This window comes from Solea senegalensis, linkage group LG9 (assembly GCF_019176455.1).
Source record: "Solea senegalensis isolate Sse05_10M linkage group LG9, IFAPA_SoseM_1, whole genome shotgun sequence".
Taxonomy (NCBI): domain Eukaryota; kingdom Metazoa; phylum Chordata; class Actinopteri; order Pleuronectiformes; family Soleidae; genus Solea; species Solea senegalensis.
In genome coordinates this window covers 13,127,204-13,271,382 of record NC_058029.1, presented here as the reverse complement: position 1 = coordinate 13,271,382, position 144,179 = coordinate 13,127,204, and the positions used below count along the sequence as shown (strand labels likewise).

At 39.5% G+C, this 144,179-nt stretch overlaps 6 protein-coding genes across 7 annotated transcripts; 3 read left to right on the top strand and 3 right to left on the bottom strand.

Moving 5' to 3' along the window:
- Positions 1 to 5,782: 5,782 nt before the first annotated feature.
- Positions 5,783 to 9,252, bottom strand: LOC122774797 (protein LRATD2-like). The gene is made up of 2 exons (XM_044034317.1): positions 7,710 to 9,252; positions 5,783 to 7,452 (listed from the first exon to the last, which is right to left on the bottom strand). The coding sequence occupies exon 2, from the start codon at positions 7,270 to 7,272 to the stop codon at positions 6,451 to 6,453; it is 822 nt and encodes a 273-aa protein (XP_043890252.1). The 5' UTR covers positions 7,273 to 7,452; positions 7,710 to 9,252; the 3' UTR covers positions 5,783 to 6,450.
- Positions 9,253 to 9,323: 71 nt separating this feature from the next.
- Positions 9,324 to 14,458, bottom strand: nsmce2 (NSE2 (MMS21) homolog, SMC5-SMC6 complex SUMO ligase). The gene is made up of 6 exons (XM_044034318.1): positions 14,058 to 14,458; positions 13,296 to 13,408; positions 13,005 to 13,158; positions 11,456 to 11,547; positions 11,180 to 11,286; positions 9,324 to 10,120 (listed from the first exon to the last, which is right to left on the bottom strand). Exons 1-6 carry the CDS (start codon positions 14,170 to 14,172, stop codon positions 10,009 to 10,011), a joined length of 693 nt encoding a protein of 230 aa, XP_043890253.1. The 5' UTR covers positions 14,173 to 14,458; the 3' UTR covers positions 9,324 to 10,008.
- An 89-nt stretch (positions 14,459 to 14,547) lies between these two features.
- washc5 (WASH complex subunit 5) lies at positions 14,548 to 27,629 on the bottom strand. Of its 2 annotated transcripts, none has more exons than XM_044034314.1 (29): positions 27,611 to 27,629; positions 26,167 to 26,357; positions 25,731 to 25,876; positions 25,556 to 25,640; positions 25,304 to 25,404; positions 24,879 to 25,071; positions 24,641 to 24,793; positions 23,973 to 24,086; positions 23,328 to 23,499; positions 23,021 to 23,148; positions 22,631 to 22,760; positions 22,285 to 22,397; positions 21,763 to 21,929; positions 21,417 to 21,492; positions 21,183 to 21,293; positions 20,724 to 20,864; positions 20,129 to 20,209; positions 19,878 to 19,979; positions 19,501 to 19,680; positions 19,205 to 19,329; positions 18,931 to 19,093; positions 18,691 to 18,793; positions 18,529 to 18,608; positions 18,252 to 18,355; positions 17,745 to 17,874; positions 16,758 to 16,854; positions 15,872 to 16,025; positions 15,629 to 15,716; positions 14,548 to 15,448 (listed from the first exon to the last, which is right to left on the bottom strand). In XM_044034314.1, exons 2-29 carry the CDS (start codon positions 26,350 to 26,352, stop codon positions 15,392 to 15,394), a joined length of 3,480 nt encoding a protein of 1,159 aa, XP_043890249.1. In that variant the 5' UTR covers positions 26,353 to 26,357; positions 27,611 to 27,629; the 3' UTR covers positions 14,548 to 15,391. The 2 variants fall into 2 exon arrangements, with proteins under 2 accessions (XP_043890249.1, XP_043890248.1); XM_044034313.1 differs by lacking the exon at positions 27,611 to 27,629 and adding an exon at positions 26,501 to 26,538.
- A 7,649-nt stretch (positions 27,630 to 35,278) lies between these two features.
- On the top strand, positions 35,279 to 70,836 carry LOC122774807 (exostosin-1a-like). The gene is made up of 11 exons (XM_044034337.1): positions 35,279 to 37,230; positions 58,529 to 58,622; positions 60,901 to 61,008; positions 61,421 to 61,540; positions 63,277 to 63,409; positions 63,873 to 63,991; positions 64,497 to 64,592; positions 65,976 to 66,065; positions 66,769 to 66,929; positions 67,024 to 67,195; positions 68,044 to 70,836. Exons 1-11 carry the CDS (start codon positions 36,281 to 36,283, stop codon positions 68,227 to 68,229), a joined length of 2,229 nt encoding a protein of 742 aa, XP_043890272.1. The 5' UTR covers positions 35,279 to 36,280; the 3' UTR covers positions 68,230 to 70,836.
- A 4,423-nt stretch (positions 70,837 to 75,259) lies between these two features.
- On the top strand, positions 75,260 to 82,675 carry LOC122775017 (double-strand-break repair protein rad21 homolog A-like). Its single transcript, XM_044034688.1, has 14 exons — positions 75,260 to 75,399; positions 76,679 to 76,869; positions 77,068 to 77,197; positions 77,752 to 77,851; positions 77,978 to 78,084; positions 78,263 to 78,460; positions 78,587 to 78,712; positions 78,916 to 79,041; positions 79,813 to 80,036; positions 80,518 to 80,671; positions 80,786 to 80,931; positions 81,094 to 81,276; positions 81,415 to 81,498; positions 81,710 to 82,675. Exons 2-14 carry the CDS (start codon positions 76,726 to 76,728, stop codon positions 81,899 to 81,901), a joined length of 1,914 nt encoding a protein of 637 aa, XP_043890623.1. The 5' UTR covers positions 75,260 to 75,399; positions 76,679 to 76,725; the 3' UTR covers positions 81,902 to 82,675.
- Positions 82,676 to 85,701: 3,026 nt separating this feature from the next.
- LOC122774581 (eukaryotic translation initiation factor 3 subunit H) lies at positions 85,702 to 139,348 on the top strand. Its single transcript, XM_044033985.1, has 8 exons — positions 85,702 to 85,847; positions 93,772 to 93,928; positions 116,205 to 116,372; positions 121,126 to 121,225; positions 123,638 to 123,787; positions 129,630 to 129,750; positions 136,457 to 136,589; positions 136,983 to 139,348. The coding sequence occupies exons 1-8, from the start codon at positions 85,746 to 85,748 to the stop codon at positions 137,075 to 137,077; spliced, it is 1,026 nt and encodes a 341-aa protein (XP_043889920.1). The 5' UTR covers positions 85,702 to 85,745; the 3' UTR covers positions 137,078 to 139,348.
- The last annotated feature ends 4,831 nt before the right edge of the window (positions 139,349 to 144,179 follow it).

The window sequence follows — 144,179 nt, the reverse complement described above, 5'->3', positions numbered from 1 at the left end:
GCCCCTGAGCAAGGCACCCAATCTCCCATTGCTACCTGGGTGCAGATAAGTGCTATCCACTGCTCCTGCACCTGGTTTGTGTGTGTTAAAGGATGGGTTAAATACGGAGGTCAAATTCACTATCAGTCATTGCTGTGTGTACAGTCTACTAAACACACACACACTCAAATATTATAGTCCAACAAAGACCTCATCAACTAATAGCTCTGTCTACATAAACCGTAACTTCACAGTCAATGCGCAGGACATGACAGTGCATGGGACAGTCTTGTATAAAGTACTTTAAAGGCATACTTGAGTAAAAAGTACACGTATCTTACCAGAAAATGACCTTGGTAGAAGTCGAAGTCAATTTTTATTTGAAGTCATTTATTGTACTTAAGTATTAAAAGTAATTGTCTGATATAAAATGTACTTTAAAAAAGTGAGGCTTTAGGGTTGAGCCATGGTAGCTCAGTGGTAGGGTGAATTGTATTTCAACTGGAAGGTTGTGGGTTAAATTCCTGGCTCTGCTAGTCTATATGTGTCCTTGAGCAAGACACTAAACCACATGTTGAAGTGCGTGAATGGCAAAACTGTAGTGTAAAGCAGATCATCAAGACTAGAAAAACTCTAGATAAATACAGATTATTATTATTATTGTTATCTTCTGATTTTATTTAGGAGTAGTAATGAGTAACACAGATAGAGGAAATGTAGTGGAGTAAAAGTAAAAGCTTCTAGAAATATAAATAGCAAAGTAAAGTATATATACGTGACTAAGTATTTACTTTGTTACATTACAACACTGCAGTGGAATCACTCTTCATACCAACATGTGCATTTCTTTGAGGCCTTTGGTAGAATAAGAGAGTTAAAGCAGGGACATGCTGTTGACTTCATGATGGTAATGATTATGACTCTGTGTAATGTGGCTTCTATAAGCATCCCCCAGTCTTCTAAAATATGCAATTAACAAGGTCTAATAAGGCATAAGTATCATCAAAAGCTTATATGTGAGTCAACGTTGTGTGTTCAAAATGAGCAGGGAGAAAGCAAAAAAGAGAAATAACACAATTAAAGAAATAATAGAGTAAGACAGGATTCATTAAAAGACGTAAGGACACAGAGCTCTGTCCCTGACAATTACACTGACAAGCACAAGAGCACAAGAGCAGCAACATAGAATTACAATTAAAGAAGAGCACAAATGTTGATATGTGTTAATTTGAGTCACTGAGAACTGAGAGGAAGGTTGGGGCCAAACTCACATTAATTGTCAGAAAAGAGCCTCTCAGAGGAGACACACATTTACAACACTGTGTGGCTCCTTATTAGCAAATTTGACTGTCACTAACCTGATTATTTATTAACAGATTTTATATTATAAATGATTATGTATTGAGTTAAATAGCAGTTTTTCATTGAAACTCTGCGTTAAGTAGTTTAAGAAATAAGAAAGAAATAAAGAAAAAGTTCTGTGCTTGTGTAAGCATTTTCATTTAAAAAAAAAAAAACATGCATGCTAAATAAGATTATAATTTTGCTATTTCCATTGTGCAGTCAAGTCAGAAGCACTGTCACTGTCGACCAGTAAAAGTAGAAAAATAGGTCAGGAAAAGTTGCAATGACTCAGGACAAGATGAACTTTGATAGTAATCGAATCAGCGAACTGTAAATAACTGTGTGACAAACAATTTTCAGTCACATCTCACTTCAAGTATGTAAGATTTAGAACACTTTCTTTCTTTCTTTCTTTCTTTCTTTCTTTCTTTCTTTCCTGGGGCCCTTCCCTGTTGTCTGGCTCCTCTTATATAAACCAGACAGCCTCGGCTAAGCAGACATGACATCTCAAACAAGAATAGGGCCTGATTTCATTCTGAGACACTCTTCTTCTACTCCCGTCACCTTAGGCCTTTGTTCTCCACCTCAAGACATAGCGGTCAAATTGAGGATATTCTTACAGTGTCTAACAATGCCATCCTTTTACACATGATAATTCTTGCAATATAATGTGGCATTCTTGTTATTCCCTTTAAACCATCACATTTTCTTTGAACTGATCATTTGTGAGCACTACGGAAATTTCCCAGCTCTAACATTAAACAGTGTTTTCAACCTTCACGGCCTCGTACTCTCGTGCTCGACTCATGGAACCAACGTTTCTCAAAAAAAGTGAAAGAAACCACAAAGGGAGGAGAACACTGGTTGCCTGTCTGCATGTGCAGAAGCATGTCAACTGAATTCAAACTGTTGTGGTTGGAGAGCAGCAGCAGCAGCCGAAGCCCAAAGAAGAACAACCCCAGGCGTCCGTGTGAGCGGGAGGGAGCGAACTTTGCCATTGGGCAGCTGTAAAAACAAGCAATCATCCCACATTGCAACAAGAAAGAATCAGAGTGCAGCGCCAGTCTGGAAGAACAGTAAACAGTCCAGTTCAAGCTGAACTGGTGGGTGCCCCATATCAATTATTAACCCGATGCAAGGTAGGCTGTGGATGAAAAAAAACAAAAAACATTGCAGCACTGTGGATGGATCAATGACTTGTAATGAATGCAGAGTCATTCCTTTTAAAGTTACAAGTGCGTTTGGAGTTGCATTATAGTCTCTAATTCACAGGAAATTGAGCTGTCTCTCCAAACACAAACATAAATGCACTAACATGATTCAGGTGAGCAGGTTGTGGAAATGGCCTGACAAACAAAAACCTCTCAGCGCCTCTCAGCTCCTCGTCTCCCTGTCTGTGAAAAACAGATTTTAATTAGTGACGAAAATTAATTCATAATTTCACAGTGAACCAACGTGACCAGAAAGTGGCCTTGTTTTTCACTATTTACTGCAGATGATTGATTCAGGAGTGTCTGAAATAATACTGTTAATCAAGAAACCCTGGTAATCACTTTCACTATCTTATCTTCCACATGCCATTAAAATATCCAGCTCTTTACTGGTTTAAGAGAAAAGTAAACTGTTCAAGTGGCAGAAAAGTAGTTAATAATAACCCTGAGGTGACTTTCAAATTCTTAACATTCAATCACATAACCAAAAATTCTTCACATGAGCCGAATTACAACTACACACTGTTTGTCTCACATGGATAAAAATCTTAGAGTGGCTTGAGGCCATGTCTTAAATAAACTCCCTCTTCCTTTAGCCTCACTTAGATACGATCTCCTCATGGGCACAGCCTCTTCAGTTCATACGGACGTAAGTTCATGTGGGAAAACATTTTTTGGAGATAAAGACTCTTTTTAAACATAAGGTGGGTCTGATTTGAGTTCTGGCTTGTCCCCAACCTCTGTAGTCTTGCCAGTTTTAGCTGAAGGGTGTGGGCTTTCCTCCATTTCTCCAAAAAAAAAAGTAGCAATGAAAACGACAAACGACAGAATGACTGGCAAAAAGCCTGACATCCATCAGCCAACATGTCAAACCAAAAGCTTCCTCTTCACACTTTTGCAGATTCAGTTTAAGAGACTTTGAAACACATCACTCACCAGTCACACCTCGGTTTTTTTCAGTGGCAGATCTCACTGTGACCTTTTTGTGAAATGGTTGTTGTTATTATTATTAATAGCTAAGTCTTGATGGATGATACAGGTTTGAATATGAGGCAGATGTAACATACAGTGTGTGACGATATTCCAAATTAAAGGCATCCTGTAAATATTCTATAAATGGGTCTCTGTTTTGGCAACCATCAGCCGTTAGTAGCAGCAAGTTGACATGATTGTACATTATTCAGGGTTTTTTTTTAATAGTTTTTTACATCTTGTCACTAGACCTCAAGAATCCACTCTGCATGTTGGTGTTTTTGTGTAAAACATGAAATATAAACACAAGAAAACTTCAAATTTCCAAATGTTGCTCACTGCCTTTTCTAAATTGAAAGTTGGATGCATTTTTTATTTTTACGCAGAGAGCACAGAAGACACCAATTACCATACCGAGGCAGGTCATGTTCGATTTTTCAAGTTTATTTTTCGGGGCTGTGTGGCCACAAAATCTGATTGCCAATTCTGAATTTTAAATCAGATTTGTGTCATTTTAGTATGTCGTCCTTGATCAGATATATATCCAATATGTGACCCTGCAACATGAATGACAATGGTCATATCAGAATTCATGCAGCTTTTTGCCTGTGCACATGCACTGTGTGTGGATCACCGATGACACTTGATTGTTTAATTAAATTGTTTACAATTAAAATGGGTGTTGTTGTGAAGTTCACTACTGCCCCTACAAAGGGAGTCCTTAAAGGAAATGATATGATGCTGTGCTGTAAAGGACGTCCCTGTATACCAGTGAAGAAATGTGATGTTCAGTAAGTGTCCTTAAAGGAATACTTCACTGATTTGCATTTAGCTTTGTATTACTAGAATAGGGGTAGTATTTAAAAAAAAAAAAGTGCTTCCCAACCTCAGAATGAATATCTTCATTGGGTTTTTTGTTACGTGCCCACCAGTGACACTTGGTCTGAGGCTTAAAACTGCAATGCTAATTCTGCACTTTTTAGACCCACTCGTAGGGGGACCGGACCTCATTCCTAGAATGTAAACAGCGTCCATCATCTTTGCTAACAGTTACGCAAGTATTCCTTTAGGGAATAAACCCATGGTTCTGTAGAGGTGTCTTTTTTTTTCTTTAAAACTCATTCAGTGCACTGCTAATTTGGTCCCCTGCCCTTCCAAAAGTGTGTGCACGCCACTGCTGATCTGCAATGCGTCAGATTTGTACATTGTCACTGGTAATCGAACATAACCTTAATATCATTTTAAGTTTGGGCACACACAATGAAAAATGATTCTATTCACAGTTACACAACTCTACCGGCAGCTGCTTCAACACTGAACGTTTCACCCCGTGCTGCTCAGTTTCTGTTGCTACAAAAAAATAAAAAAAAGAATGATTATCATAAATATGCAAACCCCACACACACACACATGGGCACAATTCATATTTCATCACGGTGGTATAGACCACAGAGGATTGAAGAAATGCTAATGTTTCCAACAGTGTTCCTATTTGGTAGCAGTGCTGATGATGATGATCCTGCTTTGGGCCCAGTGGGACATTACCTGCAGCAAAATGACTACAACATCATCTCCATGCAAATATTACCAAAGGAAGAAGGAAGACAAACAGGAAAAGTAACTCAGTGATTGTGTGAGAGCCATTAGCTCTTCTGAAACAAAAAGAAAAAGTTCAAACAGTTCAAAACAACCCCCAGAGCTTGCTGTAACTTCCTTTGCTGCCTCTGTGTGTGAACACACTTGTACAAGTTTCCCATGTATTTACTAGGTGACATTATTAAGATTAAGAACCACAGAACTGTGGTTGAGAACGTCTGTGGTTCTACACACACACACCACATTCTTACATTGTTCCCTGCCGTTTAATTAACAACATTTTTATCCTGCAGTCAGCCAGCAGAGGTGTAAACAGCCGAAATTTCCAGTAAGGTTGTCACACAACTTAACATAAGATTTAACAAAGATGACTGCTCTGCTCTGGCAGCCATTAGCAGCTGCAGGGGCAGCCAGCACTCTTCATCTCTCACCAGGAAATCAGAGGTCTCTCTCTAGTTGAGCAGACTGAGCCGTGGCTCCTGAAGGGTAAAAACTGGGATTGTGATGGTTGAGTTATAGCTGGTGTCACATCCTGTGTTGCAGGGCAAACCAGTGCTATATTAAGGACACGGGGTGCAGACAAAATAGAATAACCACGGATACCTAATCCCCCCCCGAAATTCGTGTTGCACAAATATTTTCAAACTCGCAATTCACAATTCTTCAATGAAAATAAAAACTTTACTGTTCAAATATAGATTTATTTCAATATTCCTTCATACAAACATCTTTTTTTCTCCAAAAAAATAAATTGTTGAAAGGGTGTGAATCAGAAAAAGTGCACTATTTACTATGTTCACAAAATAGTCAAGAGTGGGTAAAGCTGTGTGATGCTCAGATACAAAGCATAAGAAGGGAATCATCAAAGCTGACACAGTAAGAAAAAGCTATAGTTTAGTTTCTTCTGCTTTGTATTGGTCTCCAACACCTGAGTTGTACAGGAGCAGGGTTTTCAGCACTGTGGTCAGGTAAAAGTACATTGGAGGTGGTTTCGCTCCTCTGTGCAAAGGCTCATTAGATTAGAAACAGTTGTGGACACTCAGTCTTCAAAGTCACGTGGTCTTTAGGTGGAGGGTGTTTAAAATCACACTTATTTGAAGAGGAACTAACCTAGGATGTGGTGCATGAACATTTCTCACGTTTTGAAATACAAATATGTTTGTGAAAAGTATGTTTTGACACTGGTAATTTGCTTCACAAATGTACCCCCCCAGTAAAGATGCTTCTTACAGTGTGGTGTATGCGCACACAGGCTCAGGTCAAAAGTCTTAAGTTGGCAAAATGGAGGCATTATCTTTCAGCTCCATTTGTCAGAGTGAAACTGTGGATTTTCCCACCAGTTGACTCATCAGTTGACAAAGTGCTCCTCTTTAATGTCATGTGTTGCATTCAGGTGATTGGCCAGCTCTTGCGTCACAGCATCTTTGCCAATCTGATCGTTCCTCCTCTTTTCCATGATCACGTCCTCCAGGCTCTGAAACTCTAGCACGTGGTTCTGCTTCTCCGAAAAGCGTAATTTCAACCTGTAAGGCTGTTTTCCAATCCTAATCTCACCTCCGATTTTGAACTCTCTTTTGCCAAAACGGCACCAGGCGGCAAAGCACTCAGAGTTTCTCCAGTAAAGCTCTTGGTCTCTCGATCCCACATAGTCCCGAGCGTTGCGCACGACCACGTCGAGTGGGAGCGCACGGTACCTGTAGAGGCCGTTCACTATCCTGCCCTGTTTTCCCTGGCTCACATCAGTGAGGAATGTGATCTTTATCTCACCTCGGTGTAGATGGATCACCTGGAACTCGCCGACGTAAACAGCCCAATGTGGATAATGTCCGGTGGCCAGAAACTCCAGCAGGTCTCCAGGTCGACACTTGTTCAGGAGACTTTCCGCGGAGTGCGTCGCGGCTCCGCTGCTCCTCTCATAGACGCACTCGTCTCGGTAGAAAATCGCGCACTCCAGCTCGTCCTGTGGGTCGAATAGCTTGTCCTCATGGTTCACAGTGTGACTGTCTGATGAGTAGTTGTCCAAATTCTCGTCCTGGTCGTCGTCATCGTTGGAGAAAATATAAGAGACGCCAATGCGCGGTCCGTCGCCGTCCGAGTCGAGCCCATTTGGGTCCGACGTTGGCACCTCTGCGTAATTTAAATGCGTCAGCTTCTCCACCTGGTTCCCCATAAAGGTTACAGGTGGATGTAAGAGCTGAGCAAAGAAACAGGATCCACCTGTTCTTGACGGGGAGGATACAGAAAGAAGCGCAGGACTGTGGAGTGTCTTCACTAAATCCAAAGCGGCCAAGACGCATGCCAATAATCCATGTCCAGCTGCAGATGTATTGTGTTCCAGATTAACGTCCACCTGTAGAAAAACACAAGATAGAAGCTGAAACGGCGACTTCGGAGCTCTTCACTGCAGCCTGTTCTCAAAGTCAAACTAGTTTACATTCCCAACAGGTGCTACCTGACACACCTGTTGGCTCGGTTTCCTCGAAACTCGCCACGTAGTGTGTACTTTTAGGTTTGTCTTCCTCAAGCATAAACAGTGATATTATTCCTATTGACGTGATGAAGGTGAATCCACGATGAAGTCAGTCAGTCAGTGGGGTTTGGACTCACCTGCAGCTCAGCTCGTCCCTGCAGTTTCTGTCACATCGGTGCAAAACAGTGGCAGATGTCAGTGTCTGTGAGTGTGAGCAGCTTCACTCCTCCTCCTCCTTCCTGTGTGGTTTTCTCCGCTCTGCTCTGCTGAACTGAGTGTCTGTAGTATAAACCATAGTCAGTGAACGGACGCTGCAGAGAAACTCAACCAGGATTCAGTAACTGCTGCTGGGAGGTGCTGCCATTTAAAGCGACAGTGCGCCTTTCTGCCCTATTTACATATTCACTCTCCAATTAAGCTTAAAGGCGCTATATGTAAGAAATATATTATATTAAGACTAACAATACAAAATAAATCAAATCTATCTATTTATCTATCTATGTCTGCACTGGAGCATTAAAACATAGGTGTATACTTTTCTTCTGGACAAGGAGTCAAAACAGAAAAGTTCAGCCATGCTTAGTTAACTCTTTCTCCCTCTCTTGTATAATATGTAATTTAGAGTTTGAATATCCCTGCACTATAATTCTGTCTTTCAGTTTTCTTAATACAATATAATCCTTATTGAGACTTATTGAGGTGCTGTGCAATATCGTAATGCTGGACCATATATTTTTGAACCTCTTTATTAGAATAACAATGTTTTCATTCAACAAACTTTTTTATTGTGACCTCCATTTACACTTAATGCCAAACATGTTGTATGTAAGTTTATCTTACTGAAGCTTGCTAATATACAAGACCCAACTTTCTATCACACCATTCTATTCAAAATGCTAAAGATCACAGTATTGAACAGACATATAATTCTGCATCAGCAAGACCAACACCAGAGCTAGTTTTAGCACATTTCTGTAAAACTTATCTTCACACCAGCGCTAAAGGAAATTGTGTTTGTCACCTAAGAGAAGGAAGTGATGCGGGCAGCCACATATAGAACATCGTTTCCTTGACAAGTCAGTAGTGCGTCGACTTTGGAAGGAGCACAAGAGGCCACGCTGCTTTTTTTCTGATGGGTGTGGCAAACCCTTTGGATTCAGCTCCACAAAGCAGCACAAGGAAAGCGGATACCTGGCTCAAACCAGAGATCAGAGTGTCTGTTATTGTCTGACCCTCACTGTTCTTCTCCTGCCTCTACATCCAGCTAATATCACTCCGACTTGGACTCCTGTGCCAGGAATCCAGTCTGACTAAATCCTTTTCTAGCAGGAGGAAACATTTTCTTGGATGACTATAGCACCAACACCTCAGAGGGACAACATAATGGCTTTGACTGTGATATAGAGGATACAGTGATGCACATTTGACAAATTGAGCCATTGATGTAAAATTACCTGTGACTGAACATGTTGTGCAGTAATCAAGACAGAGTTTCCAGCATGGTGATTCAAAGTGGAACGGAGTAGAGAAATAAATGAATCAACATTAGCCAGATCATTTTGTTGCCAATTAATATCTTCATTGGCAAAATGCTCTCAGCCTTGCATGACGCACTCTGTGGAGAGAGAGCAATTAAGACTTGTTCAAAAAGCCTGATGCAAGGTTATTAAAAGATTAGCTTCACATAGTTCCATTTGAACACAGCCTTTGTTTGTTGCTCTTTGGAACAAAAGACCACTCACTGAGAGCAATAGCAGGAAAAAGTAGAGCTTTAATCACACACATGCATTCCCACAGATGTTAAAGAATCATTTGTTTATGGCTCGTTGAAAACTTTGAGGATTTTCTATTATCTCAGGATCCTTGTGTGGTACCATTTATAGAAGCCACCTTATTTTGAAGAGATATGGATTTCAAAGTTTTTGATATAGTGATGTGATGAAGTGACTCTGGATTTCTTAGTGACCAGTAGTGGTCACAATTTAATAATACTTTATTTATAATCCAGATTATACAGATGGTAAAATTGACAGCTCTTTTCTTGTCCAAAGCCATTTTCACAACATTTCACATTCATACAACACCTCTACTGCATATTACTTCTCCATCACATAATCTATGAACAGCTGGCACACTCTTCAGGGCCAATTTTGGGGTTCATTGACTGACTGGAGGATCAAACACCTGACCCTCTCTACCCCTGTGTCCTCATGCAGAGGCTGCTCTCTTGTGGTGTTTTCAAATTACTGCATCATGTACCCATGTCCCTAATTACAGAATTGACTGCAAAATTTTTTCACATAAATTGTCCAACATAGGTTCACTACTCAGTAAAGTAGGGAAAAAACTACATATAGCCAAAATCCATTACTATTCTAACTATAGAACTGTACAGGGGAATGGGTCTTACAATAAATTACCCAGCTGCTTAGAGCACTACGTCCGGTTGCTGTTTCTCTTCTGGCTTTGAATCTTTCTCCTCAGACTCTGGTCAGGAATGAGGTCTGTTGCTTTCACATCAGTGTTTCCACAGCCCACCACAGGACAACTAAAGGAAAAGAGAAGGAAAGACACACTTGGAATATTAAATAGAGCTCTTGCGGCAAACCTTTTGGCGATTTTTGTTGTTATTATTCTGCCTCAATTTAGCCTTTATGAACAGAAAATATTTTACATTATTTGTATGCTGCGTCCTTCATCTGAAAATGGGCCCTACCGTCAGACTTGACTGAGGGAGTGTTTGTGTGTACACCAGCAGTTAAGGGGGAGGTGGGGGAAACGCCCGTCAAACTGTCAAACTTTGACAGACGTTTGTTCTGTCAAACTACTAAAAGACTGGGTTTTATGAGCAGAAGAACTCGCTTCTGAAACCTGATGTGTGGGCAGACATCACACTTTACTAGTGCAATGTTGCTGTTGATTCCAACTATATATAAAACAAATCATACCAAATCATCTATACTGAGAAAGAGAGACTATGGAGCTGAGAAGCTTAGTTAGCATTGTGTGAACTCACATGACAATAGATTAGAATGTAACAGACATCTGTTAATATTCAAATGTTATGCACTACGGTTGTATTATATGTAAAAATAAAAGGTATTCAGGTCGTAATACCCTTTCTATTAGCCATTTATGTTATGCTATTACCCTTTATATATTAGTTTCTATACCAGTGTTTTATTTTCTTTTGATATGTGAAATGTACAAGTTAAAACAATATATTGGTGGGTGTTACCCATGAAAACATGAGTGATGATGGACAAATCATTGCTGCTACAATATGGTGCTGCTGCACTTGTAGTCATGCAACTAATTAAGAAAAGCCCTCTCAGGTATTGCTGCTTTAATTGTAGATGTTAACTGTTCACAGTTACAGCAGTCAGGATTCAATATAGGCAATGAGAAAGTTTTTCGTTGACAACAACAAGCACTGGGATTTCATCAGTGTTCCTCTAGGATCAGTCACATTTAATTTGACTCCAACATCAAAGCTGTATAATAAAGAACATGTAAATTAAGGCATAATGTTGGACCCATGCCAGACGACTGCAGCTGCAAAACCTGACTCTACGATCCAACGGTTCTCCAAGGAAGAGTGTCTTACCGGCATTTCTTTTTCTGGTTGTTTCTTGTTCTGATCAGGCCCAGTATAGCAGCTTCATCATAATGGTGGTTACAATTCTTATTCTTCATTGGGTTCTCCATTTCCACCTTGAATACAGATGCGCGGATAAAAAACACAAATTGAGATGGTCCTCTGTATCCTCACTTCTTAACCTTATGTTGAATATGTTATTGTAAGAGACTAGTTACTGATGCGACATGAAAAAAATATCAATTCATATGAACTAAAACAGCATGAGAAACTGCAGCAGTATACCTGTGTGAGTGGACAGGTGAAGTTGACTTGGCTCTGTGTAACAGCAATGTCCTCATCAAGCTCCTCCATGTTATCAGCCGACTCTTGGTTGGCTAAAAGAACAAAAAGTCTGTTTCCTTAAATGTAATCTCAGTAATCAATGATGAGCTGGATTAATGAAAAGATGGCAGGAGAACATGCAGCAGGGAAGAAGATTAACTTGGATAGATGTATGAAAATCATAGATTCAGAGCTAATCCCTGATATGTTGTCAAACAATAACAAACTTTATCACATATTTTATCATTTACATACTCCTTAACAAAATACAAAGCCTTAAGACATTACACCCTTAAAAGAATACAGTTACTGATACGCTCACACAGATATCAAGCACCCTCTTGTTGTTTTAATCCATGTATCAAGTTCACAAGATCTATGGTTGTTGTACCAGTGCAGCAGCATCTATCAAAGACTCAAGGTCATTCTGGGCCCGGGGTATTAAGCAAACTCTATGCTGCCTCCTGAATTTGAGCCAAGCCTAAGGGCAATGACACAAAGCCACAGATTGGCTTATAAACTTCAAAGATAGCCTATTGAGAGCAATATGCAAGATGTATAAACAGCTCAAAAACAACATGCAGAGGTAGGTTTGGATCACTCAGTTAAAAATGATGATGTGTGATGGGTTAAACCTTCTTCTACATACATACACTCACTAGACTTAGACTATATTTTCACACAGTTTTCACTAAATAAGCTGATGCAATTCAGTCATCTGAAAAAGCATTTTACTGCCTGAGTGAGCCCAAGATGACAAAAGGAGCAGGAAATGACAGATATGGGGGGGTTCTGGGCAAATAAAAGTAAGAGTAAAAAGGGGGATTTGTGTATTTATAAAAACAATCACTGAATTATTCTCTTTGAGCTCTCCTGCAAGTGCAGCCATTATAAGTCTGTTATAAATCCTCAATCCACAGCACACTAGTGCATAAATCATAACTGTAGCGGGTATTTGAGGCAGGTTTATATTATTTAATTCATATTTTATTATGAGATCCTGAGTGATATTTATAACAGTTTTGTCTACAGTGTCAGTGGTGCACTGGTTCAACATCATCTGCCGCTACATGGACGCTGTGGAGATACACAGACCGCCCTATTGAGGTACTCTGCAACAGTGCCGTATGATAAAAAAATCTAAATGTTACAAAGATAACTGAGGCAGTGGCTTATCACAGAGCCAACATGCTTCCAGTCAGCATAGTGGAGAAGTTTGGTTTTAAAAATCTCATGAACCTGCTTGATATTATGTTTTTCCTCTATGTGGTCTGATTGATAACTGAAGTGATTAAAATAAGAGGAAAGTTTATGAGTTTAGAATAAAAGTGTTAAAAGTTAAATTTTATTTTTTTTATTCTATATCAATATCGATCAGTATGAAGTAGTTATATCATGATATGCTTTAGCCTTATCGCACAGCCCTAATATTCATACTGTAACATATACAGTTTGTTCTGTTTTTTTTCCCACATCATGGCTACTCCATATTCTTGTGGCGCAAACTCACCTGTGTTGAGAGAATTCTTGATGCTGTCATTGAAGGCTAATACTTTCTGGTGACGGTGCAGATCAGCATCAGAGAGTCTGGCTGTTGTCTCTGTGAACTTCTCACTCACTTTAGCAGACAGGCCAATCATGGCCTCTGGCTGCTGGGAGGCAACCTACGGGATAGAAATATATTCTGTTGTTTTCATGAGGTTAAAACATCAAGCATTCTTTCTTTGAACCTTTCTTTAAATGCATCTTTGGGTGGGTTAGTATGGAGATGAACATATTTTCCACCTCAGGTTGGTCTCACCTCAGCTGTAACTTGTTGCACCACATCAATAAAGCAGTTGATTTCTCTGTCGAGCCTGGCACAGTCCAGAATCATAGCCTCCATCTCCTTGATGCCACTGTTCATCTCTTCATCTGTAACACACAAACACACACAAAGTCCTTCACCTTTATCAGTGACTCCCAAAGAGTGGGTTGTAGGCCCGTGGTGGGACCATGAAGATACTGCAGATATCAACCAACTAACCAGTAATAATAATAATATTAATGTTCACTTCTGCTATTACTTCCTCATAATCCTGTACTTAACTATAGTGTCATATAATTTGGAGTTTGTAATAATATTGAACAGATAATAGTGTGTGTTCACGTTTCTTATTTAGATTTTTATATTTCAGACATTGCATTATGTTGCTTTGCCCATAATAAAATGTCAATGCTATTTTTTAATTCCAGTATTATATATTATGTGAATTCTTTATCCTAATCAGGCTTCAGCTACTAAGTCAAATTAGCTTTGTGACCCTCTCTTCACTTTTGGTCAGTTCTGTGTATTTTTTGTCATGCAAATTAAATAAAACCAAATCAAAATATATCATAAACTTATTTTGTGTTTATATACTTATACTGTAGTAATACTTTACTGGGTGGAGGTACTAAGTTCTATCCATCACCAACTGTGATGCACTAAAAAAACGTAATAACATCACAACCGTTTTAACAGGCAGGCACATGAACAAAATGTTTAATAATAATTACAGCATTAACTGACTGAAAAACCTACCCTGAGCCTCAGCCAGGTCCATCGCCACATCTGTCACTATGTCCATTGCTGTCCCGACGTCTGCCTGACATGACTTCAGGCTTGACAGAGTCCCGTGAACGGCGCTCAAAGACATAACGACACGTTTTAAAAACAGACACCAGTAACACAACCAGCAAACTTCAGCTGACCATCCGCTAGCCGTTAGCCTAGCCTGCTAGCGTCACCTGCCAGTTGTTGTTAGCTTAGCTAGAAGACTAACGCGCTAAATGTCTAAAGGGTTTAAAGTGTACTAAACTGCGATAAAGTCACTCGGTAGTGACTTTACAAAGATACAAGTGTAAAGTACGACAGGCATGTGAGATTGAACCAAACCCCCGAAATGGCATCTGAATAGACAACAATTATCATCAAAGCTCTGACTTCCGGGTTGTTTTTTTTCAAAGTAAAGGGAACAACGAGCCTGACATTAAAATCAAATTATCAACTGAAGACAAAAAACAACAACATATTATGAACTACAGTTTTTATTAAAGAATGTTATTTAATAATGGCACAAAGTGATAATCTACGTAGTTGGCAAGTTAATTCATAGATAATTTCAGAGTTCTATGTACAATCTCTCATTAGTGCATTAAGACAATGAAATGTAAGTAAACAATTCAATAGGCCTTTTCACAGAAGACATTCTGATGTGTTACAAGACAAAGAGTCAATGTGAAAATAATAAGATTCAAGCCAAGTTCACAGGGTTTCTCAAACCACTGCCCTGCTTGTTTTAGATCTTTCCCTGCTCCAACACACCTGATTCAAATAAATGGGTCGTTATCATGCTATCAGTGCTTGCTGATTATCAATCAGGTGTGTTGGAGAAGGGAAACAAGCAACCCTGCTCTACATGACTTTCAGAGTTGGAGGATCTCTCTACACTACAGGAGTCTTTGCAGTCACTGTGAGTTTACATTACAGAAGTGATGACTGAATGTTTCATGTCTCCACGCTGACCTTTCCATTTATAAGTTAGCAATGTTGTTTTTCCTTCATCCTCTTCTTGTTGATGACAAGCTGTTGTATTACGTTCAGGTTTCAGCTGCTCTCATCTTGTTGTGGTCTCTCAAATTTCTAGCATGCTGGAAATGAGTTAGAGCTGGGCATCTGCAGGACTCCTCCTAACTCCTTACTTTGCTATCCCACTCTTTGTGCTGGTGAAACATGCACTGTTCACAGTCAGTGTCATGGTGTACTGGAACAGACCCATCAGTCATGTTTAGTAGTAATACTATGAGTCAGTCTGTCTGCTGTGAAAACAAGTCTATGGCAGCATAATTATCGGAGGAAGCACTTCATCCAGATCTTCACAGAATTGTCCTGAACTCATCAAAGATGAAACTTGGCACATGGGCTTCAGCCACCTAAAAAAGATAATATAACAGAATAAGTGGAATTCAATCTCATGTCCATCAGTACATACAGTAAAATTCAAGGCAAAAATGTGAATAGTTGTCACTTTCACTGTACTCATTTGTCATTTCTTGAAGATCACGTTAGACTGTAAAAAATATATTTTACAGCATAGTTGAAAGCTGCCTTACCTTGCGTGACAATTTTGTGTACTTCACATAGTCTTCGAGGAACATCAGTGCTCCCACCACATCAGAGGGCATGTCAGGGATCTTTTGACTATAATAAATTTAGAAAGTCATGTGAATTCATAAAGCCAATACATGAAACATAAGATAACATTAAGGTCAACTAAGCAATCATCAAAATAAATAAATGTGTTAAGTGATGAAACTTCCATATTTATTCCACAGTGGTCATGTTTGTTTGGTTACCTTGTACACTGCTCCATGATTGACCGGATGAACTGGCCAATGAGAGCCAAGAACTGTTGCGTGTATCTGGAGTGGAACTGCTTGAGAAGGGTGAGCAGGCCTAGCACTAATGGAGGCCAGTCAACTGGATCCGTGGCTTTCCTGCATGTCATTCCTGCGGAAAGGTAATGCAGCCTTACATAGATCAGTCATTTTTACAATTAATGAAAAAAAGACACCACAGAATATATCACTATTATATTAAGAATATAGTATTTCTCTACATCTAAATAATTCTGATCTGAAACATAAAGCCACAAAACCTGTGTTTCCACCAAGTGGAATGGTTCAGTATAATACAGATTGTTTTGCAGTTCCATTAGGAATAGTACCAAAATAACCAGCCCCATCTGTTTCATTTCTTAAATACACTTCCCTTGGGGTACCTACAGTAAGGTTTGACCAGCTCCACCCATGACTGTCAGCAGATTGGGTGACGGAAAAACATTACTCCCTTGTGGTCGGTGTAAATATATCATGGAAGTCAAGGCAAACACCTGCAGTCTAGTGTCATACAAAGCTTGACGTCTTGTTGAGATAAACAGCCACAAACAAAGCAGGAAAAAAGAACTACTGGGTTTCCTTCTTACGACATCATGCTATGCGGCCATCGGCCACAGCCCGCCTATAAGTAAAGTTACTGTTTTCAGTTGAAACACAAGCCTGACCCAGGACTTTACCATTCCATACCATAGCATACTGTACCAACCATAACTGTACCATGACGGAAACAGCAGAAGAAACATTGATTTACCTGTTGCACTCAAACATGTACAACTTCAAGTCAACAATAATAATAGCTTGATACGTGCTGTGATGTGGAAAATCATATGAAAGAAAAACTTGCCTTGGTTTTTGCTGTACTGAAGTTTAGGCAGCTGAGAAATAATGAACAGGAAGTTGATGATGGGAAAGTAAGGTAGGCGCTTGGTTGTGATGTAGATCTGTAGGAGAATTTAACAGAAAAAAAAATGGTAAGAACATTTGATATAAAACCAAACCAGTCAGGAAACCAACTGAGAGTGTTGTGGCAAAAATTGTCGTAAGATGTCTGATGAAGAAATATAGTTGAATCAAAGTTGATTGTTGAAGCATGGTCTATTCTTTGCAAAGAGAGAGTCAAGATGGATAACTGCTCAATGGCAAGTCAAAGATGGCTTTGAGGCACATGAGAAACACTGTACAGTTTATAGTTGGTGTTTGCGCCCTAAGGGTTATCTGTGCAGCTGGGGAAGATGACCTTGGTTCCCAGGAACAGGCAGGGACGGTAATCATGTGTGGGCATTGCTTAGACTACAAGTGTATGAAGATAATTGGGCATGTACTAGGTACGAGTAGTGTACAGGTGTGTGTGTGTGTATGTTAAACCAAGCAGTATATGAGAGCAGGTGTTATTTTCCATGACAAAGAGTGATGATGATAAGCTCAGCTAAAACTGTTGCCCCTCAACAAGAATTTCCCATCACCGTTTTTGTTGCTTCAATGTGGACAACAGGCATAGGTGGAACATAATGGAGTAATGGATGTAACCAGTACATTCTCTGCGTATGTGTGTGTGTGTGTGTTTTCTTTGAGTACTCTGTCATGCTCCAAAATGCAAATTGTGGTTGACTGGAGACTCTAAATTGACTGTCGGTGTGAATGGATGTTTGTCTCTTTATGTTGGCCCTATGATGAACTGGCAGACTGCTCAGAGTATAGCTCACCTATCACCCACGGTCAGCTAAAATTGGCTCCATCTCCCCCTATGGCCCTCAAAATGTAAGTGGTAGAGAATGAAATGGGGGGGGGGATACAAACATTGAGTGGGAGGAAAGAGCTACAGACTGCACACCTTGTTGAGAGGGTTGTGAATGCCGGCAGCCTCCAGGTAGGCAGTGATCTCATAAAGAAGAGTGTTGTCTTCTTTAGGATAGGGCAAGGATGGATCCTGGTAGTGAGCTTCAATGTCTGCCAGCAGAGACCTGGTTTGATTAAAAAAAAAAAAATTTGAATTTGAGCAATAATCATCCATAGACAACTGTTTTTGCTTGATATGGAAAATGTTATATATGTTTCTCTTAAGGTAAATTGCAGGCGCAATGTTATTTAGTCAACAATGCAACACGAATACCTAATGAAATGTATAACAAAAAAAATGAATAATTGAACATTTATATATTTTACACATCCGGCATCACAAGTCTAAAGGTTATGAAACATGAACAGCTTTTTGGAGTAAAAGACAACACATTATATCATTATATTATACTGAAACACATAACGCAAATAACAATAATTACATTGCGACACATTTATTACTGTCATGCATCATGATATGCATTTCATAATACAGACTGACTTGTTAAGGTTCTCCAGGGCAGCAGCTAGGTGTTTGGAGTCAAACTTGCAGGAGTAATTCAGCTCATTAGCAATCTGCTGTCTGAGAATCTGCATCTGACCAACCTAAAACAAACACCAGTGTCAAACATCATTATTATTATTATTGTTATTATTATTATTATTATTATTATTAATAATAAGGCAATTTGTCTTCATTGAAAAGCTGAGCACCACTAACAGTGTTAATTATATTTATTTTCTGTCAAATAAGATGAAAGGATAACATGGACAAGTACCTTCATGATGACCTCCAGGTATGTGCCCCAGATCTTCTGTGTCTTGGCCACAGCACTGCCGTAAACTTTGCTGGCATTACCTATTAGGAAAAAAGAAGTTTAAATGTATTAGGGAGTAAAAACATCCTGGTAGGTCGTGGGATTTCCAGAATCAACACCTACCAACAATGCCCTGAACTGGGTTGACAGTACCCAGCATTGCTTTCAAGACATCCAACACTGCTCGGTCCCTCAGAATTGTCTTCTGAAGCATTGTCAGGAAGTTCTTATGGGAGAAACATGTTAATTATCATTACATTCCAGCAGAGACAAGACAGAAAATATACCCTGAACATAGTTAAGGTTTAGGCTGTTATATCAGATATCTGCACGGTAACAAGCCACATTTTGTGGGCTAATTACCTGCAACTCCTTGACAATCATGAAGCAGAGTAGACGGTCCAGTCCATTTAGGCCAAAGGTACCCAGAGTGTTCTGGATCTCAGAGAAGAGCCTGTTGTTGGTCACTTCCTGGTGGCTCTTCAAGTCATACCAGGTGTTCATCTGGTCAATGTAGCACGTTATTCTGTAAGGAGGACACATGAGTTTATAAATACTGCACAGTTTGGTATTTACAGATATGACCAAAGCTCAATCATTAGAGTTCAGAGACACTGTTATACTTGAGGAGACTCACTTAGGATCAGTGATTCGGAGAATTTCTCTGCAGAGACGACCAATAAAGGTGGCACTCTCATCCACAGAGGAAAATTTGGGGATGGGGATGTGGGTGGACTGGTACACACTCTGCCAGTCTTGGATCTGATTGGAGACAGAAAATAACTAATCAATCAATCAATAAAATTATATTACTGAATAGGAAGGAAATAGCTAGAGCATATCCTGTGCATTACAAAGAGGAACTTTGATGTAGGCTAACTTTTGACAGATGTGTTCAAAAGCTATTAACATCATGTTGTTTTAATGGCTGACCTTGGTCCTGAGGAAGCTGTTGCATTCCTGTTCCACATTGTAGTTGATGATGCGTGACACTTCCTCCTGCCAAATCTTAAGGCCATAAATGCTGACGTAGTCCTGGATGTATTCAAACGACCTGTAGAACCCATCCATGGTGGCTGCCATGTCCTTCAACTTAGGCATCAGCTCACTGGACTGAGAGCATCAAATATTGTATATATTTGTTTAGTTTCTTCCTCATAACTTATCACTAAGTGAGTTAAAATACATTCCTGTTAGTGTGTTGTTTATGTCCTCAGGGCAGTGCTATGAATACTTTAGTCATCTTTTGTCACACCTATTGTTTCACAAACTTGTACAAGTGGTTAACAATGAACTGGTAAATGTCTGACCTTAGTCCTGGGGTTGAAGATCAAACCTTTGTGCAAAGCATACGCGACCCTCTTCACCAGCTCCTTCCTGATGCCATCCTCCAGAAGCTGCTTAGGATCCACCTACAGCATTACAGTGTGTTAGCAAAGTAAAAGCCACATAAGTAATTTAGTGAACTGCACCCAATCCCTGACAAAAATGGCATCCGAGTATTATTATATCATCAGCTAGGGGTAAAAATAGCAAACATATTAACGATCACAGGATCTACCTTAATGATCCCCACGAGAGTGGTTTTCATCATCAGGATGCCCTCAGTGAAAATGGAGATGTCATGGGTGAGTTTAGCCACCTGTAATCGCATGAAGCAGGATTTTTAGTCACATAAATGACAGAACCTGAACCTTAAAGTGATCATTTCAATATCTAAAAACAAAGAAAGAAAGAAACTTTACAAATAGTTCTAGTCCAGAGTTCTAGACCAAAGTTATTTAAGTCCTTATGCATTTGGTTATGTTTCATATATGCCCATTTAATATCACCCTGACAAATTGTAACTAATGCAATTAAAATTGAGTCACTTTCTGCAACATAATCTATATCTATGTCAAGCTTTCTTTTCTAATTAGTATTTCACATCAAAAGCTGTGTGTGAGATTAACATTTTTTTTTGAGAAATAGCAACTTGTGTGATTGCCTCAGATTCAAATACTGAAGATGAGTCAACATCAAAACGGAGCAACATCAAGCCTCTCATGAAATACTTTTTCATATGCATCACATCCAAGGACTTATTTCCATCAACTGCAGTGACATTCTGAACAACATTCAATAAGATCTGTGACCATTTCAAACATTAGTTTTACTTCATAGCGGGCCCCGAGTTGGGAGTAGTCCTTTAGCTTGTCCTTATCGAGCCGTGTGGGCACTTCCATGATGTCATGGATCTGAAGCTTGATGATCTTGGCCAGAGAAGTGAACATACTTTCTGGGATGATCTGAAGCACCTGGAAACAAGAGGAAAAATAGAACTGATGGGAATTGTTTTGTGTAATGGGCTTGCGAGAGAAGAGTCTTCTAAAGGAGATGGTATGAGAGTCTGTAAAGTGAAACTCTTGTGGATGGATGGCTAAGGAATCATACGTAAGCATAAAGTGGCATAGCGGGTGGTAAACGACACCCGAAGGAAAGAGCAGGTTTTTCTTGGTTACATTAATCAAACAGACGGATGTGAGAACATTTATCACGCAGTCATTTGCAGTGTTCAGAGCTACTATTTAAAGTAATCAAACCATATTCACCACCATTTTTTTAATGTGATGTACCTTTCTCACATAAGCCACCAACTCTCCAGAATAGAACTGTGAGACACTCAACAGGTCAGCACTGTTGGCCTGGTTGATGCGGAGCAACGGCAGATCCAGCGCAGATGCCAGCTGGTTACACGAACACACACAAAGGAATTAGCATTACAGTTATCAAAGTCTATCAATGCATGAATCGAGGGGCGCTTTTTTTAAATAAAAATCTGTCGGTATGTGTGGGTAAACAGCCCTAACCTTCAGAAATGTAGCTCTCAGTTTTGTGACCATGGACGGGTTAATTCTGATGCTCTCCTGCATGATGGCTGTGAAGCTGCAGAACAAAATATAACCCAGATAAATGGTGAAATCAACTATACAAATAAAACAAAATCACAATGGAATTACATGAAAGTCCAAACAACTACAACACCACTGTATTTAAATTGGGAAAGATATAAAGTCAGCATGCTAATCACGAGATTAAGTAAAAAATATGCTGACACATCAGCTCTTACTGAAGCTGATATGTATTCATTATTATTACCTATCGTTTTCACACTATATCTGTACGTGGCTTTAATATTCATAAGCAAGTTGGTACCTGTCAATAATCTGCCATGCGTAAGACAGGTCTCCCACTATCTGCATGGTAATGAGGACTTCTTCTTTGATATTGATGGTGCGGATCATTTGGTGCAGGAACTTCCTGGTGTCAGCCAAAAACTGACAAACCTGCAGGTTAGATTCCAGCTGATGGAACTCCTGGACCTGAGGACATAGAGATAAACATTTCATAGACCCTCTAAAAACAGACTGTAGCATGAAAGTCAGGGGAAAATAAGAGCACTGCAATCCCCCAAGCCAAAAAGCTATTTCTATTGTGGAGTCTGATGCATTTTCCATTTTATCTCTTATGACCACTAACCCTAACTAGTCTAGCACTAATTTCTTTACTTCTGATGGTATTTCCTTGCGTCGTGACACTAATAAATGTCTCTGATTGCATTGTAATTTTTAATGAATGTTTCCCATGACCCGCATTTCATAGCAGTTAATAAAAATGATATAAAACCATTCAAACAGAGAGCCTTTTAAATATGTTAACGATCATTATCTTGCTCACCTCTACAAGAGCCTGTATGAGCTGAACTGTCTTCCTCCCAGCAGCTGTAGAGTCCTCATAATTTAAAGACTCAATCTGCTTTGAGATTTCTCTGAACCAGGCTTGTAAGTTCTCTGTGAGGCGCAACATAGGTGTGTGATAACAGCAGAGACATTGATGACAACATGTTTTGCAAGATGTAGTTAAGACAAAAATATGACTGATGTACACATAATCCTTATCTAAACAAGGTTTCATAATGGGAGAATGCAGATGTTTTTCTTAAATACAATCACATTAAAACCCAACTTGACATGTCACTTTATACTTTCTATTTCTATATAGTCTATTATTTCTACTGTCTCACCATTTTTCTCCACCCTGGTGAGTGGTTTGACACCAGAGAAGACTTCAGCCAGCTCAGTCATTCTCTCTGATCCCTCTTTCTTGTAGCTCTCCCAATTGAGCTGCTTCTCTAACAGCATCTGCTTGAACATCTGGAGGAGGGACGACACAGATGCTTCAGTGATGAGGAAGGATTAGTCAGATGAGATGTGTAATGACAACATTAAATTTGTTTCCTCTCCTAATGACAGATTGGCTGGCCATATGCTGTGTTGCTGTATGCTAATAGACAACAGAGGAGCAAACACACCCCGTGGCAAACACAGTTGGGTTCCCTTTGTAATTATTCTTTTGAAAATTTCACATGTTTTAATGCCCACTTCAAGTTTCAGTAATAATGAGAGGCTCTCACCTCTTTGAGCGTGAACTCAAACTGTGCAGTATCAAGCAGGAGCTGGAACAGGATCCTGGGGTTGTACTTGGAGTCATTGAGAACTTGCTCTTTCATCTGGCGCAGTCGCTTGTTGTTTGGGTCATAGGCTACGAGAAAGATATTGTGCATTAGCTATTTTCATCAACTTCATTTTCCCCAGAGTCACAAATATGATCTGGAGCAATGAACTGGATGAACCGAAGAGCTGAAACTAACTACAAAATGGACAAACAACACATTATTTACTATTCGGTAGCCGTAAAAAAATTCTTACAAGTATTCGTACCTGACTCTGCAGAGTGCAGCATAAGCCAGCGAATGGCAACGTTACAGTCTCTAAAACAGTTGAGCAGTTTGGGGATGTTGTCCAGGATGATTTCCTCCCTCAGGAAACCTTCCTTCAGCAGCTGCTGCACCTGTGGCCTCAGGGACTCCATGCTGGCTGCGTACCTAGTGGCCTAATCACACCGTGATAATGGTGGTGTTGTTTGGGAGATGTGGTCAAAATAATTTTTCATCTGGGATGATAAATCACAAATTCACCCCCACTAGTTGCCTTTAGGGAGTATGACCATGTACTGCAAGACTAAACAGGAATGATTCAGTTACTCCCAAATGATCATCATCACACTGCGCACGTTTATTTCAACTTCACTTTCTTTCAAGTTCATAAAAATTCATCCTTTTTTTTCAATTAACTAACTTTCCAAGAAAAGTATAAAATGTCTCTGTAAAGTCACCGATTTTGATTAATACCATTGTGTTTAAATTTAGATTCTGCAGTCACTCTTGATGACTTTGTACTTCTGTGAACCCAGTTATCAGTTCCTGAATGCAAATGAGTAACACATTGAAGGACTGTAGATTGGGGGAGAAAAAAGAAACTTGGAGACACTGTATGACATTGAAGGTGATACATCTGGTTTAATACCTGCTCTTTGATGTTGGCAGAGTCCAGAGTGTAGTTGAGAGCGGTCTTGGCAGCTTTGTATGGTTCCCAGGCCTCCACTAGGTTCACTGTGATCCCCATATAGATGCTGATAACCTACAAATAGACAGCACACAAAGTTTGGTTCAGTGTAACAATGGCTATTAATATGTGTGATGTGTAAATATTTTTATGTATAATTATAATTATTATTATTATTGTTAATAAAATTAGTTTTGCTGTTGTGATACACCAGGGAAGATATTGCTACTGCCAGTCTGCGTTCATTTACCTGTATACATGACTTTATTGTGCTTTGATGTATTAGACTATTGATGTTGTATAGCTTTGTAAATTAAATTGTATATTCTGTTTTTGGGTTACATCTGTCCAGGCACTACAGATGAAAAATAGCCTTTTGGCTAAGGATGGCACATTTACAGAAATGCTTATCAATGAGCACTGTCCATGTTTAACTTAAATTTGTAAACTGCCTCCAAAAGGGTATGCACCGCCAGTGGTTACACTAGCACAACGAAATTTACAAAACCGAGTAACAAACATAGTGAATGCTACAACATAGCATGGAAAATGCCATACCATTTCTCAAAGTTGTAATCTATTGTCAGTGCAGAGTAGGCAAAGAAGATGCCCAGGGATAGATGTCTTACCCAGTTGTCAGGGAAGTACTTGTCCACAATCTCTCTCATCTTGGCCTGCTGTGTGTGCAGTATGGAAGGGCTGAAGTAAAGGCAGACATACAGCATGGCTGCCTGGTTAGCCAGTGCTGTGCTACGATGCTCTGGCAAAGGGTACGCCGACACCTGACACACAATACAGGTACAATGTTTTTTATTTTAGATCCAGCTTAGAACATCTGTTGTTTCAGGTTAATTGTCTTTTTCTTACTTGGTTATAGATATCGTCAGAGCGCAGCCTCCCAATGACCATGCTGATAAAGGGGGCACTGATGGGAACTCTCTGGAAGTAGCTCTCTGGATAGTTGGCTGGTCGTTTGGCTCCAGGCTGGCTGGAGTACCCAGTGCTACGCAGGAGCTTGCAGATGTCATCAAGGTTGGAGTCCGCAGATGAACGGGCAGCACTACAGAAAATGTGAATGTGTGTTTAAAAAATGTGGTGGGGTAAACCCTGGAGAGGTCACCAGTCTATCATGGGGCCAACATATAGACACAAACAATCATCCACTCAAACACTCATACCTATTAGTGTTCAATTAACCCCTGCATGAATTTGGACATGTGGGAGGAAATCGGAGAACCCAGAGAAACCCACACACACAGGGAGAACATGAGGAGGAGAGGTCACAAGCCCACCTGTATCTATAGTAAGAAACGAGCATCCTCTCTCGGACCTCCCCCTCAATTTTTTGGTCAATAACCAGCAACATGACTCCATACAGATAGAGAGCTTCACACTGGGTGGAAAGACAAAAACATGCACAGTGAAATTTAATCTTTGTGTAGTCTCTTTTCCTTAATATTATTAAAGTGTTATTGTAATTAATTGCATTACAACAACTTAATCCTGCAACATTGAACATTTAAAACTGCGTCTGCATTACTCACTAGAAGCTGTTTTCCATCCTCATTTAGCAAAACAGTCTCCAGGGTCTGCTGGATATAAACACCCTCATGTAGGTCTTCCAAATATCTAAAGAACAGAGGGAAATAATATCATATCAGCCTGCGAGACAGATACTTAATTGAACTGAACCAAACTCAGTCCTGAGTCCTGTCTTACCTGTTGAGATCCACTATGTACTTGTGGACACTCTCAAATGCCAGATAGAACCTCGACAGAATCTCAATGTTGTTCTCTCTGAACTCCTCATCCAGGTCTTGAAGGTCAGGTTTGGCTTCCAGCTTCCCTTCGTAGTATTCAGGGCCCTGATGGGGAAGCATGTCATTTTCAATTTAGCACTAAACTGTCAACAATGGAAGTAAGGTGGGACAATTACTTGGATTAGAGATAAATCATACAAAGCTATTCATTTTTGTGCTTGAAATTGACAGAAAACTCTTAAGCAGGCATGCAGCGGAAGATGAATAAGATGAAACATATCAACCTTCTGCAAACATCAAATATATGAAATGTAGTTTCCTTTTTATATTTTATTTTCTTAACGTTTGCCTATATTACATGCCTGGTTTGCATAAATCTAACATGCACACTGTACCTTGAAGTAGCTAAAGTCACAGATTATGTCTCCATATTTCTGCTGGTCACTCTTGTCCTTGAGCCTGAAAACTGTTGGGATGAAATCAGAGAGGCGCAAGAGCTCAGCAATGATGGCATTTCCTCTGGAAACAATCCTAAGGATGGCTTGGCCGCACAGGTTGTTCTCTGCCAGAAAGTCCACCATTGTGGCTGCAGGAGAAGGAGACACAGAGCAGCCACACCTTCTTTGACCCTGTGTTTTTTTTCCAGTAAACGTTACAGCTGACAAAGAGAATAAACACAAGAATAAAGAATATGTTGTTAATTTATCAAGGACTCCCACACCTCCTCACCTTCACTTCTCAGTGTCAGAAATGGTAGATGGACTCCCACTGCATGAGGGATAAACAATTAATTGTTTTCAAATTAATTTAAATCACAAATTCTAACTGCTATTGATATTTTACCAAAATCATTCCAGGGGTATGCCATTTGAATTGTGACTTTTAATCTTGGCCTCATTTCAATTTGCTATTTACTAAATGTCTACTCTATGTAAGGGACATTCTTTCCCTTTATGGACGTTTAAATCATAGACAACTTTAAAATCATGACTTTCTATCTAAGTCTATTATACTGGGGAACGTTTGCAGCTTTATAGCCTCCTGCATTCACCTATTGTGTAAATATTGGTATGGTTTTCTTTTATAATGTCTTGTAATCGTGTATGTGTCTTTTTATTTTTCTGTTTTCACACATGGACTTTGAGTGTGCCAATAAACCAAACTGAACTTAGCCAATTTTTTTAGATTGCAGTTTAGCAATTAATTATAATTCTAACTATTTCATCCTGTAGGGGTAATGTTTTGGTGTCATAGGCATGGAAGTGCACTATGTAAATTACATAAAATGAACCAAACCAAAATGATTCACTTTTAATGATTTCTTTATTATTCAGAGCAAATAAATGGAAAAAAAATCACATTTAAGCTTGAAAAATCGGAAATCTTATAACTATTAAAAAAGCTTCAATCCAATTAACCAATTACCAAAATAATTGTCAATTCATTTAGTAATCGATTAATTGTTTCAGCTTTACAATGAAATCTGGAATTCTGCGATTACAAGTTTTATTTTTTGTTATTTTCATTCATAATTCCCTCTTAGTCAGAGTAGCTTCATCTACACACACACTGTCTACTGAGGACTGAAGGCGAGGTAATCATAGCAAATATAACAACATAACAAATATCTTTACGATAAAGTCACAGTATAACAGTTGCTGTCATGCTAACGTTAGCATACGGTCTTCGAACAGCTTTGTAATTAAATTACTGCAAACGACAACTCACTGTGTAAATATACAAACATACCGTGGTAAACTAAGGCGTCTGGGCTGTGACGTGTCAATATAAATAACCGATCGTGTTAAATTCTGGTGAAATAAAGAGGTAAAGGCTCACCTCTTCAAGTGATGTTCCTTCCCTGTTTACTTCCTCATGACAAACCATGTGACTGTGCCGCTGGGTGCGTTTGATTCTAGTCAGCGAACGTGCCGCCGGAAACGAGCTGTGACTTTTACTGTGGAGATGATCGTCATTCTGTACAGTTAAAGGTCCAGACTTTACAAGTTATTGTCATTTGGCATTGAGACATTGAAGATCAATTATAATTTATTTAATTAATAATTTAATTGAGAACGGCAGAATCACCGAACATAACAACATACTCCAACTTGGTGGTTAAGTGATATTTCATCAGTTTGCAAATGAGGAGACACTAGCTATACTTTTTTTCCCCAAGTAAATGAATGAATATTAACCACTCTAAATAACATTTAGCAAGATAATATGGGTGAGGGAGTAAAACCAATGAATAAGATAAAGAAAAAACAAAAGGGGGTGACTTAATAGGCAATAAAATGGAAAGAGAGATGACATGCATCCATTAGATGCATAAGCAGCAATTAGAATCCAAATACAAACAGTGCTGCCTCTGCAACTTCAACCAGAATGATCAGATCCACACGCTGCTCTAGATGGCGACAGAGATCCATTTACCATTTGGAGATTATCGTTCTCACAGTTACTCGACCACAGTGAGGGTCTGTCAGAGCAGATCTGTTGCTCCACAATGATGCAGCGATTTGCACTGAGAATTAGCCTGAACTAAAATTATGCCAGCCAGCTTCTGCAGAAAACTCTTACATAATTCAGCACACAAGAAATGTATCAATCTCTGGTGTAAAACCTGCACTACCAATACCAATAATTGTCTGATACAGTCATTTTAGAACTACTTTTATAAACTATGAAGCTGTGAACAACACATTTGTGCTGAATCATTTCAAAGAAGCAATTCTCCAACTGTGTAACAAGTAAGAAATAAACAGCCCAAACATGACCCTGCTAAAATGTTTTTGCTGATTATTATGTACATGTTGTTACAGTCTGTGCATAGTGAAGCATGTCATATATACACATTTTTTGATTGTATCGAAGTTGAAATTTTGAGCGATACTGATTTTTAAAATCATTTAAAAACTGATTCCCTAATTTTAACCATTATCTAAACAACAATAAACAGTTAGTCAGCAGAAATAATGAGCCTACACATGGTAAACACACGACTGCTCATGTTTTCTTTGGGTTCTGATTAAATTGGACTTTTATTGCCAATAACTCTAACACGCTGGCAGGCACTTCCTTTAAGCAGTGTGAGGCTGAGGTTAATAACTGTCACATGGAGAGCGCTGTTTGTTTGATCCTCTCACCTCTCTGCATGACATCTCAGTCTCAATGTGCCTGTACACATCATTCAACATTCACATCGGTGTCACTCTTCGGGTACGACATCACCGCATCATTTTGATTGCATGTTACCGTTTGTGTGCAAAAGCCTTCTCATCAGCTCGAGGGCATTTTAAAGGATTATCTTCATTACACTTTCACTTTACTCATTTGTGCTAAGTGGAGCTTGACAGGTGACTGGGAGAAAGGGGATGTGACATATGGCATGCTGAGTTGCATTTAATGTCCGGAACAGTGTGTTTCTTATCTCAGTGAGCCACTGGTGCAACATCATTTCTATGCATTTTATAGTGGGAGGAGAGAGATAGAGTCAGGTGCAATTTAGATTCCGAGCTCGCCTCCTCATTGACCTGACTGTCCACTAACTACACACTGTGTCCCTGCGGCTGCTGGATTTATTACCCATTTACCATCACACCAAGGTCACATTCTCAGTGGCACCTGGGTCAGCTATATCTGTGTATGGGCTTCCTGGGAAGCATCATCAAAGGTTTTCACTAATGAGAGCTCTTACTGCACACCTTCTTTATTAACCTTCTGGTGCCTTGAAGGCTTACTCCTCTTGTTATCTTGATTGGTCTATGTCGGCAGGCTCTCATCTGAGAATAGCTCTTCATTGTGCGAATGGAGATTGTTTGCCACAAATCAAATGTATGTGCAAATAAAAAAAGACACTCTATCGTAACAATGCAATCTTATCACACAGAGTAGCGCTTCAAGCACATGTTGTACAGCCATTGAGTCATTGACTGAAAAGCAACCAAATGACCCTCACATCTCTGCCCATTAAGAGCATTGACAGATCTTAGCTCTCATTCCCTGAGTACCCTGCCAGACATTCACTGGTGGGTCAGGTAATTATCATTCATCAGTGAAACTCCTGCATTGGCTGACAAATGGTGATTGCCTTTTACCTGTGAGCTACATGGTGTGATAACAAGCTCACCCCACTAAAGACTTTGGATAACATTGTCAAGAGTGACTCGGAGATTTATAAACTAGCGCGTTATCAGTATTCAGCAGCTTGAAGAGGGCTGTTTTAAAGCGCTTTGTATGCAAGAATGACGCAGACAGACATGTGTTTGCGTGTGTCTGGAGGTGCATTTTTTTTTACGAATGCATGTGTGCACGTGTCCCCTCAGGCCCTGTGTGCCCTTTATTACCAGCCAGTTGACTCTATTCAGCACCGCCAGTGATTAAACCCTTTCATGGTGGGAACTTTCACACCGCTGTGAATTGTGTGAGGTGATTAAAGGCTGCTCAATTTGTAGTCCAGTCCCACAGCTATTCTTCCTCATTGATCTTTTTCAGGCCCTTGAAGTCAGAGCTGTCCACAGCAGGTTTCTCTCACTGGACTGAGACAGGATACACACTCTGCCCTGCGCTCTCTGCTCACATGTCAGCCAATATTTCACACACATCGCTCAAGTCTACTCGCAGCTAAAAATGAGCTGCCATGTATGGTGGGTTTATATTAATATTTAAGTGATTACCTTTATTGTGTTACCTTTGATATTGCGGTAAGAATTTAATTAGGATATTTTATGTTGGACAATATACACGACTACATATTAAGTATGAAAAGGATCACTGGGCGAAACATAAATATCAATGTCAATCATGTCAACGAGCATTGTAGTGCTAAAAAAATTACTTGATTATTCATCGATCATTAATCTACTTACTATTTTGATAAGTGATTTATCAGTTTGAAGCTTTTTTCACAATTAAACAAGATTTCAGATTGTTTCATCTTCTGGTTTCTTTGCTTCTTGTGCAAAGAATCAGAAGGTACAGAAAAGTTAAACAGCTATAGAAACCAAAAAATATTTTAAAAAACGATTTAATACAAATTTAAACAAACTACATTTCAAAAAAAGAATTATCTATTAATTTTAACTCTAAAATGTCTGTAAAATAATGAAGATACTATTTAAAGATACTGTGTAAAGTGTACAGTGTTGTGGAGAGAGATTTGCCCTTCATGCCCTAAAAGGGTTTTCAACTTTCTCCATGAGTACACAGCTAACACAAATTCAGCACTATTAGTTCAGCACAGACACAAATGGCCAGGAGAAGGGTTAGTACGTCACCTGTACGAGTGGTTTCAGGACAAACAGCACAGGGTGATTGTGGAAACGCTATATCACATTTGATCAAGCAGCAGATAGCTCTTTTTTTTCCTATTTGTTTTGTCATACATATTACCATATTAATGGTTTCTTGGCCTGCTGAGAGCTGTAAGTTATTGCATGTATAATTGAACCTGATCTCGACTCTCTGATTGAGATGATTGCACACACACACACGCCGCTGTGCACAAGGTGGTCGTAATATTGCACACATTCACTGATATTGTTTGTTCTTCTCATTTCGGAAGAATCTTTCTTTTTTTTTCACTGTCAAACAAACATTAGAAATTGAAGACAGATCATGGCATCTCCTGTGTGATTATTGTGACGATGATTATGTCGATACTGGATTCACGTAGAGCAGAACTTTGATCACTGTCTTGATTAGCATCACTTTGTCTTATTAATGGTCTTCTGAAATCCATTATTACACCGTCTAAAGGCAAATGCAAATATCAAATAATTCCGCTAATTCAGCAAAACTACTGGGCATAAAGGCTGAATGTCTTGTCAGGGTCAGAGCTTTTTGTGTCTGCCATTCAAATTTATGTGACAGGCCCTTATGACTGAAGCACATCACAAAAATTACTGTTAAAGCAGAAGCAGACATTCTGAATTTATTGGGGGTGAACATTTAAGTGTGCCACGGTCTCTAGTGACATATTTATTGAGACAATATATCAACATGATGAAAAAAGGCTTTTTGGGACTATGAGAAAATTAAGAAATGTGATCTTTCGAGAAACAAGACTATCCATGCAATCACTGTTTAACTTTAAATGGCACATTATTATTTTGACAGTAGATTTAGGACAATTTATGTCAGTGACATAGTGATTATCGCCAGACAAATGTCTGACAAGATGGTGGAGCCATACTGTGCAAACCTCAATGCTTCGTCTATATTTCTAAATATGTAATAATGTTGACATTTAACTGGTTTTAATGATATATTACATTGTTTGTATTCATTACAGGAAAGATATAGACAGTTATTTCATTGGACATTAGAACATTTCATTCCAAAAACAATGTAAACCTAGATGTAACCTAGTAGATTAGTAGTAAAATGATCAGGGACCTTGTTTGAAAAGTAATGTGTGCAGCCTCATGCAGCACAAAAGTACAACATCCTTCCATCTTCCTTATTATATATATGCATGTATATATACAGTACATAGTATAGATTGATTATGTAGCCCATCTCTAACCCACTTTCCCATGTTCATGAAAAACAACTCATTATCTAAAAAAGGCTGTAGCAGTACACGTCATGTCTAATGCAAAGCTATGATAGTGACATTGATCTTCTCCTATAATGTGATAAAGATAACACATATGTTATGGGCTACTGCGCTGTGATTCTGAAATCACACTCCAGCATGCCCAGTCTATATATGGATTGTTCCCACTGGGGGACAGGTGCTATATGAAGACTACAGTACATCAAGTAGCGGTAGTTCCCCAATTAAATCCTCACAGCGGCTCTATCTGCACTGAGACACGTCTGTTCCCATATGCCACACACACATACACCCACACTTAATTTCACCATTCGCACTCACATGTGATTTGTGTATTTCAGCATCAACACATATGGATGAGGCTCCCCACCAAGGCTGTCGGCCTCAGTCACCAGGGAACGTTAAATTATCACATCCAAGGCTGTGCTCTACATGAAAGAGACACACACAGCATTCACAGTGTGTGTGTGTGTCTGCACACGAGTAATCATGCATATATCTGCTTTGTTTTGTGATACAGTTTGTATTTTTCTTGCAAATATGAATGTGAACTGTAATGACAAATCTGCACAGCATTAGAATTATTAACAAACGGACCGAATCAGTGACCTTAAAATGTACTCGTGGGGTAATAATGAATTACCATTTGGCTGTTTAGTTGCTTGGCTGCCTGACTCGCTGGCTGGGAAAACTACGCTGACCTGGGCGCCTCCAAATTAGAAACTGGCATAGTTGTGTTTATCACACAGTGGGAGTGCTGCTCTGGCTCAGTCACCCTGCTGCTCTGAATCTGGCCAGTGCTCAGCAAACACAGCTCAGCAAACACAATGCAACAGCAGGGAGACAGCATCGCCACATTTCCATTAAGCTGGGGATAATAACTGCACAAAGACATATACAGTGTGTTTGTATGTGTGTGTGCATATATTAAAGTGAGGCATCCGAATATGAATGAGCCTAAAAGTGCAACAATACATTCCAAAACTTGAAGTGGGGGACTGTCACAATTCCACATGGACAGACCACTTCTAAGAGCTTGATGAGCGACATCCATCAATACACACACACCCTCCCTCATAAATCAGTGAAAGGGATGAAAGAGAGAAGAGATGGGGAAAAAAACATACCACAGAGGGTGCATCAGAAAGCACGATAGAGATAGTAAGGGAAAGAAAAGGCATGAGAGGATCAGAGAATGATAGCGAGAGGAGAGACAGATACAAAGGGATGAGGTAGAGAATGAGAAGGTGGTCATACCTCTCTGTATTTTGATCAGTAGTGGGGCAGCACAGAGAACTGGTCCACAGCTCCTGAGGAACGCAGCTTCACATTCCTCCTTCCTCTTTCCCTGCTTCTGAAATATCACTTCTACTATTTTTTGGACCAGAGCAGCTGTGAAAACACAATCGTGGCTTATAGTAAACGCCAGAAAAGACCTGGCTAATACATGGCAGTGCCATTGTCCAGATGGTCCTTATTCACTGATGCAAGCTCTTTTTTTTAATTCTTATAATGTTTTCTACAGTATTCTATTTCAGTTTGATTGAACATTATGAATTTATCTGTACATCTCTTTTTTTCTAAAGTTTACATTCTATTTGTCTTTCAACAAACCATTGTCAGTGAGAATGCAGAATCAAATCAATACAAGGACCTAAACCAATTAGTCCTATGCCAAGATGATATGTGGTAAATAGGCCTGTACAGTAATTGGCAGTGCTGCATCTGCTTATCTTCATCTGTCCTTAAGACACACAAAACAGAAAACATCTACTACTGTATAACACTTTCATGAGCTTTACTCCGGTGAAGTGAGATTCTTGACCATGACCAGAGTCCTTAGAGCAGTAACCTGCTGTCTGTGGTGCAGGTTTGCATAAGGGCAGGTTTTAAATCTCAAAGACGACATCAAATTAATGCATCATATTTAATTACTGGGAAGTATCATGGACTGACAAAGAAATCTCCATTGAAAGTTACTTCTTGACATCACATAAGGCTGATTAAAGACATGTGTCTTTGTCGGGTGTGTCTGGTGCTCACAAAGGGGGAAATAGGTGATTCACTAGTGTCTGTCCTGCTTTATAGTCCACATGAGCTGAGTGACATATATAATATAGATGTGATATAAATTTGCCTGTGGGTGCTCTACATCTATTTCTGAACAAGATAAATAAATCCAGAAAGAAGAAAAGAGACTATTTGCACCACTGACCATCAACATTTCCTGTCCAGGCTGCTGTAGAAACAGTGTCACAAGATGGCAGCCTTGATAAAGCAAACCCCTCACCTAAAGTAAAAATAAAATGTTTCTGCTCAGGCCAAACAAAAACAAACACGTTTTATTTTAAAGCAACAATAGACTTGAAGAAATATAGTCATGCATAGTATATTCCAGTGGTTCTCAAAACTTTCACCAATGCCAACTTAAAATTTATCACAGGAGGCAGATTTATTCCCAATAAGATAATTGGCTTTCTCATCCTCACATATACGTCACACACTGCTATAGCAAAATTAGATTAAGATGGAGCGAGAGATAAGGTGACTCTAATTGTTATTATTTAATTTATTATTATTTGTTTCATTTACTACACACTCCACGCGATCACATACCGCCAGATCACGTTTGCATACCACCGGTGGTACACTTACCACAGTTTGAGAAACATGGGTATATTACATTTTTGCACCTTCATTTTAAACACAGGACTTTTAAAAGCATCGTTGTGGTGGGCGTGGTGTGGGCACCAATACTCAATCCTCCCTGACACCAAAATGGCTAGGACCGTCTGTTTCTTCATGGCCTCGTTTGTTTCAAGTAGTGCTTCCTGTATATATTCCTCTTCTATGCTGTTTCGCATGGATTTTAATGGGTCCACTGGAAGCTCCGCCCGCTTGGGATGCATCGCGAGCCAATGATAACGCACCGTGCGCCGTAGAAGAACGTCACCTCATTATCAGCGGTCGTCCTGTTGGGACTCAGCGCTGTCTGTGCCGCTTTGCTTCGCTTGCAGTCTCCACGGCACCTCTCGTCTTCGCGTGTGTGTGCATGTGTGTGTGAGAGAAAGCGACCCACTGCCTCAACACTTACCGGAGACGCTAGGCTATTTGTTTCGTGGAGAGAGAGAGGGAGAGAGAGCGCCAAAGACATGCTGTGGTCGAACGGAGAACGGACTGGGTTGTAGCCGGAGAGGAGAGGGTGTCTGTCCGCCTTTACTTCCACAACCAGCGATAAATCTATTTTGATTCGCCCGCTTTGCTAACAAGCTAACTGGGAATGTTTTCAGAAACTAGGCAGGTAGTTAGCTCGCTAGCTAGCTAGCTAATGCGGCTGTTTAAACTCTGTATAAATGTACCAAACACAGTTAATGATACTTGTATGTGTCGGTACGTTTGTGAGATGTTTTAGGCGACGTTTACTAATTAAATGCTGATTTGTTTTAGGGCTCGTGTTCCCTTCTGGTGGGTAGTATGTTAAAAGAGTTAACTATTTAGGCAATAAGTCTGGTTACACACAGTCTCAAGTTGGTGCTATTTTTGCGTCGTCGTTGTTTCCTTATGGCTCTCGTTAGCTAACAAGCGATACTCTGTGTTAAAGTAAATATTTGGAGCAAAGTAAAGGCAGAGAAAGTAGGAAGCCACTTTCGGTGCCCAGATTTGAGTGTATCTGTTCACTCAGTTTTACAGGAGAAGCGGTTGTCAATAAATCGATTCTATTATTGACGAGGAGACGAGGTGTGGATGAACATTATAAATCGCCCACATGCGTTGGATCAGCTCCCGGATCTGTGAAAGACATTTGAAGCAGAAGGTGGGAGACGTGAGCGCACAGCCCTTGCAGCCCGTGGGAAGATGGCGGAGCGTTCCCGCAGGAGGTGGTGAAACGAAAACTTGGGGACTACTTGGATTTATCGCCAGACATCTTATTTTACATCGAAGGACACATGCAGGCCAAAAAACGCTACTTAATCCTATTCTCCGCCAGTGCGTGTCTCATCCTGCTGTTTTGTTTTGGAGGGATACAAGTCCCGCTCTCCAGACGGGGACACAGTCGGCGTGATGACAGCCTCACTGGTTATCACTCGGGGGCTCGGTGGCGTCGCCTCCCCGGCTACCTGCAGCATTTCAGCTCCTGGGACCAAGACTGGAGCGATGACCACAATGAGCATCTGTCACCTAGGCAGAAGAGGGACGCCAACTCAGGCATTTACTCTGGAAAACGCTGCAGAATGGAGTCCTGCTTTGATTTCTCCATGTGTGAAAGGAATGGTTTTAAAATTTATGTCCACCCCCAGCAGAAAGGAGAGAAGATGTCAGAGAGTTACCAGAACATATTGTCCTCCATTGAAGCTTCCAGGTTTTATACACCTGACCCAGCACAGGCATGCTTGTTTGTCCTGAGTCTAGACACACTGGACCGGGACCAGCTTTCACCCCAGTATGTGCACAACTTGAGAGCAAAAATCCAGAGCCTTCCTCTGTGGAATGGGGGCAAGAACCACATGATCTTCAACTTGTACTCCGGTACCTGGCCAGACTACACGGAAGACCTCGGCTTCGACATTGGCCTTGCCATGTTGGCTAAGGCCAGCTTCAGTACAGAGAACTTTAGGCCAAACTTTGATGTTTCAATTCCACTTTTCTCTAAAGACCACCCGAAGACAGGAGGTCAAAGAGGTTACCTCAAGCATAATACCATACCCCCTTATCGGAAGTATATGCTTGTCTTTAAGGGGAAGAGGTATCTGACGGGAATAGGTTCAGACACAAGGAACGCTTTATATCATGTTCATAACTCAGAGGATGTGGTCCTCCTCACCACTTGCAAGCATGGGAAGGACTGGCAGAAGCACCAGGATGCACGCTGTGACAAAGACAATGCAGAATATGACAAGTGAGTACCCACAACTATTCAATGCAGAGCTGGGCATTAGTTCAACAACAATATGTTGTAATGTAATAAGTTTGGGGGACAAAAAACCCACAATTAACGGTTTTTAACTTCACCCTTGAGCAAAAACAGGTACGAGCCAGTATGATATTCTCTTTGTATCGGGTCGATACTAGTCGTAATCAATGATTTGGATATTGGTAAAAGAAAACTTTAAAATACAAAACAATTGTAAGCCCTACATATCACAAATGCATCACTAAGCACAGAGTCTAAAAATTAAAATGAAAAGCTGTGACAACAATTTTAACTAACTTAATCTTTGGAGGTTGAGTATTTGTTATGTTATTATGTTTTTAAAATAGCATTCATGGGAAGGTGGTAATCTCAAACAGCTCAGTAGTTTCCTTAGTAAACTTGAGTATTTAAAAGCTGTAGAAAGAATGTATGTACTGATGCCGGCATCTGAAGACTAAAGAATGTAATACCAGTAGTATATCAGAGATGGAAAAAGTGGCATTTAGCATTCTTAAACAAACCCCAAACTCTATGTGATATTTATGATTTTAAAAAGCTTTATAATTTAAACCATTTACAGCCAGATTGCCCAGCCCCAAGTCAATGGTGAATTTAAAATCATGATAACCATTCAGACCTTAATTCACACAACACAGAGTAAACAAATGGGGTTTATCTTGATTTCTTTCTTTTTTTTTTTGTAATGTACGTGATTAAAGCTTCTCCTAAAGTAGAATCAAAATCCACAAATGTTGGCTCTTGGCTCATAATGTGCCAAATACTACCCAGACATGAGAAAGTCTGGGTTTGGGAATTTCAAATAAATATTGCAAAGTTGTTTTACTCAACAAAAAACATCATGAGTCTCATGAGTAATTGAACTACTAATCACATTGCACAGTTAAGTAGATTTGCTTTAATATCAGCCCCAGGAGCCACAGTATTGAAGTAATTCAATTGATTTTCTCTGGCTGAAATTGTATGAATAGCTGAAGTGATCATGATACGCAGGATATATGTGAAAATGATCACGTCCGAAAACAAATGAGAAGTTTAATATTAAACTATAATACTCTCTCGTCTCATCCCCCACTGAAGGATATACTGCATAGCATTCTTGCTTCAAGAAGTTACTCTGTGACTATCACTCAGTTTTGTAGTTCAACTATTTTGTTTTCTTTGCCCAAATCTGATGAGCACCCTGATGTCTGTCTCCCTGCTTTGGCCAGTGGGATTAATTCTACATCACAACAGACTGTGCTGTGTTGTTACTGGTGACTGTATGGTGCTGGGTGTTTGACTGTAGCTCTTTGGAATGGATTAACAGGGACAAAGCACTGGTGCCAGTAAGGGGAAGCTACTCTGGCCCCTGTTTGCTCAGTCATTTCCAAGACAAACCCAACTGCATCAGCCAGGAATGTCCTGGCCCCAACACTGCGCCCTGTGTGACCCCATAGTTGTTGGGGGGGACCTGCAGCGATTGACCCTCAATAATGTTTAGCTTGGATGGCCAACCATTTCATATAATGTTTAGGGGTCAGTTATGACACTTGACATCAACATTTTTTGATCAATGTTTTGGAAATGAGAGCAAACTCCATCAAGATATATGGAGATTATATGTAAAGCTCTGTATTAGAATGATCTCACACTATGCCTAAGTGCACATCACATGATGATCATTTGTGTTTACTGGACATGTATATGCTGCATAGTGCAATATGTGCAACATAGTACTGTTTATGAGTGTAAGACTTAAATTATATGTTGCATTTCACACTGGTATTCTCTATTGTTTTCATAAATAAGAGGGTTGTATTATAGGAATATGATGATTTTGGGAAAATTAAACATAGCTGATTAGACCCAGTTAGGTTATGGGTGTTTTGCTTCATTGCTTCTAAAGGTTTTGCGTATCTATTTGTGCAAACCTACTGACCATCAGACAGCATTTCTGTTGTAGGGGCTTTAAAATAGCTGAGCTGAAGATATTGTTATTTTATTCAATTACTTTAAGTTATTAGGTGTTTTGATTTTTGTTTTTATAATATCTGATGTGTTTGCTTAGCGTCACTTTTCATGTTTGTGTGTGCCAATGCAGGTATTGGCTTCAGTGTTTCATTCGTTAGATTCGGAAAATAACATTCTCCATAGCAATCTTAGGACGAAAGCTATCTGCTCTCTTTCTGCCAGTTGAGTGCTTGCTGTCAAGTGCTTTCAGAGTGATTTCACTTAGATGGTTGGTATCAGAGCTACAACTCACAGGAAAAATTAATCTGCCTGTTATTAAATAGTATTTGGGAGAGTAAGGCTTTAGGTATCTCTAGCCCTCGTCAGCTTAGCCTAATTGCTTGGCCTCAGAATATTCTGTGGCTTTCAGCCAGTACATCCAAAGTAAGCCACACCACCATCACTCAACCGGCTTTGCCTTGATCCTTCGTTGACTGCAGATTTCATATTAATTTAAATAAAATGCATTAACTTTGCATTTTCATCTTACTCTCTCCTTTTTGCTTGTAGAATTTTGATAAAGTTGATATGGTCATGAAACTAGTGGTGGTTGTTGGTCTTTGAAACAGGGGAAGTGCATTTCAGTCATTTATACATACATTCTGCCCTCCCTTCCTTTTTGTAGTAAATGCTCTGTTAATTGAAGTGGATTTGCGAAGAAGAACGCATCAGCTGATGAACTGATTTGGTTTCACTCTTTTACTTCACCTTAAATGAGGCATGTATAAAATAATATTGACACCTGCAAGTGTGAATTTAGGCAGTGTGTTTTATCCCTACATCAGAAAAGTGACATGTAACACAATATCATTGGCACCCTGTTCTGCCATGCTGGAACTCTCTTTCTCACAGTTTTACTGCTGCCACTTGCCACAGAAAAAATAAAGAACAATGTAGGTCATTCCGTGTTCATATCTCTTTGTACTAAGCAGAGAGGCAAAATAAAGGCACAGCATTTCTGTCTTAAATAAGTTGTGTAAAAGGAGATTGAGCCCAATTGTGCCTAGACTGGGTCATACTCTTGTTATGATTCAGTTTGCAAGATCACATGCTTTAGTAGTTCAGGGTTAAAATGTTTTGAAAAGTTATTTTTCTATTGTGTACCCTGGCAAAGCAAAGAGATAAGTTTTAAAGTTTTTTTTTTTTTTTAAATAGTTCTGGTTAAAAATACCTTTTGGTACATGGCTGTTTTATAAAAGAGGATTTGGTTGTTTTGAGTAATCTTTCTTATGGCCTGTCCACAAGGAAACAAGCGTGGGTGAATCCACATTATCGCATTATTGTTTCATCCACACGGAAGCAGCGTTTTGGGAGCCCCAAATTGGTATTTTTGGAAAGTGGGTTTCAGAGTATGAAAATCTCAAAACGCAGACGTTGCGTTTTTTGTGTAGACCCTAAATGCACTACTTTGGAAAAACGATGATAGTCCCACCTCTTTCTTGCACTGGCATTCACTGTCCCTATATTTGTCGTCGCTGTCGTTCGCTGTCATATTCTTATGTTGGAGATTGTCAGTGTAGCCAACTACTGTCAATGAAAAGTAACTAAAGTCAGCCTGAAAAGACGCTAGTAACACTAGAACACATCCTGTCATCGGTGAGTTCAGACATGGGAGTGAAGAAAAAAATAAATGTTGAAGATTAGCAGAGGGGGAAGGGGAAGAGAAAACGATACTTATTTTCGCAGACACTATTTTTGTACTTGAATAAACAATACAGATTAGTGCTTGTTCTGCACACGGCTAAAAAAAACAGTTAGGGTTATGAGAGAAAGAGTTGCTATTTTAAGAAACAATAAATAAATAAATATAGCAATTAAGTTACTAACACCTTAGCATAGGTACAGTATATGTTGCCTCATTTTTGATCTTTGAACAATCTTGAGTTTTCTTCTTTTGCTGTATTGGTCTGTATTTGGTTTTGCCTTCTGGGCACCATCCAACAAATTGGATGATGAAAGCTCTATCATTACATAAAGTGTTTTAATTGAGTCTGTCTGGAATACACGTTGGGTAGTGGGTTTGCTTTTTGGAAGTCCCTGTTTTTAAACTAGATCAGAGAACTGTGATTCATCAGTCCCCAAAAGCTGAGTCACTTACAGCTTTAATCAAACCCAGACCCTCTCTGTATCTCTGGCCTGGCACCCAGCTGTGCATGCATTTTCAAGGGATTGAGACTTGGAGGGGCCAAAGAAATGGGTGGGACAGTAGTCAAGGATTGCAGTTACCAAGGAAATTAATATTTGTTTGTGTGTCATAATTAAACTTTCCAAATAAATGTCTGTGACTTGAACTGTGCTATAAACAACAGATGAGCTGGAATAAGCTGCTTGTAACATGTTGCAAAATGTGCAAATATTAGCCGATCTCCGGATTATGCAACTATTTGTCTGACAACAGTTTTAGACTTCGATTGAGACTGTAGCCCGTTTTTAAACTTTTAATATTTTAAGAGCTGTTGAGCCCAATTTCTGTCTCTTCCATAATAAGATAATCATCTTACTGAATTAAGGAACAGTGCAAATAGCTTCTAATTGAACTGAACCATCTTTGGGGCTGTGCTTAATTCTTTATGCAGGTTGACATGGTTGATTGTGCCAGAGTTGTACCCTTGTTACACAGTCCTATGGGTCAGACGGTACAGTCTGTTGTCAAACTGGGTGGAAGTAATAGTTGCTGTGCCTGACTATGGCTCTTTGTGCAACAAATCCCCTTTATCCTCTCTCACTGACAACAAGGAAGTTGTGACAGAGCCTCTCACTATAATTACCTTGTAATGGGCATGTCATTTTTGTGTAAGAGTTGAGAATTTATGCCTCAGATGTTCGCTTTGTATGTATATGGTTAGTTTGATGGACATGTGTTACCTATGTAAGGGACATTTTAATTGCAGGCAGGCTGAGCATCAAACTACACTGTCGGTACTTGTTTTTGATTACACAACATTTATTTTTAAATAAAAGAAGTCACTAACCTTAGGCTGTCACTACTCGTGGCCCATATCTTCTTGAGATTTTCTGATAAAATGCTGATGAAAATGTGTATATCGATTACAGAGAACAAAACTATAAGTTATTTACGAATATATATAGGTTTTTTTTTTTATATTTGTAAATAGAAATACAGAAATAATGAAGACCAAAGTAATTAGCATGTTTCATGTCACAGCAAAGCAGACTAACTCATTCATGACTTCATATGAGTAGTGATTTAATGAACCTCAGAGTAATACCTAATGGTGTGACATTGTGTTGGCAATAAAAATGGCAATCGTTTTATTTACGTCTATGTTTTATTTTCGTCTACATGATGATGTCTCTTTACACTCCTGTGTTTAGGTTGTTCGTTTCTAGTCAATCATCCCATGTCCATGGAGCAGAAAGAAGCTGGGCTGAGTCGTAGAAATTACTAACATGTTGACAACTTATTGTGTTAGTGCTGAAGCCAAACCTCTGAGACTTGGGCCCGAAATATGAGCATTTATTATAGTTATATGCAGATGTCGATGCTCATATTTGTACTGCATAAAACAAATCCACGCGGCTTGATCTGCCTGTTTGTCTATCTTTGGAGACTTGGTTACTTTGATTTTGGTATCAGTATTCATTGTCAGTACAGTAATCAACAGTGGATTTAAGGATTTTTAATAAGTGAAAAGGTGCAACTTGCCTAAATCTTACCATGTGTTACCATGAAACACTGACCATTTCATCATGAGACTTTCTTGCAAATCAAGCTGTTGGCAATTATTGCAAAAATTGAGTGGACTGCACCGAGAGTTGTTGAATGCTTTGCATTGTAAAGAAGACCTAGGACCCACTAAAGGAATCTGTAGCCATGAGGTCTGAATAATCAGTACCTTTTGGTTACCTGATTATGCAAATATTGGAGCTGTGCAAGATTTTCAAGGACTAAAAACAAGTTAGATGTTCTCCACTCAGTTTTTTTCTTGTAGTGACCCCGCTGTCTCTATAGCCAGAGGGAAGAGTCAACTTTTTGCTCCCTCTTCACCTCACTCTGTCTTTCATACAACTCTTCTCAGCCACCCTATATGAGCCTGTAAAACAGCCAAGGGAGAGAAGAAGAGAATCAGCAGGAGGCAGGTCAGATGCAATTTTAACCTCAAACTGAAAGCCTTCTCACAGCTTGTTTCCAATTAAGAGTCCCTGCCAAGCAAGAGAGTATGAGAGGGATGGAGTGAGAGAGACAGCAGAGTGGGAGATGGAATGCAAGAGGGAGTTGGAGGGGAAAATAGCAACCCAAAAAGAAAGCGGTGAGAGTCTGAGAAACTGAAAGGCTAAGGGAGAAGTTAAAAGCAAGAGAGGCAGAAAAGAAGAAAAAAAACCTGACAATTCTCCAGCAGTGAGAGGTGAGTGCAATAGCTGGCTGGGTGCTGACGTTAGTCTGCTAGGTGTATTTATAGACATGTAGGGTTTTAATCCTCAATATTGGCCAAAGCCCCTGGCAGAGGGCTGCTAGCCAACTTGATGCAGGCTTTGCAGTGCTTGGGTGAGGAACCGATAATCATTGGGGAGAAGGATGGTCGATAGTACACATTAACTATAAATTATATTGCACTCTTGTCTATGATTTAAACAAATTGGACCAGCAGTGAGGTTTTTGTTTTATTTAAACACTCCTTTGTGTGCTTGCTTGGAGTCTAACACATTTCTCCTGAATAACTTGAAATAATCAGATTTTCTTATATAACCATTGTTCATTTTGAGCAGATTGCTTCTAGAAGTGAAGGCAGTTTAGCATTACTGGGAAAGTAACCTGAAAGGGTCCATGATCCCCAAATCCCTAATGTGTAAGGTAGATACATATTAGAGAAAGTAAACATCAGTTGCAGTGGCACCTCTGGCAGAGCCACAGATTGTATACATGTAACCTTCACAAACACCCTGACTAAGAACCATAAATCACCTTCAGGGGCTAAATAAGTTGTTTTTGGTTTGAAGATTGTAATTCGTGTGAGATAACTAGTACATCATTAGTGTCATAATAATTGTTCTGTCATTTTTGCCTGTTCAGTGTGTTCTCTCTGCCATCCGTTTCTGTTAAGTTGTTTTTTTTGCAGAACGTTTATAACGATGCTAAGGAGGATTATTTACTACTGTGATGTGATCTTAATTAAAAAATCCCTTTTTTTACAAGGCTCCTTTAGTTGTCATCTATACTAGGCTCTGCCTGTAAAATACTCATTCAGTTGGCCCTGTTGGGTTGAGCTAAATGATACAGCAGGCAATGAAGGGTGCTGGTAAACCACAAAACCACTCTGTAAAGATTATATGCTTGTTTATCATCAGCACAGGCCAACAAATGACACTTATATGACCATGCAATACTTTCTGTTGTACAAGAGAAATATACAATTATAGCACAGTATTTCTAATATAAAGAAGTGAAAGTATATATTGCATTGCAAATGAGACGCCAACAGATAAACATACAATAAAGGGGTACTAGAAGGCTCTCCTTTTGTGACGTTGCATTAGTCCCAAGCTTATATGTTTAGGCATCGATTGCCAATGAGAATAGTGCAGCGAACCATATGAACAAAACTGGCGTGGCCATTTGGGCTACATTTTTCGATATGCTTGTATCTCCAATATGTTGCGTTATCAGTGAAGCTCATGTTGCTAATTTCACACTTAAATGCTGAAGTAATCCAGCATGATCTGACATAATGTCAATATTGGTGTCTTGTATCTGAGTCTGAAAAACAGGTTCAGCCGCACCGAAGAAAGAGTTTACTCAATCTGACAACAATAGGTGGCGTTGAGCTCTCTTGAATGCTGTGGTTCGGAAACGACTGCCTCATCTTTGTCTGCTAATGTTTGTTTTTCATAATTAAGATAAACAATACAAAAGAGTCTGTGTCATGCATTTAACTTTCCTCTTGACTCTGCTGCATATCACCCCGTTAATGTTCTTCTATATGTTATGTAGCCTTTTTTTAATGATAAATGTACATTAGAATATTAAATATGTAATTAATGTTCTATATTAAATGTATATATTCTATAAAGTACATAAACTCTGCCAGCAGGAGACTGTACACAGTGTACATCCTAGCTTATGTTTTCTTTGTAAAAAGTGGATTTATTTATCCTTTGGGTCCTTATGGTCCTTATGTTAAGGAGTGGAGTGCTCATCTAAGTTGATGATGCATGGCCCCATAGAGCCTGGGGATTATATACTACTACTTTTAAGCGAGCTAGTGGAAAGTGATCATCAAATCCTGTTAACTCACAACATCATGTGCCTGAGTCAAACTGATGACCTATGTACAGTGTGTTATGCTTTTCTATTGTGGTTTATACTGGGGGTACACTATAGATATTTGCCACATACAGTATACTAATGGTGTGTGGTGCTCTATATACATGTAAGCCTGCATTCATTCTGTTTTATCCCAGTAATTACTGAAAGAGCAATGTTTGTGGACAGGGCCCTGTCTGCTTGCCTCTCAGTTTATTGGCATTTAATTTGCACTACTAGGATTTATGGAAAAGGAGTTTGAGGGTGACCAGAGTTTTTTTTTACCATGCTTATATCTCACCAGTGAATAATGACTACAGGAAGCTTGCTGGGTCTCCTTTACCTTGACTTTGGCCCTTGCTCAGTCATTTGGTACAACCAAGTTTAAGAGTTTTAATCTTGTGTGTGTGTGTGTGTGTGTGAGAGGAATATGAGCTTGAAAGGTTGCTATGGTTTTGTTTCTCTCTCTGTGTGTGTCCCGCTCTCTCTTGCTCACACACTCACTGATTCAAATTCAGATACTCATTTACTTGAATTGGCTTTGTTTACACTCATACTCTCACTGGAGACTAGTTGTTCAGGGCAGTGGGCAAAGGGCAGTGCCACAGGTTTGCTTTGCTCCCACTCTATCTAACCTCCAGTCCTGACAGGATGATGTATGTATTGTCCTTGGCAGCCATGAGCAGGTGATGTATCCCACTTGGAATGCTGGGAGAGTGGAATAAGGAACAGGATGTCCACGTGCCAGGCACAGAGTGTGGTCCATTCCAGGAGGAGCTTTTCTGTCAACAAAGAGAGGCACACTGGCTTTAGGGTTAGCACCCTTTTTTCTACATTATGCTATACCATTAAAGGTGCAGTGTGTAAAATATGTGATTGGCACTGATTTGACAGAAATTGGAGATAAAATAATTATTCATAAGTGTTCAATCACCTGATTGTATGATTGTTGCTTTTCAAAAATTATACTTATAGGACAATATTTTGGACCACCGTGTTTTTACAATAGACCTCAATGGACAAACTAAACATGGTCATAGTTTTGATGCTAACTGAAGTTATGATTTGTTTTCTGCGAGCACCTTTGCTGTTCACTATTAATAGTGTGACTTGCTTGATTGTGTCACAGTATACTAAATCGATTGACTCGTGATTCAACAAAGTGTTCACACTAAGACAAGTTGCTTGCTCGACCTGATGGGTTATCTCATTTATCCCTCGTTTACAATGAAATATTTTGTGAGAGCTACATGCAGAACTAAGCAGCACTCTAAAACCAAGGCCAGCCAAATCCTGTGGGCTTTTAATCCTGTCAATGTGGAGAGTTGGCCCGTCAAGCCCACAGACATTTTTCAGTGTCTGTGACTCTTGACTCTGCCACAAAATGTTGTCTATGTCTGTCCAGGACAGATTTGTGCAATTTAAATTTTGAAATATTTTAGTCTTAGTAATCTCGGTACAGGGAGATTTGGGCCACATGAGAGATTGCTTTTGTATCTTTTCAAAGGTACTTTGGCAATATATCATTGTCACCATGTTGGACCAGGTTGTGCTGCGTTAATGTAACACACCTGGCAGCATTGAAAAATCTAAAGCCACTGTGTTGTAGGGCTTGGCTGGGTAATGACTTGTAACATAAGATAAAACTGGCACACATACACACAGATGTGCTATCTCTCACTATCCTCTTAGGCCTCCACTTTGTCAGATAAGGGCTTGAGAGAGAGAGAGACACCCCAGAACATGATGATAATCCTGAATATGTGATAGTCTGAACTCTTCCATGAAATTATGGCCTTCTTTGTTACTGCCCTAAACCTATCACAATAATATTAAAGTTGCCAAGTGCATCATGAAGAAAAACAACAGAACAGTTAATGAAGTTATTCAACCAGTTTTATCAAATACAGATGGTTCTATGATGAACTGAACCTGAAACAACTTTTCTATGCAGCTATGATTTTGTGCCTTTTTAAGTTTAAGCTTCATTATGTTTTTTCTTTTCTCGCATGGTGAAATATCTCATTTCCGCATCTGAGGTCGCAGCCTGAGGGCAAGACAGGAAGTGTTATCTTTGATCTTTTCCTGCTGCTCAGACTAATTACCTGCCCAAAGCAGCCAACACCACTGCCCGTGGAATTTATTAACAAATGACAAAGCTTTGTTCTGGGCCAGCATGTCAGCAAGGATACAGAGGAATTGAGCTGCCTTTCAGAGTACTGTTGTGCAGTCTAGGGCTGAAACAACTAATTGTATATTAATCGTCAACTGTTCTGATAATCATTTTATCAGTTTGAGCGGTTTTCTAATATAATTAAAGTAATCAATGTCCTGTGTGTCATAAGTCAAAATGTAGCTACTGATGTTTGTTAGCATGTTGGTTATTAAATAGATGTGATGTTCAATGGAGTTCTGCTTTACATATGCGGAAATCCGACTAATGCCTCTGTGGATGTTTATGTCATTGCTTTGAGAGAAAATGTTGTTAAACTCGGCAGCAGACATGCAATAAATAAACCATTCCCTCTTCATCTTTAATTTTGAAGTGTCGCCAACGTATTTGCCACACATTTCTGTTAGTTGCAATTTTGTGTATCCTCTGGGATAAACTGCAGTACTTTTGCTTTTCCCCATCATCATTAGTGCAGTCGCCACCCTGTAATCTCTCTTTCTGTCACTGAGGCAATGGGGCTTCTCTCTTCTTCGTGGCCTTGTAATTGAGAGGTAATCATCTTTTCCCTCTTGAGAGCGAAAATACTGTGTTTACACTTCTTTTTTGGCGGCTCACGTTGGCAGACACTAATTTACTCTCTTAGTAGCAGAATGAAGCAACTTCTGATTACTTCACTTTGGCATTGCACTCATAGCCGTTATCTTAGCATTAAATTTGGGGTTGTTTGTCATCAGCAGGTTAGATAAACTTTTTTTTCTTCCTCTCTGTAATGCAGTATATTTTAAAAGGTTGATTTATCCAAAAAAGTCTTTAAACTGCTTCTCACTTGGTTAGTGTGGTACAGTGAGCTTCACAATTCTTAAGAAAGTTTTCCCAGAGCTCTTTGACTTAATGTACTGTATTCCACATTATACTTGGATGTTTTTTCACCATATCCATCCCCAAAATAATAAATTCAATATCGTATCTTTAAAGGTTACATGGAGAAATGGTAACCGTGTAAGCACAGTAATATAAATTGAATGCGGAATCAAAAGATAAAGATATCTTTGTTCATTGAGCTATTACTCACTCTATCATGGCTGCCTTTTGAGTGCCCTCAAAATGGTATCTTAAAGACGTTCTGAACTTGAATCCAACTAGTTGTTTTGAGTGATGTGGCCTGTACTAACCCAAGGTTCTATTCATACTCAAATGAAGGATCTGTGTCAGTCAAAATTTCTTTTCATTCATAATCCATTTTATATTCCATTCCATTGGTGTCAAATTTGGACCAGAAAATAGCCCTTTGTGCACATGAGAATGCAAGTGTGACCTGGTCCTTAACTCTGGTACCCAAGTGAAAGGTACCGAAGAACGGTTGTGTCAGAATGTTTTGGTACTGTTCCTCGTACTGTACCAAACCGTTCCCTTTAGTCGAAACACGACTTCAGTGGCAGATAATGGGTATGGAAATAAAAAAAAACACTATACCAACATTATAAAAAATCTCCTGTACCCACAACACAAGTGAACTTGCATACATGCCCTTGCAGTTTGTCTATCACATTACCCCTTAGTCCGAAATGACACCCACACAAACACATAATGCTTTCAGACAGACTTCTTAGTCTAGCCAGATCCCAGCCTCAGCAGTCAAGATTTATCTAAATCCCCCTCTCAGCATGATGGATATTGGATCAGATCACACACAGCCCACAATTCCATCAGATGGTGCACTGATGGCAAACTCTGTTTGCTATCAAACAGCCCATATTGTAAACCAAGAGAGACATTACAAAGCCCTGTCCTGCCTGTCATAGATGTTGTCACCGTTTCTTTACCATTAAAGAAGGGAGGCTTTCTTGAGATGACAAGGTTTTTTTTTATTCTGATTAAAAAAAAAAATTGATGTTTGGACAAGCTTTTCATATGCTGACACATTTATAGAACTTTCACAGGTAGACTGTCTTTTCTGTGGATGCATAGTTTATATTTACTGTACTGTGCAAACAGTTGTTTTTATGTTTCAAATTCTGTGGTCATTGGCATTTGGATTGGAATGATGTGACTGAAAGGTGGTCTCATATATTGGCAAGCTGTCAATGAGTTAAACTCAACTCATTTCTTGAATAAGTAAGAGACCTTTTTCATAGCAGATGTTTTTGACATGAAATAGGACAAACACAGGTTTTACCAATAATATTAATTATAGCTCCAGTTTTAAGAGAGTCTGTACTTTTGTTCAAGCAGCTGGCTAGGCCACACTAGATATTTAACATTTTAATATGGTGAAGTTTTTTTTCTTTTTTTAAATTGTATTTTAAAGCCACATACATGTTTCCCCTGTTTTTGAGAAATAAGAAATAAAAAAAAGTTATACTGTCATTGTCGCACTGCTAAAACAGCAAATCTAATGGTGGCCAGAGATTTTTGCACAGTACTGCTTGTTCTTTGATTTTGCCAAATGACCTGTCCAGGGTGTACCTTGCCTTTCATCAATGTCAGCTGGGATTGGCTCCAGCTCCCCCACGACCTTCATTTGAAGGATAAAGCAGTAGAATGGATGGATGGATGGATTTTGCCATAGAATTTCTGCCCATCTCTGCCTGTTTCATGTTTTTATATTCTTTTGCCCTGTTCATTTTCAGTTTTAATGTTCAGTCTTCATTTGCCTCTTTCTCGAACATCACCTCCAACCAGTTCCCATCCATTAATCGCTCTCTCCTGTTCCCTCTGCCTCACCTTCTACCTCTGTGTTATTCAATCCCTCCCTCCTCTCCATCACTCTTTCTCTTGTCACATCCTTCTATCTCTTCCTCTATTCATCCCTGCTTGGCCCAGACACACAGACATTCCTGACCTGGACTTATCTTTCTTGCAGCAGCCACTGCAACACAGCAGCTCAGCTCGATCTCCAGCAGTCGTCAGTTATTGGCTGTTTGACAGCATTCCTTTGAGCTCTGGGATCTATGAGATTTATATGTTCAACTTCCACCTTTGTTTCCAACACCTTGGCCATTGTGCCATATCTATGTTAATTCGTGTATTCATTATTAATTCATCATTTTATTTGATTGGTGGACTAATATATAGATATGTAGGTTTGTCAACCTTGGGCTAACATTTTTTATTCATTTGGTTACTTCCAAATTCAAAATGCAAAGTGAGATTGAGTTGAATGAATAACATTCTAGACCTTTAGGTAATTTAGGCTAATTACTCAGGTCATACCATGTTTCAAATTAGGGAGGAAATGTATATTCCTTGTGACTGTTATGGCTATTGGCAGAGGGAGCAAGTTCCTCTTTGATCTCTGCAGTTAGGTAATGTGACCCAAGCTGACTATTCTGACAGCTTTATGTTGCCTGACTTTACAAGTCAGACCTGACATTCCAGCACTAATGGCTTTACCATTAACAATAGTCATTTTATTATCTTCCAAAATTCCCTTGTTTCTGGTTTATGGTACCCAGAGAGCACTTCAAAGCATCCTTCATCAACCTCATCAAGCTGATAGATGGCTGATTAGAGAAGTGGGCAAAACTTCCTTCAAACTCCCGGGGGAGTGAAAACGAGCAGCACAGTTAATGACACAAGCGTTTTCTGGACGGATGTTGATAAGTCTGTGTGTTTATGGTTACTAACTCTAAGGCGCGCAGGACTCCATTGTCAGAAGATATTTGCAGAGATGAAAGAATGTTTTGCTTTTTGATTCTCCCATTTAGAGAGGCTTAAGATGGATTGAGACTGAGATGAAGGAATGGGGTAAAGGAGAGTGATGGAAGATTCAAAGCTTCATAATTAGGTGAATTAACCTGGGGTCATGTAGAACTGGAAGGGTGTGAGACCCCCCCCTCCATGTGTCTGTAAATGTTTTATAAAGCTGTCTTTGAACTCATTAAGCAGAGGAAGATGAGTGAGCCCAAGGTGCCTTGAGGAAATAAGTGAAGGCTGTGTTTTTCAGAAAAAGGTTTTGGTATGAGAAAGGGAATGCATTTGGCAGAGCACACATTTTCAATATCAGACGAAGTAAGTGAGAAGCTAAAATCACAAGTGTGATAAAAAATATGATTTTTTTTTTTAGTTCCTTATTATCACACTATGTAAAAGTGAATCACAAAATGATGATGACAGGAACTACACTCAGAAATTGGAATTAAACTCCTCTTCCTTTTCGACAGAACACAAAACCCCACTAACAGCCTATATGCAACGAAAAGTCTCAATACTATCCACCATTATGTAGTAAGAATGTTCCACTCTTAGTCTGGCCATCACAGGTCCTTCCAGATCCGGCACAGAATTCATGACACCCGCACCTTCTTCATGGTTCTTTTCCTCGTCAGCCATATGGCCAACTTGGCTCTGCCACACAAAAAGTTAATTAACATATGAACAGTCTTTTTCTTTGGACAGTATTTGGGTCCAAAAACAAATAAGGAATGTGAGAAAACCTCCCCAGGTCCCTGAAAAATGGTGTCGCATGAAGAAACTAAACAAATAGATGCTGTAATGTTTCATTCAGTTAAACTGTGTGAATGATTGTGAAGTCCTACTGAATGTCCAGGTTTATTTTTTGCAGTAGAATTAACTTTATCTTTTTTATGTTTTCAGCGATAGTGCTGCTGTATGAAGCAGTCCCACTTAACTTGTGTAGTGTGCTACTTCTACCTCACCTGGACTTGTAACAACAAATGTGTGACTGTGTGCCCCGCAGGAAAGGAACTACAGACACGAAAAAAAGAAAGTGCTATATTGAGAAACAAAGAGACAATCATGTGTAGCAATGCTGTGGGTACTTGGCCATGGCTTTAATGTGACAGACATTTTTGTATTTTAAAAGTTACAAACTTGAGCTTTGCTTAATTGCAACTTAAAATAGCAGTGAATGTGATGGGTGACTAGTATTGTGTCCCCTTGCCTGTCAGCTTCAGGGATTCAAAAAATGTGCTTATTTATCATGGCTACAGTTAAATGGGTTAAGATTAACTATGCCATTAATGCAAGATGATGCTGTGAATGCCATTCATAATGGTCTTAGTCATTAATCTCAATGCTCCAATCCTGAGGCCACTGGAGTATTTTAAGCTCCCTAACTAATTTAGGCAAGTTACTGCCACACTCTTCATTTATCCTGGTTGCTATACTATTTGTCCTCGTTGCTGGAATAGTTACCTCATTGTAATTTGAATCCATGTGTGCACAAAATCAAGTGTTGTGTGGGTGCGTTGGATTGGTTGGATTAACACATCCCTACAAGCTCAGTAAAACCACCACTGATGTCTTACATTTCCTCATTCCTTTGGGATGACTTTCAACAGAAGTTTCATACTATCTCTGTATGAAAGGCCAGTCCACTCACTAGTATCTATCTCTCATGTCAAATTAAACCCATGTGTCATGAGTAGGAGAAGAGCTAATACATGTTACAGACAGCTGTTTGATGTCATGATTGATCTTTGCCTGAAGCCAGAGTGTATGTGTGTTTATTCTTGAATGGTTATTTGCTAGTCTGATGCAAGATTTCCACAAATTGAGTTTTTATCTCACTGCCTGTCAGTGTGCATTGAACATGTCTACCTCTTGGTGTGCAGTCCTGTCAGCAGTGTTTTGGAACTATTGAAGCCTCTCTGATGTGTATTGAGATGAAAATGGGGCTTTATGTGTGTGTTAGTGTTGTGTGTGACATTCTTGCCCTGGGTAGCACTGGCTGTGTGGAGCTCGGATATAGCGTGCGGTTGTCAACTGCTTTTTTTTCCCCCGTTTTTTTTCTCCTCCCTTTTTATCTGATGACGCTCACTTTTACTTGGTGCTTTTCAGACTGAAATTCCTCTGGCTTGAGTTCAGTCCTGGCAACAGCCAACTGCCCATCAACTTGGCACAAGTGTGACAGAAAGGAGGAAGCAGAAAATTAGATAAGAAGTCAGCAGAGAATGGGAGTAGGGTAGAGAAGAGTGGGATATTAATGAAGCTGCCCCCATTTTTGTCTTTGAACTTCATTGTAGGGCATTGTATTTCTTGTTATTGAATCTCCCTCTGATCAAGATGAGTGATGGGTACATAACGAACTGCAGCTAGTACAGTTAATAAAGCCAGTGCCATTTTTTTTCATGTTCTCAGAGTCTTAATCATTCATGGTTTTTCTTAAAGCATTATGTTTAAACTGCATAGAGCCCTCTGCCAACTTGCTGTCTGTTCACATTGCTACAGATACCATACAGCAAAGTTGGCCTTTGCTTATCTCCTTATAAGTGAAGGAATTTTCTCACCCTTCAGTTTGAATGAATCTTAAAACAACTTTCAAAATGATCAACCTGGTGCAACCCAGGGAAGACCCAGGACTTGCTGGAGAGTTTTTTTTGGAACTCCTTGTGTTCCTTCCAGAGGAGCTGGGGGAAGTGGCCGGTGAGAGGAGTATTTGGGCTTCTCTTCTGAGACTGCTACCCCCTCGACCCGGATAAGCGGAAGATGATGATGATGAACACCTACTTTTCTAAATGAAAGGAGTTGCATTCATGGTCCCTGGTTGCCATTTTTCCTGGACAGAAGACACTTTGAAGGAACCCACGGAAGCACTAAAACTTGTTATAGCCAATGCAATCCCTCCTTTGGTTGAGGCCCTCACTATGAATTGTTATGTTGGATGTGTGTGGTCTCATGCACAAATAATGGTAGACAACACTTTGGCTGTTCTTCTGAGGCTCTTCAGGCTCTTGACAGAATGAAACCATGCATTTCTTTTCTGCTCCATCCATTCTTGTTGCTAGGAGACTGGATGATATTTTTTTGCTCGCTTAATTCCTGTTGTCCTTTTTTTATTTTTTGGGAAAAAAATGTGTGTCCATGTCCTGCAATATTAAGATTAAAAATACATTATTTAATTGGTTGATATGAAGTTAGCATAACAGAATAGAAATACTTTATTCATCCCAAGGGAAATTGTTTTAACATAGCAGCAATACAAAAAAAAAAAATATAAACATAAAATGTAATGTAAACATAAAATGTAAACAGTGGGGAAAAAATAGTGCAATAATAAAGGAATGGAATAAAAGAGGGCAATGGCATACAAACCTAATGGTGCTAGGCTTATGCTGTGTTCTCAAATAGGAGACCTTTTTAAATGGTGCAGAAGTGATGCTGCCACATTAGATAAACAGGAACAATTTGTATTACATTAAAAATTGGTGACAACCTGCACTGCCTTTTGTTTGCTGAAATTATATTGCAATTCATAGCATACAAGTAGTCACAGTGGATCAGCTTCATTTACTATTTTAGTCCTCTTTCGGTGAAGCAAAGGTCATTACTCGTATGAGTAAGTGGTTAGCCATTAAGTGGACTTCACCAGCTGACTTAAAATTGTACAGTTTTGCAGCATAAGCTGCATATTTGATGTCTTCATGCTCTTGCTGGCAGTGCTGTGGTCATTAATTAATAAAGCCAACTTATAGTTTGTACTCAGAGCTTGTAGGAAAAGAGGTTGTTGATAAATTTGCTCCTGCGTGTAGAGATATTTCAAACTAGTCTCTGTATCCTGTCTTTGGTTAGCCTTATACCCACTGCATCCAGTCAATGCAGTGTGTATTTCCCAGATTTTTTTCCTTTTCTTGTTTCAGAGTCTCTCACTCACCCATACACAACATCTGTCATTTTTGTGGAAAAAGCAAGAGCAACAGAATGGTCAGGAAATGTCAACAGTGTGGTCAGTCTGATTGAACAGTTGGTTTAGGTTGAGACCTCACTGAACGTGTCCCTGTTCACCACATGCATTCTCTCAGACTGAAGCTCTGACAGAACTTTGCAGCACTTTGGTTTGACCATTTTCAGTAGATTTGGTCCTTATTTTGATCCAAATGTTCTATATTAAAACCGATTTTGAGGCCAGCTGTGTTACCTGCTGTTTTAAGGTGAAATATTACATGCATATGCCACAATGAGCCACGGTCATTACAGTGTGTCAGTAATGTACAATCTGTTTCTTTGCTCACCAGTAGCCATCTGCATGTTGGAATGCCTAAACTATGGAACAAGTAAGGATTTACCAAATGTACTATATATGGGTGATTATTGGTGTCTGGGCAGATTGCTGACATTAATTTTTTTCACCAAAAGAACACCTGTGTGTGCATTGTCCAGAAAAGACACACCAAGACAGGAGCTGGTTTATGAGGAATGTGTTGAAGCCGAAATAAGAAAAATATGTTTTACTCGTACTTTAACATCTCTGCTGATGTGCGGTATCATACTGTGAGAGTGCTCCTCCCCACAGGCAGCCATCTGGAAGACAAGGGAAGAATAGAGGTATGCAGGGAGAGCATCATCTAGACTTTTCTGTACCGATAATGAAATGGATGTACGATTCAGACCATGGCAGGCCCAGATATGGACCTATATTTTATTTATATAAGCCTGGGATTCACTTTGCTATGTTTCTCTGGCTGGAATATGTGACTGTCGTGTTTAGGGGTAGACGACAGTATCTGTGAGAGCTGAAAGGATTAGTCAAGCCCTGATGGAAACCTGTAGTAATATTGACTGATGTGTGCCATGTTGATAATGAGTTTCTCTGTACTTTATAGTGTATTCCTTTAGGTGGGATTAAGCTTAAATGAAGCATTTATGCTTCTTTTGGCTGTTGATCTGAGGTCACCACAATGGCTGTAATTGTAAATGGTATGTGTGCTTATATATAGTGGGATTATCCAGATAGATATTACTTAATCTCCAATGTTCTTTCTGCATTATGCATTGTAGTCATTCGTGACCCCCACATGGTAATACTGGAAGTATGTAGAATACCATTTATTTACTATTATTATTATTATTATTAGTATTAACCTCGCCTGAGCAGGTACAAAAATAGTATGTGGTACCAGGTACTATGCTAGTGGAAACGCTTATTGGGTGAGTAGAGCCGGTGGAAATACTCCATTAGAACCATCTTCTTCCAAAGATACATGGTTGTTGATATATTGCTTTTAACCCCAATCCACCTAATGCCAGCGAACCTTGCAAAACCACAAGTGAAGTCATTTTTTTAAGCTATTGGCTTTATTGAACAATGTTCTACCTGTTTAATCTCCAGCTCTATCAGCCCTAAGCCACATTACATTTGTTAAATCAGTGGTGTTCTGTAGGGACATTGAGTGTCTGTTCATGATTTGGGAAATTGTAGGTCTGTAGTCCATTCAATGTTTTTTTGGCAACTGCTGAAAATATGAAGTTATTATGAATATTCACCATATTTACTGTGTTCAAGTGAACTTGTGCAAGTCACTCTATTGTGTTACATATATTTAAATATTGTTTGAAGTGATACCCTTAGGTTACAGTAATGCAGTAGAACTGAGATGAGGGACAAATTGTTGAAGTGGATCTGTTGAGGCATCAGGTCTGCAGTGATTTAGGAGTTTATTGTAACAAAGTGAAGCAATAAGTGTGATATCGACACAAACATACTATTCACTGTCAAGGAAAAGGTTGAAATTAACCCACACTTTCATGATTACACTAATTATCACTCACATTTCCATCCATATTTGCATTCTTATGCTTCCAGTCCTGTGAAATCCAGCCCAATGTATGAGCATGCGACACACAGATGAACACACATTGAAGGAATTCCAAGCAGCTACTTAATCCAAGCTAGTGCTGACTGAGGCTTAGATTGGATGGAGGGAGTGAGGAAGAAATGAGTGATGTTGAGATGGACAGGCGAGAGGGCAAGGGTTTTAAAGATGGTTGGGTGAGGGGAAAAATTTAAATATAGGACCGCCTTTTTGTATGTGTTCTGTTGGTTAAAAAGAGCTTTGTTCAGTCATCAGCTGCCCTGAGACCATTTAAGGAAACTTGGGCCTGATGTGTGTTGCATTCTTAGATTCAACATTTAATCAGGAGATCCTGTTTTCATAATGGACAGTGTAAATTTAAACCAAGTATCAAATGCACTGATTGTAATGTTTGTGTGTGTTTTGTAGTGTGACTCAAGTCATATTTCCTAGTACCCTGCATCACTTCTTAAAGAGATCTCTGTAAAACAGTAACTGAGTTAGTAAATGTGTTAGTATCCCTTCAGCCAAATTTGACCAGAAATGCTAAGCATATTAAAGTATGCATGAAAATCATGAAAGAATTCACTGTATTGTTTATATGAACTTCATAATACACGCTTACATTCTGTCCGGAGACCTACATAGCAAAGCGTTAGTGCTTGTGGGTCGATGAGTTGAAACCTAAGCTAAGTAGCTGGATCTCTCATCATGTTATCATTTAATTCTTAGTCATACACACCGGATTACAGGTTTTTATTGCGACAGACCACAGCCACATGTCGAACACGTCCTGTTTTGTCAGTACAAACATGCTATACCTTGGTGGTGCATGACAAAAGCTCAGTTAAACATCCATAATGCATTTTGAACTCACCATCGTACTGTCATACTCTATCATTAATATGCCCTCACTGTGTGGGAGCAAAAGATCTTGGCATGAATGTCACGAATGTCCTTGTGTGTGTTCACATACTTGGCCAATAAAGCTGATTCTGATTTGAACTTCATGCTAACATTACAACCTCCTGCTTTCACTCTATGAATGCTCATGAGTCCTTAAGGTTCAGCTGTGTTTTTTTTTTATTTTACGTGACATAACGTCACTGAACCATCAGTCAAAGTTTTCCACTATAACTAATTTAAACATATAGTGGTGGGTAGTATGTATATTGTGTTTCGAGCCACTGAATGTAAATGTACTTAAAATATGTTGTTTCGAGCCACGGAATGTAAATGTACATATGTAAATATGTTGAACTAATTATTTCCTGTTTTTTCCTCCTCTTTACTATGTTCCTGCAGGTATGATTACAGGGAGATGCTGTACAACTCCACTTTCTGTCTGGTGCCTCGAGGACGAAGGCTGGGCTCCTTTCGCTTCTTGGAGGCTTTACAGGTCAGTGACCCAAATTATTAAATTAGATCTGAATAAAGTCTGGCACAAATTATTTAATTCAATTTGAATCAGTCAGCATGACTACACATGGATGAATACAATCTATCTACAACATTAAGAGCTTGATTACATCTGAAGAAACCAAACTGTAAAGTCATTTATAATCAGTGGGTTGAAATGGAAAAAGTGATGTACTGACTTACTCCCACGAGCTCTCTCGCACACTGCCAGTCATTTTATAAATGTGAAGCTTGTGTTTCTTCAGCTGCCTCTGACTCAGTGTCTTCACTGCTGTCTGTACCATCTTTTCTGTTTTATTGTTTCTTTATATTCAATTCCGGTTCAGTGTTTTTCTCATTCAGTCTCTCAATTTTACTGATTGAAATATAGTTTAATTTTAAGGGACCCAAGCGTCAACCTAACAATGTTTATTATGTTTATGGCTGCACATATACACTGTCTTTTAGGAAATGTTGTATTTCCCGTTCAGTCACTTTACTATAATCATGTTGTATTCACCACAATGTACCATTGAATTACCATTGATACTGGGTTTGTCTCACTTATGGTCTCATTCATGCACCTGTCCTAATCCTTTTATAGACACAGTTCTCTCAGACCACAGATATATCAAACATAGGTTTTTTTCAAGATTTTAATACATTTTTGCCTTTACACACTTTGCACACTTTGCATTGCAGATATACTTGCATATATTCACATTTCAGTGAATATGTACAGTATATGACAGAATTTATATTTATATTTTAATCAATAATTCTTTCCTCTACCAGTGATATACACTTTACTGAGTGTAACCATGAAAAACAAATGACTGACTAGTGAAGTTTGTGTCAAAAGAGCAAAGAAATTATTTGACAAAATGTTTCTGAGGAAGAAGCTTAAGAGTGATGACTCTTCAGCCTACAATAGAAGAGGAGCAGTGACTCTGTACTGAATGGTTTTAGAAGATAATTGCACCATAGAGGACCTGGGAGGCAGACATGGCAAGACGGTGAGAATGTTCACTAGGTCAACACGAGGGGAGAAACTGTGCAGCTTCAATTGAGCTGGTGTGCAGTTGTTGGCTGGTGTGCACACAACTGGACCACAGCCTGGAGGTATTAGTGTTTCACTCCAAACTCAGCCTTACGCTGGGCAGCACAGAGAGTCAAAAAGGGTCGGGCAAAAGTTAGGGAATTTGGATAAGTTGATGGCTTATCAGCTGCATTGGATACACTGGCTCAGTGAAGTATTTCAACAAGCCTGGTAGGGTTTAGTGGGTTTGTCCAGAGTGGAGACAATCACATGATTTAACCATGAGTCGAGGCGTTGAGCAAGGGTTGAGTGATTTTACAGATCCTTGAGAGAGAAAACCTGGTGTCATGTAATGAGCACATTTGCAAAAGAATTGAGTTATAATTTAAGAGCAGCGAGATGAGTGTGTCTGAGTGTGCACATGCATGATTAGTTGTGTTAGCTTTGAGCTGCAGGAATCTCTAGATGATTGGTCGGCAGGGCAGATCGGTAGGGATTGGTTCAGCAGGTTGCTGAGATTATACAAGTGCTGCAGTGATGAAGCGGGAGCGTTTGTGCCTGGACATGAATGTTCATGTGTCCATCAGTGGATGGTACCCTGCTTAACAGATTAACAGAAAGCCCAGTCACTGCAGGCAGAAAGCAGCCTGTACTATCAAAAACACAAGCACACATGCACGCTCACACACAAATATGGATACTCAATACAGTGCAATTTTCTACGTTTTCAAGTATATTTTGAAGTGCATGTTCTTTTCCCCTGAACATAATGAACGTTTTATGAGATTGCAGTGCCTTGTCACTTTAAGAGTAGTCATCAGGGTGCTGCAGTAGTTCTGTATTTAATGGAACTGTGTAGGAAGATGTTGCCCCTGTTGCTTAAATTGCCTGATTTGATTGCTTGAGAAATGGACCTTGTCCAGTGATGGCAGGGGTTTGCAGAGCGTAAGCCATTTATTATTTTTTCCGCTTTTCTGCTCTGCTCAGTTTATCTTTATTTTATTACCTGTTGAAGCAGAGATAAAACCACAGGGATAACACCTGGCTGTTCCCTTTCAATACAACTACTTTAGTGTCACAGGGAACATGACACTGACAGCATTTCTTCATCCACTCCACTGATTTAATACTTGTATTTATTCATACGCTATTTATACTATGTATGTTTTGCATCACTTTCTTCAACAGTTCGTCTCAATAACTAGCTGTGGATTTTTTTATGTGGTGTTACTCTTAACAGGCAGCTTGTGTGCCCGTGATGCTGAGTAATGGCTGGGAGCTTCCCTTCTCGGAGATCGTCGACTGGAATACGGCAGCTGTGATTGGGGATGAAAGGCTGCTTTTACAGGTGCGAACAGCTTCAAAAGTGTGTGTGTTGTGTGTGTGTGTGTGGGGGGTATCCATTTGAAGTTATCAGTGCTATAAGGAAACAGTTTGAGACATAAAAATCTGTTCTGTACTCCAGGGTCAGAGTACAGGTTCTTCTTTTTCAGATTTTGTAAGTCAGTTTGCAACAGTGTGTTTTATGTGTACAGATTAAAGTCCTGACTTATAAATTTTGACCTGTCTTTTTGAGCTGCTGTAAAACTGTTTATTTGAGATTTACTGTACACAACCTTTAAGACTTACTTCATACATGTACTGAGGCAAATCTTGTTCTTGCTCCACAGACACTGTTCTTTGTGGACTGAACTGTGTCAAATACAGATTTATCAGTTTCTGTTTCAGTATATATTAACATGCGTCCACCACTGTTTTAGATCCCCTCAACAGTGCGCTCCATCCACCAGGATAAGATTCTGTCCCTTAGACAGCAGACGCAGTTTCTATGGGAGGCTTACTTCAACTCTGTGGAGAAAATAGTACTGACCACACTGGAGGTATGCACACAGGCCCACACATTGCACTACAATGGTTGCACACAAAGGCATGAAAAACGTTGAAAAGCAAACAAAGCACAGACCCTTTTTTATGCAAATGTTTGAGTCTCCCCATTATGCTTATCCCAGATATAGACTTTTACATCATGCAAGTAAAGGTTGTGTTAAATATAGATGTATCCACAATGGACCTGCTCCAGATTAGATGCAAAAACCAAGAAGTATGATATGTGTGTGTGTGTGTATATGTATGTGTACGTATATATATATATATATATATATATATATACATACACACACACACACACACAATGGTAAACACTGCTGTCATGTTCTTGAGGCTGTTTGTTGTTCTTGCTTGGCCATCAATCATATTAGTAATTGGTTGCTGTCAGAGTCTATTTATCTGTATTCTTGCCTCTACCTGGCTATCATACGGCTCTTAGGCTGAAATGACAAACAAGCAGAAACAAAAGCAAGGAGAAATGATAGGGGATAACAGAGGAATTGACAGTTCAGCTATCTGTTTTCAAATCATACTTGAAAAAGATGAATTCATATTCATGCATCTCCAAAAATTCACTCCCCTCAATTTCATTTTACATTTGTTTGACTGTAATAATCTGTTAATCTGCCTGAATATCATTTATAAAAAAATAAAAATGTGTCACTAATTTGCTTGTAACTGATGTTTATTGAGTTGGCTGCTTTAAATTTGAAATGTTAAGATTCAAACACACAAGAGGGAAGTCACTACTGATATTCAATTGTCACATTTTCCGTAAGACCTATTGCTTACTGCAGTTTACAGTTAGTCAGTTGTTGTCCTCCGATAGTGTTACAGAGGCGTCGTCTCAAGAAGTATTAGGTCAGGGTTCTAGAAGTCAAGGTAAAGTTACAGTCCCATGAACCTGATCTTCCTCCTCAGAGTCTTAACCCTGTAAGGTCCAAGACAAAACATGGTACAATTAGTGGTTACATTTTAGTTGGACTCTCGATATGTTACTGTAAACAGGCTGTAGTTGCAGCTTAAGAATCTGTTTATCACAATGAAATCCTACAGAAACCAAATAGGTTTACTTTTCTCTGTAGCTACCCAGGCCTCATTAATATTTTTATTAAGGTTTCAGCTCACTGTGTAACATCTGTGTAACATCAGTTGATGCTGTGGGCCTGTAAAGCCTGCTGATAGCTGACCTGTGAGTTTGGTTTAGCATAATGGAAAAGCCTGATGCCAACACCAGATTCATTTAGATGTTTTTAAGCATCACAGCTTATTTTTAGTAAAGTCACTAAAAACATCTTCAAAAATATTTGAGTATGGATGTGATCATTTTTAAGTTTGATAAAGTCATTTTGTTACTCTCAGTAGGATGTCATAGTTAGTCATCAGTGATTGAAATGTGCTGAAAACATAATTAAAAATGATAAAGATGAAAAGAAATCTCCAAAAATAAAAACAATGCTTTTGTAGGATACTTGTTTATTTGAAGTGACACATTTAGTGACACATTAGTTGGTCATTTGAAAAGTGCCAAGACATATTTGTCTGCACTTATTTTCAAAATGTACTGTCAGACTGTTTAATGTTTTCCTGTTTTTTTGTCCTTAAACGTTTCACAGGTACGCCTTTTTCATAGAGGGGTTTTTGAAGTGTGACGAGTCACTCAGATGTTCAGTTGACAGGTTCACAGACGACATGCTTCTGAATTCCTTTTGCTTCTGTATCTATGCAGATAATCCATGATCGTGTTCTGCAGCACACCTCTAGGAGCAGCCTTATGTGGAACAGTCTGCCTGGAGGTCTTTTTACTCTGCCTCGCTACTCTACATATCTGGGAGACTTTCCTTTCTACTACGCTAAGCTGGGTCAGTGAATTATTCCTGCTTATGCTATACAGTTGGCAAAGAACCACATTAAAGGCTCACCCTCATTAAGACGTGGCACAGGAACAGCTGGTGTGGAGCATCTGTTGCATACTTGTTTTCTGACATGAGAATCAGTGACATTGCCACATGTTATGCAGTGTCTCTTTATCAATACAGAGTAGCTCATCATTTATACCTGCTGTGTGTTGCAATGATGCATTTGTGCATGGGTTAAATGTGTAGACAGGCAGCTTGTTAGTGACTTTGGACATTTGGAAAAGTGACGCTGTTTTCTTTATGTGCTTTATTAAAAGCCTGTTCAGCTTCACTCTGTGTCAATACAGCTTTAAGTAATCAATGTAGAGATGCTCAGAGTTAAAAAACATAAAGCTGCACCTGCAATTGCATCAAGCTCATGCACAAGTGATACACTATGTTATTGAACTTACTCTTTTTTTACCAGGTGTCAAGCCATACCCCAAGTTCACAGCGATCATCCATGTGGTGACACCGCTGGTCTCTCAGTCGCAGCCAGTCATGAAGCTGCTCGTGGCTGTGGCTAAGTCTCAGTACTGTGCTCAGGTACTTAAAGACCCAACACTCAACCTCACACATGATCAAAGTGGTGATGCTCATAACACTGCTCATACAGTAATAACTAATGTGTTCTGTGGCAAATATATCAAGCTGCTTTCCATGATCAAAATGGTGCATAAAACCTGTCATTTCTGAATGGAATCTTGCATCTAAACATGATAAGTATATTATCTATGACAGTGATTGATTTTAAGGTAGTCTGTCTTTTAACCACTTGATTTTGTTTGACTTTTCCTGAATTTAGGATTGTATAGCTATTATTAAGATGTTGACACATTTTATTATAGCAGTGACTGTAGCTGTAGGTGCAGTGAATGTTCTGATAATGGATTTAAATGTAGAAATGCATGAAAAAAATAAAGACATTTTCTTCCATAGAGGGTTGTCAAACATTAAAAGCAGATTTTCTTTGGTGCACATATGCAGATAACCAGGTGAATGTCTATGTTGAATGGAGAGCGATGTCTAAGTTGTATCTGTTTTTGTGCAGGTGATAGTTCTGTGGAATTGTGATAAGCCTCTTCCTGCGAAGTATCGCTGGCCTGCCACCTCAGTTCCCGTCATTGTGATAGAAGGAGAGAGCAAGGTAAGTGCCTCAGGCTGATACTGTCTCAATGCAGTTGCAATGGTATGTCAAGACATTTCACAATCAGATCTGCAAACCTGCAGTTTAATTCACTTTGAGACGTAAAATTTCAATTTCAAATCCTGCCAAGTTCCAGTGGCACATCCATTTTGACTCAAAGGAGTTGAGTCATGGCAGTTTTTAAATGTCTCATTAATGCCATTTAATATTTACAGACAACATTACAGAGATTATTTCTGAATTTTAACCACAGTAACCAACCCCTGCCAACCACCATCAGTCTCATCAGCTTAAAGAGATTTACCAATCAGGACTTTGGTGCGACTGCTTGTTTTTCAAAGACATGCGTGCATAAACTGTAGGATATGAGTGTTGGTGTTAATCACAAAAGTATTTGAAATTGAATGCCAATTTAACCACCAAGATTGCTGCTGTTGGGAGTGGAAACCCACATACTAGAGTATAATTCAATTGAAAGTGGCATTTAGATGAGTGTGCACATATTGCTTAAATTGAAACCTACCTTCTATGCACTTGTTTGTACAGAGTTATTTGTATTTACATTCCAAAAATATGAGCTCTTCATTGGATTTTAATGCACTCCAGTGCATTTGTGGTTTTAAGCTCATCTGTGAGATGCATTTTGCAATCATTTGCAGGAATATCAGGGGCCGTACATGCCCCTGAATCTGCTAGTTTTTTTTGTTTGTTTGTTTTTTTTAATCATTCTAACTTTTATCCACATGGAACTGGCATTTTGAATTTATTTTGAAAACGGGTTCCAGAGTGGGAAAACCTCAAAATGCCATCCTTGTGTTTTCTTGTGTAGAACTAATTCGCCACTTTGGGAAAATGATGATGTCATAGCCCCACCTCTCTTGTGCTTGCATTCACCGTCACAGTCTTCATCGTCTTCCTCTTGTGTTTTGAGATTGTTTGATCTGTTCGCTTTATGTTAACTTTTTTTTCTTTTTTTTTATTGTCTCTGTTTTGAACAAAGCTCAATAAAAAAATAAAAGTTTGTACATGGCACACATGCGTTATGCCCATGCTCATCGTCTCTTCCTCCATATATGTTGTATTTCTGTAGCAAAGTGACCACATACAGGCCTGGCATATGTACTACAGTGTTTAGAGTTATTTGGAGGTGGGGGGTTTGTTTCTTGAAACAAAGCCACGTTGACGGAAACCTTTTTGAGTTCTGTGTCTGTGTAGATGAGGCCTTAGCTCGTATATTTGGCTGACTCTGCTGTCAATGATGAAACAGCTCTGTAGCGCAAACAGACGTGGAGAAGCTCATATGGGTCCTGTTTACACACTGGATGTTTTAGTTGAACCACATGTTAACACTGTTGCTGTCTTGTGTTTTGAAAATCAAACCAGGTGATAAGCAGCCGCTTCCTGCCCTATGACACCATCCCCACCGATGCTGTGCTGAGTCTGGATGAGGACACTGTGCTGTCCACCACAGAGGTCAGAGAGAATAATGGCAACGTCATTTACAGCAATTAGTCATCTCCATGTTCTATATATGTTGTGCAGCTTCTCATTAATACTGTGGAAACCACTTGTAGTCATCGCACATCTATCTGGGTCAAAGTGGTGACTATAAACTGATAATAATTTGTCTTTTTCTTTAATTCTTCTGCAGATTACAATCTAATAGATGTGTATATTTATCACATGGTTATGGATGGAAGTAATGACCCACATGACTGCATTTTATTAAAAAGATAAATAGTCAGGGTGAAAATATTAACCGCCACATGCATAACCTACTCACGATTATGATCTGTAAAAGTGGAGGAGTTAGCAGAGCAGTAGCAGCTATGACAATTTCAGTGATTTCCACCGTAGATGTGAATGCATTTACCACAGCTGACTGTTAGACATGCCTCAGTACTGAAAGCACGGGTGTAAATAATGAAATGAGGGATGTTTGAATGACATTAAGCTGCTTCAGTTGCAGGTAGAGAAGGCATTAGTCATGGTGGCTCACTGTTACACAGTCATGTCTTTCTGGGAGACGCGAGCTAAATAGAGCCGTATTAAATGTCATCAGCGCCACCTGAGATTTTCTTGTTTTGACATGTCAAAATATCTGTTTTGATAGACTTGCATTTTGTGCTTTCTAAACACCTCCCTCTCTGTCTCTATCTCTCTGATTCTGGTCCAGGTGGACTTTGCCTTAACTGTGTGGCAGAGTTTCCCAGACCGAATTGTTGGTTACCCAGCCCGAAGCCACTTCTGGGACAGCAACAAGGAGCGGTGGGGCTACACTTCAAAATGGACCAATGACTACTCGATGGTGTTGACTGGGGCTGCCTTCTATCACAAGTACTGAACCTCAGCTTTCTTCCTCTGCTAACTTCTGTGGTGCAGTTTCCCATCTACTTCAATATTAACACAAATCCTCCTGATTTCCCCTTAGGTACTACCACCACTTGTACACCAATTATCTTCCAGCCAGTCTGAAGAATATGGTAGACCAGATGTCCAACTGTGAGGACATTCTGATGAATTTTCTTGTGTCAAGTGTCACTAAACTACCACCCATCAAGGTCACCCAGAAGAAGCAGTATAAGGAGACTATGATGGGTCAGGTGAGGCACAGTAACCGTGATGTAAAATTGCTTTAGTATGCATCAGTGACGTCCCCCAGGGGCAAATTGGCACTAAATGCTTGTGTGTTCGTTGTGAGGATGACCGTATTAGGATTTGTTACTTATTCTTTCACGATACACTTTTAATTAAAATCATAATAAAGTCATCATATACACATAGCACAAGTCTGGACTGAGTTAGTTCTAGTTCTAGTTCAATAATATGCCCAAAAGCAGAGTGGACACTGATATTTACTTTGAATTAAATGATTATTTAAGAACACTGTAAATTGCTTGTTGCGATGGACTGGCGAACTGTCCAGGGTGTGCACTGCTTTTCACCCTGTGTCAGCTGGGATTGGCTCCAGTGACGCACGACCCTCATGTGGAGAGGATAAAGCGGTAGACAATGGTTCTGCTACCGTCTCTTGTAAATATTCCAACAGTGAAATATGCCCTTTTACTGTGAAAGCCACACAGAACCGTCATTTTATGATTAGATTTTTTTTCAAGGAGACTGTATTTAATGGACAAAAACCCATGTTTTTCCTTGTTAATGTTGACTGCTACCACAGAGACAAAACGTACCACTTTAACTCTAACAGTGTTGCTATTAGGAATAAACAGAACACTGAATTAAAATTTGCTCTTTCACAAAAACATCATGAATAATTACAATAGGTGCTGAAAGGTCAGAATAATCGGTGATGTATTATTTATTTACATCTCTGCTCTCATGACTCTGTTTCTCCCTCTGCCTCCACTGATTTTTCATTCTTTATTTTCTTTTTTTCACCCCCCTCCCCTTTCAATCCCCCATCCTTCTCTTCCTTCCCCCCAAATCCCAGAGCTCCCGGGCATCTCGCTGGGCTGATCCGGACCATTTTGCCCAGCGTCAGACCTGCATGAACAAGTTTGCCAGCTGGTTTGGCACCATGCCCCTGGTCCATTCTCAGATGAGGCTGGACCCGGTCCTGTTCAAAGACCAGGTGTCCATACTGCGGAAGAAGTACAGGGATATTGAGAGACTATAACGTTCTGGAGCCCCCTCTCCACTGGACACACCAAAGACAGAGTGAGGGGGCGGACACACAGAGTAATGTAATGCCGCTCCATGATTGCATTAATGAATCACTGGAGAAGCAAATAGGATTGGGTAGCGGAGGAGAGGAGGAATATAAACTCCCAACAGAAGAGAACAGCACATCCATATATCTCGTCTGTTATATCCTTTGTACTTCCTCAGTTTCCCCTCTATACCTTTTCTTGTGTGTGTGTATATTGGTGTACAGCTGAGCACACGCTATGGCTGAGGACATGAACGTACTTCACTTTGAATTCAAGTGGTCAATTTCATGGGAGTTGTAAATCACAGCTCACTGCGTCAGTGTCCCAGTGTAGTAGTGCAGCTCCGCCCCACTGAACAAGACTGTCTGTTCTGCTCTGTACACTATGCACAGGTTCCTGAAAAGTTTTTCTCAACAGAATTTATTGATAATTATGACTACGACAGAGGATAACACTATTTTGGATCGTGTTTTGCTATTTTTTTAATACAGTTAATGAATGCCCAGCACTACTCTTCTCTGGATTGTCTTAAAACCAACAGTGGAGTCGGTGAGGAGAAGAAAAAAAAGAGGACTGACAACCCCTCAACCATCGTTGAGCTGATATTCACGGTGCCTCAAGTCTATCTAGTGGCGTTGGGATATTGGAGATAGAGGAAGGCGTGATAAGAACCTTGGTCTTGCTGCTTTGTTTCGACGGTTTCTAATTTCAATTTGTTCCTTCATACAAACCTAATTGTGATTTTGTGCCACTCAGAACCTTTAGCAAGTCTCTTTTGGTCAGGCTCATATGTTAAGCGAGAGCCAGTACTTGAACATGTGCTGGCCTGAAGAACAGTGTAGGCTCATAGGAGCTGCTTGGTTCAGAGACGCTGAGCTCTCCAGTCAAGCCAACCACCAGTCAAGTCTACACAAACCACTCTGAAGGCCAGATAATTGTTTAACAAGAGATCATTTGTGTTATTTTCCCCCCTCTCATAGACCCAATTTCATTTTGTTCAGTGACAAGAACCTGATACAGGTTGTTCATCTTGATGAGCTGGTATTATACTAAGTAGACTACAGTATTTTATTTTAGTTTTTACCTTTTTCTTTTTTTTACTAATAAATATGACAAAACTCAAAACAGGCCTAAGGAGAGATCTATTCTATTAAGTAAGTATTCTCAGCCACAGTTAATTATGAGCTTTTCAGTTTCCAGTGCAAATACGTTTGATAATGACTGATTTAAACAAAGTGCTGCTGTGACAATGAGTGTATTAAATCTGGTGTTCTGTAATTCAGCATGTCGCGTTAATTAAATCTTTAGCGTTTCATATACGTTCGCCTTCTAAAGCTGAGATGCAAATCTCATTTAGCGCAAAATCTGTTAATTGACGACCAAGTGTCGGTGGCACATAAAATTGGGTCTCTGCAGACGGATCAGTAGGCTAATTGGATTAAACACATTCTTTGTGTTTGGTTCCAGTTATACTGTCATACTTACCTTTTTCCCCCTTCTTTGGTTGGATTTGTCATATCAGATTGTCTGTAAATGTAAATTGATGAACGTTGAATGTGCACTTTTTGTTTTTAAACGATCGCCAAGTGGACGTTTCTGTCTTTGAAATGTATGCAGCGTTTCTGTGTGAAATTCTGGACGCGAAAGAGTCCTCCTTCAGCAGCTTCAGCTTTATTACTGTGGAAGATAAAACAATCATTTCAATGAGCTTCACAGACCCTAGTTTGTGCCATTAGTTTCTTTGTAAATATTTTTTTTGTCTAATATGAGGAATGCCAACTATTCCCGTATTTATTTGGCTCATCAATGTATTGTTTTTTTTTTTATTAAGTGTGCGAGGAAGGGGTCTACAAGAGGTGCGTACCAGTGGGAGACTGAGAAATCAGCATCTAGAAGGGCTGCATGTTTTTCCTCCTCTGAAAATGTGTAGCTTGAAAGTAAATAAACAACCCTAGTATTACTAAACACAGTAAATATTTTACAGAGAATAACATTTCAGAAATGAACTTGGTGCAATATCTAGGAAGACATTTTCATTTTCTTTTCTCTGTCCTTGTTTGAGAGGGCGTGGGGTTACATATTGATGTGCCTTCTGAAGAAATACACTTACAAGTTTGTTGTTTTTCCTTCTGCCTTGTGCAACAAGCAGGTCCTCATTTTCATTACAGTAGCAGTTTGTTGTTTATTTGTGTAATCAATAGCCAGTAACATGTAATGGCTCCCTAAATACTGTTTACCACTGGATCTGATACTGACATTCCTGCCTTTTCTGTTAATTGAACATTTCTCAAGACTTGGACTGACACATGCACTGCCTTGCATTACTGCACCTGCGATGGCTCAGCAGTGGCCGTCACAAGGATGGTAATGCATGTAATGCACATACATTAGGAACTTCACTCATGCATACACAGTATTTATCAGGCAGAAATATGTCTCAATTTAATCACTGCCTGCCTCCTTCATTTATTCTGTTATTGCAGGCCTAACTTCATGGAGATTCAACACGGGCAGATAGAGGAAAAAATTCAACATTTTGTAAGCAATTTTTTTAAAAATAAAAACAAAAAAATAAAATGTTTGATATAAATCTGTCTGTTTTTGTTTCTTTGGGTCCTATTTTAATTTTGGTGGTGTTCTCTGTGCTTCCACATGAAAGTGAAAATGTAACCTTTATGATACGTATCGATGCTGGAATGTTGAGACGGAGAAAGACTAAAATGAAAACTGCTCCACCTGTAACTTGCTTGCTTTAAAAGGCTACTTGCAGTCAGGGGACTTATGTGTTTCCATAATGTGAATTTAAAAAGTAAAATAATGTTTTTAGTATTGTCTAAATATATTGCTGTACGGTGCTGAATACGATGGAAAATGGACTTGGAGGTTGCTTGAAAAGTGCTTGAATTTGAAATTTACTAACCATGATTTATGCCACTGTCCCCATTTCACCTTGCCATCCTTCTTAACCACTGACCAGCTAACTGCCTTTTTTTTCCCAGGCCTCCCAAACACATTTTGCACGTTGGTTTTCTGTGTCATACTCGCAGCAGGAGAGCCGACCTCAATATCTTTAGCTTCCTGCTTCCTGTGCATGTGTGAACCTCATTTTGTGCCAAGGAACTGTTGTGTTTACACAAATATCTGTCAGGATGATTGGTTTAGACACGTTGCATAAATAACACAATCCATCCAGGATGATCCCATGGTGCAAAGGAGCTGCCAACTCAGCCCGAGCAACAGCTATGGGAGAGATTGCTCCTCCCAAAATATATACACGGAGACAATCGCCCCAAACTCTCAAAGCAAAAATATTAACTGTGTGTAAAAGGCAAGACACTTGTCCAAACAGGATATTTTATATAGTTAAAGCAACACAAAACCAACATCCATTCTGTGAGGACTGAGAAACAAACAGAGGCTCCTGATGCTGGGTTTATATAAATTAGTGATTTCCAATAATGTGTAATTTACCAGGCAGCACTATTGGGAGAGTTTTACTGCACCCAAGGGGGCTGTTGGGTGCGAGAAGTCTCCTTGTATGCTAATCAGTTCAAAACATCTAAGTCCTCTTGATGAGATGTTTATCTGCAGTGGAGATGGATGTCAGTATATGCTGGCAGCCAGGCCAATGTTGGATTAAAGTCTGTTACTCAAGGCCAAATTTAAAAATGACACTCTCTCTCTCTTTCCATCATCTGTACTTGGAGATACTATGGCAACATGCTAGCCAAAAAACTCCAAAATTCCAATAATATTCCAATATATAAAAACTATAATTTAAAAAAAGAATCAGAACAAGTGGGAAAAAAATACTTTCAAACATTTCCACAGACAAACAAACCACACATTTACAGTAATTACTGTCATCACATGAGCATTATGGGTTTGAAAATAGAGCGTTGTATAAAAGAGGTCATTTTACAGAGGAGTAGGAATGGGCTCCAAATGGCAACGCAATTGAATACATTTAGATTAAGTACACACTAATGTAAACAAGACACTATAATCCAGAAATAATGAATTCCATAGGATTGAAGGAATCTAATTGTCCAGTCACCATTTGCCTCTATAAAAATCCGTCTCCACTGTTAGCACACATCTCCTCAGTGTGTGTTTGTGAGTGCATAGAAAAATGCTCACTTCATCCAAACAACCCGATGTTTTATATCCTACAGCTGTACACATAATAATGTACTTGTGTTTGGGTAGTGATAATCCGATGTAGCAGGCTTTGTGACTCACACTTTGTTAAGAAAAGAAGCAACAGAACAGAGGAGGCTGGCGTCTTTGAAGACGTTTGCTAAGCATTGTCACAGCAAGCATCAATCAGAAATCAGGATAAAATTATCTCGTTTAAAAGAACTGTGTCACCGTGCAGACATGGCTCAGCTGCATTTATGTCATCTTCTGTTCACACTGCACAAGGGTTTAGACGGCGATACAAAAAAAAGGGCCTGATTTAATACTCCCATAAATCAGTGATGCAACACATCATCACATCAAATACCTCCATTCAATTTTTAATTTAACATCATTTCAAATTCAGCATCGCCTCCTCTACATCTGTTCGCTTTCAGTCGCAGAGCCATGTTTGGCACAGATCAATAATTTGTTCTCCTCACAATACCACTGTGTAGTGATGAAATATGTGTGAAAGCAGGGATGGCATTGATTTTAGGAGCACATCTGAGCGCAGTCCAATACATTTGCGAGATTATTTCTTCCCTCAGACCTGCCGGTGTTGTGACCGCGTTTTATTATAATGCCTGGTCGTCATCGGCGGGCAGCTCAGACACACAGTGACTGATGGATGTTCAGTGCATGTGTGACTTACATGATTTGACAAATCAATTCTCAAACCGTACTGCTTCTAAATAAACAAATGTAACATGACCGTAATGGTGTGTGCGTGCTCACTCGGTTATCCGAACAGGGTCATGGAGTCCTGCTGCTGGAAAGACATAAACATGCTCAGCTGGCAGCAGCAGCAGCTTGTGACACAAATCTGCTTTACTGCATACCAATGTTACAATTTGATTGTAGATGAGTCGCTCTCTCTCTCTCTCTGTCTGGAATGCTTGTCCTCATCTCTGTGTCGAATATAGTGTTTGGAAATTAGTTTTGTAGTTTGCGTGGCTCCCCAGTTACCCCGCACATCAAGGAGATACGTTCATTGGATTGATTTTCTGTTTGATTGGCTGCAGATTGCTTCCCTCTTGTGTAAATATTCCGTTGCAGAATTAGTTTGTCTCCTAAAAGTTTTTCTTTAAATGCATCTAAACCAATTATCGCCTCCGCAGTACAAACAACAACAAAAGTAGTTAGTGATAAGTCATTAGAAAAGCCTTCATTGCAGACAGCACACCTATGGCAACAGCAACTGGCAACACAAGTGCTCCTGTGCTTTTCTTGTTAAAATGTGGCAAATTAGCTTTGGGCTTTTCTGTTAATGCGCAGCATGTGAGTTATAGTTGGTTAGGTGTTGGATCTAAATCAGTGTCACCTGGGATTTGTTGTAACACTTTTAAAATCTAGAGAAAGCACTCAGTTTCCACTCCCTACATTTTATTTGATAGTCATTTACAATGGGAGTTCTATTCAGGGGGAAAGTCCCATTTCATTGTTGGGGGACAATAAACAGTAAAATGTCAGAAAAAAAATACCATTTGATTCACAACATAACAAAGGAAGCACATTTATATGCATTGAACAAACATGTGAAATCCCCACTCCACCCCCCCCAATTTATATCTGGTTAATGAATTACACTCAATTTAAGTTCATTTTATACAAAAAGAAATCTATATACATTTGATTTAACATGTTTGTTCAATGCATATAACTGTGCTTCCTTTGTTATGTTGTGAATACAATCCCCCCCGCCCCCCAGCATTGAAATGGGACTTTCACCCCTGAACAAAAAAAAACTAAATAAAATGTAGGGAGTGGACACAGGGTGCTTTCTCTAGATTTTAAAGCTCAAGTAACACTGAGCGTGAGTCACTGCAGAGGGTTACTGTTTACACGTCCCCTGGCACTTCCATCACATATCTGTTGAGTGGGTCCCAAATCTGGTGAAAAATGTTGTTGGTGTTTTATTGTATAGGTCATTTTTTCTTTTTGTATTTTTTTTACTCTCTTACTCTCCTTTGAAATGTGTCTTTCAGTGTTGAGCCCTCAGCATGTTCAAATGTTTTAAAAAATTATATTAATTGTTCCTTATTAGTCGATATGCTACATGTGCGTGTCCTCCTCTCTGTCCTGCAGTGACCACAGAGTCTGCATAATCTCCTGGGATTTACACACTTGGTTATGCTGCTCACACACAAATTGATAGACATGGCAAAAACAAAAATCTTAAGGACCATCAGGTACAGATGTTGATGGGAACTGAGAAAGCATACTTATTCACAAAAAGTATGTACTTCATTGAGCATTGATTACCTTCCAATGACTTAAAAAAAATGAATGCATAACAACAACAGAAATTATAATAAAAACAACATCAACAACTGTGGTGACTATCTCCTCCTATACAGCCAATTTTAACAATTCATAAATTAAAAATGTTGGCTCATTCAGACATTTTCTGTAACTTTTTCCAAAGCGGAAATGAATTGGGTTGTGCAGGTCACAGACAAACAGGCAGGCTAGAATGTACACATGCACGCCAGTCATAAACTCTGTGAGACAGACAGACAAATGGTGAAAGCACTCAGCATCTCCAATTGCATTTCCCTGGGAAATGTTCGTATTCTAGTAACTTTATAACTTAGTTTAGAATGATTAAATCAATTAATTATATCTTAGGGAAAATATTATAATATTTTTAAACTTCATCCTGTTGCCAGGTTTGATCCATCATGGTTTCCTCGCTCGTGGTCTGATTAGTGGTCGGTAAGCTCTGTGCCACAGCGCCCCCTATCTCCACCCTGCGCGTACAGCAGACCGTCAGTCAGCAGACTCCTCCTCCGCCATTTTTGACTGTAAACATCCTGCCGATTTTAAAAGGACAGCGGTGAGCGGGAGGAAGGCGAGTGGCGCCATCTTGGCTCTTTTAATGAGTACAACAGGGGAGAATTCGCTGGGAGAAATAACATAATCATTGGAATTTCACTCTAAGCGGCGTACTGTGGGTAAGTGTGTCTGCAGCAGAGACATCGATGAGTTGTTTTGATGCGTTTGTGCGAGGCAGAAACCGGCATGCACGTCTGTGTTTATTTGCCGTGGCCTTCGCTGTACAGGGAGCCGTTAGCCTCTAGCTAGCAACACTGTTGTAGCTGGCAGATGGATAAAAGTATGAGCAGGTTTGAATGAGCGACTTCTACGTGTGTCGATTACTTTACTTCTATTCGTCGGGGGACTGTACTTTCGTCCGACATTGCAGAAAAGCTGGAATGTAACCTACGCCTGCCCCAGACGCTTAGCTTACTGTATGACTGCTTCTTTTGTAGTTAGCTGGCGGCTAATTTAGTTGACCTACTTGATGGCGCCGACTATTTACTGGGATCGACCAAGCCTTTGGCGCTCGAATGCTCCCAGTTAGGTGAAGTTAGTTACGCGCATATTTTGTTTTTTACATTTCTGATTCACGTGACGGTGCAAATAAAATTCCACGGTGTGGTGGGTGAGAGTTTGGAGAAAAGTGTCGGTTACCGCGGGCAGACATGTGCAATACCACTGTTTGCCTCCTTAACTGGGAAATAGGCGGAACTTGCATGAAGTCGGCGCTTGTTTTGATTACCGTAAAATCGTTTTTTTTTAATGTAGTTTTCCCCGTTTGTATTCAACAATGAGTGAGTATTGGAAATCACTAAAAAAAAAATAAACGTACCCACAGATCGAAGATGTGTTAGCAGGGAAGTTTTGATTCTAGCGTTAACGTTAGCTGTGTGTTAGCATGTAAGCATCCGACGTGACAAGATAAGGTTTATTTCAGATACCGTAGACGGAGAAGTATCAGGTAAATGGCTATTTTAAATAGATGTTTTCAAAAATACTAATGAAAGCAGTCGGAGAGCGTAAACCTCCGACAAGGCCGCCCTTTTTCCCCGCAGTGTCAATCGACTCCTATCATGCAAGGCTGAACTAAAAAAAATCTTGAATTCCAATCACCAAATTACTAAATGTAATTATTTTTCTTTGCACCATAAGCTACAACTGTAGACATTTTTCCCCACATTTAGTTGTTTACGTTTTGAGTTATCCCACTCGCACACAGACACGCGCGGCCCGAAAACAGCCTCGTTGGCGGATGGTTACATTATTTAACAAGGAATGGTAAAACAAAAACAGAATGTTTACAGATCTGAGTCTGTATCATTCTACGTAGACTTTGGTAAATTCAACCCATGTCACCATGCAAATTTGTGATATTAAATCTTTCCTTAAATTAGATTTTTTATTTCCCCCCAGGTGAACCTTAAATCAGTGCAAGTGTGTGAACCAGGGGAACCAGGGCAATGTTCTACGCCCACTTTGTCCTCAGCAAACGTGGGCCGCTGGCCAAGATCTGGCTAGCGGCCCACTGGGACAAGAAGCTGACCAAGGCCCATGTGTTTGAATGCAACTTGGAGAGCAGTGTGGAGAGCATCATCTCACCCAAGGTAACATATTTGTAGTTTCTGCATTGGCCATGTTCACTTTAGTCTTCAGGCTTGTGTAAATTCTGTGTTTTAGCCCGTCTTTGTCCTTTTGCATCGTTATCAACCAATTGCTATTATTAATAAATAGTGAAATGTGCATACTTGGTATAAATGCCACTTTTCATGGTGTTATGTATTTCATCTGCCTTTTTCCATTAGGTAAAGATGGCGTTGCGTACATCAGGCCATCTGCTCCTAGGAGTGGTGAGAATCTACCACAGGAAGGCCAAGTACCTGCTTGCAGACTGTAACGAAGCCTTCATCAAGATCAAGATGGCTTTTAGGCCAGGTACAAAGTAGTTACCTTAGGAACCACTTGAACATCCCCCTGACTTTGATCACTAGGGTGGGTGGTGTGGGCAAAAAATAATACTGTGCCATTTTTGACAATAAGTATAATTTGTTGATATCCTTAAAACTTTTATTTTAATTGTCTGAATCAACTCTTGTTTTACAATGTTTAAGGAAAACAAGTCATTCTCTTTAGCATTCAAGCTAAAATACAATGACCTTAGAATTTAACTACACTGTAAAAACATTTGTCTCTGGGGTAAACATTCAGATGCTCTGCTATAAAGGTAAATTTAGCTGCATACAAACACAAGCAACTAGTAAAAAACTTAGTTGTGGGGGCTTTTGTCTCCATGCTTTCTCCCTATTGGCATAACCATAGCTAAAATGTGTGCTTGTGTCTCAGACGATATGTGTCTTAGACGATATGTCTTTCCCATCCCTAGTGAACACTTATTTTACTTAGTACTGACTTATTGTTGCTCTTTGAGGCATACAATGATGTAGTACATTTGTGTATTATAACAATATTATGACTCTGTGTGGACACAGGTGTGGTGGATCTACCTGAGGAAAACAGAGAGGCTGCTTACAATGCCATCACCTTACCCGAGGAGTTCCATGACTTTGACCAGCCACTTCCTGATTTGGAGTGAGTTATTTACATGCTTGTTTCTATGTGCAAAATACTTTTGGCCAATACCTGAAAGAGAAATTGCTCTATACGCTGAGATACCACCACAAGTGTTGTTCAATCCTGTTATCTTTTTGTAAACAGTGACATAGATGTGGCCCAGCAATTCACCCTCAACCAGAGCCGAGTAGAAGAGATCACTATGAGAGAGGATGTTGGCAACCTCAGTCTCCTGCAGGACAATGACTTTGGTATAAACATATACAGTCATATTTCTCACTATATACAAATAAATTGAATAAAATAATTTTGCATATCTATGCTGTTGTAGATTTGATTGTTTTATGAAAATATTATTCTTGGACATTAACTTGAAGGGATGAGAAATCCAGCTTGTTTTTTATAGTAACGACTTGATTTGCTTTTCAGCTGACTTTGGCATGGATGACCGAGAAATGATGCGTGATGCCAGCACATTTGAGGAGGATATGATGATTGGTACTGCAGCTTCTAACCTTTTGCTGGAGGCTGAGCCTGGTCCAGCTAATTTGCCTGACAAGTCCAACCATATGGAGTATGATGACTTTGGGGATGGCTCCATGGCCAACAGTGATGGGGGAATGTTGGGTGAGTAGTTTTAATATAATATCCCATCTATAATTTTGGACTGCTGTTGACGTTTTTTTTTTTTAAAGGATAAATCATCAAAAGCTGGTTGTCACGTTATTCCACCTTGTATTTTTTTCTCCTCAGTTGATAAGCTGCTGAGTTCTGAAGATGGAGGTGGTATTTTTGATGATCCTCCAGCTATCACAGAAAGTGTCATGATGCCTCCAGATCATGGAGATGATGAAGACGATTTTGACAACCTCCAGTCCCGTAAGAACAGCAGTTTCTTAAAGAATGTTGAACTAGAAATGTGTGGTTTTTTTTATTTTATACATTTTCTATTTTATCCACTTTTGAATCTATAAAATGCAGTTACATGTGGAAAAACATGGCCATCTGGAATACCTTTGTAGTGATAGCATTGTAAATGCACATTGTAATTTCTTGCATGTTCTTGGTGTGTGTCGGTATAGCGGGTCCAGACAGCCCAGACTCTGGCCCAGCGGAGCCACTGCCAGCAATGGCTGATCAGACAGAACAGACTACTCTGGTTCACAATGAAGAGGAAGCCTTTGCCCTGGAGCCCATCGACATCACTGGTGAGACTTTCACATCTGAAGAGAGACAAAACGCTGGTTTTAATAAATACTTAGGTTGTATCTTTGCTTTTAATTCTTTGTGGGGTTTTAATAGTCTTTTTGAAACAATAATACTTTGTACAAAATTTGAGACTATAATAACCATGTCGTATTGTGCAAATTGTTGGTCGCAGTATTTAAAAGCTATCGAGTTGTGGTAGAGAAGAGACACAGCGCACCAGTCTAATAATAAGTTACACAATATCTTGCCACAGCAGATCAGCTCATCACACACTGGTACTCTTTAAGGGACACAACACCTGTTTCGCCACCAGTGCAGTGGTCATTATTTCTGTCTGAACCAGTCTTCATATTAAGGGGGTGTCATGTCCGAAAATGTGGTATCTTGTCTTCCTCTACGACAGCCCTATTTCATTCTATGATGCCTCTAAAAAGACAGCTTGTATCATGTTTATTTAGTGGTGATTTAACATTCTGTGCACATTGAACTTCGAACAGCTTTAAACTTTTTAATCTAATAAAACTTTTTGATTAGTATGACTTCTTAAAAAGAGTTCAGCTGAGCAAGAAACACTCATGGCTGTATAGTGGCACGACTAAATTAAGCAAGAAGCAAACAACCCGACTGCATTTAATTTGCATTTGTGAGTGAAGTCCTTTCTGGCAGGCAGATAAAATAATATGAGGCTCATTCTTTTTCATCTACGCTTTACGTATGAGGCATAATAACCGTAAAGCTGTCATTTAGTGCTTATATTTCCTTTCTTGCAGTGAAAGAGACAAAGGCAAAGCGCAAGAGGAAGCTGATTGTGGACAGTGTGAAGGAGTTGGACAGCAAGACCATCAGGGCTCAGCTGTCCGACTATTCCGACATTGTCACCACCCTGGATCTCGCCCCACCCACAAAGAAGCTTATGATGTGGAAAGAGACAGGAGGAGTGGAGAAGCTCTTTTCTCTGCCCGCTCAACCCCTGTGGAATGCTAGGCTTCTCAAGGTAACAAATGCTTGTTTTAAATATGCATGTATTATTGTGTGTACACATATCCACTCTTCTTTGAGAACATGCTGAGACTGTGCCGACTCCCTGAAATCACTTAAAAGATAAGACAGAATTTGAATGAAAGGCACACTGGATGTCTGACACTCCAAGCAGGTCAGACTGAAGGATGTTATAAGAAAATTGAGAGGATTTTCATAATATTGTAGCTTTCATTGACATTCTGTTCAGGTTCTGAGATTTAAAATGAGAAGCAGACGTTGAAAGAAAGTGATTGGTTTTGTCTCTCGTTTCCACATTCTTTCGCAGCCACATTACATCCACAGAATATGGAATGGAAAAACTTGTTGATGTATAATTTAGCAAGCTCTCCCCTTTTTTTTATTTTTTATTTTGACATCAGTCTTCACAAACACTCCTGTTGTCGTGATTGTATGTCTACTTCCCTCCAAGTTTAACTGGAAATTTGTGATGACAGATGTTCACACGCTGCCTGACACCTCTGGTGCCAGATGAGCTGAGGAAGAGGAGAAAGGGTGGAGAGGCAGACAGTCTGGATGAGTTCCTCAAGGAGCTGGAGAACCCAGAGGTTCCCAGAGAGGAGGTCATGAGTCAGCACAGAGATGTTATTGGTAAGTCATGCTGCTGGAGGAGATGAGAGTAGGTCATGTCGGAGAAAATCTGAACTGAGACATGATCGATGAATAAGTCTGTGTTTGACATTCTTCACACAATCTCTCCCTCAGACCACACTATCATGGAGGAGCCTAGTTTGCTGGCAGCCTCTGCAATGGAGGGCAGTAGGACGACCTTGGATGAGACAGTCATGCCTCCTCCTTCCACCCCCCGTGGGGTCAAGCGCAAGACCCTCGACAAAGATGGCCCCCTCCCTGTGAGTAATTTGATGTGGAGGTGTCAAAAATGTAGATGATTTGAAGACCTTCCATGACTTCCGTGTTCTCAACAATTAAGAAAGAAATACAAAATGATCTCTAAATTACTAAAGTTGATTGCACAGCTCGGTCCTGACTTCCGACATCTTCATCTCTTTCAGATGACTCCATTGGAGCAGCAGCAACAGGTGGCTGACCGCTCCATCTTGTCTCAGAGGTTAGAAATGCCCCAGGTGGATCTTCCCCCAGAGGAGACCAGCATCAACCTCACCCAGCTCGTCCCTGAGCTTGACCTCCTTGGTGAGAAGAGCAAAGACAAGAAGGACGACAGCGACGAAGAAGAGGTGAGGGGAAACGTGCTTTTTTCTGGTGCACTGACAATTTAGTTGGTGGTGGCGGCAGTTGTGCCACAACAGAATTCACAATAGCAAGTTACAAGTCTGGGACAGTTGATGCTGAGTACTGTTGTTTGTGGTCATCAGGATGAAGACGGTCAGACTGGAGACCAGGATCAGGAGGAGAAGAGATGGAACAAGAGAACACAGCAGATGCTGCACGGTCTCCAGGTTAGAAAAATACGATGTTTATGATGTTCTGATTGTGTAGTATACATTTTCCTATAGATGTTAGAATCAGAGAAGCATTATGTTGGGAACTACTTATCCATGTACTTTCCCCTTGTTTTAACGAAACTAAAGTATATAATTGCATGCTTGATCGATCATTCGGGTCATTGGAGAAGACATAGTTTGACACTTTGTGCCTCTGTCTCCCTAGCGTGTCATGGCTAAGACTGGTGCAGAGTCAGTCAGTCTGCTGGACTTGTGCCGGAACAACAACAAGAAGCAGGCAGCAGCCAAGTTTTACAGTTTCCTTGTCCTCAAGAAGCAGCAAGCCATCGAGGTCACCCAATCTGAGCCCTATAGTGACATCGTCGCCACTGCCGGACCAAGGTTCCACCTTGTTTAGACATTGGAAGAACACTCTGCTTGCTACAAATATACTTTTTAATTAATCGAGTTTTTTGCCTTTTTATTTTTTTGTTTTCCTGTCAGCCCATTTTGTTTCTAGGGAAGGGGGTGGGAGTAGTTGGGACCGGGTTGGAAACTTTTTTAAAAAAAGGATTTTACTATACTACAGATGGAATCACGCAGTATTCATTTGGGTCAAACGGAGTGAGGAAGAATGTTTAACAATTATATTTATAAAGCTACTTTTTTTTTTTTAAGTCACTGATTTGCAACCTGTGCTTCATTATGGTTTGTAAGTTAAAATTTCATTGTCTGCTCATTCCATAGTTTTCAAAAGTTTTATACTGTTGCTCCTCTCACGCCGGAAAGATTTCAGATGCAGAGCTTTGTATTTTCAAATCAAATCCACCATTGACTCTTACCATGTTCTGGAAAGGTACTGTTTGACTGCTCCAAAGTGTAACCACTTCCACCTTGTCCTTGTTGCACTTGTTCTTTCATGATAAACAAAAAGTCACATTTGTCAAGTAGTAAATCTAACCTGGCATTGAGTTTCATATCTCGGATGTATAAATCAGGCAGTTTAACAATTATGTTCTTTTTTTGTACCTTTATACATTTATGCTTATTCACATTTTTGCATTATGTAACTAGGTAATGTACTTGTTACAGTTGCGTTCGGTATCTCACCTTTTTAGTCTTCTGGTAACTTCTAGTTGTGATACATCTGTAAAGATTTCAAATAAACTGTTTTAAGTACTTGGTAAAAACACTGATTTTTCCTTTTTTTTTTTTGTCATTTAATCATTTGTCATAAGTTTTAATAAGTACTTTTAAGTAGTCATGTTCTCATTGTAGGACTGACAGACTTGCCGGTAATGTAAGAAAATACTTGTCATGCTGTTCGAGTGGTTCATGAATAGGAAAAATAAATTAAACGTATAATAAAGCTTCATAAGCAGTCATTGTTTGACCAGGGTCACCCATCTGTCTACAGAACTTTCCCAGGAGTGCAACTGGGGTGGTGTAGTTTAATTAAAAGATCAAATGTGAGTGTACTGATGAAAATCGGGGAATATTTCACACACTTTCTCCTCTGAAAGCCATTTTCTTTCCTGGAATATGTTAGATGGAAGAAAACACTTTACACAACTGATCCCTTTAAAAAAAAATAAAAAAATGTCCTTTTAGTACAAGGAAAAAAAGTCACTTTTTTTCTTGAAAATGTCAACACCTACTCAATTTCCACCCTTCCGTAAGAACACACTACTGAAGGCATAAAAGCAGATGGTTGAAAAAAGGCATTTTAAAATGTGAATATCTACGATGACATATTCAGTGGCTCATGTCTTATAAAACATTGTAAAAAAATTAAGCAGAAACAAATTTGAGTTTAAGAGGTTAGTAAATTTCAGCAGATGAATCATTGAATTTTTATCCAACACTTCAGAGCTCTGCTTTTGTCTAATCCCTTGTGTATTAGTGTATTTCAAGCAAATGACAGAACACAATGGTAACAAACCCCTCTATTACAGGCCCCCACCATTTTAGTGGCACCTGTAGGAGTGGTTCCAGCTCAGACATGCAGTCTGTTCTTTTTCTTTGGGGTTTTACAGCAGTTGGCGTCTGTTTTGTTTCCTTACTGCCTTGAACCCTCTCTTCTGTCAGCTAAAGAAGATAATACGAGGATGGCCACTGAGAATGTTGCACTGAAATAGCAGAGTGTGTGTGTGTGTGTGTGTGTGTGCCAGCCTTCAGGAAGCAAATGAAAAACTGATGAATAAGAAGGGCTGCCTGCAGCAGACACAGGTGAGAGAGAGTGGCACATGGCTTCAGAAAACACGAACAGGTTGGAAAAGGCTCTTGAGGCCAGAATAAGAACGAGCTACAAAGTAATCAGAAAGAAGAAAAGGAAACTCGCTGCACTCTCACGCTCCTCTGTGTTCACACAGGTAATTTAATTGCAGAAACTGAAGTAGAGGAGAGTATGAACAGGTGCACTAGACAGGAAGATCGAGGTAGATGCTTGCCAAGAGGAAGAGGAGAGAAAAAGAACTGTCATCACTTTGAGTCAGCCTCAGTGCTGAGAAGGCAAACATATGGATGAAAGATAAATTTAAGCTGAAGGCTGCCTTCAAGGAAATAGTAAACACATTCGGGTCAGCGTGTGAAACATCACTGACCTGCAGCAAACACAAACACATCACTGACAGAGGACAGAGAGCCTGCTGCAGGAGAAGACCACAGAAAAGCACAGCGTGACTAATACCTACACTGACTGAGCAACATTTGTTACAGACTAAATTCATCCAGACCAGAGCAATGAAGTTAAAGACGGAGGTTGTCCAGAGCTTGGGGGACAACAGAAGCAGAAGGAAAAACTGTGGGCCAAATAGAGGATGCCCTGATGAAGTAGGCCAGCAGGACCATCATTTTAAAAAAAGTTTTTTCTTGCTGTTTAATGCCAAAACATTGCCAACATTTGGAGCGTTATCATCACCAATTTGTTTTAGTCCATGTGGTCAATTCCTTTATGTTCAAGTTCATTCTTTCACTGCTGTCTTTACCTTGTTTATTTGAGACACTTAAATAAAGATGTGATCCACTGTTATCACCTGACTTTATGGAGCATCACAACTTCCAGTTTGGTGTTTTCCAGTGATGTGATGACATGAGTTTAGTGCTGTGTCAATTTCAAAGTTAACTCTTATTCTCTTCCACATGTACCCCAAACGGCTTGATTTTCAGTATTTTTGTTAGGTTTCTGAGACTTTTTATTAATTGTATTAATTCTCAGGTACTGTACATGAGTGTCAAGGCCCTACACTAGCCCTCCAGCCCTGATAAACAAAACATCTAAGGACTACTATCTGAAGAAAGGCTTAGTAATATTGGAGTGCTGAGCATTGGTAAAAAAAGAACAAAATCCTTGAACCTTTTACCACAACAGGCATATCCAGTTATCTAAGGCAATACTAAGATAACTGTTTCTTACTTGTATCGCTGTGTGAGGCACTTTGTGATTCCATATCTGTGAAAGCTGCTATATAAATTTTTTTTTTTGTACTTTGTAAAATTAAAAGGTTCCTCAAAGATCAGTTAATATTTAATGCATATTCTTGTGTATAAGGTTAGTTCATTATGTTAATATTTGTTTAAGCAGTATTGGTTATTTAAACAAACACGGCTAAAGATTGTATTTGTGGTTTTACACAGGGGCATTTTTTTTTGGTTCTGTGCTCCAGTATGGCCACCCCATTAAAACATTTCTGGACCCGCCCCTGTAAACGATCTCGCTCTGTTTAGAGTGCTTATTCATAACTCACCAGGCTTCTCATGAACTTGTCTGAACGTGTTTGATCCCACAGCACTGATGAGGACAGCTCTCCTATTCCACACGTCGTTTATTCCATTTGCTTAAAAACAACTTGTATTGGATTTCGGAGTACTCATCCCAGGTCTGCTCCTTTGCATTAAATGCCGACAAATAGATTGTCAACGCTGCCATATTTACGTTTTCGAGTATCCTCGTCGGTTACAAAGTAATAATAAACGCTCTCTGTTACCACTTTGCCGTTTATTCAGGAATGAAGCACACACAGGGTTTATAACACACAGCTACCTATCATAGCTATCATATAACATCAAAGGACCAAAGGAAATAATGTCATTAAAGATATTATCTTATTGACGCAATACACCTGCCAATGAGCAGGAACAGTCTAGCTTCTGGCCACCTTGTCTTTGTTTCTGCACGAGCATGAAAAAAAGGCAACGCATAATTACGGGAAACGTCCGTCACTGAAACCTGTCCTTCCCTTACCCGCGTGTGGTTGTTATAGATGGCGTCCCGTAAAGAGTCTGGTCCTGCAACTACCGCTACAATGACTTCTACGGCCGGAACCCTGGACTCTCCTGTCAAACAGATCCAAATCGAGGGCCTGGTAAGTGTCACCACGGTGCCGGGGGGATACGTGTCGAATGTGGGTGGCGGGACTAGCGAGAAACCGGTCTTCCTATGTTAGCAGATGTGGATGGAAGCTAAATGTTAGCATCGTCATGGCGGACAGCTAACATGAAGATAATCTTCTGCTTTAATATATGCCAATAGCCGACATTACATGGCTATATCAGCTACGTTATTAGCGAAGCGACCATACAAAAGGGTTATTATCTGTTAATGATATTCAAAATCGCGGACAGGCTTATTGTTACTGTTAGTTGATGATGGCTTTCGGATTCAGAAAGCTGCCGGGGCGATTAACTTTAAAATCTCCTCACGAGATGTTTCCATTTACGACACAACAGGGTTCAGAAATAATGTCTTAATTTCCTGTGTTATTTTTTGTAACAACTATTGTACCTCAAAACAGGCAAACCGTTTATGACTTGGGCATGTAAACAGTTGATCAATAGAACAAAGAAATTGCAAGTATCACATAGAGTCTTTTGAAATCTGCAGCCATTAGGTCCTTTTCCCTTCTCAGGCATTTAGACAAGCTCTTCATTTTGAAAATAATACCAAAGAGTGTATTTAATAGGGCTGGATCAATATGCATTTATCATGATTTGATTGTATCATAATATTAAGTTGCAGATTCTATTTGTGTTGCTATCCAACACAAATCAAAATAGAATGATCAATTTCTTGAGACAATAACAGTTTTCTCAGCGTGTTTTCCAAAATCAATGCTCATCACATGCCAGCCAGTCAGTTTGGCATTTATTTAAATTAAGTAGGGCAGTGATACATTCATCATGTAACAAGAATAACAATTTTACAAGTTAACACTTAGCTGCCCCTGCTAATGAATAATAAGTTAATTAAACACAGTAAGGTCAATTAGAAAATAAAACGTGTTTTGGTTTTGCATACTAGTGATGTGACTATGAAAATGAAATGCAGACACTGTACACATGTGAGCTTTCAAATGAAATATAATAAATGTCTTTTCAAAACCCTGTATTATAGATAATACTTTTAAAGAGAACATCCAACACATTTTGTTTTAAAATAAGTTTAACTTCTAATTATTTATTCCCAGAATAATATTCATTGACCGGGAGTGACCGCAAAGCCATGGTAAACGCAGGGAGAAGAAGGGGAAATTGAGACGCGAAATAGATTTTATACAGTGGTCATCATCACTTATGCCAAAACTATGTTCGATTGACAGAATGTGGCAGATTCTGTAAATGCAGAAACTCAATGGTGTTGCTTCAAAACAAAAGAAAAAAAGGAGTGAGTAGTCACACTTATGTAGATATCCACTATTCACTGTAAGGTTACTGAACGGTTTTAGGGGTTTGACATTGTAGGGTGATTGTCAAATTGGATTAGTATGTACTGCAATCGCCATATCTGGAACTTCATCACTGGCCAGCAGATCTCTCTCCCAATCTTCCACATTACACGTTACATTCCTTTTCATTCTCTCCCCATTTGATTGAATCAGAGTGGCTTCAGTTGTTAAACTGATTGTAAATGACAATAATAAAAATAACGATAATAATAATAATCCATTTGATAAAAAAAAAAAGAAGCATGTTATCATTACAACATTATTCACAATAAAAAACTCAAAACATGAAAATATTAGAAACACAGTATAATTTTTTATGGAAAATTAATTCACAATGATGTCTTTCTCTCTTAAATGCTCTGATGATATTAATTTGTATCTAATTACATTTATTGTCTGATTCTCTTTTAGACCTTACTGTTTTTAGATTTCTTTGTAATGTAGGCAGTTTTGTCAGTGCTGTGGTACTATAAATTATCAGTGTGCATACTATGTGCAGTGTAAAAGCCAATAACAACACCTGCTCTCTCTATGGACTGTCTTGTGATTTTTGGGTCTCCCATCACTCTTTGAACTGCTCTATGGTCTGACTAGTCAAAGCCTCCCATCATGCTGCGAATTTAGCTGTGAGGCTGTAAACAAATCAGAAATTAAGTTGTTCTCTCCCAGGCTACTTTTTTGCATTATGCTGAACGTTTTTTTTTATGTACCGTATTTTCCGCACTATAAGGCGCACCGGATTATAAGGCGCACCGGATTATAAGGCGCACCTTCACTGAATGGCCTATTTTAAAACTTTGTCCATATATAAGGCGCACTGCATTATAAGGCGCATAGAATAGACGCTACAGTAGAGGCTGGGGTTACGTTATGCATTCATTAGATGGAGCTGCGCTAAAGGGAATGTCAACAAAACAGTCAGATAGGTCAGTCAAACTTTATTTAGATAGATTACAAACCAGCGTTCTGACAACTCCGTTTACTCCCAACATGAATAAACAGCTGTTTTATGTGATGTGGTATTTCGTTTATCTTTTAACAACAGCAGGGTATAACATGTAGTGCAACATTTATATCACATAGTGGAGGGGAACTTTTCCTGGATTCAATAAACACGTAAAAAACAGTCTGATACTGTTACGGTAAATCAAACGTTAGTGCTATCACAATATAGTAACACTCGAAATAGTGCAAAGCAATAACAATATATAAATAACTCAACGTTGCTCAAACGTTAATGTCACACAAGACAACACACAAAATAAACATGTAAAGCTCACTTTATCAAGTTATTCCTCATCCGCGAATCCCTCAAATTCTTCTTCAGTGTCCGAATTAAACAGTTGGGCGAATACGGGATCCAACATGCCCGGCTCCGTCTCGTCCGGATTATACGGCGCACTGTCGGCTTTTGAGAAAATTTGAGGTTTTTAGGTGCGCCTTATAGTGCGGAAAATACGGTAATTATTGATCAAAAACACAAGTACCCCTACTGCACATTTAAATTGCTATGGTGTCACTTGATAAAACTCAACTTCAAAGACCCATAACACCACCTTTTTTTATTTTATGTAGTTCTCCTATATAAACAGCAGAGGACAAACTTGCCTCACAGCCATGCACTTAAATTCTCCCTCTCCCTGCTTTACATTGCACTGGACACAAAGCAAGCAATTTCAACACACTCAACACAGTAGCAGGAATTTTAACTTGCCAGCTGCTGCCATCCTTTTATTTTTCTCATTAAAATTGCAGAGTTTTACAAAGAACAGAGTTTTGGGCTCCGAATTTCAATTGGAAATATTTCACCTTATTGTATATTATTTAGACCACCTTACGAGATCTCCAAATTCCCTTTCTCAGTCTTTTCAACCAAACATTTAAATCACAATGGTAAAATTAAAAGCAGCTGAGAGATGTTTTGTGTGCAACCTTCTTGGGATTCAGCCTGTTGAAGGTAACATTGTTTGTTTGAGGTGGTGCTTTGAGACAAGTCTCACCTGAATGCATTGATATGCAGCAATTGCTGCTGTGTTGCATCATGACCCGTCTGGCAGAGGTTTGGCTGGAGGGTTGCTCACAGACGGCGTCACCACTGCTGTGTAGAAAAATTGGACTGTTTCCTTGGTTTTGAAGAGGTTTCCGTAGTTGCTTTTGCCACAGGAGCTGAGTGTGATGACTTACCGTACATTAAACACCTACTGAGATCATACAATCGTCTCAGTTGAACACCACAGCAGAATAATCATTCATTTGCTATGACTGGTGTCAGTGTATGTTGTGTGCAGTTTTGTTTACAGTGCTGTAAAAACTATGTGGCATAAAAAAGGAAATGTGTCCAAATTTGTTGTAGCATTTCTTACCAGTGGCAGACATTTCTGTTTTTTTAAATGTGAATGAGTAAAACACTGTGACAGAAACGGTCTGTTCTTTGCTTTGGGGCTTCTTGCACTTGTCTTGGGTCCTTAAGCACAAACGTGTCAGGAAGGTCTTTACACGTACGTAATGTGTCACAGATCATCTGGAATACATTCAGACACTAGATATGACTTACTACGAGGGTAGAAGCATGTATTTGTTTGCCATTCACAACTGTGGTTGGTGTATTCTAATTCTTACTCTGTATTTTGAATTTTCAATATTGATCCAGGCCTAGTTGTGTGCCTTAATATTACACCAGTCTTGTACAAAAGGGATAAAAAACCAGTACATTAACTGGTCTAAAAGGTAATACATACGTTGAAGCAGTGGCAACAAGAATTGTCATAGTACAACTCTGATTCAATGATCTGAGGGTGAGCAGTAAACGGTGAAGCTGGAATCAATGAGACTGTGAGTTATGTCTTATACTTAATTTATAGCTGCATACTTTAGATCATCTTTGTATACTTCATGTGAGAATTATTGCTACATATTAAAGTGAATAACAGCTATTAAAGAGTTGGGGGAAACGGATGGTGTTGTTGAAAGTCAGTTGATTATTTCCTAAATTGCAGTTAGACTTCCCATTGTCATTTACTAGTCTTGGACTACCCTAGATTGAAAGTCCAACATGGCATGAAAAGACCTGTCAGAAGCTGGCATATGAAGTCATAATCTTCTATGTTCTTCATGCTTGGTGTAACCCAGTGGATGGCCCATCGTGTCACACAAGGCACATGAACCACAGTCATTATGGGATTGTCTCTCTTGCAGTACTTTCTCATAACTTGAGTCCCATTGTGGTGGCAATATGAGTGCTTTGGTGTGAGTGAAAGAAAAGATTTATGATGAGAATTAAAGGCAGGCAATGTGGGATTTGGGCCGCAATTGATTTTGCACAATTCAATTTTAAGCTTGTTGATTTATAATGCACTGTTCACATATCAATCTTGGCCCTCTCCATACGAGGTGAACTTACTGGGCTGCTGGACTTTGCTGCTGGTGAACTAGATCAATATGTGTGTGTGTGCATTTCACCAAGTCACCATAATATAAATCAATACATTTCAATGCATGTTTTAAGGTAGGAGTTAAGCCAGCAGTAGTTATGGTTATGGTTGGAGTTAACAAGAAATTGGTGAGTCGATGTCCTCTGAAGTCACAGTGTGAGAGAGGGGAAAGAATATTGGAGTAATATGTGTTTGAAGGAAGGTTTGCACAGACCTTGAGATTTACAGGCTTTTTCTGTTGATACTGATGGTATTTTCCTAACATTAGGAAGCCAGCACAACAAATCCACAGGAACCTTCCTCTGTCCTTCCTCTCATTTTTCTGTGTGGTGCTAGTACTCTCTTTAAACCTTTAAAGCATGTCTGTAGGTTCAGGAGTTTTCTAAAAGCCCTGCTTAGTTTCCTTTATTTGACTGTCCTAGAGTTGTTTTGAACCAATCTCCTCCTCCTTTTCCACATGTATGCTATTTAAGTGTGTGATGAACAGATATCCAAGAGTTAGAGGAGACCAGGAAAAAACATTTGCGGGTAAAAAAGGGAGAAAAAGCATGGGTGGTACAGGGGGTTTGAAAAGTGGCAAGTGTTGCCAATCCCCCTTACTGTTATTTGTCCACCCTCTCTCCTTGCCTTCAGCTGGTCCTCTCATGCCATCTTTTGTCATTATTACCTTTATCCGTGTGGTCTCTTTAGCTCAGCACTTTCACTGCTGCCTTTCCTCACTCTGCCTTTTATTTCCATTTTCTCCATCGTATTCTCACTCTAACATTTCTCCCTCTCTCTCTATCAACCCCAACCCCCACACATCACCCTATGGATCAGACCTTCGTCCCCACAGTCAGTTAAGCCATGGCAGGCAAGCAGAGAATGAGATTTGTTTTTCTCCCCACTCCACCACATATCGTCTCTCTTCTCTTGCTCCTAGCTATTTTACTTGTTGCATGACAAGTCTAGCATTTATGGAAATAAATCATCTCCCAAGACACATGTACGTGTGTGTGTGTGTGTGTGTGTATGTGTGTGTGTGTGTGTGTGTGTGTGTGTGTGTGTGTGTGTGTGTGTGTGTGTGTGTGTGTGTGTGTGTGTGTGTGTGTGTGTGTGTGTGTGTGTGTGTGTGTGTGTGTGTGTGTGTGTGTGTGTGTGTGTGTGTGTGTGTGTGTGTGTGTGTGTGTGTATGTAGGTTAGTAAGACCAGTAAGGGCTCCCTCATGGTGTTGATGGGTGTTTTGTAGTGAGCATGGCTCCAGGACTACCACCCTGCTCCTGCATGTATGTGTGTATTATTAATGCCTTTGGTTGTGACCTGCTCACACTGTTATCAGCGTGATTTATGCTCTTCCCCTCCAAGAAGCTTTCAGCTTCTTGTCGTGTTCCTGTTCATTTAGATGCTTTGTTTTTTTCTCCACTTTTTTCCTTGGCTGCTTTTTTCAGGGCCTCTCGTGATGTGCGTGTGTGAGAGTCTGTCCACGTCATTGTATTTTTTGTTTTCTATAAATAAGCCATAGCCCTTTATTGCTGTCCTTGGTGTCTGTGATGCAGCATTACAGTCCAAACCAGCTCCTCAATCATGTGAATGCTTGTCCTTTTGGCCCATTTTGTTCTGCCATTAAAAATTAAGCACACAATGATGCATGGGAACGCTGTCTAGTTGAGGCATGACAATGTGGTATATCAGAGTACAAGTCCAAATTTACCCTCCCACTGTCTGAGTACTTTCTCTCAGAATTTCTTTCTGCCACCTCTTCTTTCTCTCGTGTAAATTGCCAAGATCTGCTGAATACTAACTGGGCTTTTGTACGCACTCAAGATCAGTGATGCACCAGTGTTTGAGCTGACAGGTGGTGCTTACATCTCAATTTACCTCAACCATAGCCAAGTAACTTACCTCTTCAAGAAACTATTCAAGAATGTTTTTTTTTGTTAGAGCTTGGTGAGTGTGGAATGGTTGGTTGAGGATTTATTATGTAATTTGTAGAGTGTCTTAGTGATAGTCATGGTTAAATAACTTGCATTGTATTAGCCCCTCTCAAAATTAAGCTTCAATCCTCCATTTTGTTTATGGAGTCCTTGTGTCCACTTTATTAGGTACACTTGTGCAATCCTATGAAATCTATAGCAACTGTTCTGCTTGTTATTTATCTTGTGTCTTTATGATTAAAAAATAGTGAAGCTATTTGCACTGTGCTGTTCAGTACCAGGATATTAGCTTCAGTTAACTCTCTGATTCAAGTCTGAGCCTGACTGAAATGCACAGCATGAATGTTTTTTCCATCCTCTGCTTTAATCATTATCCATTCGGATTACAACACAGACTGACGTGATCATCTGCTATGTATGCATCTTTACTATAATAGGTAGCATTACTTTCTACTTGATGTTAACAAGGTGTAGTTCAAACCTATAATATGGCTGACAGGATGGAGTACAGCAGTTGTGGTAATGCAATTAGCATATTCATGATTTAATTGCAATATAATTTCTTTCTCACTCATGTCATCGTGCCTCAGTCCTTTATCTGTTTGCTTATTGCCTCATTTGTTCAGTGGCACTGCACAGACTTGTTTAAGTAAAGTTGATGTAATGTCCAGTTTTACTCAGTGGGAGTATATTATGGAATAGAATATTTGGGTCTGAATATTTATGTCCATATCAGTTTTTCCCTCTCTACAAAAATAGAAAAAGACTACAAATAAAGAGTAAATGACTCAAACAACCCTCCTGTTATTGCTTTGTCATTATTGGGATGGAAAAAAAGAAAAATGTATATGAACATAATGTGTATAAGAACCTGAGAGGCATTTGCAGCAGGTGGAATGGAAAAAAATCTAGGCAGCTTGTAAAACAGCCTCAACCAAAGCAACTCTAAAAACTAATTAGTACAATCAACAGAGACAGAACTGAATTGAACAACATAAATCAAAGGATGATAAAATACAATAACTAGGAATGCTGTGGAAACCACAAAATGCACAAACAATGGGCACAGTAAATAAATTACCTCCAGTTGAGAAAATGAAATCGTTTTTTCAGAAACTGTAATAGGAAAGGGGATGAAGACTCCTTTCTTCCCTCTCTGCCTTTGTCCTGTTGCTGTAGTTCGATACTTCAGTGATATTGTTCTTTTGTTTGTTTTTAAAGGTGGTGCTGAAGATTATCAAGCACTACCAGGAAGAGGGCCAGGGAAGCGAAGTGGTTCAGGGTGTCCTGCTGGGCCTGGTGGTCGATGACCGGCTGGAGATCACCAACTGCTTCCCCTTTCCCCAACACACTGAAGATGATGCAGACTTCGATGAAGGTAACTGAGTGCAGTTTTTTGCTCTTCGTTTATTTTCTCTGGCTTCTGAAAAAACGCACACACCCATACAAACAACACAATATCACATAACAGTAAAAAAAAAACGCCTGTTGGGCACAAAATGTCAGTACAATTTATGTGGATGGAGAGATGGGCCCCATTGTGACTATGGCTGGTTGTTGAAAATGTATGAATGGTTCAGGAACACAGGTATTTGCTTTTTCTCAAAGTTCTACTAAAGATTGCTTTTTTGTCTTTTTTTGTCTTTGTCTTTCTTGGGTTATGATGAATTGCAAATTTGGAAAGTGTGCTGTTACTTCCTCACTGCGTGTTCTTTGCTGTTACCTTACTTCTCAAGTCTGAATGACTTGGCTGAAGCTCATCACAAAAAGAGAAAATTGATTTATCTGAAATTCTACACAAAGCTTGCTCATTGGGCTGACGCATACATGTATCCATTGTATTTTTAGTATTTCCCTTGCCTTTTGTACTTAATTTAGCTGTAATTTGTACACAATGTAAAACCGTAATACTCATTCTGTTCTCAGTGTTACAGGGGAAGGGAATTAACATTTATTTTGGCCTAAGAGCTAAGTTCTTTCTGTTTTTGTATTTATTTAGAAAATAGCATTTCTGATGTTATCGATTCATAAAATCCTTTGATCAGTCTTTTAATATACACCATTAACTGTATTTTCTGCAAAAATTTCAGACTGAGACTTGACTGTAACAGTTTTTCATGAGCAACATAACATCAATACAATTTGTTAGTTACTTTAAATCATTTGATGCATTTCTAGGCTGGATATTTTGGCTTATCACCTACGACTGTACTGTACTGTAGAGTTGCACTGTGTGGTCATATTTCATAATAACTATGTTAATGTAACTACTTTGTGGTCAACCTTTACGTGGAGACCTTTTTGAATTTTTAATGATGCACCACGTTGGAGAGATCTAAAGTTTGTGAAAATCGTTCTACTGCTTTATCCTCCACATGAGGGTCGATTCAGGAAATTGGCAGTGACGCCCAGCCCTATTTCCTCACTGTGCCCAAGTAAACACTGACAGGCAGGTGGTTACGAAATAAAAACAATAGATTTTTAAGGCCTGGGGCAACTTGAATAAATAACTCACTGAGCATTGCTGTGCTTTTTTAGACATGTGTGTGGAAGATGTCCCCAGGCACAGTGTTGAGGACAATGTTGATTTTTAATTGAGCTAACTAGGTCTTTCATGTCCTACACTGTCAGTGCCGGGTTGATATGTGAGGGCAGTGGTGCAGGGATTGGGTAGTGGGGTTTGATTTTGTTTGTATTTGCATACATATGCATGTCATCTCTTGCCCTGCTTCATGTCAGCATTCATCAATGGATGTCATGTCCACTGACCATAGCTTTAAGGAACTGTAAAGAAATCTCCCAACAGGCCTCTGCAACTATCAAAAATGCTGCGAGAGACACAAGCGCCAATGTTAAAGGTTGTTCGTGGTAGGAATAGCTGTTGGTGTCATGGCTCTTGTGATGTTGAGTTTTGATACACTGGATTTTCCATCCGTCACTCTTCAAGTTAACAGAGGCCTTAGTGAGGAGCAACTTGCCATGATTCATTTGAAAAATTTACTGACCTATGACAGAATTCCTCTCAACAGGGCTTCAGATCGAGCTGCAAAGAGTGACACACTTCAGGTTGTCTGTCACTGCAGAGCCTGCCTCCAACTGTGCAACACAAAGGAGTCATCTTTGTGAAGTGCAGAATACTCGTCACTGCTCACTGTGTGTTTTATGCTATACTCATAATTACATCCGCCAAAATGTTGCAATTGCACTAACCGTATCATGCAGAACATGAAAAATGGATTTTATGCTTGATATTTTGTTTCTGTACTTCAGCCTGAATTGGCTGCCCACACATACAGCTGACCAACTAGACCCCTTTCTTTCTACCCTGTTGCAACTGATAGCCATTGTTTCATCTGTGCTGATGTTGGGGCGGATTGCCTTGACTTTACAGCAGCACATGGAACAAAAGAGTGATGCTGAAGTGTGAATTGGATTTTCAAACAGTCACATCTCTATGGAAAATCTGTGAATTCATCTTAGACACATTGGAATTGAGCTAAAGATCCAAAACTTAGCTGTGGAATCATGGAGTTCATATCTGCAATTGAGATGATTAGTTCTGGTTTGCTTAAAAGCTACATGCTTTCAAAACAATACGTCTGCCCTTATCATTAATTTTAAAACAACAGGCCACAGAACAATGTAATGTTATGGGCAGTGCTCCAATGTTTTATTTCACCTTTCCTGTAAAAAATTACTTGACAAGACATTTCTAAAGTGAGAGTCATCTGCCCTAAATCCAGTGTTTCAAAATCGCTACCTAGGCGTATGTGTTCCAATAAAATAGCTTATTGCCTTAAACTAGGAGTAGTTACTTTGGGTGCCAGTGTGTTTTGGAAGTAGTTGCTCCCACTTGCATTGTTGTAACTTCTGCTTGGTCGATTTCGTCTGGAAGTAAACTTTTAATCTGCACTCTATTAGTTAGGTTTTCTCCTGAAAGTAAATGGCCTGAAGTAGGTACATGGCTATGAAACTTTGTGCGTGCACACACTCACATACGAACACTAATATACAGGAGGGAAATTTGGCCAAAATGTCTTTTCGACATTTGTATCAATTCTTGATGAATTTTTCACTGACTTTGGTTGGATGTGTGTTTTTTTTTTCCATTACTGTAGTCCCTTCTCTAACTATTGTATTGACTTTCTGATGCTTATCAGTTAATCGTTGCACCCTGAGATCAAGCTGGAGATTTAGGTCTAGAAATACTCTGCAGAGTAGCATGTACTCTGTTGTTGCCCAGTCATACAACCTGAATATGTTTAGTTGTATATCTGGATATATTTATCTGTGTTGTTTGTTTGCTTTGGTGCTAGGACCTTCAGATCAGAATTACTCCACTATTCTATCTGTAAAGGAAAGATGGTCAGGGTTGGCAGCTTAGTCATTTTGTGTGTGTGTGTGTGAAAGAAAGAGAGAGACTGTGTGCTATGCTGTTTTTCTATCAACAGATGCCAGTGTGGAGCTGTACTTGCAGGACAGACTATGTCAGCAAATGTGACCAGTGTAAGAGAAACAAAGAGAGGGATCAAGCAGGTGGCCTCACAAAAAAACCCTCAGCTGAACCCAAACCCATCTCACTCATGTCCTTGCACACTCTGCCTTTATATTGATAAAATAGAGAAGTACAGAAAAAGTAGTTAGTAGCATGTAGATAATGTGCTGTGGGCTTTTTCTTTGGTGTTGAATTGGAATGAATTAAAAAAAATAGTGCAAGAAAGAAGTTAAGTGGATATTTAGTAAAATGTCTCCCCCACCTGATGTGTTTGTTACAACACCACCTACTGTTTCATGAGCCCTGCATTGCTCGACGTACGTAGACTAGGCCTACACAGAACAAACATCTGCTAGATCACAGTTACTAGCAGTGTTGTGGACACTGTACACTGTCTCGCCATTTACATGAGATTTCATGCAGAACAATGAGTGAATAACATTTAGCAAGACAGAGCGAACTACGTGATGCTTGGGAAATGCGAATTCCAGGATCTCTGGCTCACCAAAGAAAATTACAAAGACTGACTTGCCCAAGATCCCAAGGACAATCACTTGGCCAGATGCAGAGCATGCTGCAGATCAATAAAAGAAGACACCATGTGTGAAGTGGCTCTTACAAGTTCCCCTTCCATTTTAAGCTATGTTAGCATATTCGGTCCTTAGATTTTAGGGAATTGGTGCTGGTACAGAAAGTCCTTGAAAAGTCCTTTTGATTTTATTTGAAGAATTTTATGTCAACCAAGGTGTGGGAACCATGAATAGAGCCCTGTGACTCAGTCCCTATGAACCGCCATATTGGCAGCTTAAGATGTGGCAAAGAACTAAGAGGACCAATGCTGGATTCAACCTCCAGTTCAGAGTCAGAGTTCACTGCGCACTTAAACTCCATGGAGATCAACCGATATATCGCAAAACTTGACAGACTGAATATATCTGATCCTTATAATGCCCTGGCGTGCTTTTTATGAGTTTGGAGAAAGCTGGAGAGGACATTATTCCGGACCTGCATTATTCTGACATCTTCAACTTCCATTTATCTTACTCCAGAGAGTCACTGAAAGTGAGACTGGAGTGAAACGAATGGATGCAATCTGGCTTTGTGACTAGCATTCAACTTTAGCTAAAGATATTGTTGTTGTCACTTGACGGGTAAGTGTCACATTAGCATAACGTTAGCATTAGCAACAGGCAGTGTAATGTAAATAATTGCTGTGGTTAAGGCTGTAATCAACCAAAGAAATTCTTGGTGGACTGAAGCCCTGAAATTTCGACTCAAAATTGACTAGTCAGGGGGCTGACGGCTCTTAAAGCGTTTGCATCACGCGCATCTGTGCAATATCATAGCACATGATTTCCAAAAATATACTATACTATACTATGTTGATATCAGCACGATATCAACTGTTGAGGAATATTTAGATTATTTGCTCTGTGCATGTCCTCATACATAGCGACACTGAACAGAGGAGCTCAGCTTCGCGGCTGAGACACAAACAGACTGTGGCTGTTGTTGCAGGCGAGTGCGTCTGCAATTATAAAACGAATCAATGATTCGAATCAACTTTGCATTTGACTTTATCGCCATCTAGTTTTGTAAAATGCTGCCACACTGCCGAAATCTTTGACATGGATGTTAGAGGAGGACTGACTGTTGCCTAAAATGAAACATTCAAAATTGAATAAAACCACCGGACGTTCTTTAATCTTTCTCCTGTGGTTTGGGCTAATCCAAAATACTGAAAACAAGGAGGGTGTTCTCTGAAGACACGCCATTACCTGTGGAACATGGGTCCTCTGAAAACACCCCCATTAGCACTTGGACTTATCAGAATTTGAGTCGAACCAGAACGTATCGACTCATAAATCGACCAGTTGACTGGGACTTTACAGCCCTAGCTGTGGTAACATTGCTGTGTCAGTTAGACCAAGTCCATTATTTACTAAAAGTTAATCCACGAAACCTGTTGCTTGTGGGCTCCATTTGTCCCGTCTTCTGTTTGCTGTGAGCAGGTTTCATAGCAGTGACTCACCTCCACTGTTTCTCTGGATCCACAGGGATCCATTAAACTGCTCACCTGTTAGCCTGTCTCTGACTGTTTTGGCCAAACATCCATCCACCATCTTCACTTTTATGATGAAAACAGCCGACGAAGAGGCGAGTTGTGTGACATCTTGCCTGATTTATGTGTTGTCTAATATATATATGGTGAATAGCATTGTATCCTGCCACAGGGTGTTGCCTACTACATATATATATATATATATATATATACTATATTGTATAAGTACAGATACCAATACTAAGAGAGAGATTTAATATTGTGGCAAACAAGGTTCTGAAAATATGTGCCACTTCATTCAAGCTTTCTGTTGCTGAATGAGTGTCAGCTCCAGCACTTGTTAATGCAGTATTATAACGAGATTTTGATATTGTTGCATCCCTAATGGTCGGTTTGTGTTTATTCGATTGCCTGTCGGGGGTGACTTTCTCTTGTCCTATCCATACATGTTCTGCCACGCACCTGTCTGTTCTCTGTTTACAGAGATTTTTTTTTATCCTCTCACAAACTGCTGTTAGGAAAACAAAAACGACAGGCTGCTGTCTCCATCTGACCTGCTCATGCCAATGGATTTCACACTGCACAGAGCTAACTGCCCAGGGATAGTCTTGAAATGATGTCAGTGAAGTAAGTGGCCGGACAGAAGAGCCCAGCGTTTGACCCAGATATTTTACACTGGATTTGACTAAAATATTAAGAAAACTATCATATCAGTTATTATAATATATATAATAATATAAATCACCATAGACTGACACTTTATTTTATTTACGTGATGTAATGTTAATTGTCTCAAAGATCTTGCTTTTCAGATGTGGAAAAACACTGTGTTTCTTGACGGTGCCAAATTTGGAAAGTTTAATATTCTACCAATGTCACTACAATTGAGAAGCGTGCGTTTATCCTGAAGGTAGAACAAAATTGGTCTGCTCCTTTCACTCTTCAATGCTTGTCCCTCTTCTTTTCCCGTTTTCTCTAACCGCTACTGTGAAAAAGCTGCCTCCACCCTTCTCCCCTACCATATCCCCTCTCAGCAATCTCTGACTCCGAGTCTTTCCTTTGCCTCTTTTTGCTATTCCTTTTTCATCTTTCTCTTTGCCCGTTCTAGTCTCACAACGTCTTGATCAAACCCCTCTGCTCCTGCATCCTCCTCATGTCCCTGCCACAACTGTTGGAGGATAAATTTAGCAATATACTGTTGGAAAGAGGAATAATGCGAGCACCCAACCAACATCCTGCTAGTAATTGCGCCTTTTTTTTTTTAGATGAAGGGCTGTGGCTATCAATCATTTAATCGAGCAAGTGGAGAAGGAACTCTGTGGAGTACACAAAACGTTTCACATTGTACTGCAATATGAGTTTTAAGCCATACTGGCTAGTTAAAAGAAATCTAAATGTATATGTTTTAGATATGTGTTCTGTGAAATGTACATATAAATATCCAATTTACGTCTATATATGCTTCAAGTTTTTCCTGTATTCTGTATTGCAAAGTGCTTCCTTCTGGCTATCCTGCAGTGCCTTGCCAAGCTACTAGCGATCTGCCCAGCACAGGTGGTTGGGCTGCCAGGCTCCTTGTCTGGGCGCAGAGGATCAGAATAGTTGTCAAACTGGTGAAATATACAAATTTTAAGGGTGCTTGTTCTGTAAGGATTCCTGATTCAGTAATTAGAGATTTGTTTTGAGGGTAGTCCCTTTAAGATGACAGAAGACGGCCTTCTCAGCCAAGGAGCATTTCTTTTGGACATCTTACATGACAGCATATAGCAAATTCTTGTTACTCCAGCCCTAACATGAATCTTCATTAAAAGAGCACAGCTAGATCATTTTAGTGTATAAACAACTTGTAGTCTTTAACAGGGTTGAGATTTGCTGATTGGCACCCCCTTTTCAGTTTATTTGTTGTTTATGTCACTCCTGCTGCTACTGTTTGAATCACTCAGCAAACCAATTAGCTACACAATTTCGTTTTGGAATAAAGATGATTGAGCTGTATAATAAACATTCTGCCCCCATAACAGAGAAATCATGCTTCTGAGAATAAAGCAAAGATGATCATGTCCTTATAAATCTCACATTTTAATCATTATACACCGAGTAGTATTTAATGTTGACATGTAAAGCATATTTTCTTTAATCTAGTGGCCTTCATACAAGGGCTGAAAGGAAATGTCATTGAATGCTCTCAAATGTTAAATTCACATTAACTGGAGTACTTGGAAAAGAACATGGAACTAGTAGTGATAAACATTGTTTCTGTATATTCATGATTTTATGTCAAAATTAGCTGAGGGACTTATGGGGCTGCAGCACATTTTTCTCTGCACCATTTCATTAAGAGAGCAGCTTTATAGTCACAGCCAGACTCGTCTCATCCAATCATTTTGTTCTCAATATTTCTCTATAGATGATTAAAGCAGAATGGTAAATATTCTTCAACATGATTGATTTTCTGTCAAAATCAGCTGAGGGAGCTTAACTGATCGCCACACTGTCTCTCGCTCTCTCTCTCTGCTCTTCAGGACATTGAGGTTCTGGTCACACGTGTCTCTGCCAATATTTTTGTTCTCAGTGTTTTTCAATGGATGCATTAGGCATTTGTCTGAGAAGAACATGTTAGTATTCATACATCAAATAACTTAAAGAATTTTTAAATAAGTTTGATGCTCAGAGATGGACTTAAAATATCAAATAATCAAATCATGAGTTACAAAGACATTACCACCTCAACAAAAATGAGATGAAAAATATGTAATTCCTCTAATATAGGTTTATGTTTTACTATGAACATCTTAGAGTTCATCCAAATTAGCTTTATGTATCAATGTTGCAACCACCGCTTCTTACAGCCAACAATGTTTTTCACTTCCCCGAGGTTGTGTTTTAAATCCTCACTCCTGCCAGTGGAGTATGTCTAGTATATATTTTAAGTTTGTCAGGTCACATGCTTAATGCGATTGAGCTTAGAATTTAAAAGGCTCAAGGCTTGCTAATTGTTCATTTGCAGGCAAATTCCGACTGCATTTCAGCTTCTGTCTCTTTGGTATTAACTGCCAGGATTTGTCTGTACTTTAAAAATAATGAAAGCCCTTTCCTTTCTCTTAGTCTCTGAACGTAACACCTTTTAAAGTGTAACTAAACCAGTTTTTGTCAGGTTAAAACCAGTGTATATGGGGATCCAGTAATCTAGTTTTTTGTTGATCCAGGTGTGAATCTTCACAATTTAGGATAAAGTATTGAAACTATATACTGCATGTTCAAACCTGGTGTATCTACTACGTATCTGGTTAAACACCAACAACTGCATTAAAATTTTGCCATAGGCTTTCTTTGTCCACTCCTGTCTAATCAGTGCCGAGGCATTTTATTGTGCGTATTTCTGTATAATTTTGCTAGTAGAGCACTCTTTCTGACCCAAGTGTTGTGTTGCTGTACAATGCAATATGAGAGTGCACTCTGGATTAAAATCGTAAGATGTACATATATCAGGACAAAAAAAACCTTTATCTCTCTCCACACCATGCCTCTTTAAAATCCTTCCTTTCACAAATTAATACAACACTAAATATTTGGATATTTTTTTCCATCTCAAATAAACTAGTGTCAAATTAATCTCATCATAGCAAAGTAATTTATAAACTTATTTTCCATTCCAATAAAATACTGTACAAACGACACAATGCTAATACAAAGTACAATTGCCAGACCCTAGTCCATGTTGTTATAGTGATAGCAACCTGACTGAGGAATTGCATAGCAGTTTGTGGTATGTTCTGCTTTGACTCTAGCTGGCAGGAAAGCTTCAGCACCTACTTCACATTCTTTGGCTTCTCTTCATCCATCATTGTCCATCCAATGGTCCTTGACACTGAATATTCGCCTTCTCTTGAGAGTTTAGTGGCCAACGGTGTCATTCCTTTGTCTTATCCTTCTTCCCTTTATTTTGTTATGGGCCCGTTGTTCTGCAGTGTTTTTTAACACTGAATTTCATAATACCGTGTTTACTGTAATATCCAAAAAATACATTTTAAAATGGGAATTAACTTGGACTACAATGTGGGGAGTTCAAATGTGCTCATTGGTGTTTAGTATGCTTACATTTTTAAAGAAATGTGTTTACTTAATAATTTAGTTAGTGTTGAGGATGTATTTGTGTTTTTATAAAGTGGGTGCAGCTACATTAAAATACTATTAATGCATTAATCTTTTAACTCTGATTGACTATGCTGAAAGCCAAGAGTAGCCAAGTCAATAAGTAGCTCTGCATACAGAGTGATCAGTCTCAGAATAGAAATGCACACAGGATGTAATGTTTGAAATTATTATTTTTCAAAAAGCAAATGACAATTTAAAAAAAAAAAAGGCCAAGGCAAAGAATATAATACAGAAGACAGAACTAATTAAAGTCAAATACATCAGCATTTTTCTCCACCAGGGGCTGCAAGGTTAGTCCTTGGTTTTGGGAGCTTTAATTGTCAACTGTGACAGACATTTTCACAGTGGGTTAATTGAAGTCAGGGGGATTTAAAATACCTCTGCCATGATCTTTGTGCTCCTTGCAGTAAATACACTGTTCAATATGCACTGAGGTGTGTGTGTGTGTTCGTATATTGTAAAAAGTTGTCCATCCCATTCTGATAAGGTCCTCCTTCAGGTTAGCGCTTCAATAGATCACCTTACCTGCCCCAAATGGGAAATTGATTTCCTACGCTTTTCTTTGCACTCCCTCAGTGAGACTAATTAGAAATCATCTGGTAACCTACCTTTAAGTGAAACATACACATTTAAGATATTATGTGCATTGTTATGGACTAGGATTTGAGGGGCACCTTTTCTAAGTACAATAAAATCACATTCATTGTCTGTTGCTTCATGTCCCCAGTTTCTCACCTTTTCCCATCTACCCCTCTCTATATCTTTCCATCTGAGCTGTCTGTCTCTCGTACTCTGTAGATGTGAGACTGGATATTAGCAGCACGCTGGAGCTGTATCTGCTTTTGAATGCTCACGCTGCGTTATAAATCAAGAGTGTGCGTCCCCTGTGTGTCGTCACCATTGCCATCAGTTCCACTGTTTTATTCATCTGCTCCTTTGCTTTATCACGATTCTGCCCCACATTAAATTTTGTGTGTGGAGGCGGGGTCAGAACACATTACTGCCGAATGCTGCTAATCCAGGTGGGCTGTAGGGAGGAGGCGGATGGAGAGAGGCAAGAAGGAGAGAAGGATGTGACAGGAATGAGATAAAAGGAGAAAAATAAAATGTTAGGGTGACAAGGGAGGAAGTAAGGGAGGAGATGATGAAAAAAAATCCAAAAATTATAAGGACAAATTAATGCATCTAAGCAAAACATTTGACAGTTGAGCTACAAAGGAGACCAGTGTGCAGACTGACCTTTCTTTCCAAGGAAAGTCTTTCCAGAAGTCTCAATTTCATTGTTCGCCAACAACAAAATTTCCACAACTAATTTCATAACTAGCACTCGTATAGCGAATAATAACTTTGCCTCAGTGGCAGACGACAAAACACCAATGGGAGTGGGAGTGGGAGTGGGAGTGTGTCAGTGTGGACCCTGCATGGACAAATACAAGCACACCTCCAGTTTGATTCCACACGGACGATACATGTATGACTGCACATGGTCCCCGTAGCACAATACTTTCCAGTTGGTAGCACACTCCTTTTTTTAGTCAAGAGATGATGAAGATGATAGTAACCATGGATACTGCTTGAGTACATGAGGAAGTTTGCTAGTACTCGTATACATGTTCAGCTTCACATGAAAAAAATATGAGGATATACAAATGGGGACGAGCTCCTGGAGAGAAAACATCACTACTAGAATAGAATGTGAGATTTGTGTGATCATGTGTGGAGCATTAAACTAACGTGGACCCCTGTTCACTGAACACAATTGCGGGTATGTACATGCAAGCTTATATGCAAAGTGGCTCTCCGTGGATTCAATTCCTCAGTTTAATTGCGTCTTCTTTTACTTTTTTCCTTTCCCTCGTTCCTTTTTTCGAATTATTCTTTTCAAAAAACAGTGATTCAACTGTTTCACTCCCACCAACAGCTCAGAATGGTCAGTCATCTTACATTTGTATGTAATAAATAAATAAATAAATAAATGCCACGTGAGATATGGATGAGACAGATGTTGTAGGTGGTGCTGCAATTAACTGCTCCCATGTGGGACCCACACCTGTGAATACATGCAGAATACATGAGCTGCTACACCTGTTGGAACAGCAGGGATATGATGGATAACGAGAAGGACTAAACAAGAACATTTAACAATGTTGGTGATTGTGTTAGAGCTTGCTTAAGATCTGTTACTACACTAATAAACCAAATGTTTTTGTGGTAGGTATGAAATGAAAACATTTCTGCACAGCTTTTATATGGACAAATTAATAGTATGCTGGCATACGGGTTGTTAAATGAGGACTGACGTGACGATTCAGTAAGAATTCCTTTTCCACTTTCTGCCATTGAAATGGGCAAACTGGCATATGCACACATGTAGACAAACAGGCACACCATTTCCTCCCCTACATCATTTTTCCCATTACCACTATAAAAACAAAGTCCTGTGACAAGCAGTGCTGTCAAATGTGCATATGGTGAACCCTTCATTGTGTTATGCACACAAAGCAGCTCCTTCAAAATGCTCTCACCCTCTCACATGCATTACTGAGGGTGTTTGTGGGCCTGTTTTTGGTTAAGTGTCTTTTTGTATGTGTGCGCACGCGGGAGGCAGCCCTCTTCAGGGCTTGCTTAACTAAGATTAATTGCACCTAATCCACTGTGCCAGGTGGAACATGGACAATAGTGACTGCCCTCACACAAACACGCAGACATCCTCACAAATAGGCACACACATCCCATTATAGCCTTGCTGCTGAAAATTAGCCCTCTGCCTCTCCTGACACCCGGACTAGACCACAACTCGATACCACCATTTACTTTCCGACAACTCGCACATTTATCACTGCTCCCACCTTCAGACAGATGAGCGTGTGGATGGACAAAATGCCATGACAGGAGGACGAGCTATCTGATCTCTCACATTGGCACCAGCTGACCTTGACATTGTGTAGAAAGAAAGGGTTTGTCCTCTTTTCTCTTTAGAGAAAGCAAACTGTGTCTGAACCAAATGTCTTTGACATTGACGTTCAAGATGCAGCAGGTTCGACTGACTATGCACTGAGGCACATGCGAATTGGGTAAGGAAGTGAGATGATAGCAGTATTTATCACACGGGGATTTGAATAATGAGCTACAGAGATGATTAAATAGCTAATATATTTCTCTACTAAATAACAGAGCCGTAAATGGTCTGTAAGTGATCTGTATTTATATCGCACTTTTCTATTCTTGATGGCCATTCACAGTGCTTTACAGTAAAGCTTTGCCGTGCACCCAGTCACACCCATTCACTCACACATCTATACATGACTGTTTATTTTTTGTGTTAAACAGCATTTATTTATTTTTTCAATTTGTTGAGAATCCTGAACTCCTTCCATGCGCCTCAGTGGTACAATATGCCGGGTTTGGGAATCATTGGTCTCCACCTTAATTTTAACTGCCTCCTAACATAAGTGATTCTATTTTCTGGGGTTAATTTTGTTTTTTTGCAGTTCTTTGGGGGAAAGTGGTTTAGTATGAGAGTTTGTGTACGTGGTTATTTTTCATCGCTTTTAATCTTGGCCTCTCTTTATTATTGGTTGCAGTAAGTGGTGCCTGGAAGCCATATTGCTGTACCAATACCAGCTTAAGAGCAGCTGCTTTGTCAGCTCTTTCTCACAAGGTACTGTACGTATGCGCGCGCGTGTGTGTTTGTGAGAGATTGAGAACAAATAACATAAATCATTCCAAGGTTTATGTAGGAAGCACTTATACGCATTGTCAGTTAGCTCATAGTCTAATTGTGCCAGTGTTGCTTTTCAAAAGGTAAACAGTGTTAGGCCAGTGGTCCACAACCCCTGGGCTGTGGGCCGGTACCGGTCCGTGGGTCAATTGGTACCGGGCCGCACAGAAAGAATACATAACCTACATTATTTCCGTTTTATTTCTTATCTGATTCTGAACGATGTTTTATTTTGGAAAATTACCGGATTCTCTCCTCCACATTGACTCACTCTTAACGCATGTCAAGATGCTTGCCTCAGTCACATGTCATGGTCGGAAGAAGAAGATCAACTGCTGGAGATCGCAAATGATGGCTCATCGAAAGAGCAGTGTGTTTAAAACCCTCTCTGTAGCGGGAGAGGGTGCTGCTGACGCAGCACTCGTCTCCTGGCTCGCATCATCTGGGTCCTCCGTTACCGGCTCCTGCGCAGTTAACAGGCAGGACTTCACGTTGTACATTTACCCTTTGGGTCAGTGGCAGCATACGCAACTGGTTGAATTTCAGTCACAGGAATGTTGTGCCTTTGTGAAGATCAGTGATGGACTTGGCCATTTTTTCCCCCAACCGGTGCGCATGCCGTAGACGCACGGCTGCACTCTGTGCTGTATCGTTGGCGATACGAGAACACTGCTAATAAAGTTGCATACACAGTGGATTCACTCTGACTCTGCAGTTACTGTGCAATGGATGTTACTGTGCAGAGAGACAAATCTTGAGAGTTTGGTTAGGTTTAATGTTATTGTTAAGATAACGTAGAAATCTGTCTTGTCTTACTTCATGTAATGAGGCATATATTACAAATACAAACAAAGACCATTTTGAAAAATACAGTTTAAAATAAACTGAAGAGCTTGGCGTTGGAGCAAATGAACAATTTAACTGTACAAACTTTGTACAAATTATTTCTTATAAACATACTTTGCAGATTGTGGGAATCATTAAAAAGCAATCCTAAGGGAAGCAGTTCTAAGTGGGTATGCAGTTGAGAAAAGTGTTTCTGTCTCCTAATCTTTCTTTTGTTCTTTGATGAAAAAAATTGAGCATCTTTACTAAAAAGAGTTGTTCACATATGTTAGCAAGATGTGAGGTGTGCGTTGACCATCTTTCCTTGGTAGGGCAATCAATAAATGACCAATACAAATGGAGTTTAAATCCTCTGGTAAGCAGGTCTCAGTTGCCAACTACTTCGTAGTCAATATTTGTGGTATCCAAATGCTCACAAACTACATTGCTGCTTTCAGCTATATTTCCTTTTTCTATTCATTTTGGAAATGTCGTTTGTACTCTCTGGCTTAATTATATTTCAATCCATGAGGACTGAGGTTTCCTCTGAAAAATGAATTTTATTGACCCAGAAATGCTCAGGGCATTTGAACACTGGGTCTTCACAATCTGAGGACTCTACAGAATACTGCTGTTTTGTAACATGATGAAAAATGAGTAGGATGATTTAAAAGAGGAAGGGGTAAACAGGAACGCAGTAGAAGTAGCAGCAAGGCAGAACAGACAATTTGTCTCAATGTCTTCAAACACAGAGAAACACTTATTGCTCCCAGTAAACAGCAGATGCAATGTTTTGTTTAGTTGCATGTGGGTTTAAGTCAAGTTGCGTATATTCATAGTTTACTCAATAGAATTGCCACAGACGCTTTGTAAAAAAAAAAAAATATAAAAAAATCCTAAGGATCTGAAATAAATGTTAAAACAGAGTATTGGTAAGAAGAACCACTTTTATTTTAACAAACAGCTTGGAGTTCATGTAGAGAAGGAAATAAAAGGCAGAAATAATGCAGTGTTAAAGTATGTTGTTGAATGAAGGGGTCATAAGTGTGGACACACACTCACTAAATTAGAATTGAGAGTTCTGACTGAGGAAAGGATGAAAAAGATCTCTTTAACTGAGCAAACCACTGGAAAAGTATTATAACTTTCAATTGTAATGTTTTGTTGTAGGGATAGGAACCTGTAGGTACCCCATAATTATGATTTTGATTTAAGGGGTTACACTTTGATGATTATCAGTGCATGTGCAGTGCAAGAAAAGAAATAAAAGTTAGCGCAATCTTTCCCACATAATTCTTTTAGTCTGCAGTGGCAGTGCAAGTCCCATCTGCACATGCAACTACAGGACCGAGCTTTCCCATTAATCCTAACCCTGTGATCAGTTGTTTCTCTGGCCTGGTTCGCACTTGATGTGTCGCGTCTCACTCATCTCCTCACACCACAAATATGATTGACTTCAGCTCCGACAGAAAACATCACACGTTTCTTTTTCCTCGGATGAAGAGGGACAGGAGAGGGATATAATCTGCACAGCGGCTGCTAAAATTATTTAAATAATATAATATTTATGTTTTTCATGGGTTCAGATTCAGCCTAGACACAAAAACTGCAGTGAGAGGTGTCAGTTTTATGTAATCATGGCAGTAGAATGTCGTCATTATCAACATATCTTCTCTGTCTCTTTGTGGGAAGGTCAAGTGTAGAAAAATACATGCATGTGATTGTACACTCAAATAAAGAAGAAAGGGAAAACAATCCACACTGAAGTTGTTTTCTGTTAAACTTTGACGTTATTGATAGGTCATCAAAAATGTTTTTTCTAATACGAGCCAAAAGACAGCAAAACCACGTGTTGACCTTTGCCACCCACCCTGCTTTACTGTTTATTGCAGGGCAAATATTTCTGCTTTAAAATAAATCTTAAAGATGTTTTTACTCATTAATCATTTTAGTGATCTGAGTTAAAGCTCATCATTCTGAGCTTCTTGTGTTTGACAGAGAAAAGATCTCAAGCTGAATGTATTTGGGGTGTTTTTGATCAAAGCTGCTCACTATTCACAACTTGAAGAGGAACGACGCAAAGAAACTGTAACTGTGTGTGTCTGTTAAACCATAACAATTTCCCCAGGTAAGGCCACGGCTGCATGTAACGGTGATGATTAGAATGCGTTGTGACACACAGATCACTCCATCCTCACATTCAGAGACCTACACACACCTTGCTGCCTGTGCTGAGATGTTGTGGCCTGCAGCAGCATGCAAGGTCTGATGCAGTTCACCTCTTGTGTCAGTGAGTATTAGAGTATGGACTATCTGTCAGGTTCTCTGTGAAGAAACACACACATACACACGGGTAGTGCATTGTTGATGACTCTTAACTTTGCTGCGGAAAGTGTAGAGTTTATGCACATTTGCGTACAGACACACACACAGCTTTCCTTAGGCTCCACACATTTTATGCTTCCTCTTTTTCCACACATTAAAGCACACCCACCTGCGCATACACAAAACACATTCTTTCTGTTTCACATTTTGTGCTCACTCACCATTATGTCCTGTTTTTTCCCTCCTGATTTTATTTTCTCTTATTGAACTCATGGTTTCTGTTAAATACCACTCTGTTTTGCATACACACAACATCCCCTTTCCTTTACCTCACACATGCACACACACAATCAAGCAGTGCTAAGGGAATGGGTAGACCCATTCCTGTCTGGCCTTGGGACCTAGATTGATTGATAGTAGACACGATTGGGCAGTAGAAATGAGTAAGGAATAGCAAACTGTGACCTATGCTCCCCTATGTGCCTTGACGGTATTGTTAAATTGGCCATTCTCAGGCCAAAACTGCCGTTATGCCCACAAAATATTACCAGCTGTCGTGGAAATAAATCAGTGAGGAGAAAGGTTTTGCCATTTTTTGAGCAGAAAATTCAGACAGAATATAGAGCATCTGAAGTAAGTTGTCTTGCTGGGGCTTGTTGTAAACCTCTAATATGCTTGACTCTTCATGTGTCATATGAGGAGTCTCCTAACCAAGTCCAACTTTCTTGAGGTACAGAAAAAAACATTAGGATTGCCATGTTGCCGACGTAATAGGTTGTATTTATTTAAAGAGACTATAGCCCGGAAGTGCCAATTAACGCTGTGTTTGGGTGTGTATCTGCATCATTACATCGTCTATGAAGCCCTAAAAGTCCATAACTAGTCTCGTTATAGCTGCTGAGTGGTTGAGAACATGTCGAAAAAAGGTTCAGCGAGTGTTTGCTCTGTTCTGGGTTGTGATAAACAATACCAGACACTCCACAAGCTCCCCACCAATGAGCAAAGAAAAGCTCAGTGGATATCTTTCATATTTGATTGGAATATTCCTGCTACATTTCCTAAATACCTCCATGTGTGCGGCAACCACTTCACGGAGGATTGTTACACAAACTTCGGGCAATATAAAGTAGGACACGGCACCAAACTTCATCTAAAGGAAGGAGCAGTGCCAACAATATGTATATTACAATATTTACAAACCGTAAAATTGTCTGTGTGCTTGTTCTGTTGTTTAGCGTTAGCGATAGTGGGCTACAGGCTAAGCTACACGTGTTCGCTTGTCTTTCATTTGCATGTATGTGTGTTTATCATCTCGGTAACCACAACGTTATCCAAGCTACAGGCGTCCTGCAGCAGTCTTTGAGGTGGTCACACTGTCACTTGTCACACTGTCTTCTGACTCTGGGTCAGACTCCGTATCAAATGTGTAAGGGATTACGGCGAAGGGTCATGGCGACTCAATGTTTTGATAATTGCTAGCGGTGCATTCGCCTTTCCAGAGGGGGAGCTGCGGGTCTCAGAGCTGACGTGCCAATTACGTCGCTTCCAGGTAACTGGCTAATCACAAGACAGTCCGTATTCTGCGGGTGTGGTTTTGGTCTGAAACAGAACGGCTGACGAGAGCGTCAGTGATGAGACATTTACATCGGCTCGTTGCAACGACTAGGGCGTTTTGACCATAAAAACGACTTCAAGTACGCCTCCATATCTCACATATAAGTGAGATAGGTCCATGCTATGGCCTCTTTAAAAAAATGTATGAATTCACTCTAAGAGTAACTCACTACGAGTTACTCTTTTAGACGAGCACGGATTACATGACTTCCTGATTTAATTTGCAACAAAATACATTTGGTTTATTGCAGTTTAATGGTAATAAAGCACACATTTTATCTTTGATCACCTCCACCTCAGTTGTGGTTGAAAGACTGGAAAACATTAGTCATTCATGTACCACTCTTCAGAGCGACGTCCTGAGCCTACTCATCTCCTTTTATCTCCATACATAATTATAGGAAATGCAAAAGCCTTTCTCCTCTATAAGGCTCTGTTCACACTTGCTGTGAACAGACGCTCTGAGTGGTTCCATCATAAATGGACAGCTCCGAGTACCTCCGTTCACACCTGGCATTAGATGGCCAAATGTGTTTTTAGCCAGTCTGAACTTACAGTTGTAGGTGTGTCCATGGTCAGTGTTGGAGAGAGAGCACAAGTGAGCAGAGCCAGTAGCAAATCAATGTACCCATCTTTACACAGATTTATAGTTACATAGTATTACATTTTTTTTTACTATTTATTTTGTATCAGCATTTGTCAGTGGTATAGATAAACATGTTATAGATTTATTGAAGAGTCAAACAAATCCAGAAATTGTATTGCTGTGTTTGCACATACACATACTCCTTTTTTATACTACATAGTTCTCCAGATCTACTATGTTGCTGTACCGTGAAGTGTACAGACTAATGCACTCAAATACAGTCTCCACAGTCGGTGAGTTGCAGCAGTTTTTATTGTTAAATGAATAAGGTGTGATCCTGTGACATTTACAAGCCACTGTGTTAACAATTTTCTCTGTGGTGGGTGTCACTGCCCTGCTGTTTCCCTCAGCCTTTTGAATCTTACTTGCACTATAAGTATGCATGTCAGTGGGTTGCATGTATTTTCTGTCTGTTTCACACAGATGGTGGTACCTTGCACGTATACAAGTGCTTTCAGAGCACATTAAATCCCGTTCTTTTATTTTTACAGAATCTCCATGTTTTGACTCATTTTATAGAGTTTGTACCATATTATTTATATGCTTTCATGTAATGTCAGTTAAGCTTGCTGAATTTAGTAATTTAAGTAAAAGCAGGATTGTGAAACTTCTTGAAAAAAACAGACAATGAAAAAACTCTCCCCAATTCTCTTATTACTCTCTAATCAGTAATCAGGCCTTTAGTCCACTAACTCTTAACCCAACAAGACTTAAAACTGTAATTGGTGTCAAGTGTCCTCAGTCTTTGCATACCTGGATTTGGACATTTTACTCCATTCTTCCTGACAGATCCTCTTTAGCTAGGGTAGATTGGATGGAACCGTGTGAGCTGTCGTCTCCAAGGCTCTTCACAGATGCGTGGAGTGTAAATTGGGGATTTAGCTGGGCCAGTTGCTTGAGTCTGGGTCAGTCAGAGACTTGTCCTGAAGCCAGAGCCTGGTACTGGGTGGTATACCGGTTCATACTGAAAGACAGTATTTTTTATTTTAATTTTTGTATGTTTTTATTTTTTTTGCATACCACGAGAAAAACTGAACTTTTCACTGCTGCACCACACATGCTAAGGGCTTTGCTGAAGTGACCATGGTTGTAATTGCAGGAATGAGCAATTTACTCTACCACTGTATCATGAAGAGAGTATCAAGAATGTATGCAGTTATGTTAACAGACACTAATGCACCTCATTATCCTCTATATTATTGTCACTCACTCACTCTTGCTCTCTCTTTTTTACACACTTTTACACGTATACACTCCCTCTTTTCACCTCCTGCTCCGTTCTCACTCATAGTTCATGTGAGTGTAATTTATTTAAGGTAATAAAATGTCGTTATATTGGGATAATATCACAAATGCAATTAGTCTTTGAGCCCTAGTTCATGGACAAACAAAGCAAAGTATGAGTTTCAGTATGGTCTGCTACCAACTTACTATTATAGTTTGCAGGGGAAATTGTGGCTTATTTAATGATGTGTACATGCTCATGAGTTGTATGCATTTAATTTGATGTGTTTATTCACGTCAATGTTCCATTCCTTAAGTAGTAGGCAATTATGCGCCAGGCTAGTTTTTGCATTTTTTTTTTTATTTTTTTTTTTACATTTTTTCAGTTTTTGCAGTCTTTTAAAATGGAATTTTGCAACATTGACAAGGTCATGGTATGGACTTAGACTTAAGTTTCTGAGATGGTAAACCCCCCCCACAGAGATCTAAAATATTCTTGTACTAGTAACTTAATCGTCCAACAGAAAAGTCCTAATTTTATAATAATAAACTAATGCATCACAGTGGAAAGCCTTTTGACATTATTGCATTAGTCAGCCAGTCTGTTCATCAACCAATCACTGATAAATATCCCCATACTCTGGTTAGAAATAACTGGGAGGAAAGCTAGTATTTGTATAGGACGGCAGAGAAAGTGCTGATTGAATTTCTTGTCACTGTTGTCAATCCTCCAGTCTTCACCTCTTGCTTTAGAGACAGATCACTTTGTGCACAATTAACCCACAAATGATATGGTGTTGGGGCAGGTATACGCATCAGTGGCACTTGAGAGGTAAGTACCCATACTGATTGGCATGGATGTGTAGGGACAGATACAGTGGTAATCACTTAGGCGGCAGGCTGTTTTCCCTCCCCAGTTCTTCAGCTCTTTGTCTTGGAGTGTGCTGCTAGCCAGCCCTTGGGCAGAAACCCCCTGAGCCTGTCACAAATACTCAACTCTTTCTAAATACTCCATCTTTTGCTTCTTCTGTTACTTGTCGCACCCACTCAATGATATAATTTTTAACCAGCTAATTCTTCTGTAAAATATAGGTTACTACACACATTTCTCCAGTGGATATGCTTCTATAACTAATACACAGTGCTGGACATCAACATAGACATCCTCCTCCTCCTTTCGTTTGTTACGGAATTGTTTCATGGTCTGCAGTCCTTCCCCTCTCAATTCCACTTCTTCCTCTCCCATCCTCTTCGCCTCTGTATTCTCCTGTCCATCTTTTTCTGGTGGCTTTTGTCAAAGTGACCACACCAATCACTACAAAAAAAGGCTAGATTAAGATGGTATTTTGGTACATACAATACATTTCAGCAGGGAATGACCGTGTAACTGTGAATAACCAGTGCCCCAATCCACAAGTTAGCAAAATTCAATTCAATAAAGATTTTATTGTTAAGAGAGGCATGTCATTATTGCCTGTAATGTCACACCCCTGCATCTTTAATTGTGTGCAGACAATAGCAGTTTAGGTGTGTGACACAAAATAAAAGTGTGTGTTTGTGGGAGGTTGATGCAGAATACCAGAAACCCTTTTGTGCATTGCTTCAGACTCTGCTGCAGACTTATCCAACTGCAGCTTTGAGTACTTTTATATTTTGTGTTTTGTCCAATCCCTAAATGGAACCAACTGATGATGGTGTTAGATATTTACCCCTTGTCTTACATAACATCACCATAGGGGCAAATTCAGGCTATAGAAGAAACCAACATTTTGTCCTTTTGTTTTTTTTTCTTTATTCATTCCTCCTCTTTTTTTGCTTTAACTTATTTGTTCAACCCCCCAAGTTTTTTTCCCCACTTTCAACACCTCATTTCTCTGTTGCCTCTGTCCTCGAACTTTCCATCGTCACTTATCCTCCCTGCTTCCCACCCTCCTTCTTTTTCACCTCTTCACTTTGTTCTTGTTAACAGCCCCAGCAGGAGAAGGATGTGTTCGACAGACTGGGGTCTAGGGGGCCACAGCTGCCCAATAACATCCTGATTTATCAACCTCCCTCAGCTTGCCTGCATGGAGATGCTGTTTTGTTCGCTTGCTTTGGTTACTTACAGCCAGCAAGGCAGGTTGTTTGTATTTCTGGCTGTCCGTCCTAAGCATGTGTCTGGTGTAATGAAATGGCTATGCCCGCAATCTATCTGGCCTTCTATCCAGTAGCTGAAGCCTGTCCGCGTATCTATCCAGCTGTCATCTCCCTACCAGGATATATTTTAAGACACATGAAATAAAAGGGTGACCTGTCATCCAAGTTGATGTGTTTTTGAAATTTCTACCACACCCCCTTGGTGATGAAAATGAAGCCTTTTTTCTCATTTTGAATCAATTTGTCTTTCACATCCTTGTTGCTTTTTCTATTTTTTTATCTTTTTTTAATCACACCCCCTCTGTTGAAACACCACGATCGGTTCCAGATGGAGACCACATATTTACAGATTCAGAAAACCTTCCCATCTAATTTCAATCTTCATTTTAATTTTTTTCTGTGTCTCTCTCTCCCTCTCTGTCCCTGGCACCCTGGTCCTCGCCGTCTGTAGTCCAGTACCAGATGGAAATGATGCGCTCCCTGCGTCACGTCAACATTGACCATCTGCATGTGGGCTGGTACCAGTCCACCTACTACGGCTCCTTTGTCAGCCGAGCGCTGCTCGACTCCCAGTTCAGCTACCAGCATGCCATTGAAGAGTCAGTTGTTCTCATCTATGGTGAGTAGACATACAGAGAAAACTGTTAACTTTTTGTTTTTAGGGCAACTTTTTTTTACCCTATTACATCCAAGATAACAGGTGGTCTTTTGTTCAGACTAAAAGGTTAAAAAAAGTTTATAATTCCATTATGATCATGAACTCTTATGTCTAACCAGATTCAAAATATTTGTGACATATTTGTCAAGACTGTGAATGAATTTATTAAAATACATGTGCAGAATTTATCAATCAAAGTGAATCTTGTTAAAGTTTACTTTTGTTTTTTGAATCTTGACCTTTGACTGCCACATTTGTGCCAGGCTGATGCTGGTTCGTTTGATCCAAAAGTTTATCAATTAAGACTATTTGTGAGTATATCAAAAGCACATTATTAAGAGACTGGTTTGAGTCTAGGTCGGAGTGTCACACGATGTATAGAGTTATTGTAGATTTACATTTTTTTCCACTTTAAAACCTGTGGTCTCGTGCTCTACAGTCAGAAGAGGACTTCCTCTGACAGTTCAGAAAGTTCAAAACTTTTATTGCAGCACAGTTGTTACAAACACTGACATTTAACATGGTTTTCATGTTAAATTTGGTTCTTCTTAAGTTTAAAAAAAAGAAAAAAGCAAACCCATTTTTATATGTATTTAAATAACCAAGACCACTTCAGGAGTCTGTCACAACTGGTTATAGTTACTTAGAAGTTAAACTTTTGCTCATTCTAATTTTCTATTCTATTAATTTAGGTTTCAGCCCTGGTTAAACAGTCACACATCCAATTCAGTCTCTTTTGTCAGTTGGTATCCACGACTGCTACTGAGAATTCATAAGATATTCTATTATGGTTCACATTCACTGTCTCAGTAATAAATCAGTGTGACAGATGTAGGAAGAGATGAGTTGATGTTGGCACAGATGTTAAAAAAATAAACAACAAAGAAAACAATTGTATTAAAATCTAACCATGTGTGCAGTGCAACAACCCTGATGGTTGTGCTTAACATTTTCAATTTTCATTCAGTACATTTCAAGTGGGCTACTGAGCTTAAAGAATTACAGAGGTATTTTTAAAAAAATATATATTTTTGTAACCTACATAGTTTCAGTTATATTTTACTAATTTTAACTATTTTACGAAAAAAAAAGGTCAAATAACAGGTTAGCTGGATGCACGTGTGGTGAGGAGGCAGAAAGGCATTAACTCGCATATAACCCCACAAAGACCCAGAATTGTTCGGTCCCAGTAAATCAAAAAATGGAAGCAATGTCACAGGGTGTTGCGGAGGTAGCCTTTGTCTATGAGATCTGCCACCCTCCTCAGACTAGGAGCAGAACAGGCAGCAATGGATGGAGAAAATTGACAGGAGACCTGCATACATTATACGCCTGCACCTGCGTGACTACAGTGAAAACCTTGAAGATCATCTCATAATTGCCGCTCCCACAAGCTGGTGTAAGCATTTGTCGCATGACAGCAAATTTAAACCAATAAAACAATGTACATTTAAATCTGCAGTCTCTAAATGATAATTTATTCAGTGAGAGCACTGCTGGCCTGTCAATGTGTGCATATAAGTGGTGTTTAAGTGTGACTCACATTTACTGGCTGTAGACATAGAATCATATCAAGCTATTGTCAAACTGACGGATGGTATCAAGACATTATGTGGGCAGAAAATACTGTGTGCAGCGGGGGTAAGTAAGTTTGGCCTATGGTTATTTTTTTCTAAGCAATTGAATATTGAGTCAACACATCATATCTTCATCAGGCAAAACCACATTTGTTTTCTAAAAAAACATTTTTTTCTTAAATGTCTAAAAAAATGCTCTGAACTCGCTATATTTTCCCTTTTGGTACCGTTAATAATTATTTTGCATAATCTATATTTTGATAATTACCGCTTCTGTTTTTGATCCTAGCATATTTACTGTCCGAATTAGGCTTTAGGCATTACAACAGTAGTGTATTTTTTTTATTGTTTTTATTTTATTTTTTTAAATCGTCTGCCGGGCCACCAGTTGCTGACTACTGCGGTTTGCTTCCATCAGATTTAAGCACATGTACACACAAAAATAAACAAGTCTCACTGATCAGTGTTTACCCACTCACACAAAGTCAAAAGAGAGGCAGCAATTGCAGTGGGTTTCTTTTATTGTTATTGTTATGACGTCTATGATTTTCATCCTTGTTTCAAATCTACCCAAAATCATTTCAGGGTTGTCATGTTCTTAGGTTGTACAAATCCATGTTGATGAAATTCATGATGCCAGTTACTCACTCAGCCCTTTCTCATTCCAAACAAGGTCTCCTGTTAATGTCAATCAATAATGCAGCGCCTAATGGATCAAAGCACCTCAAAGGAATTGACATTATCTCTGTTTAAAGTCAAAGGGAAAAAAAAACGACTTCTTTTTTGCTCTCTTCATCATTAGCTCACTGGTCATTTTTTGCCAGCGGATGAATCAATTCATTGGCTGACTGGCAAGTTGGTTCAATATGTTTACAGTGATAATAGTTTGGGTTCAAAATATACAGCCTGGAAGCTCATCTTACTGTCTGAAGTAATTATCGAGTGGTCAATGAGAGGGCCCAGTGAGTGCAGCATGGCCTTAGATTAACTTTGAATCTACCATAAATGTAAGACGCCAATGTAGTCATGTTCTCAGAAAGGTGATGAATTTTTAAGTTTAAGTTTTCTGTGAAAATGGTGGACATAAGAAAATTGAACCATCCGCCTGAGGACAATCAGGACACAAAAGCATCTGATAAGGCAGCATTTTTGATTTCCTCATTGTAGAAGAGAAAGTAAGGTACAAGTCGGTGGCAAAAAATGATAGACTTGCAGCCTTGTGTGACTAAGTGTAATAAAAGAAATTGTCAAATTTGTGTGCTGGTAGAGTTGTGGGAATTATCTGAATATATTCAAAGGAATAATGTCACGTAATATTCGTTCTCGCTTGATTTTTGGAAAAGCGGCAGCCCTGACCATCATCCCTGTGCTCATCTGTAGCTTTCAGATCCGGGACATATAGTACAAACCCTTAGGCTCAGAACATCATTAGAAGCAAGCTCCAACTTGGATGGGGAATTATTTTCCTATGGAGGGCCATTTCAGTTTTTATAACATCTTTTGTTGGCTATACTGAATTATTGAACACTCATTATATAACATTTTGTACCTGTGTTTGTGTCCTTGTTTGTTGCTGTGATTTTAACCATTTCTTGTGTTTTTAACCAATAGCCTTTTTAAAATATGCTTTTAAATAATGTATTTTTGAATACGTTAGTTGCACTTTTTGATTTTCTTTTTGTGAAATGTGCCATACTGATGAAATGTGTTTACTTTGATTCTTTTTACATTGCTAAGACTTGTCTCAGGGGATGACTTAAATTGCTTCTCATTGGTGAAGCAACTGATGTTAAACATTCATTCTGTGCATCGCTTACAATGAATGAAACAGCCAACTGTAAAATGGCATAGATCAATAACATTTTGCTTCTTTTCACAGCAGAAGAATATTGTTTAATTCTTATTTGATTTTTGACATGGTTTTTAGATGCTCTTAAGATCTGATTTCATATTGTGCAGAGTTTTAATTTGGTCACTAAACTTTCTACAGATGTAGGAAAGGTGTCTCACTCAAGTGTGGCTGTCGCCAAGCAGTGTCACTGGAGGATTGCCAGTATGAGTTGAGATCGGCTGTCAAATGCCAGTCTTATTTAGGATTGTCTGTGCTGTAGGCTAACGGCTGTCTGTTATACTGTAGTTTGATGCCTGTCAATGTGTCCAGTTTGTTAAATACATTTTATAAAGCTCACTGTACAAATGTCATTTTTCAGTTCTGCAATGAACAGGTTGATATTGTAGATAAACCTGTACAAAAACAAAGCTTTTTCATTGATAAAACTCAAAGTAGAATATAATTAAAGCCACTCGGCTATTACCTTTTAACAATGACTTATTTCACTGTAGCACTTGAGATTGTCGGACTTCTTTCCGTTTGTAAATACGAACTGGACACTTCTGAAATGTGTAAAAACCTTATGTTTAAAATTGTGAATTAGAGACTATATTGTTACTTTGAGTAATGATGGTGTGTCATTTACAGATCCACACCATTGTAAACTAAATAAGCCATTTATCAAGCCATGTTGTGGTGTTATACCGTTGTCCCCTTTGCAAATTAAGTAAAAAAACAAACAAACTATAATTTCCTCACCAGGCTTTTATTTAAACAAGATCTTAAGAAAATAGTTGAATCTCAAGAAATAAAAATGTTCAATCTGCATTGAAGGGAAATACATAAGTGTACGACTCAGAATGTGGAAAATTACCGTTGACAGCATATAGATTTCTATTCACTTCACATACTTTCCCCCTCGCAAATACACGCTGTGTTTTATTTTCCGGCAACAACTTTGATAACCAGATGTAAATTAACGCACAAGGTGTTGGACTTGAGTGTTCGGTTAGAAGCAGTTGCCTACAGGGTGGAGAATGAGGCTTATAATGAGAAGCTTGTCAACTGGAAAAACGTAGACTACTGAATTGGAATGACAAATTTTCTCATTTGGTCAACTTTAACGTGCCTCTGAGCAAGGCACTTGGGTGTGTATTTGCGCCGTATGTCTGTAGAGGACTATACATATATATTTATATAATATAGTGAATTTGTGAAAAGGACAGAATTAAAAAGCATTAATAAATAAGTGTCTAATTATTTTTTTTGTCACGTCTCCCTTGTCATACTTCACTTGTCATTGCAGACCCAATAAAGACAGCCCAAGGCTCCCTGTCACTCAAGGCTTACAGGCTTACTCCAAAACTCATGGAGATCTGCAAAGAGAAAGATTTCACACCTGAGGGGTGAGTATCTCATGCAGTAACACACAAAAGTAAACACAATATCGCAGATGAGATAAGCATGGAGGTTAACAATTAATGTGCTGGTTATTTGTGCATATATATGAAGACATTGGTTAACATTGCTAATGGGTATGTGGGAATTCAAATTTCCTCTTTTCGCTCTTGTGACTTTGCTTATTCAATAGATGCAAATATAAGCTTGTGCATCCACAGGGGAGACATTTGGTAGCAGTTGGAGATGGATGCCGATGATTTATCAGCTCGTCCTTGCCCGTCAAACAAATGTACCGTGTTTACGTTTTTCTGACCCCAAGGCTTATCGTAATTGCTTTTAAATTGCAGCTAAAAATGAATGTAATGAGGGGACCATTTTCCAGGCAGTTCAGGGTAGTCCAAGTACACTAACTTGCACAGGCATACACACACAAGGACAACACACAGAGACACAAATGCATTGACAAATGCAAGCTTAAAAGCTCAGTCAAGAAGTCCCAGAGGCATCAAGTTGCTGTCCATGTGTGTATATTATTATACCATGCACATAAATAGATTGAAATATTATTTATATATGATTTATTTCACTTTCTTATTTTCTCTGTATTTCTCCACCTGTGTCTCCACTACAAGCTGTTCTGTTAATGACCCAGTGTGCTTGGGCCAGAGTCCTAATCCTTTTATATCCATTTATTTTTTTTTGTTGGGGAGGGGGGGCGGGGCAATCTGTAGCTATCAGTGTTCCCTATAAGCCCATGATTGAAAGAGGGAAGCTCAGGGCAGGAAACGGCAATATCACCACATTACAGCAATCTCGTGCGTATGCTATTATTTTCAGGACAGACCAGAAATTTGAATGTCAATAATGTGTCTTTTTTCCCAAAGACGCAAACCTTCAAAAGTGTTTCATATTTTTTTCTTCCCCCTACTACAATGTGTGCAAATAGCAGTCTCTTTCATGTTGGTGTATTTGATGTTAGATAAGCTTGCATATATTGTGCACCTTTTTGAAATGAAAGCCATGGATAGATGAGTGCTGAATAGACCCATCCCTTTGAACTGCTCTCCAAGTCTGTCGGACTACGGAAGCAGTGGTCAATAATACACAATCTAAAGCATCAAATTAATCAGCCTGTGAAGTCAACCTTTGGCTGTCCAGCGGGGCCCAACTTGGAAAGAGCATGGTATTAAATGTGCGTTAAGTCCAGCAGGGTTGAGCAATTTGTCCTGCCAAGAGTGTGCTGTCCTTCTCTTTCCTCATGGAAGCCTTTTTATATCACTCTGCAGGCATTTGAAAAGGTCATTTGCAGGAAATATTTTAAAGTACCCCAGATGGATAATTGTGCCAATATATATAACAAACAGTATTCATATCATTATAGATTTTCCTTATAGGCGTCTGTTTCCCATACTGATTTTTGTCCTCCACACTCATAGCCTGAGGCAGGATTGTCTGCTTCCCTTGCCTCAGAGTCTCATCTTAAAATTTGCCTGAGGTGATGCTCTTCTTGGAATACAAAATGGCATTTATCAAAATTACACCAACAGAATCAAATGATGCTCCACACCTCTATTTATCACACAGGCAAGCATAGTATAAACACCTGTTTCTGGAACAGCGCACATGGTGGATTAATGCAGTGAGTGTATTGATCCCATAACAACTGCAACACATCTAACAAGCTAACATTAGACATATACAGACATTAGTTTGTAACTCATGGACTGTTCACAAGTGACAGACTGAATCGGGGCAGGCATTCAATGCTATTGGATTTATGGGAGACATTAAGCGAAGTTTGAAGTTCCATTTTGTGTTAACAAGCCCATGTCAGAGAAGGAAAGCAAGAGATATGCAGCTTTTAGATCCCTAGGAGCCAGAAGAGGTGGTTAAAATTGGTTGGTGCTTTGCACACTTATCAGTGGAGCCCATAAAAATGTAATTTATGCTACGGAGTCGAACATTGCTTGGGGTATGCAATGTAAGCATCCTATCATATCATACTGTTCTTCAATTTCAATGCAACACAAATAATATATATATACTTTTTTTATGGCCTCTAAGATCAGTATTACCAGTGGTAATTTTTATATTTTAAAGGTACTGTAACTGTTAATATTAGCATTTTAAAAAAAATGTCAAATAGCCATATAATTAATAGTTTTTTTTTATTCGTTACAGATACTATTGATTCCAATGTGTTGTTTTCATGCATACAGTCTTAATACATGAATAGATTAGGGCTGTCAAGGTATCTCGGGCACACAATAAAATGAGATACATTTGTTCAATATCATAAAGAAATCCTTTCCAGATGGAAGTAACACAATAACATGTACATTGTTTACGGTAAATTGTGTCTTAACTGTTCTTTCCCTGCCTCTGTTTCTCCTGCCTCCCCCTCCTTCTTTCTCAAGCTTGAAGAAGGCAAACATTGGCTTCGAGCATATGTTTGAGGAGGTGCCTATTGTCATCAAGAATTCCCACCTCATCAACGTACTGATGTGGGAACTGGAAGACAAGTCCACGGTCGCCGACAAGCATGAACTACTCAACCTCTCAAGCAGGTCAGACATGAGCACATGAACATGAACACAGCGCAGCCATTTACCTAGAGAGCCTAGAGCTAGACACCTTGGTTGTAAAAATATAAAGAGTGAAGATAGATACATCTGCTATCTGGATTAAATATTCTACACAGACTTTCCTCAAGGGATCAACATTTACAAGGTGCTTCTGCATGATCTTGTGGGGCTTTATGTTCACTTATCGACATCTGTCCTCTGTAAAAGCCCCTGACCTTCAGTCCTGCTGAATTTTTTTTTTTACTTATCTAATGCTGACAATGCAGGGAATACATAGGTAATGCAACATATGTCACTGCTGTAGATGCTCAAGGGGATTATGTTCTCTCTCAATTTTGTAAACACACTAATGGACTTTAATTCATAGATTATAAGAAAACATCTGTTGGTGTACTTTCAGCTTTTAAAGTACCTGTGAACATGCCAATTTTCTTTTTCTGCACTTGAAAAGGGAAACATTAGAGGATTGCAGGAATTTCTTTTCTTAATAATAACCTCCTCCTGAGTTGGGTTTAATAACCATGTGAGCAAGAACTAAAATGACACTAAGGTTTATCAGCAGACCCAGTTGGTCTGATCAGTCCCTGCGTAAAACCCTCCTGCTGTCATTTTCAGGAAATCAAGATTATTAATGGAAATGACATCACCCCCAACCGCCCAACACTAAGCAAAGTGCCGCATTAAATTGATTCATTTGAACTAGGATACCAGCAGCACTGTGAATACATATCTACAGGAAAATTTCAGTTTGTTAAGTGTCTTAGAGGCTGCCTTTAAAAGCATGTCATAGCATCTCTTAAAACCTACAGGCTACTTTCATTGACATGAGTTAAAGCTACTTCTAAATTAAAATTGATTTGACATTAGTGAACCCCTGGCCATTAATCTGTGTCTTCAGCTCTGTTCTAAACTCTTAACAGATTGAAGCTGAGAATAAGGGGTCTCTCTATGTCTTCTGTTTTCCATATTCCACCCCCTACTGTCATGTGAATTTATCTCAGTAAGAATAATCGTAATGTAGCCTGAGCTCTCACTTGTGAGCTAACATTCCCCAAAATCTATTAAAATCAATTAAAATAACTTCATTATTATATTGAAATACACATTATTTTACTACAATGAACACAGCCTAATGTAGTTTACCACAAAACGCACCATAAACAAAGTGAATGCGCGACACAACACTCATGAATTAAGGGTCAGATTTGCTGGACCAGAAATGTAATATGAGCTGGAGGAGAAAACACAACACTTCCAATAAACTACATGTTATGTATTTGTTGTAATACAGCAATATGTCATCCTCTAGAGCGTTATGGCTCTTTTAACTGTTTTATTAGTTTTTAGAGGATGATATTGTATAGGCATAAACTATTAGGCTTGTTATCATATACATATATATAGTATATAGTTGGGTTTGTCCTTTCATGGGATTAGCTGATATTGATACAATTATTTAAAAACACCTACTTTATTCCAAAAGTCATATTTCAACCAACCAGCTTGGATGGCTGGGCTTCTCAAATTTTGAGAAAATTCATTGCAATGAATTTCTATGCTACTAATGACGCATTTTCACCATTATCTCAACACCTATAAAGCCCTGGTCAACCCAGGATTTTCACAAGTTTTAAGTCTAATCACTTCTAATTGGTACATGTCGGTTGGTAGTCACTACTTGAATTTCACAATGACCTGGATGAATGAGAACATACACAGTGTGAAATATTCAAAGCCATGGCCCGCACAAACCCTGACCTGTGGACCCCAGTCTCATGTTCAGCAATGCTGCAATATTTTCTTCCCTGTGGAATAATGCAGAGGAATTCAGTAGTGCAACTTAACCAACCAACCAAAGCTGTTCATCAGAAAAAATGGTGTGGGGTGTAAGCACTGCTACAACAAAGCTGAGCATAAAGCTGTTCTACATAAAAACCTGTTTTTCGCACCATTCACTTGCACCCACGTGTTTTTCACCAGTTTCATCAGTCTACAACTCCTCCTGGTGAGCGATATTTACTGTATTCATGTAGTGTGAACTCACAGCTGCTACTAAGACTGCTGTACATCATGTAGTATGAAATGTAAAGCGATCCCCTAACTCTGAAAGTCTTGTTGTAGGAACTTGGCTTAAAATACTTGGAATAACCCAAATAAACAATACCAGCTCAGGATGCTTCTGGGTCAGTATTGGATTAAGATACACACTCGAAAAACTAGCTGTAGTAAATGCCATGTATAAATGTCAAAGTCTATTTATTCAGCAATGTCTCCAAAAGCAGGATGTGCCATACAACTTTCTCATCCATCACTAATGAGCGCAATATAAGCAAATATCACCCCATCATATCAACACACAGCCTTCAAGTCCTGCATTTAGATCTCAGCGGTACCGGCATCAGTCTCTGGAGAATTTATCAGCAATCATTTATGGAGATAAACTGCTGCAAGTGGAGCAACAGCTGTGAAGCCGCTAATCAAAAAACTTCCTGGGGGCAGGTGGGAGAAATTAGCACAATAACGACACAGAGTGCTGATTTACACAGTATTGGTGCACAAAATGCACTGTGTTTAGTTATACAATGCAGCATAGCACATCAAGAGCTGTTGTGATTCTTATCATCTGTGTCTTGTAACACAAGTGAGTCATCAGTTAAATGAATTGTTCCACATACATAGCTCTGTAGAATACATGCCCTTTGTTGTAAGTTGTAAGAAAGAACTCATTTTCCGTGCATATTACTCCATTTTCAAGATGACTACTCCGAGGTTGAAACATAGCTTCGGGTATGATATGAAATAGAGTAGAAGCATAAGCCCTGCCCTTCTCCATAGGTTTCATGGCAGGACTGCCGATGGGATGTCTAGTGAGATGAAATTGTTTCCTGAAGTTGTCAGATTGCAACGCAGCTCTGTCCTTGTATTGGATTGTAGCGTCCATCTCTCTACATCTTCAGCTGACAGCCCCACCCCATTCTCCTCATTTCCACTCCTTCAAGAAAAGTCAAAGAAAATGGGTTTTATTTAATGTTTTTTCTTTGTCTCATTTTCCAATCTTCAGTCCCATTTGTCAATGTCATCTATGTCTAGGGCTGAGTGAATGCCGTTTCACTCTGGCAAACAGGGTTATTCTTACCATAGATGATGATGTTGATCGTGGTGATGGATTGCATGAACTGGAATTTATTTATGTAGCCTTTTCTCTACAAACAGGCTTGAAATGTGACAATAAGTCCATATTTGTGTTTGGCCTCATATCTTAAAGAATTTAAGCATTCATCACTAAGTAGTTAATAGTTCATTGTAAATCAACCTTTAGAGCTCATATTTGCCTTTTGTTCCAAGTTGTGAATAAGCTACTTGATCAGTCGTCGTTTAGGTCTGTGTTGTGTGACTTGCTTTCTGTAATAGAAGCAGGGCGTTGGTAAACATATACTTAAAGAGCCTTTCTATGTACCTGACGAATTATAATGATACAGTGATCAAGGTCAGTTCAGGGAGAGAGGAGAAGAAAAAAATAATTTTATTCCTGTTGCCACCAAAGAAAGGTAAACAATGTTCAATCTTGGCTGTTGTCCTCAAAACATTGCAGTGCTGTAGAAGCAAGCTGGTGATTAGTGCTGTGCCCTAGTCCATCAGTGGAAATGGCTCCATCAGAGAAAAACAGTCATTGTAAGAACAGTAGTCACTTCCTTGGCAGCTTTGTTAAACAACTCCCCTCTGAACTTTCAATTTACTAGATGTCGGCCCTTTTTTCTTTGCACATCAATATAGTTTTAGAAGTTGTCCTCTATTGTCCTGTGTGAATATATACATGTAGTCTCAGCCACACATAAAGTAGGGGCTGACACTGAACCCAACTTTAAAACAGAATCAGTGATGGAAGGAAATCTCTCTGCAGTCTTTGATTTTGTATTCAGGATTGATCGGAAGTCTCTCTGACCCTTCTCAATAATTTAATTCTTTGGAGTTTATGGCCAGACACTGTGCAGTGTAGAATACATTATTTAGGGCCCTATCTTTTTTTTCAATCACGTGACACTTGTAATGTCACATTTGAGTGTGCGGAAACACTCGAGCCTTTGTTTGTTCTTTTCTTGTTCACATTTAACTGAGAAAATACTGCATTCACATGCACATTGTTTTGAAGGATCATGCTCTGACTTAATCATTTCTTTTACATATATTATCAATGCAGAGTGAGAACTATATTGTATTTGATATCCCTGTGTTGCAGTTCATGAGTAATATAATCGCATACCGGCAACACTATGCCCACACCTTATTCATAGACACTTAATAGTAATTATTATGAAAAAAATAAACTAAAACTTTTTAATATTGTGTAACCCTAAGACTCTTAGCAAACACTTTGTTTTGAGCGTCTCTCAGATTTGTTGTTCACTTCTTAAGTCCACTGCTACATGTTGAAGAAGCTTTCCGAGATCCAATGTTGGTTTTCGTTTGTATCAATGTATTCCAGGAAATGTATTCCTAATCAATAGTATTTAGGGGAGGAAGTAAAAGCTGTGGAGAGGGTACCTTTTTTATAAGACTTTTTGCAGTCTTTGCAACTGAAGGTGGGTAAATTACTTCTTGACAAGATGATTTTGTTTTTAGCTTGCAACAGAAGATGGAGGTGCATGTGAAGGCAGCAGAGCCACAGAGTAATATTGATTTATAAAATGGGTAATTGAAAATCTCATAGCGGAGAGGATAGTAACTAAACTCAACCCAAACTCTCTCCATATAAACTGAAACAATCAAACACACAGTTGCATCAGCACAAGTGCACACACAGCCAAAACATACAGAGGGTTGGCATTCCATGCGGGTACAATTGTCATTGTCTGTTTAACCCAGTACGTGCTGCTTTATGTAGTGCCAAAATATTCATAAATAAGACGATGAGTTGAAGTAGAGTATTGCAGCCTTGGCAAGGCTGAATTTAAGGTAGTAAGATATGCTGTTAAGAATAGGGATCATGGGATGCTGGCAGTGTTGTGTGGCAAGTGTTGTCAGCATTTTCAGCATAGCAGTGTTTGAGAACAGACAAGGGACGTTAGTAGAGCACAGAATATAGCATGGGGACAAGAGAAAATGCTATCAAGCCCTAGAGGAGAGGATGAACACAACTGGCTGGAACTGAACACAAAAGATGAGGTCGGACTTGATATCATATATTGAGTGATTAACATCAAATGCAGATGCAGCATTTGATGTTTGACTTGAGCACCGGCTTGTGTGTTGTATTTATACCTGGCAGTAAGCCTTCACATTATCTCAGGCCTCCCCTTAGTGTGATTTTTAGTATGTAAATTCAGAGAAGTGGCAATGTTCCTGTTGAAGGCAAGTGATGCAATAATTCACACTAAACTTGCACCTCAACAAGTAGATACCCACATACACTGGTTTTCATCTGAACTAATTGGTTACAGGGTTCAGTTACACTTAATTACTTAAATATTACATGGATAACTAATAACATGGTCTAGTTTGCCAACAGACCTGGTCTTTGTTTCTTTTCACAAATCTTTTCATCATTTGTCATCACTGTATTTAAGACTGTATCATGTCTGCAATGAAAACATTTTTCTTACCAAAATGTCTGGTTTTTACTGTGTTTTACAGCTATTGTAGCCATTTAAAGATTATTTTTACAATTATCACAATAATGTTGTGAATCACCGTTATTTTGACATGATTTGCTCATATCCTTCATTTAGTAGATTAGGCTTTGGGTGATTGAAATAATGTATGACATTGCTGCTGCCACTTGCTGATGGAACAGTGTGAATGATATACTGAGATTTTTTTTTTCCAGCAACCACTTGGAGAAGAGCCTTCAGCTTCTGATGGACAGAGTGGATGACATGAGCCAAGAAATTGTCAAATATAACACCTACAGCCGCAACCTGAGTAAGCAACAGCAGCAGAAGCATCAGGTAACTCGCTAACACACACACACACACACACACACTCTCACACACACAAACGCAACACAATAAATACACTCCACCTACAGACACAGTGAGCAGGTAGCAGCAGCAGATGCACCTACAGCTACAAACTTGGCAGGAAAACAGCAGGTATGTATCTTTCTCGGAACACAACCCGTAGCAGCTATAATCACAGCCGGCAACCAGCAGAAGCACCAGGTAGCACATGTGTACAGAAAGCGTGCTCTCTCTCTCTCACACACACACACACACACACACACACACACACACACACACACACACAGGTTTACAAAGCGGTTCCTCTCTTGCCTCTGCAGTCTATTCATTTGGACAGCCTTAACCTTAACCTTGATTTGGCACTATACAAATAAAATTGAATTGAATTATCCTAAACACAATTTATATATATTGGGCCACACGGTGGTATAGTGGTTAGCACTCTCGCCTTGCAGCGAGAAGACCCGGGTTCGAGCCCCGGTTGGAACAAGGGCCTTTCTGCATGGAGTTTGCATGTTCTCCCCGTGTGTGCGTGGGTTCTCTCCGGGTTCTCCGGCTTCCTCCCACAGTCCAAAAACATGCAATGTGGGGATTAGGTGAATTGGACACTCTAAATTGACCGTAGGAGTGAGTGTGAGAGTGAATGGTTGTTTGTCTCTAGTTGTGTGTGGCCCTGCGATGGACTGGCGAACTGTCCAGGGTGTACCCCGCCTATCGCCCGATGTAGCTGAGATTGGCACAGCACCCCCCACGACCCTCTGGTGGAGGATAAAGCGGTTAGATGATGACTGACTGACTGACAATTTATATATTGGCCCTTAACTTAATCGGCTCTTCCTCATCAGGACCAGGTTTTGGTTTCCATGAGAATAACTGTGTTTATGCCAACAAAGGTCCTAAATAGATAATAAATACAAGACACACACACACACACACACACACACACACACACACACACACACACACAAACAATCCAAAAGGCTCACATTAATGTATATACACTCACAGAAAACTGCAGCTGTAACTACAGTAAACAAAAAATTGTTAAAGATACAGAAACATTTATTGACATCTATATATGTAGCCTGTAGATATCTGTTCTCACATTGATATACATGGATATTCTCTACAAATTACTATCTCTGTGTAAGACTGTAAGAAGCAAACATTAGCGGTAGACAGGAACTCTTCAGGCAACGCAGCACAAAATTACAGATGATCAAATGCACATTGGCTGCTTCCTATCGTTTTAATTTTTAAAGAGTTTATAAAGATTCTGATGGTGCTATGAATGGCAAGTTGTCTGGATATTGTGTAAAGTCGAACAAGGTCCAAATTAGCCTCCTGGGTCTGGTTGGTTTCAGCTGTATAGCTGAAGGCTTCAAATAAAATCACTTTTATTCATACAGTCCATATTCACAAATCAGTTTGCCTTGGTGTGCTTTAAAATCTGTACATATATATCCATATATATGTGTATATGTATATATGTGTGTGTATATATATATGTATATATATGTGTATATATGTGTGTGTGTGTGTGTGTATATATATGTGTGTGTGCGTGTGTGTATATACAAACAACAATTTCCAGAAAACACAGAAACACAATGTGTTTTGCCCAATTGTTTTACAACAAAAGCTGCATTTTGGTATATTTGTGAACAACAGGAAACTCAAAACCACTGTGAGTAACTTAGAGCAAAGACACAGGCTGTGGTTTAAAAGTCATTTGTTGTTTTGAGCAGAAGCTAATGGGATAAAAATGACTAATGTTTACCTTCAAATATCTGTCACTGTGTTATCATCCTTCACCTCACTGCAGCTGCTGACACGTGCCCATTGCAGATTGCCATCACTTGAATTTTAAACACACTTCTCCCCCATCTGCAGCCTCACTTGTTCTGTCAATGAATTGCTAATTTTCTCCACAACAGAAGCTCCTTCTTTGAGATTCATCAGTTTATCCTTGTGTAAGGAAAATCTGTTTCAGAAAGTGAGAAAGTCATGAGCCATGAGGGCAGCAGCTGTTACATATGGACACAAATCTGGAATTAATAAATTATAAGAAAGCAGTAAGCATTTCTGTAAGTTTTTTCTTGAAGAACACAAACTAATCCAGAAGCAGACCATAAAATTGACATTATCACACATGGATGAAGATAAGGGAATTTATAACTAGCCATTAGTCGAATAATTGTTAAGGATTTAACAGATTAAGAAATTATTCATCAATTTACCTATGTCTCTTTCTTTTAACGTTTGAGTCATTTTTGGACTTTACTTAAAGTGTAGTTATTATGAAATATTATTTATATATTCAGTTATATGAAACTGGTTGGAATGGGTGGAGAAAAGTGTCTGGGGTAATGCGTGATAAAAGAGTAGAGCCAGAATGAAAGGAAAGATATATAAGACAGTGGTGTGACCACCGATGCTGTATGGTCTAGAGACAGTGGCACTGAGGAAAAGACAGGAAGCAGAGCTGGAGGTAGCAGAGATGAAGATGTTGAGGCTCTCTTTGGGAGTGACGAAGATGGATAGGATCAGGAAAGAGTCAATCAGGAACAGCACATGTTAGATGTTTTGGAGATAAGGTCAGAGAGGCCAGAATGAGATGGTTTGGTCATGTACAGAGGAGGGATAGTGAGTATATTGGTAGAAGGATGCTGGGGTTGGAACTGCCAGGCAGGAGGTCTAGAGGAAGACCAAAGAGAAGGTTTATGGATGTAGTGAAAGAGGACATGAAGTTAGTTGGTGTGAGAGAGGGGGATACAGAGAACAGGGTTAGAAGGACGAGGTTGATTCGCTGTGGCGGCCCCTGAAGGGAGCAGCCGAAAGGAAAAGAAGAAGAAGACTTAAAGTGTAGTTATGATGTATAGCAGCAGAGGGCGTAGATCAACGAAAGCATCAACTTAATTAGCAGGAGAAGAAGTCAAAATGCTTAGTAGTGGAGCTCGAAGAAGCAACTTCTGAGCTACACCTTCACTAAGACACAGCACACTGGCGTCATGTGGCATTTTCAAGTAAAACCCACGTTTGTCTTACTATTTCATTTTGACAAATATCTTCTTTGAAAAAGGTTTATTATGCCAGGATCATGCGTGAGAATTACATAATTACATATACATGTTGTATGAGTTAAATTCATCGACAGCTTGCTAATATGTAAGACAAATTTCATCATTCCAGTCCAAATGCCAGTGATCACATAATTTGACAGACACAAAACAACAACAAAGCTAGTTGTGCACTGAGATCTTTGGACAATGCTGTATTATCAAACAGCCACATCATGTCATTATCCTCTAGAAGTACAAATTAGGATACTCAATTATTTATGTTGATCCAGCCTGAGTTGTCATCATCCAGGCCAACAGGGTATAAAATCAAGGTCTAAAACCAAGTTCAGACACATAAAACAGACGGTATACAAGCGTCTTTGATCGCAGGTCATTTTCTGTATTCACACAAGACATTCACTACACGGGCGCAAAGAAACACACATCCCCAGGCCAATAACCCACTCTGCTGCCCTTATGATCCATCATCCTCCACAGGCGACCTTCTAACAGAAGGCCACCAAGCCTTACCCCTGACTCTCATATACACACACACGCACACACAGACCGACGGAGATACACAGAGAGATTCTTTTTAGGATACTACATTGACTTCCATTTATTTGGACAACCTAACCAAAGTGTCCTGATAAGGTTGGTGTTTATACCAGAGAAGGTCCTAAATAAGTAACGAATACAAGTACACACACACTCACACAATTTCATACCGTCTCGCACAGGCAGCCCCTGTAATGGTGACTAATTTGTTTCAGGTTTCACACCATTCTGTACGGTGAACAAACTCGGAGGGAAAAAAGTGAGCTTCCTTTAGACCTTTCAGACATCTACAGTACTTGCTCCATGTAATCTTGTGCTATTGACCCTGCTGCTTCCTGGACCAATGGAACCATATTAATCATCATAGAACATTGCAAAAAAGGTGATGTGCTGAGAGAGCTCCATTTTTCATTTATAGCTCTCTGAATTTGGTGAAAGCGAGTTCCCAGTCTTGCGTCTTACTAGCAGTGAGAGCAAAAAATAGGGTGGAGGCAAATAGTATTGCTCTCATTGTCTGCCATTTACATTGAATCTGAATCTGACTTGCATGAATAAAGCCTAGACCAAAACTTGACCAGATTGATAGATCCAAACAGAACACAGGAGGGAGAGACACATTGACAATTAAGAAGCATTTGCAAGAAAAAGACCTTGTGTTAGACCATACCCATCTTCAGTCCCCACCATTGTATTGATCTCAATTACACGCTCAATTACACGCTCAATTACACGTCTCCACGATTATTTTGATAGTACATTAACTTACAACAGGGTCAATGTCAGAGTTCACCGCTATCTTTTGCTTGTGAACAAATCCACGTTACCATGACCTACGAGTTGTAACAAACAATACCATTTAGCCAAATTTGGTAATAACGGTATATAATTGTATGGTTTGTTACAACTCTCGTAAAAATACGTGATGGTCCTGTTCAGTGGGGGAATTTTACAAACAAAAGAATGGCTGTGCCTTTGTCTCACCTGTTACTAACTTGTCAATGAATGAAGTAAGGAAACAGAACATGGACCACACTGAACCACATGTTCAGATGTGAGGATGACACATGGACCAGAGTTAAAATTCAGGGAGTGTATGCCTTCACGGAACACGGTATCGCAGTGGACAGAAAAATCAAGCTCACATAACACATTTGAGGATTCAGAAAAGCCCACACACACACACACACACACACACACTCACCAGTACATCCCCTTTGACTCTAACCACCCACTGGAACACAAGCTAGGAGTCATCATAACCCTGCAACACCAAGCTAATGATGTACCTACAACTACTGAGGCCAAAGAAAGGAAACGTATACACTTGGAGGAATCGCTTAAAGCTTGTGTCCACCCTGACTAAACCTGGACATTTCTGCGAGATCCTGCAAAAACACCACTGAAGGAAAAAATAAACACAACACTGTCATCCTGTGTCCAGAGTATCTGGGGACTTGCAAACCTTTGTGTTGCCGTCTAGGTGATGAACAGGAGATAAAATGTTATGTCTTATTTAAACAACTTTAGTTTAATAGCATGCATTTTACACAGGCATTATTCCGGAAATGTTTTCACCCACGGCAGTTTTGATTCACAACGTGATCACAGCTTTTGCTTTGATCTATTTGAATCTGTTCAGGTTATTAGACATTGGTTCCATGTGGTCTTGTTAAAAAAAGATTTAAAAACAAATCACTAAACCAAGAAGCCACCGTCCCTGGCATGTTGCCCGGTGGTCCTGGTAATGATGCCGTGGGTACACTCCTTTGCAGCAGGCCCTGGGGGGCTTAAGGAAATAGAGTGTAAAACGCAAATAGATCCTGCTGCAGTCTATAAGAGAACTGCAATGATTTTCTGGACACGATTATTTTCCACTGAGACGACAACAACAGTGAAACGTATAGCCTGAGCTGCACAGCAGGCCGGACCTCAATCACATTCAGACTTTGTGGCAGGACTGCTGTTCCCTCACAGCCTCTATGCAGCCTGACAGAGCCCGAGTAGTGTGTACGAAATAACTGGTGAAGAAATAGCAGCAAAGGTGAATCCATTAAATGCTGACTTGTAGGAGGATGTGTTGTGGTTGTATTTAATTTAGATCAATTAATTTTTTTTTTTTGCTTTAGAGAAAAAAAAAAAGGCAGAATGTGTCCTGTATGATGTGGACATTGTCTGTCTGTTTTTCTGTGTACAAGATATGTGCAGTGGAGAAACAGTCACTGCTGTCTGCAATTTGCATACAGTTGCATCTTGATTATGCGCAGTCATGCTGTGATGCACTGGCAGGAAATGAATGTAGAGTGATTAATTGAAACAAACGGTTACATGTGTCATTTATCATCTTTTAGCAGTGTTTTGTCTGAATCAGTCACCCATGCAGATGCTTTGTATGACGTTTACTTGGAAGTATGGAAGGTGCTCCCACACAGTTTTATTTTTTTTTCCCTTTTCATCTTCCACAACCTCCCCCTCCATCGATGTATCAGCCTCTCCTCCATCTTGCCAAATTAACAAGGCTTTTAGGTTCTCTGGAGACCTGGCACCTCACTGATTCACTGACTGTCAGCCCTCCACAAATCACTCCATCCCTGTCAGCACTTACAAGTCTTCTTTCTCTTTGTCTCCCCATCTCGTCTTCTTTCGGTGTTTCTTTACATCTCACTTCATTCCGGTTACTGTATCCATCGCCTGTCTCCCTCACCCCTTATTTCTTAATCTTTGCACTATCTGCTGTCACTCTGCATCTTTCTAACTGCATTTCACTCCTTCCTTCTGTTACTTTGCCTTTTCTGTTCCTGACTCTCTCACTTCATTCTCCTTTTTACTTCTACTCCCACTCACTCACCTTCCTGTTGTCATTATTTCACCTCTTTCTCTAAATTCTCATCCTGTCATTTCTTGCTTCCGTACCGTCACTCCTCCCTCCCATCCTTTTCAGGCCATTTCCTCTTTATCCATCTCATTCCTCACTCCTTTCCCTGTGCTATTTATATTTGTTTTTTTTCCTGCCTTCCACCCCGTGCTCAATGTCCTCCACTAATGCCACCTCTTTCTCCCTTCGTCCCTTTCTCCAGTACGTCCAGAGGCGTCAGCAGGAGAACGCACAGCGACAGAGCAGAGGGGAGCCCCCGCTGCCTGAGGAGGACATCACCAAAATGTTCAAGCCCCCCCAGCCTCCACCCCGCATGGACTCGCTGCTCATTGCAGGTACGCGTGCACATACACACTCTGCCAGAAAAGACAGCAGCCATCTCCACCCGGGAGACCCCCCTCTGAACTCCATAAGCCGCCTCTGCTTCCCTCACAGGAGCTCTGGTTCTGTTTTGTAATTATCTATGCCATTATCTTGAAATTACATTAATTTAAAGTTTATTGACTCCAACTCGACCGCCCCTTTCCCCCAGCTTCATGCTGTTCGGCTCTTCTACGCCTTCTGACAACACTCTGATCTTTCCGTTTACTCAATTTCCCTCTAATTTGATGTTTTGCTGTTGTGTTCCTCCCCCCAACACCTGTTTTTGTGCATGTCTGTATGTTTCTGTGGGTGTGTTTGTGTATTTGTGTGTGGGCGCATGGATTCATGTGGATTTCCTCCAACAGGGCAAATTAACAACTACTGCCAGAACATTAAGGAATTCACCTCGCAGAACCTCGGGAAGCTGTTCATGGCAGAGGCTCTCCAAGGCCACAACTAGGGGAGAAGCGCAGCGGAGGGATTTCCAACAGAGAAAAAGAAAGTACAGAGAGCTAGGGAAGAAAGAAAAGGTAACGGAGATGCAAAACCACCATGGCAACAACTGGAGGACTGCACTGTTGTTTTTCTAAGAATTGATTCATCGCTTTAATGCCCAACCACATCTTGGATTTAAAAAAAAGTGTCTTTGAAAAATCAGTTGGTTTTGGTTTAAATAAAAGAATCTCTACATCTTCTCAGGTTCTTCAGTTTTTTTCCACAGTTAAAGTGCTTGATGCTTATGTGAGGTATTTTGTACTCCAGCCGTAGAGATGGTTAACGTCTCTCCGTACAAAAATGGTTCGCTGCACAAAAATAATCATGCTTTAATAGATCTTGTGCATAAAACGTAATAATTATACAATCAAATAGTTGTGATCATTTTATGGCTACAGGCCTTTGGTCTTGCAGTTTCAACACCAAGCAGGGTTCAATTTATTAGTGGACTTGGGTGTAAGTGGGATCACGTGTTGAGAACAAGTCTGTAAACAGAACTGCAACACAAGTGCCAGTTAAGTTTAGCATCAAGTGAGTGCACGCTTCCTGACTTTGCAACCATTCTCTCGCTCACTGCACTAAACAGACGTTTAATTGGCTTTTTAATTCTAGTCTACATGTCTTACACACAATGAGCACCTGCTTAGTTTTTGGATGCAAACTCAGTAGTAAAATTTGACCTGAAACAAAGAACTGTTAGGTTTTCATGACAACTTTCAAAGCAGAAACTCCAGCTCTGCTGCAGAGATGCTGTTGTCTGTATGAGGTTGCAGTCCACTGTAATGTTGTCTGTAATTGCCCCACCAATTTGATAAATTACCTGCAGTGGAACCAGTTAAATCTTTGTGAAATGTATGCATAACATTAACGCAAGATAGATATTACAAATAAATCAGAGCTGTTGCGATGAGTCATTGTTTAACACAATCAAACATTAGAGCTTTTAATTTAATTGGTAAAGTTAGTATTCACAATACCGATTCAATAATAATATTAATAATAGAAGTAATGTATTTTTTTTTTGTCATCAAGAAATCATGGAAAGAAATCAATGAGCACACTTTTCTGAGCTCTTTATAGGAATCAGAATCTCTTTGCTGCCTCCAGGACATTACTGTGCTCTACCTGCTTGTAAAAGTAATTATTGTTCCAACATCTGCTGTCAACCCCTCAATACTTCAGGGTGCACCTATATGCTTTTGCACAGTGTAATTACTTTAATTCACTTCAGTTGAATTACCACAATAATCCACTTGGTATCATTGCTGTTGTCCAGAGCATCATGAGTAAATACACAAGTACAGTAACTACAGCCACCTCTGTGAGGCTGTGTTTAGGCACTGTGGTGCTTTTAGTTGCCCCCCCCCCTTTTTAATTTAGCACCACAGTCTCAGTGGCTGTGAATATTAGATTTAAACCTGAATACAACAGGGTCTAATTAAAAACAAAGAACATCTGTGGATAATCTTCCCGAATCCATGTGTGCAAACTATGTAAGAGACTTTAGCAAGAAGTTTTTGATTTTAAGTATATTTGCCAAGAAAGTTTTTAAACATGTGTCTCTTTATTGTTTTGTTTTAATGGGTTAGATTGGTTAGAAGTGAAGGGGACTAAATATTTAATGAAGCCACATCCCCTGTGGAATTATTTCCCTCTGCTCAGCAGCTCTGTAAATCAGCCAAAAGTGAGGTGAACGTACAATAATAAAAATGAAGTGTTTTTTATGCCTTGTTTACACATGAGATCTGTTTTTTTTTTTTAAAGCGGGTTCAACCCACATATGGTTACAGATCTTTTTCAATCTGAATGTCTCGGTCACTCAGACAGTATTTCAGAGTGTATTTTCCATGTCTCTCGTGATGCGACTCGAGCAACAACAAAAACGGATCCAGAGAGACGGGAGTTAATAATTGGAGGTGTTAAACGATTGAAAAAAATCTGATCAAATTTCAACCTTTTTTTTTTACTTTTTAATTTTGTGTATCTGTAGAAATCCATGTGGAAAGCGAGATAAGACAACGTCAGTATGGACACACGCAGATCAGATGTGATCACTTGCAATGTATAATGTAAACAGTTGATCAGGAAGATGTTTAGTCTAAATCCGAATGCAAAAAAAAAAAAATGCAGCTGTTCTGGTGATGATTACAGATCACCAGTGTCCGAGCCGCCCAACCACAGGAAGCTGAATGATGGCTCTTGTTACGTGCTTTAATAAAGAAGCTGACATTGTGCAGTTCATTGTGTTGTAATTATACTGCGGGTCTTGCCATGTGCCCCACCGGCGTTCCTCTACCCGTGGTTAAACAACATCGTCTAATTCCGGGGATGATGCTATTTAACTTGTCGTCAGTGTTGCCAAGTCGAGTAATAACTTGAAGTGCTCCTGCTTGTCATCAGCACAATGTCATTAACAATAATTACAAGTCAGCCAACATGATGAACATTTATTAGAATGGCGACACTCGAGACGGAAATCATTTCTTAACCAAATCACAACACGTTTCCCTGACATACTGGCAGGACAGGGAATATTAATTCGCCACAGAGGGCTGACTTGATATTTATTAAGATACCTGCTACTCTGACAGGCACACCTGTGCATGTGATTGATGTGTCCTATGATGTGAGGCATTTACTCTTAGCAGGTATTGATTGGCTTTTGAGCAGTGGCCTCTGTTTACGATGAATCAGAGTTGTTTGTAATTCTGAGGCGGCGCTGTAGGGTGACGTTGCCCTTGAGGGCTGATGGGGGCACACCCTCTCCTGTCCCTAATCCCGAGGTCGTGTGAGGAATTACAAAGCATCAGATGCTTTCAACAGAACCACGAGCATTGTGCAAAGCCACTGAGGCGCCGCTCGCCCCTGCAGAGTGTAAACACGGTGACAGAGGTTCAGTTTGTATTTAAAGTGACAATGTTGTGATTGGAGTGGAAAGCAGTGTGGACTTTATCGTGTAGTCATGGCAGAGCTCAAGGGCAATAGAGCAGAGGCGCACAGGAGTCAAGCTGTTGTTTTGCTTCCACTACGACTCCCCTCTCATGATTCATGACATTACTGTGAACTGCTCTAAACACAGGTTAAGATAAGTGAAACCTGAGACGTATAAGACGCCACGCATGAGGGGAGAAATATGCAGTGATACTCATTACATGTCCAGTGTGTAAGGATTTGCAAAGTCTAAAGGTGAGACTTCAGATTTATTTTGAAGCTACAAACCCAAACAATTTTATTTTAAAGCTATAAAATACACCTTCACAAAGTTAATCGGTAGTATATTCAACTTCCGCCCATTAACCCACCTAAGTGTTTCACACTCGACCTCAAAGAACATTATGTAACTTCCTGTGATTAACAGTTGCTCACCATAAACACTAACTGAGCTATAATCGTTCTTAACGATGCATTCATTAGAAACTGTTGGAGAGAAAAAATTGAATATTTTGAGCTTTAGATTTCCAAACGACCTTTTCAATAACTTTAAAATTGCTTGACACAATATTCTTTACTCGGGGTCCACTCACTACATTTTTGCAGGTGAATAAATATGTCATTAATAAATCAGTGTAAGCTTAAAATATAAATATGCAGTCATAACTTTGTTATAATTATGAATATATTAACATGTATTAAGTGATTAAGTCATAGAACACATTTTTGCTCTCTCATCATTAGTCATATAACAACATTAAGTGAAGGACATGCTGACAATAATGACTTAATTTATTCTGAGCTGCTTTTGCATTTAAATGTTTAAAAAAAGGAGTTGTTTCCCATAGAAGAGGTGAAAAGAGCTTTCTCCAGACATTTCACCTTTTGTTTTTCCAGATTTCTGTTTGCGCCTGTGTATCCTGTGTTCTGAAGAAAGGAAAACTCGGAAACATCAGCAGCTGCATTTGCGATTTCCTCTCCCACTAACCTGCTCAATTGTCCATGAGACTACCGTGACTCAATGAAAATGAGAACAACATCCTCAAAAGACGAGGCAGCGAAGAGCTCAGTCGCTTTGCCTTGCTGACGCAATACTTCCAGGATTAAACTTCCCACCTTCTCCTCCAGAATCCTTTTATATATTAAATTCTTGCGATCTTACATGTCTCTTCAGCAGATTACGCTAAACTACGTGCTCGGGTTCAGCATGGGAACCGAATGAGGCCGTTAGCTGTGTAAACAGCAAGGCGTTTTGTACTTTGCAATAGGAGGAAATACTTAATTAGGATTATGGGATTTGTCTCTGCACCTTCAGATTCTTTAGAAGGAGGCTGAGAGATGTCAGAGGGATATAAGTTTGGTCTCATTTAATCAGAGAGTGCGGCCTGCACGGCCCTGACCCCAATTGTAATTTATTGCCACACCAACACAAAAGCTCTTTCACCAAGTCGGCCGCCGTCCTGTCATTGGTGATAGAGGGAATCAGCTGGCTGAATATAATGAAACCAGTTATTTCCCTGTCAACTCTGAATACCGTTTTTTTCCTTTTTATTGCTTGCTCTCGCTCTCTCTCTCTCTCTTACTCTCTCTCTCTCTCGCTCACTCTCTCTCTCTCTCTCCCCCCACATATATTGCCATGGCAACTGTGGATCATGTACGAAGTAGCTGTTGAGGATGTTAAGTAGTTCCCGTGGAAAAAAAAATAATCTTGCAAATCCCCAAAACAAGAGCAGAAAGGAAGGCAGATGCAATTGTAGGATGAGGTGTGGGTATGGTTAGGGAGTTGTGCATTTTATGGGGATTATTCACTTAAAGTCCAAAACAGCCACAGTTTGAATACATTTTTCTGTGAAACAACACTCTACCAGTCAGTGAGGATGCTCTATATTTGCCTTATCTCTCTCCATGTGGTCAATAGATCTGCACTGTGATCAGAAACTGTATAGATCCAGCGTTGTGTTGTAGTCGCAGTTCATCTCTCCCTGCCACCCAGTGCGATGGCTGTCAAACAGCAGTGGCACAAATCCCCGCGGCCATTATGAGCCCGGTTTAATCCCCACAACAGAAGCGTTTCAGGAGCATTTTTGGAGCATGATACCCTGTCTGTCACATGTGCCTGTGGGCTACAGGCTACAGTGCAGCGTTTTTCATGCTGCTCTATCACTAATGTCTTATCTCATCCCGGAGCCTCAAAGACAAATGTACCGGATGTCCTCCTTCTGGAGATCAGCGACGTGCTGCCTGTAATCTCCCTCTGAGCAGTGTGTGTTTGCCGTTGATACAGCTGTCTTCACCTCAGCTGTTGCAAATAATAAGTGACGTTTTTATTGATGTCTTGATTTTGCAGGTTGAATTTTAGTGTAATATTTACTTCTCAGGTAGAATTTGACCTGGGACAGAGAGAAATGCCTGCACACCAAGGAACTCATGGAGGTGCTGATCCCTGGAAGCTAATATAATAAAAAGTGCTGCACACCAGTGTTGTAATGTAGCTAAGTACAAATACTATGTACAACATTCAAATATCTGTACTTTATTTATATTTAAAGCAACTTTTGCTCTACTACATCTTTGTTACTCGTTACTACCAAATAAAATCAGAAGAAGAAGAGTCAGTAATGGTCTGTATTTATATAGAGCTTTTCTAGCCTTGATGAGCTTCTTTACACTATAGTTTTGCCATTCACCCATTCACACACCTTTCATATCCATTCACATGGGGTTAAGTGTCTTGCTTGAGGACACAGATGAACAGAGCCAGGAATGAAACCCACAACCTTTAAGTTGAAAGACAACTCGCCCTACCACTGAGCTACCATGGCTCAATCCTAACTCCTCACTTTTTTAATACTTTTACTTCTAAAACTTAAGTGCATTTGATATCAGAAAATTACTTTGAATACTGTGCAGTAAATGTCATAGACCTTAAGACTTTTACTTAAGTAATATTATAAAAAAGTGACTTCAACTTCTTCCAAAGTCATTTTCTGGTAAAGATACTTGTACTTATAGGTACTTTATACAAGACTGCTGCACACTAAATATGTGCCAGCCTGGATTTTGGCTCTTCTGTGTACTGGCTTCCTCTACTATAAGCTGTGGCTTTGGTCCAGGAGAAATTTCACTCCCAATAATATTAAAGATACACATTTCTTTCAACTCCGCCTCGACTAAGACGATGACGACAAACAAAAAAAACAAAAAAAGCACTTATGACTAGCACTTTATAGTTTGGCTTACTTGAAGCACTTACTTACTTCTAGCTCTTGTTTGTACCCAAATTTAAATGCACTTATTGTAAATTGCTTTGGATGAAAGCGTCTGCTAAATGACATGTAATGTAATGTAATGTAATGAATACTTCACCAATTTGCATTTAGCTTTGTATTACTAGAATAGAGGTAGTATTTTTGAAACACTTGGTCAGAACCTTAGGCCGAGGCTTGAGACTGCAACACTAATTCTGCTCTTTTTAGAGCAACTTGTAGGGGGGCGGGACCTCATTCCCAGAATGTAAACAGTGTCCGCCATCTTTGCTAACAGTTACGCTAACAGGACCTAGTGTCACTGGTGAGCACGCAACAAAGAAAAGAATGAAGATATTTCTCAACTCAGGGGAAACTGAGTTTGGGATGAAAACTAAAAGTATTCCTTTAACTTGGTGTGTTGGTTCAGTTTAGTACATTTAAAGTCAGACTAACATGTTTCCGTGTATTTGAAAGTCTGGCTTCAGTCCTTTTTTGTAATGTCATGAAAAAAATCCACAGTTTCCTTTGTTGCTTTATAGCAATGGTCAGCAATTGGTGGCCCGTGGACTAAAACTGGCCCGCCAGCATCAGTATCAGGCCCGGTAGTTGATTTAAGAAATATGATCTTAGATTATTTATCTTCCCAAAGAAATAAAAATTTCATATGGAGTTCAGAGCTTTTATTCTGAAAAAATATGAACTAATTCAAATAGATTCTGTTTGTGAGAATTGACCTTACACCCTTATGGTGTAAATGTCCATAAAATAACTATTTGCCCAAGTATTAACTGTCAAGTCCTCCTCTTGTTCAAAATCCAAAGGACACAGGACAACTCAAATTTCCAACTCAATCACTTTTATTTTCCTTTCCTTTTGGTTGTCTGATGT

What these genes read in the sequence shown, in the direction of transcription:
- LOC122774797 (XM_044034317.1), bottom strand. Translation starts at nt 7,272, where the DNA reads ATGGGGAACCAGGTGGAGAAGCTGACGCATTTAAATTACGCAGAGGTG.
- nsmce2 (XM_044034318.1), bottom strand. Translation starts at nt 14,172, where the DNA reads ATGTCTTTGAGCGCCGTTCACGGGACTCTGTCAAGCCTGAAGTCATGT. An exon ending in GGACCTGGCTGAGGCTCAGG is followed by an intron (nt 13,409 to 14,057) that starts GTAGGTTTTTCA and finishes TGTGTGTTACAG; the next exon opens with ATGAAGAGATGAACAGTGGC. An exon ending in AACCAGAAAAAGAAATGCCG is followed by an intron (nt 10,121 to 11,179) that starts GTAAGACACTCT and finishes CTTTTCCTTTAG; the next exon opens with TTGTCCTGTGGTGGGCTGTG.
- washc5 (XM_044034314.1), bottom strand. Translation starts at nt 26,352, where the DNA reads ATGGTGGACTTTCTGGCAGAGAACAACCTGTGCGGCCAAGCCATCCTT. An exon ending in CTGACGATATCTATAACCAA is followed by an intron (nt 24,794 to 24,878) that starts GTAAGAAAAAGA and finishes ATTGTGTGTCAG; the next exon opens with GTGTCGGCGTACCCTTTGCC. An exon ending in GCCCTGGAGAACCTTAACAA is followed by an intron (nt 17,875 to 18,251) that starts GTCAGTCTGTAT and finishes TAATCAAACCAG; the next exon opens with GTCTCTGCTGGCAGACATTG.
- LOC122774807 (XM_044034337.1), top strand. Translation starts at nt 36,281, where the DNA reads ATGCAGGCCAAAAAACGCTACTTAATCCTATTCTCCGCCAGTGCGTGT. An exon ending in ATGAAAGGCTGCTTTTACAG is followed by an intron (nt 61,009 to 61,420) that starts GTGCGAACAGCT and finishes CCACTGTTTTAG; the next exon opens with ATCCCCTCAACAGTGCGCTC. An exon ending in AGTCTCAGTACTGTGCTCAG is followed by an intron (nt 63,992 to 64,496) that starts GTACTTAAAGAC and finishes GTTTTTGTGCAG; the next exon opens with GTGATAGTTCTGTGGAATTG.
- LOC122775017 (XM_044034688.1), top strand. Translation starts at nt 76,726, where the DNA reads ATGTTCTACGCCCACTTTGTCCTCAGCAAACGTGGGCCGCTGGCCAAG. An exon ending in CAGCCACTTCCTGATTTGGA is followed by an intron (nt 77,852 to 77,977) that starts GTGAGTTATTTA and finishes TTTTGTAAACAG; the next exon opens with TGACATAGATGTGGCCCAGC. An exon ending in GGAGCCCATCGACATCACTG is followed by an intron (nt 79,042 to 79,812) that starts GTGAGACTTTCA and finishes CCTTTCTTGCAG; the next exon opens with TGAAAGAGACAAAGGCAAAG.
- LOC122774581 (XM_044033985.1), top strand. Translation starts at nt 85,746, where the DNA reads ATGGCGTCCCGTAAAGAGTCTGGTCCTGCAACTACCGCTACAATGACT. An exon ending in CTACTCAACCTCTCAAGCAG is followed by an intron (nt 123,788 to 129,629) that starts GTCAGACATGAG and finishes TTTTTTTTCCAG; the next exon opens with CAACCACTTGGAGAAGAGCC. An exon ending in GGACTCGCTGCTCATTGCAG is followed by an intron (nt 136,590 to 136,982) that starts GTACGCGTGCAC and finishes TTCCTCCAACAG; the next exon opens with GGCAAATTAACAACTACTGC.